The sequence below is a fragment of the Eulemur rufifrons genome, chromosome 9 (assembly GCF_041146395.1).
Source record: "Eulemur rufifrons isolate Redbay chromosome 9, OSU_ERuf_1, whole genome shotgun sequence".
In the NCBI taxonomy this organism is placed as follows: Eukaryota; Metazoa; Chordata; class Mammalia; order Primates; family Lemuridae; genus Eulemur; species Eulemur rufifrons.
In genome coordinates this window covers 4244673-4357198 of record NC_090991.1, presented here as the reverse complement: position 1 = coordinate 4357198, position 112526 = coordinate 4244673, and the positions used below count along the sequence as shown (strand labels likewise).

The 112526-nt window shown below is 50.7% G+C and overlaps 3 protein-coding genes, 2 long non-coding RNA genes, 4 other non-coding genes and 1 pseudogene across 12 annotated transcripts; 8 read left to right on the top strand and 2 right to left on the bottom strand.

The window, feature by feature from the left end:
• Positions 1–3575: 3575 nt before the first annotated feature.
• LOC138392441 (uncharacterized) lies at positions 3576–22075 on the bottom strand. The gene is made up of 3 exons (XR_011234927.1): positions 21347–22075; positions 12295–12350; positions 3576–3894 (listed from the first exon to the last, which is right to left on the bottom strand). It is a non-coding gene; the product is annotated as an uncharacterized lncRNA (long non-coding RNA).
• Positions 22076–22214: 139 nt separating this feature from the next.
• UBB (ubiquitin B) lies at positions 22215–24156 on the top strand. Of its 4 annotated transcripts, none has more exons than XM_069481882.1 (2): positions 22215–22475; positions 23316–24156. In XM_069481882.1, exon 2 carries the CDS (start codon positions 23322–23324, stop codon positions 24009–24011), a length of 690 nt encoding a protein of 229 aa, XP_069337983.1. In that variant the 5' UTR covers positions 22215–22475; positions 23316–23321; the 3' UTR covers positions 24012–24156. The 4 variants fall into 4 exon arrangements, with proteins under 4 accessions (XP_069337983.1, XP_069337979.1, XP_069337982.1 ...); XM_069481878.1 differs by lacking the exon at positions 22215–22475 and adding an exon at positions 22517–22619; XM_069481881.1 differs by lacking the exon at positions 22215–22475 and adding an exon at positions 22726–22897.
• An 11322-nt stretch (positions 24157–35478) lies between these two features.
• LOC138391936 (ribosomal protein eL22-like 1 pseudogene) lies at positions 35479–46136 on the top strand (annotated as a pseudogene).
• Positions 42850–43045, top strand: LOC138392649 (U2 spliceosomal RNA). Its single transcript, XR_011234940.1, has one exon. It is a non-coding gene; the product is annotated as a U2 spliceosomal RNA (small nuclear RNA).
• Positions 46027–63193, top strand: TRPV2 (transient receptor potential cation channel subfamily V member 2). The gene is made up of 15 exons (XM_069483206.1): positions 46027–46068; positions 47485–47773; positions 50216–50349; positions 51447–51737; positions 52223–52521; positions 54219–54392; positions 54848–55003; positions 55476–55571; positions 56358–56428; positions 56941–57106; positions 59012–59078; positions 59174–59508; positions 60197–60324; positions 61120–61199; positions 63005–63193. Exons 2-15 carry the CDS (start codon positions 47577–47579, stop codon positions 63097–63099), a joined length of 2289 nt encoding a protein of 762 aa, XP_069339307.1. The 5' UTR covers positions 46027–46068; positions 47485–47576; the 3' UTR covers positions 63100–63193.
• A 2179-nt stretch (positions 63194–65372) lies between these two features.
• LOC138392438 (uncharacterized) lies at positions 65373–67456 on the top strand. Its single transcript, XR_011234926.1, has 4 exons — positions 65373–65687; positions 66418–66489; positions 66789–66863; positions 67090–67456. It is a non-coding gene; the product is annotated as an uncharacterized lncRNA (long non-coding RNA).
• LOC138392765 (small nucleolar RNA SNORD49) lies at positions 65779–65852 on the top strand. The gene has a single exon (XR_011235041.1). It is a non-coding gene; the product is annotated as a small nucleolar RNA SNORD49 (small nucleolar RNA).
• On the top strand, positions 66266–66336 carry LOC138392764 (small nucleolar RNA SNORD49). Its single transcript, XR_011235040.1, has one exon. It is a non-coding gene; the product is annotated as a small nucleolar RNA SNORD49 (small nucleolar RNA).
• LOC138392779 (small nucleolar RNA SNORD65) lies at positions 66948–67020 on the top strand. The gene has a single exon (XR_011235053.1). It is a non-coding gene; the product is annotated as a small nucleolar RNA SNORD65 (small nucleolar RNA).
• A 1498-nt stretch (positions 67457–68954) lies between the features above and the next one.
• On the bottom strand, positions 68955–106893 carry LRRC75A (leucine rich repeat containing 75A). The gene is made up of 4 exons (XM_069483205.1): positions 106642–106893; positions 79747–79875; positions 72020–72135; positions 68955–69495 (listed from the first exon to the last, which is right to left on the bottom strand). Exons 1-4 carry the CDS (start codon positions 106891–106893, stop codon positions 68955–68957), a joined length of 1038 nt encoding a protein of 345 aa, XP_069339306.1.
• Positions 106894–112526: the final 5633 nt, after the last annotated feature.

Sequence of the window (112526 nt, the reverse complement as noted above, 5' to 3'; positions counted from 1 at the left end):
TTTCCAGCACACCAGAGTTTCTCACAGGCAAGAGAAAACAGAGGTGACCACTATTCTTTTATCACCATAGGTTAGTTTTGCTTATTCTTGAACATCATTTAAAAACAGTATGCAGGCCAGGCACAGTGGCTCATGCCTGTAATCCCAGCACTTTGGGAGGCCAAGGTGGGAGGATAACTTGAGCCCAGGAGTTTAAGGTTACAGAGAGCTATCATGATGCCACTGCACTCTAACCTGGGTGACAAAGTGAGATCCTCTCTCCAAAAAAGACAAAAAACAAAAAAACCCAGCATGTACTCTGTCTGGCATCTTTCACTCAACATGTTTTTGAGAATCATCCATGTTATGTACATCGATTTTTTAACTGCTGTGTAATATTTGATTTATGAATATATCAAAATTTATTCTGTTAATGGATATTTGGGTTGTTTCCAATTTGTGGCAATTATGAACAAGGCTGCTATTTGCATTGACATTTGTGTACAAATCTTTTTGAGGGTTCACTTTTCTTCAGGATCTACAGGACCCAGGACTTTCTGGGTCACAGGTTAGCACTATGGTTTTATAAGAACTGCTGAACAGTTTTCCAAAGTGGCTATGCCATTTTATACTCCACCAGCAATATATGAGAGTTGCAGTTGCCCCACACCCTCACAACACTTGGTATTGTCAGACTTAAAATTTAGCCTTTCTGGTGCACGTGCAGTGAAGACTGACCATTTGGATATCTCCTGTGAAGTGCCTGACGACTCTGAGAGTCCATTTTGTAAGTTGGGTTGTTTGATGTGTAGGAGTTCTTTATGTCTGGAAATGAGTTGTCAAACATATATACTGAGAATATATTCTCTTAGTGGTGGCTTTCTTTTTCACTTCTTTAATACTGTCTTTTGGTGAGTGAAAATTTTTCATTTCGATGAAGTTCAATTTGTGATTATTTTATAGCTGGTATTTTTTATGTCACATTGAAAAAAAAAATTTGCCTACCCCAAAGACCACTGAAGATTTTTTCTATATTTTCTTCTAGAAATTTTACAGTTTTAGCTTTCATACTTAGGTTTATTATCCACCTCAAATTAATTTTTGCATGTGGTGTGAGGTAGAGGCCACGTTTAATTTTTTCCCCCATACAGATATCCAGTTGTTCCATCTCCATTTATTGAAAGATACTCTTTTCCCCCAATAAACTGCATTGTCACTTTTGTCAAAAATCAAGTGATCCATTACATGGGGGTCTATGTCTCAATCTTCTATTCTGTTCCATTGATCTACTTACCTATCCTTATGTTAATACCACTCTGTTTCTTAATTCCGCAGTTCTGAAATCGGGTAGAGCAAGTTCTCCAACTTTGTTCTTCACGATTGTCTTGGCCCTTCTAAGTCATGAGCATGTCCACATAAAATAAAGAATCAACTGTTAATTTCTACAAAAAACCCCATTTGATAGCCTTAACCTCATTCCTTTAGTTCAGTCTTTCATGACTACACTTCTAAGAGTTAGACTAATAAATATTTTTCATCTTACTCTAGTTACTTCTTGATTTTCCAACTCCTTGAGTCAAGTCAATTTCATTCCTAGAGTCAGACTGTTCTAGGCATGTGCATTTTAAATTGTCTTTTTGAATTTGAGGTTTCTGAAGTATTCCATTGTTTTTGCCTCATCGAACCAACTTAACAATATAATGTCTTTAAAATAAAAGCCTAATTCATGTTTTCCATTTCCAAATTGAGCCAAGCCTTACTTACACACACTGAAGTGTTTTTATGTAAACACACACCTCCATTAACTATCACCCAGATCGAGATACTGTATATGACATTTCTAGCATCTTAGAAGAGTCCTCCGTCCTCCTTCCCAGTCAATCCTCCCCAAGAATGATCACTACTCTCACATCATCACCATGAAATAGTTTTGGCTGATTTTGAACTTCACATAAATGCATTCATACAATATGTATTATTGTATGATTTCTTTTACTCGCTACATCTGTGAGATTCATCCATGTTGTACGTATTGTGGTTTATTTTCATTGCTGTGTAGTATTCCATTATATGAATATATCATATTTTATCTATTTTTTCTATGGTTTAAAGACATTTAGAGTGTTTCTGGTCTTTGGGTATTTTAATAAGGCTACTATATTTTTGCAACCCTTACCCCAAAAAAAGCCTGCTGGAATTTATAAAATCTTTTTGTGGAATTTATTATCATTTTCTTTATGGCCAGGTACATAATTGGTTTCTGTGACATGAAGGGTATATTTTCTCTGTAGTTCTCATTGTTTTAAAGCAAGCTTATAAACTGTATTATTCAATTCCTCTATTATTGCTTGTTTTGCCTGATTTGTTCAAGTCTGAAAATGCATTAATATTAATATGAATTAATATGTTTGGCCATGTTTATTGCATAAACATCTATGACTCGTCTTCATGGATTATGAATAATTATGAATTTCAACTACAAGTGTGGAAAAGTATACTATTTTACATTATATATACATGTGTATTTTATTAAATAATTTTATTTTATTAAATAATATTTAAGTAAAATAATTTTATACTTTATTTTGAGACAAGGTCTCACTCTGTCACCCAGGCTGGAATGTAGTGGTGTGATCATAGCTTGCTGCAACCTCAGACTCATGGGCTCAAGTGATTCTCCTGCCTCATCCTCCCAAGTAGCTGGGACTACAGACACAGGCCACCATGCCCATCTAATTATTGTTAAAAAAAAAATTGTACAGATGTTGCCCAGGCTGGTTTTGAACTCCTGGCCTCAAGCGATCCTCCTGCCTCGGCCCTTCAAAGTGCTGGGGTTACAGTATGCACCATTGTGCTGAGCCTGCTTCTCTTTGTTTTAACAGAATTGAGCTCTTTTACAATTATTATCAACTTGTAATCTCTTTGCTTTATTCTATTAGTTTATGTTTACTTTATATCTTGCCCAGTTAGTTGTTGATTGTTTTTCTTTATATTGACTAGGAAATGTTTTTCTTCATTCCCTTTTTGCCCTCCTGTTGATTTGGAAGTTCTATCATTTGTTTCTCTAACGTTGGTGTTTCCCTTCCCACATCTACTAGTTACGATGAAACCTGTATTCCTAGTAATGTGAAATTGATCAATAAACATGTTTCCCACCCCTTCACCTAGATGAAACATGTTTCCCACCCCTTCACTCTCCACCCCTTCACCTAGATGAAAATGGAAACAGATTTTACTTCCTCACTTTCCCACTGACCCCATGTTCAGCCCCTCTTTCATGTACCTTCTATTTGAAGACTCTTTCCTGAACATTTACACTATGTATTTCATATCTCATTAGTATCATAACCATAATGTCAGCTCCAAGAATTGCTGATGAATTTTGTTCTTTTGTGTCCACAATGCTAAGAACCGGTCAGGCCTGGCACTCAAAACATCTGTTGAACAAATGAACTATTCATTTAGAAATAACCATATTTATTACAAATTAGTTGTTCACAAGTACTGTACTCATTATCTACCCAATACTGAGATCTCTTTTCCAATATAATTATCAATTGATTAGAGAACATTGAGTATTTTCCTCAATGAGGGTGCACTTAAGTGTCTAAAATTGTCTTTCGGCACAAAAGATGAATGACATTTTGTCTGGGAAATAGAATTCTTGACTCTTAATTGCAGCTTTTCTCTTCAGGTTGTAGATGTGTCATTCCATTGTCTTCTAATTTTCAGTGTAGCAAATGAGAATTCTAATGCTAGTTTTATTTGCTTTCCTTTCAAAAATGGCCTCTTCCTTCAATATGAAAAACTTGTACACTTCTCTCTTTACCCATGGAATTCAGGAATTTTGCCAGGATATGTGTGTATATCTTTATTACTCCTGTCTGGGTGTCAATAGATAAACACCTGCCAAGCCTGATAGAGAAGAAAAGAAAAAACAAAATATACATCTATACATGAGAAATGAGAAGCTATAACCACAGAAACAGAATAAACTCAAAAGACTTATCACAGGATTTCATATGCTTTCTTGGGTCCTCAGTTGGAAAATATTTTCATCATCTCTATTATACCCTCTGAGTAGCATCCATGAGTTTTGGTAGATTTTGATAAGACTCACTAAATCATAACTTCTATAATGTCTATTATAGCATAATAGATATGTCTATTATATCATAACTTCTATAATATTTATTAACTTCTATATCCATAATATCTTCATAACTTCTATTTAATATACTTCTATTTAAATATGCTTTTATTTATCTGTAGCCAATCTAATATGAGCAACTTTCCATACCAGAAATGATATTAAATTCTTCTTGGATTCAAATTCATAGAGACAAAGTAGAAGAGAGGTTTCCAGGGGCTATGGGAGAAAGGAACCGGGAATTACTGTTTAATAGGTACAGAGTTTCTGTTTGAGATGGTGAAAAAGTTCTGGAAATGGATAGTGGTGATGGTTGTACAACATTTTGAATGTACTTAATGCCACTGAATTGTGCACGTAAAAACAGTTAAAATGCTAAGTTTTATGTTATACAGTATATATTTTACCACAATAAAAAATTCTTCCTAGATTTTAAAGCACAAGTTTAAAAACATTCCTCATAAATGCACATTGTAGATATACAATATGGCAGCAGATTCACAATATAAAGGCCCATAAGTGAACATGAAAAGTGGCCACTTTTGTACCAAGAATGGTCAAATTCAGAGACAGAAAGTAGGATGGCAGTTGCCTGGGGAGCAGGGGCATCAGGAGGTGCTGTTTAGTGGGGACGGAGTTTCAGTTTGGGAAGATGAAAAAATTCTGCAGATGGTTGGTTGTGATGGTTGCACAATGTCAATGTACTTCATGGCACTGAATTGTGCACTTAAAATGGTTAAAATGGTAAATTTTATGTACATTTTACCACAATTAAAAAAATTATTTTAAGTGGGTACTTTTGGTTGTAGCTTAGGTGTCTAAAACCAACATGATGAGGTCTCTGGTGACCCAAGATATGGAGAAATAGATCCAATATGTGATGTTCTCACAGAAGGAGAACAGATACAACACTGTAACGGGAAAAAAACAAAAAATCCTGGCAAATCTGTACAGGATTTTAAGAAAAGGGAATCTGAAAATGGTACAGTGTTTGATTTGCTTCTCTCTAAAGCACTGCTCTTTAAGCTCCTATTTTTGGAGCCAGGACTGCTAGAAATATAGAATATGAGAGTAAATAATGGTACCCTCATATGCAAATTTTCAGATTTGATTTGTCTGCACCTGAGATAACTAGTACCTGGTAAGGCTTCCTCCACACAAGAGTTGTTTAGCTACAGAGTGCAGAATCCTCAACAGCCACTAGGGGGCAGGAGGCCCTGCGTCACACAGACAGGCCCGAAGCGGTGACAGGGAGTTAATACAATTAACGGACACCATTTTGTACCCTCAAGCTTGAGGCCTGCAAGCTCTACCCGCAAGCTACTCCAGCTACCTGCCAGGGGGAAAAGAATTTGACAGAGGTTAGGGTGGACTGGCAGGCTGTCCTCTTTCAACCATAGCAGGAGTACCCCAATTTCTCAGCTTGTGTGGCAGGCCTTATTTCTTTCCCTGATGGTATTATTTACCTCATTACTTATATCCCTTCTATCAACATACCTGTGGTAAATGCTATTTTCTCAGCATTTTCAGGGGCACCAAGAACCCTTGTGATAATTAGAAAAAGAAGTCTCTCCTGGGCAGACACAACCCAGTAGGCACAGGACTTGGCAAGCTGACTGATGCTGTTAAAGGGAAATTCTTCAACAATGCTTGTCAAAGCACAGTAAGGCAAACTTTATTCAGGACCACTGCCACCGGAGTAGGACCACTGCGATGGGCTACTGCTGTGGGGGAGAGATTGGGCTCTACAGTGCAAACAAGGGCAAGTGGGACTTCATAGCCAAGGAGTAGGGCAGGGGTCACTGGGTGGAAAATTACTAAGAGTTAACACTGGGGTAAGGGGGACTCTTGCTGAAGACAGGCCAGGGTGACCAGACATCACCTAGGGGATGGTGGAGGATGAGGAACCCGAGGAGACAGCCAGGGTGACCGGCTGTCCAGGGTGAGGGGTTCTTGACAAAATGACCCAGCAGGCCTCTTTGCTAAGACTGGATTTTACAAGAAGTGCACAGATGGGCCTAGGATAAGGTTCAGAAGCCTGACTGAAATCTGGCCGAAGAGTCTTTGTCACTGTTTCTGGGTGAATTAGAAAAAGACATCCCTTCTTCCTGTGTACCCTATGTGGTGGTCCTGAGTGCTTCCCAAGTACCAGGCACTGTGCTGAGAAGCACTTTGCGTATCTTGTCTCGCACTCCTCACAGAAAGGCAGGCACTGTTATTGCCCACGTTTTCTTGATGAGAAAATGGGTGAGTGTAACTCACATAGCTAGCAAGAGGCAGAGCTCATGACAAAGGGACAGGTAATGACCTCAGGTGCCTTAAACTTCCTCCCACAGGCACTGGATTCACCAGTCTCCCACCACCTCCTCCCAGCCTACTGCCTCCTAGCAGCAAGAGTAATTTTTTAAACTCTTTACTGTCATACTAATGTATATAATGTATATGTACAGTTCGAATAATAAAAACAATGTTCAACTATGTCAAGCAATGGAGTTTTACCAATTTCTCTGATGTGCCAGGCATCGCCCTCCCTGCTCAAGAGGTAACCACCATCCTGACTTTTGTGCTAATCTTTATCACACGTATGTGTACGTATATCTAAACATTATTTAGTCTTGTCTGTTTTTGAACTCTATGTAAGTTAACTAATACTACATGCAGTCTTCTGAGACTCTTCTTTTGTGATTCATCCGTGTTGAGGTGTATGCTGGAGTTGGTATGTGTTCACTGTTGCATTGTATTCCATTACATGAACATTCTACAACTGTCCATTTCACTGTTGATAGAACATATGTTTCAGTTTTTGCTATTCTGAACAAGAGTTGACACAAGCATTCTTGTTCTTATCTTCTGGTGCACACATTTAAGAGATTCTCTAGGATATATAGTGTTTAAAAATCTTTTCGGGCAATTTAATTAGGAACATGTGCCAAAGTTTTATTATACTCTTGCTGTAAGAATAAAGGCCTCTGACAGACCATGTTAAAGATTTCTCTCATGGTAGAAACACTTAAAGGGGAAAAAAATGACTAATCACTGTTAAGAGTGGATACAAAAGAAATATCTAATTAAAGATCTATAGACTCCTTTTTTTTTTTTTAAGAGACAGGGTCTTGCTCTATCACTCATGCTTGCTCTGTAGCTAACTGGAACCTCAACCTCCTGGGCTCTAGCAATCCTTCTGCCTCAGCCTCCCTAGTAGCTAAGACTACAGGCACACACCACCACACATAGCTAATTTTTAAAAACTTTTTTGTAGAGATGGGTAGGCATGCACCACGATGCCCGGCTAATTTTTTTGTTTTTAGAGAGACAGGGATCTCACTATGTTGCCCAGGCTGGTTTTGAACTCCCAAGCCTCAAGTGATCCTCCCACTTTGGCCTCTCAAAGTGCTGGGATTACAGGCATGAGCCACTGCACCTGGCCTACTTCTTTAGACTCCTGACTGATAGCTGACCGTCATCTTGGTGGGTAAATATTTAGTTTCTCAGAAGAGATAGATAGTAATTTGGTTACTATCTATCACAAAATTGCTTAAACATTTTATGAGGAATGCTACTATCTTCCAAGAGGAGGTTGTAAATTACATCATCCAAACAGGTTCTGCCTCAAGCCAGGTTTAGAACAAATTTTCTTTTATATAACTGAAGGGGGATTTCTGGATCTAGGATATGCACGTGTTTAATTTTGTTTTCTAAAGGGGTTGTACTAATTTGTAGTACTTCTAGCAATGTGAGAGAGTTCCTGTTGCTTTACATCCTACCCAATACTTGATAGTCTGAGTTTTGCCCATCTGCAGGTTGTGAAATGGGATCTTGTTATGGTTTTCATTTGAATATTCCTGATTACTAATCTGGTTGACCAACTTTTTATGTTTCTTCCATCCTTATTTTCTCTTTTGTGTCCTTTATATAGTCTAAATCTCCACTGTCCAATATGGTAGCCACTAACCATATATGGCTATTTAAATTTAAAATTAAATTCAATAAAAAATTCAGTTCCTCAGTTTCACTAGCCATATTCAAAGTGCTCAACAGCTACATGTGGCTAGTAGCTATTGGACAGAAATATAAATATAGAACATTTCTATCAGTGCAGAATGCTGGATTGGACAGCCCCATTCTAGATCCTGGTCCTTGTGAATTATATGTGTTGCAAGTATCTTCTCCAAGTTTGTGGCCAGTCTCATCACTGTTTTTATTGGGTATGCTGATAAACAGAAGTCCTGAATTTTAATGTAGTTGAATTTATCAAGGATTTATCAAGCCTCTTTACTTTGGTCATATTAATAGATATTTGCCTATATTTCCTTCTAAAAAGCACATAAAATTTCGCCTTTCACATTTAAGGCCTAAGTCTACCCAGAATTTAGTTTTGGGCATGGTACAGAGCAGCGACCTATTTTCGTTTTTTCCAACAGCACCACAGTCCCTATTTTCCTCATTCGTCGTGCATTAGGTTTTATGTGTGCACGGCTGTTTCTCTGAGTTCTCTAGTCTGTTGCATCAATCCTGAGCCAACCACAATGTCTTAACTACTATAACTTGATAATGTAATAAAGGCTTGGTATCGTGGTTCTTCAGGAGTATCTTGACTGTTCATGGACCTTTTCACTTCCACATAAATTTCAGATTTGCTTTTCAAGTTTCTTACATTATCCTGTTGTAGGTTTTTGTTTTTGTTTTTTGAGGCAGAGTCTCATTCTGTTGCCCGGGCTAGAGTGCCATGGCATTAGCCTAGCTCACAGCAACCTCAAACTCCTGGGCTCAAGCAATCCTCCTGCTTCAGACTCTCAAGTAGCTGAGACTACAGGCATGCGCCACCATGCCTGGCTAATTTTTTCTAGATGTATTTTTAGCTGTCCATATAATTTCTTTCTATTTTTAGTAGAAGCGGGGTCTTGCTCTTGCTCAGGCTGGTCTCGAACTCCTGAGCTCAAACAATCCACCCACCTTGGCCTCCCAGAGTGCTAGGATTACAGGCGTGAGCCACCTCGCCCGGCCATCCTGTTGTAGTTTTGACTGGAGATGCATTAAATCTTCAGATTGATTTGCAAAAAATTGATATCTATTTGCTAGGTACTGTTCAGGGCCTCAGCGATGCAATGGTAAGCAAGACAGACAAGGAAGCTTCCCATCACAATTAGAATAAAATTCAAACTCTTTACCATAGCCTATAAACCAATCCACCCACAATCTCTACTTTCCTCTACTCCAAACTCATCTTCCACTGTTCTCTCACCCCCTGTGCTCCAGACACGCCATCCTCTGCCATGCCTTGAACTCATCCAGCACTCTCCCACCATGGTTTTGCTGGAATCCACCCGCTACCCTCGCCTCCATATGTGCACGATAGGCTCCCTCACTTTAAGCAGGTGTTTACTCACATGATCACCGTTTCAAAGAGGCCATCAAGCTATCTAAAGTAGTGGCAGCACCCTTGCTTTTTCTCCATAGCACTCATCACCACCTAACTAACATATTAAATATTTGGGTTGGGCGCGGTGGCTCAAGCCTGTAATCCCAGCACCTTAGGAACCTAAAGCAGGAGGATCACTTGAGGCCAGGAGTTCATACACCAGCCTGGGCAACACAGTGAGACTCTGTCTCTACAAAAATAAAACAATTTGCTGAGCCTGGTGGCACGTGCCTATAATCCCAGATAATTGGGAGACTGAAGTGGATGATTGCTTGAGCCCAGAAGTCCAAGGTTGCAGTGAGCTATGATTGTGCCACCGCCCTCCAGCCTAACAAGAGAGTGAGACCCTATATCTAAAATAAAAGAATTTTTTAAAAAAGTATTTGGTGTTTGTCTGCCTTCCCTACTAGAAAGCCAGTTCCAGGAACCAAGAACTCTGCTTGTCTTGTTGCTGTTAAGGTCTTGACCTATGCCTGGAACACAGTAGGAACTTAGAAAGTTTACTGAATGAATAAAAGAAGACCGGACAAATGATCAAGAGGCTTTTGAAAAAACTCAGGCGAGACCTCTAACTTGGTACATGTAACCACAGCCACGTAAAGTCTGAGAAGCATTTGGCTAATTCTTATCCATTATAATAAAAACTCCATCCAAACTGGCCACAACCCCTACAGATTTCCCAAGAGCAGTATTTAAACACATAATGATTTTGGAGTCTTATCTGCAAATATATCATTTATCATATTTCTCTATGAGGGTTTGGGAAGATTGATTTTGATTAATTCTAGGTTATCAATACTTTTTTAGGGATTACATTTATAGTGTCATAACTAAGAAGCCTTTACCTAACCCAGGGTACAAAATTTTCTCATATGTTTTCTTTTAGAAGTTTTATAATGTTTCTTTACCTTTAGGTCTATGATGCATCTTGAGCTGATTTTTCTGCATGGTGTGAGGAAAAGGTCTAAGTTTATTTTGTTTTTATTATGTTTCTATTCTCAATAATTGCTCCAGCACTATTCGTTTAAGACTATCCTTTTGCTACTGAATTTCCTTGGTACCTTTGGTGAAAATCAGTTGCCCATAAATGGGAGGTCTATCTCTGGACTCTCTATTCTCTTACATTTATCTGTATGTCTATCTTTACACCAGCACCCCACTGTCTTTTTTTTTTTTTTTTTGAGACACAGTCTCATTCTGTCATCTGGGCCAGAATGCAATGGCATCAGCCTAGCTCACAGCAACCTCCAACTCCTGGGTTTATGCAATCCTCTTGCCTCAGGCCTCCGGAGTAGCTGGGACTACAGGTGCATACCAAGACACCTGGCTAATTTTTTCTATTTTTAGTAGAGATGGGGTCTCGCTCTTGCTCAGGCTGGTCTCAAACTCCTGGCCTCAAGCGATCCTCCTGCCTCGGCCTCCCAGAGTGCTAGGATTACAGGTGTAATCCGGCCTATAGTAAGTCTGAAATTAGGTAAGTTCTTCATCTTTTTTAAGGATAGTTTTGGGCTGGGCATGGGCATATTGCTATATGTTTTTTTCCTCCTTATTCCAGCTTATTTGAGGACTTATAAATGTGGTTTATTGAGCTGTCAGGAGAGAAAAAATCTTTTCCTCTATCGATCTCAGGGCCTCCAGCTAGGGCCCTGTAAACTGGACTAACCCAAGACAAATTAAAAAGAGAAAAACAAACTATTAGTACATGCATTCTACTTGCACATGGGAGTACCCAGAGATGAGCAACTCATAGGAGCGCTTAGTGACAAAGATTCTTTGCTTCGCTTCTGAATCTTCGGTTAGGCCCATCTGTGCCCTTCCTTATAAAGTTCAGCTTTAGCAAAAGAACCCTGCGAAGTCAGTTTAGCAGAACTCCCTCCCCTCAATATCTGATCGGATTCCTCACCCTCCACCATCTCCCAGGTGGTGTCTGGGTAGGTAGCCTGTCTTAAGCAAGAATCCTGTTAGGTCGATTTAGCCAGAATCCCCCTCATCCTGATGTTTCCTCTTAGTCATTTCCACCCCCCATCCCCCACCCCCACCCTGATCCTTGGCTATAAATTCCCACTTGTCGGTGCTGTATTAGGAGTTGAGCCCAATCTCTCTCCCCCACTGCAAGACTCCACTGCAGCGTTCCCTATACCTATCACAATGATCCCGAATAAAGTCTTCCTTACCATGCTTTAACAAGTATCACTGAATAACTTTTTAACAGTTATGGTGCCATGACTTGGACAGGATCAGATTCATCATTGGACCCCCAGCCCTCTCACCCAGGACCCCAAGCACGTGCCTTTGAAGCCTCTGTCTTCCCTCCTGATTGACTGGGCATGCATTGTTGTCATCAGCCTCCTGAACCACTGCTCTGGAAAGATGTCCATTGAAGCTGGTAATTCCTAAGGTATGAGTATACTCTGAAACTGCGGTAAGAGTCCCAGGCTTCTTTCGAAAGGTACCTGCTGGTCTGGAAGTCTCTTCCTCCTGGCTCTCTTTTCCTGAGTGGGGATCATCACCTGACTCCCTGGGCTGGAAGCCCTTCTTCCCAGCTTTCTGTGAGGCTTCTCTGTTCTCTCTCTTCTCTCTGTTCTTTTTATTGGATCTCGATTCTCCCATGGGAACTTCTCTGTCACCTGACACCCCTTTTCTCAAACCCTTGCTGCCCATGTGCTCTGCCAACTCTGTCCACCCCTGCCAGGCCCTTTCCCTTCCCACTCCAGCCCCTCAGTCACTTAGACTTCAGGCCCCTTACCTTCCACAGGAGGCTCTCAAAGGACTCAAGGGCCCCTCGAAAGTAAGCACCTGATGCTGAAAAGAGAAAAAAAAGGAACTATTTGGAAACTGGGCAAATGAAAAAATCTTAAAAGCCTTCTTCACAAATATTGGTAAAAGGTTTTGGCCTTTATTAAGTAGGCAAGCTTAACTTATTTCACTCTTGTCAGAAACATAATTTGGATAAAAATATAAAGTGGTAAACCAGTGAGTTTGTGTTACTCTGTTTCACTGCCTCATGACTGAAATCAAAACAATAACTAAATGACAAAGACTTAGGATGGCCATGGTTAAATATCTGATGAGAGTTTGTTATAACCAGTAATTGACAAGGAAATTTGGTTATTTCTGTGGTGTATAACATTTTAACATAATGACCAAAATTATGACTGGTAACAGATTTCTATGAAACTCATATAATTTTGGAACATTCATATCCATAACATACCCATAAATATAACTTATGGTTTAGAATCACTTATTTGACAATGCTTTCCATATAATTTAATATATCAAATACGCCTAATTAGTTTTAAATCTCTCTTTTACAAGGTAAGGAACATAACCTTCAAGTTTTTCTAGGGGCCAAACTGGAAAATTTCAAACTTAATTCAAGGTCAAAAAGATCTCATTTAGAATTTGATGTTGGGAAGTTTGTAAAAAACATCAAAAGTTTAAAACACTTGATTAAATATGATCTTGATTATTTAATCAAAGTGACAATAAAGGTTTTTTTTTTTCAATAAAGGTTTTAAAGGCAAATACAGAAGGTTACATAGTTGTGATTAAAAAAAACTTAGCTCTTTGAATATTGACAGCCTCAGTTTTCTTAAATAATCAAAGACCTAATAAAAGACAGTATCATGCATAAAAAATTATCTTGATAATACACAAGATCTTTGTTTCCTAGACCAATTACTTAATTACTTAAAAGAAAAAAGTGGCTGGGTACGGTGGCTCACACCTGTAATCCCAACACTTGGGGAGGCTGAGGCAGAAGTATCGCTTGAGGCCAGCAGTTCAAGACCAGCCTGGGCAACACAGCAAGATCCCATCTTACAAAAAATGAAAAATGTAGCTGGTGTGGTGATGTGCACCCGTATTCCTAGCTACTTTGGATTTGTTCCAGGAGACAACTCCTTGCTGTCCCATCTTTAACAAAGACTGCTTTTGAGACACAAGTAGTGGACTGACCAAGGTCATGGGATCCATCTATCTGTCCAGATATTTTTACCCTTCTTCCAAGCCATACTATCTGAGATATTAGACAAACTGGGTTGGAACCTCATCAAACAGCTGAGCACAGGTCTACATCAAAGGCCACCATGGGAAACAGCTGTAGTAAAATTCTTGATTTCCCCCCCCCCCCCCCAGGGATGCAGTGCCTCGAGGGCTTTATCCATTCCTCACAGAGCATACTCTGTAAGAACCTGTGTGAGGGAAAAAAGAAGCTATGTGAGTCGTTTCTCTCAGAAAAAGTTCTACTTCTCTTGAACAATCAATTCGCCTGTACATTAGGGAGAGGGTGATATTGGGGATGCTGTGATATATGTCTAATCATGTGTCCCTCTTTGCTTTGGTCATTTAAGGTGGCTTAATGCTAGATTTGCAGCCTATTTCCAGTAACCATAAGGGACCACTGGAGACAATCAGTAGTGATTAAGAGTTTGGGCTTTGGAATGAGGCAAACCTGGGTTGAAATCTCACTTCTGCTACTCGTTAGCCATATGAACTACAGGCGATCATCTACTTTTTCCAAGTAGTAATAAAGTATCAAATGGGCATAATCACATTATTTACTTTGGGGAGTTGTTTTCTTGGGAAGAATAAGGAATACACTGCTAAGCATGGGGCCTGAACACGCATCACAAATGTAATCATTTTCACTTTATGGTAAGCATTTCTGTGTGCTCATTTTCCTCCCACCTTTATTATTTTCCAGTTCTTGAGACAGACCGACACACAAATTTTCTACTTGACAATTGTGTACATTGATTATTATTATTATTTTTTAATTTGCTAAACTGGCTGGGTGCGGTGGCTCATGCCTGTAATCCTAGCACTCTGAGAAGCCAACTCGGGAGGCTCACTTGAGCTTAGGAGTTCGAGACCAGCCTGAGCAAGAGCAAGACCCCGTCTCTACTAAAAAGATAAATAAATAAATAAAAATAACATCTGCTAAACACACCCCACAGGTAAGACTCTCTAGAAAACTTGCCATAGTGAAAATTATATCTGCTTCAAGAGGTTCTTCCCTCAAGGTTCTACCTCAGGATAGTGAGATAAAATATCTGATAGGTCTGACAGGGTCAGAAAGACATGGTAGACATGTGTATCCTGCTTGAGGCGCTTGTGGTGCAACACCCTTGACAGTCACCAGTTCATTACCGTTGATGTCTTCTAGCACATCCTCTGATAGTGTATCTGTTTGGATACAAAGGGCAGCACTTCATTCCAAAATAATTAAGGAATCTGTCCTTTAGCTTCAATTTGGAGTCAAATAAATACAAACAAAAAAGATATATATTACGGTGATGCTAATGTCCCGGTACATTAACATAATTTAAGAAGGCTCAAATTAGGTAAATATCTATTTCACAAAAAGAGACTCTGATATTTATCTTTTAAAAATCTTTTTACGGCCAAGTGCGGTGGCTCACACCTGTAATCCTAGCACTCTGGGAGGCCAAGGTGCGAGGATTGCTTGATGTCAGGAGTTCGAGACCAGCCTGAGCAACAGCGAGACCCGTCTCTACTAAAAATAGAAAAAATTAGCCGGTTGTCATCGTGCGTGCCTGTACTCCGAGCTACTCAGGAGGCTGAGGCAGGAGGATTGCCTTAACCCAGGAGTTTGAGGTTACAGTGAGCTGTGATGACACCACTGCACTCTACCCAGGGAGACAGAGCAAGACCCTGTTTCAAAAAAAATTTTTTTTTTAAATTTTATTAAAGTCAGTTTATTTTTACTTTCTGAGATATCTTCATGCTTATCAAGGGTTTACATGAGTTATCTCTGAGATTGCTTTGCCAGAGGTTTGTCTATTTAATTTTTTTCCAGCTTTACTGAGGTGTAACTGACGTACAGTAAGTTGCACATATTTAAAGTATATAAATTGATAATTTTCTATATATGCTTATACCTATAAAAGCATCACCACAATCAAGATAATAAACATCTCCATAGCCCCAACAGTTTCTCCTGCCTTTTATAACCCATCCCACCTCATTCCTTCTCCCCGCCTCCATCCCCAAATGATCACTGATCTGCTTTCTCTTTCAATAGATTAGTTTGCATTTTCTAGAATGTGATATGGAATAAAATCATACAGTGAATACTCTTTTTTTGGTCTAGCTTCTTTTACCCAGCACAATTCTTTTGAAATTCACTCATGTTGTTATATGTATCAATAGTTCATTTCTTTTCATTGTTGAGTAGTATTCCATTTGATATGCCACAGTTCATTTTTTATCACATGGCCTTATGAATCATGTAACTGACGGTGCCTCTCTTTTTCTTTTTTTTATTTTTTCTTTTTCACTTTTTTCACCATATATGACCTGAATGTGCCTCTCTCTTATACTGGCTGGAGGAAAAAAAACCCAATCCCCAAAAACTCCATCAAATCTATGGCCCACCTCTAGGCAAAGGACAGAATTCAAAGCCAAACTTTGTACGCTAATCTTAACTCCTAACTTCATTTCCTTTTTTTCCTCTCCCTTTGTATATATTCCCCGTCCACTTATCTTTTATTTTATTTTGTTAAACACACTTAAGCCAGTCATCTGGCATCTTTTCTGGAGCAAGGACCAAGTACAAGTAAACAATGCTCTGTTTTTACTTGGTTTTATCAATTCCTTCCTCCTGCTTTATTTAGGGATCCCTGGTTTTTGTTGACTCGGTCTACTTACCAATGCCCATCATATCCTACTTTGACAAGTGCCACAATGTCTTAAATGCTTTAATCTAATCCCCCTTCTACTCATCTGCTATAATGTCACCAAGTTATCATTCTAAATTAGAAAACTGATAATGTCATTCCTATGCAAAACACTTACCCGAAGGCTAAAGTCCTTAGTAATATCAAGGTGGGGCCCTTCATTAGTCAGGCACTCAATAAACATTTACTAAGTGCTGATTATGTATCAGGTAGTGTGCTAGCTGGCTAAGTATGGAGATATGGTGATAAACTAGATAGACATGGCCTGTACTCTCATGGAGTTTACATTCTAGTTGGGGGAAAGCAAGAGGATAAATAACCAATTAAGCAATAAAACTGTGGACTGGATAAACATGAAATTGTTTATCCTGATAACCAGGGTGTTGTGACTGAGTCACAGGAGCAGAGGTGGATGGCAGAGAAGGCCTTTTGGAGGAGGCAACATTTACTCTGCCTAAAACATGAAACAGAAATGGCTGTGAGAAGAGTTTCAGGCAAAGGAAACATCAAGGGTGAAGGTCCAGAAGTGGGAAAAAGCTTGGTGTTTTCCAGGAACTGCAGGTGGCTGGCCAGCACAGCTGGAAGTGGTGAGGCTGCCAGAGCTGAGCCTTGCCTGCTTCTCCAGCCCACTGCCCAAACCACAGGCCCACGTGCAGCCACCTTAAATTCCAGCCAAGAATAGCTACCCACTATTTCCTCAACACCCATGCCATCTCATTCTCCACCTGTTCCCTCCTGCCTAGACAATCCTAATCATCGCGTGACTGGGTTTCTAAATATTAAATAATACCTTCTTTGAAACCTTCTGGTTCCCCTCCTGCCCTACTCCAGGCAGCTAAACTGCTCCTTCCTCTCCTGTGCCTCCACTGAAGTCTGCATGTACCTCTCCTTTTTCATATAGCTAACATTTATTGAGGGCTTTCTATGTCCAAGCACTGTTCTAAGCACTTTACCTGTATTAATTCAACCATTTGAGGCTGGTTCATTTAATCCTCAAAAACTCCATGAGCTAGGTATTATTACTGTCTTTATCATATAGATGAAGAAACTGAGGCCCAGAGAAGTAATTCACCCATGGTTACACAAACTCTGCCAGAGCCAGTTAGAACCCAAACAGTCCAGTTTGTACTTGTACTTTAACTACTAAACTCTTTTGCCTTTCAAGACTAATAGCTAACATTTATTAAGCACTCACTATGTGCCATGCTTTCTTCTAAACACTTGATGTGAATTAACTCACTGAGTTCTCCAATAATTCTCTGAGGTAGATACTCTTAGTCCTTACAGTGTCACCCTTACTGGCACTAAGATCATGGCTCTCTTGGGTGGGGCCTATATCCTGTCCCAGTCATCAATGGCAATGCCTCACACACCCAGAAGTTGCTCAACCAATGCCTGCTGAATGAATGAATGACCTAGTTTCTTTCTCTTGGCCAAGGATTCAAACTTCAAGAGTACACAATGGCTGAGAACAGTTGATTGGAGAGATTTATGATAATGCATTATGAATGTGTTGTAGTAAATACACACCAATGAGAACTGATAATATAAAGGCTGATTTATAATAATATGTATGTTCACTGCATTTCAAATGTGAGATAAATTCATCTATGTATCAGAGACTGCATTATATATTAGAAGATGGACTGACCAACTCTTCTGACAAAATAAGGGCAAAGGGCTGCTTTGAGGACAACTCCCATAAAATGTCTCATCTGCGTCTAAATGCAACACAGCCAACAAAACTGACACATCAACTTATAAACCACCTACACCTTTTGTCTAGCTGTTCTTTCACTCAACAGCAAATATGAGACACGATGTAGAAATGTTTAAAGCACAATTTATATCTCAGAATAGGCCAGGCGCGGTGGCTCATGCCTATAATCCTAGGCATATTTCACTGCTCTTACAGTTCTTCCCAAGAGCCTCCTGAGAGCCTCATACCAATAGGCCCCTGATGGCCAGAACTACCACCTTGTCAGGCGAGCCCCAATAGTGTCTTCCTCTTTCTTGTCAAATCCTATCTGAAAACAAGAACACTCATATCTACAAAGTAAACTGAAGAAGGCTAGGCGCTGTGACTCAAGCCTGTAATCCCAGCACTTTGGGAGGCCCAGTCAGGAGGACTGCTTGAGGCCAGGAGTTTGAGACCAGCCTGGGCAATATGAGAGCCTATCTCTACAAAAAAATAAAACAAATTAGATGTTCATGGCAGTGCACACCTGTTGTCCCAGCTACCCAGGAAACTGAGGCAGGAGGATGGCTTGAGCCCAGGAATTTGAGGTTATAGTGAGCTATGATCACTGCACTCTAACCTGGGTGACAGAATGAGACTCTATCTCAAAAAAATAAAAGCCAAAAAAAACCTGAAAGGGATTTTTTTTCTTTTGAGACAAGGTCTCACTCTGTCACCTGGGGCTAGAGTTGCCAGGACATCAGCCTAGCTCACAGCAACCTCAAACTCCTGGGCTCCTGCAATCCTCCTGCCTCAGCCTTCCGAGTAGCTCCAAATACAGGCATGAAACATGACACCCGGCTAATTTTTCTATTTTTATTAGAGACGAGGTCTCACTCTTGCTCAGGCTGGTCTCGAACTCCTGACCTCACAGGATCCTCCACACCTGGGCCTCCCAGAGTGCTAGGATTACAGGAGTGAGCCACCAAGCCCAGCCTGAAGGGGCTTTTGTCAATCTTATTCTCTAAAAGATAGATCTTCCCATCAGATTGGCAAAAATCTTAAAATGCGATAATATTAAGTGCTGCTGAGAATACAGAACTGTAGTAACTCTCCTACATTGCTGGTAAGAATGTAAAGTTAGTACTATTATTACTTTGGGGAACTAAACTTTAATAAGTTGAAGATACATCCACAATTCTATTTCTAGGTATAGTTCCTAGAGACGTTCTCACATATACACACATACACACACACCCACACACATATATATGAGGATATACATAAAAGGATGCTTTTACTGTTGATAGGAATGTAAAATGGTGCAGCTGCTATGAAAAACAGTATGATGGTTCCTCAAAAAATAAACAATTCAATTATCATATGGTCTAGCAATTTTACCACTGGGTATATGCCCCAAAAGATCTGAAAGCAGGGACTCAAACAGATACTTGTACATCCACGTTCACTGCAGCACTATTCACAACAGCCAAAAGGTGGAAATAACGCAAGTATCTATCAACAGATGAATGGATAATGTGGTAAATACATACAATGGAATATGAGCCTCCCCAAAAAGGAAATTCTGTCACATGCTAAAACATGGATGAACCGTGAGGACATTATGCTAAATGAAATAAGCCAGCTACAAAAAGATAAATACTGTATGATTACTTATATGACATATTTAAGGTAGTCAAGCTCATAAAGACAGAAAATATTAATAGAATAGCAGTTACCAGGGTCTGGGAAGACGGGGAAAAGGGAAATTGTTGTTCAATGTGTATAGCGTTTCAGTTTTGAAAGATGAAAAGTTATAGAGATCTCTTAAACAACAATATGAATACAGTTAACACTACCAAAGTGTATAAAGTGGTTAATATGGTAAATATCAAGTTAAGTGTTTTTTACTACAATTTAACATGAAAAAAATTTTTAAAGCTTAAGCAATTTGGTGATTATGGTTTTTGTTATATTATCTCCAACTTTCATGTATATATATAACATTTTAGAATAAAAACATTTTAAAGCAGCTATTTTTAAGTGGACAGATTTCTGTAATTTTGAAGCCCAATATGAAGACAGTACAGAATTTTGCTCTGTGCTCATTTGGGCATTCAATATCAAAGTTTCTAACTTGCTTTGTAATAAGTTAGGAGTTAGTCACATAATTGTGTTGAGATACATAGCCAAACGTTAAATATAAAATAAGCAAATGACAAACTACAGACTAATTTCATATTTTAAATGTCACCTGATGTCAATAAAACAATTGTGAACTTTTAATTGGAACCATAGCTTTCTCATAGAGTTTTACTAAAAGACATCTAGCCAAGTAAAATCACTTAAAATCTCAGAATCAATTCCTTTTTGTTTCTTTCAAAGGAACTGTCAAGACAAAAACCATTTGCATATGGAGATTAAATACAGTGCTTTGGATTCTTATGAGCTGATAAAAGAAAGAAAAAAGAAAATAGTGATATACGCCTTTTTGCTTTGTGTTTTAAGCAGTTTTTTTCCTCCAGTTGAACAGAAGGGAAAATCTCACTTTATTCATTGAATAAAAATTTGTTAAGCACAGTGCCAAGCATTGTGCTAGATTACCAAATTCCTGACCTTAGAAAGTTCACTGTGCTATTCTTTGTTTACAAATTTCCTTTTACAATTTATTACGAGAAATGATGTGTTATTACTAAAAGTTCCATTTATAAACAGACCATTAACAAAATTCATCTTGTTTATTGTTCAAGGACAACATACGCCTTCCTTCTGAAACAATTTTGCTGTGTTGAGGTTACCAAATGACCTACTTTGGGAAAACATTAACCCAGGAGGCTGTATGACTAATTTAGTTCTGGCAACTACTAGAACCCCCAGTGAGGTCACCACACCAGTCATGATACCTGCATTCTCGCTCAATCTACCCATCAACATGTACAACTCAGGAGGAGTTCCTGGTGGTTGAAACAAACTCGGACTGTTAGGCTAACAAAAGTAAAAATTCATACTTTGGAAAGCAGACATTTTATAAGCTACCTCAAAATCCTTTGAATTCACTTCCAAAATTATCTTAAAGGATCTGTTTATTTCTATCTGCTGCACATTCAAGTCCGTAGACAGTAGGTGATAGTTTTAGTTAATTTAACTTAAAGCAGCCTAGGTGTTAAGGCAATCCAATAGACCAGCTTGTTTACAGACATAGCTTCTTAATATTATGCTCAGAGATGTTGAAATTTAAAGACTAACAACCTTAGTCGCTAAGTGACTTTTGTCTAATTGTAGTAATATGCAAATTTATACACTTCCACCTTTAAGACAGTTTGTGTCACATGAAAAAGTCATTTTCATGTTTATTTACATCCTCACCCGCATGACTCCGCGAGGCACCGTGATCCAAACCCCTCTGCCTTACTCACTTTCCTTGGGTCATCTCCTTGCGGGACGAGTGGCCACACCTAGGGTGTAGGGAGACCAGTCGCGTGGTCCTAACTGGTCCCCACCTTTCTTGTCGTTTCCATAGCAAGTACGTCAATTTGAGCAGTAAGTTGCTTTCTGGCAATTTCCCCTTTCTCGAAGCGGGTTTTCAGCTCCCTAATCCGCTTTTTTCCCCTACCAGTTTGGAGAAACAGCACAGACGGAGAGGGATATGCATGTATTGTCGGAGCCAGAGCTAAGCCTGGCCACCGTGTCACCTTGAGCCCAGCCTCGCCTCTCCGGGCCTGGGGGCGAAGGGCCTCCGCAACGGAGAGGGTCCCACTTAAAAGTCCAGATTTAGTTTGTCCTCAGGTAGTTATGAGCATTGAGTAAGACAAAGCAACTAAGAGCATTCAGACTACACAAGCGTGATTAAAGCTCCACAACCCTGCACTAACCAAGCTTAAAAATAAACACTGGCCAGTGCGGGAGGGCGCGCTTTAAGACGGGTTGGGGGGACTGCGCTTCACAGTCGCCACCAGGTACCGCGCCGCCCCGATCTGGGCACTTCCAAATCCGGACGTGGCGACCTACACGGGAAACTCACCACGCAACCCACTCGCTGCCGGCCTACGGCGCGAAAACGCAAGATTTAGGGAAGCTGGGCTTTGGAGGCGGGAGCAAAAGACCCCCGCCCTCACCTCCGGCCGGAAATACCCTTCTTTCATGCAGGCGCGCCTCTGTGGCGCACGCGCACTCAGTAACTCAGCAACCTCGGCGCTTAGCCACGCCCGCCTGAGCCTAGCAACAACGAGCCCGCTGCGTCCCTACCAATCAGCGCCGGCCTGGCCTTCACACGCCCCACCAATCAGCGCCGACGCTGCAAGGAAGTTTCCAGAGCTTTCGAGGAAGGTCCGTTTAACTCGAATTCATCCGCCTGATAATTTTCCCACATTTCCTAAAGGAGGAAAAGGAGCGCTTAGAGGAGAAGGAAGCTAATTTTTTAGGATCCTTTTTTATATCTGTGAGGAATTTGGGGCTCAGTTGAAAAGCATAACTGTGTCAAGGAGGTTGGGAAAAGCGAACTACTTTTAATGGCGCACGGAGACGGCGGCTACGTGGAAGTGATGTGTACGTAACAGACGCAGCATAAATTCCAGCTCCGCGGAACCGAAGCATTCAGCGGCGACTGGATTTGCGGAGTGGGTGTGTTTTCGGGCGTTCAGGCGGCGAGCCTTGATCGGCGATTCCTAGCATCCTCGCGTTCGCAAACAGGTAGTGGCTCGCAGCCCTGGAGACCTGGGAGGACTGTTGGGAGGGCCTAACGGAGGTCAAGTTGTGGGTTTATTTGGGGCCGGGTGGGCCTGTGGGGGGAGTACGTGGGGGGAGGGGAAGACGAAGTGACGCGGCGCCAGCTTTTCCGGAAGAGTGGGCCTTGTTTACGTGGGGTGGGGGGAGCGGGGCGGCTGGCGCAAGCGCGGACGGAAACTAACGGACTGTTAACCGATGGAGATTCCATCGCGTTTACTTCAGATGGGGAAGGTGGAAAAGAGGTAGTCTGTGTGGCTTCTGGAAATTTCTAATCCCAAAGTGGGAAATGTGCTCCGCTTCTGTTTCAAGGGAAAGTTTTACTTTATGGGTCTTGTGGGTTCGGTTTTGTTTTCCGTTGATCTACCATGTGGTTAGCTTTTTGGAAATTTAGTGCGGCGTCGGGGCAGGGGGCAGTTAAATATCCGGAACAGGGAAGAAAGCTCTGGATGGTAGTTTAGAAAGCATTTATTTTTTAGCTGTTAAACTTTGACGAGTTTTTTATTAAGTGACTGATTTAAGTCTAGTAAAAGTCGAAAGAGGCTTGTGAGATGTTAACGTGTTTTAGGGCATTTTGGAAGAAACTCTTGGGTTTGAAGAATTTGCTAAATATTAAAATAAGTAAAGATGCTGGGATGATACGATGTTTTACTTTTAAACTAGGTCAAAATGCAAATCTTTGTGAAGACCCTGACCGGCAAGACCATCACCTTGGAGGTGGAGCCTAGTGACACCATCGAGAATGTGAAGGCCAAGATCCAGGATAAGGAGGGGATCCCCCCCGACCAGCAGAGGCTCATTTTTGCAGGCAAGCAGCTGGAAGATGGTCGCACTCTTTCTGACTACAACATCCAGAAAGAGTCGACCCTGCACCTGGTCCTGCGCCTGAGGGGTGGTATGCAGATCTTCGTCAAGACCCTGACCGGCAAGACCATCACCCTGGAGGTGGAGCCCAGTGACACCATCGAGAATGTGAAGGCCAAGATCCAGGATAAGGAGGGGATCCCCCCCGACCAGCAGAGGCTCATCTTTGCAGGCAAGCAGCTGGAAGATGGTCGCACTCTTTCTGACTACAACATCCAGAAAGAGTCGACCCTGCACCTGGTCCTGCGCCTGAGAGGTGGTATGCAAATCTTCGTCAAGACCCTGACCGGCAAGACCATCACCCTGGAGGTGGAGCCCAGTGACACCATCGAGAATGTGAAGGCCAAGATCCAGGATAAAGAAGGCATCCCCCCTGACCAGCAGAGGCTCATCTTTGCAGGCAAGCAGCTGGAAGATGGTCGCACTCTTTCCGACTACAACATCCAGAAAGAGTCGACCCTGCACCTGGTCCTCCGCTTGAGGGGTGGCTGTTAATTCTTCAGTCTTACGTTCACAGTGCCCAATGATGGCATTACTCTGCACTATAGCCATTTGCCCCAATTTAAGTTTAGAAATTACCAGTTTCAGTAATAGCTGAACCTGTTCAAAATGTTAATAAAGGTTTTGTTGCATGGTAGCATATTTGGTGTCTGTCGTCATGAAATTCTGTAGTGATATGGATACTCTTAACTGGTTAAAATTATGTCAAGGGGTTTAATTTGAGATTGGTAATGTGATCAAAATTAAGTCACTTTAGTATACACTTGGGGGTGCTGAGGTGTTAGCTTTGTTTGCTCCAAGTCACTTAAAAATTAGGATCCCGGTTTAAAGGTGAAGCATTTTGGAAGTGTGTTACTATAGAGGCATTTTCTTTACATTTGAAGGAAAGCAAATGTATCTTCCTAGGTTTAAGCTAATCAAAGACTGCTAGACAGCAATAGCCAAACTCGCAAGTTGTAGTTGAGACTGACTGAATGGTGGTAAGTGCTTCCAAGTCTTTTAATTATTGCTTGGTTATCTGCTGTGAATGTACTTTTATTGCTCGCTTGTGTATTACACCAAAGTGTTTCTAACCTTAGGTAGTAAAAAAGCCATAATCCTGTTTCTTTGCTGTATGTGTTAACTGCTGGGCCAAGAAGCAAATGGAGCACTAATCACTAGTTTGAAAGAAGACTGGCTGAGGAGAAAAATAGGTTGAAAGCATTTAAGAGTTAAAAGGGTATCCTGATCTCACTTGCTCGTTTTTGTGAGTTCAGGTAGCAAATTAAAGTGGTTCCTCACACACTTGTTTCTTAATGACTAACGATTTTCTTTTACTGAAAAGGAGTCTGCAATGACAAATGAGATTTTCTAGTTTATACTTTGTAAAAATACTTAGGCCATTTTACACTGTTTAGGGAGTTAATAATGCTTAACTCCTTGGAGTGGCAAAATTACGCAGCTAGAAGAGAAAACAGTCCTTGGAGGTAGCAGTGAGAAATAAAACCTTTAAAAAAAAAAAACTCTTCAGACTTAAGGGAATCTTGTTGGATTAAAGTATGACATCCTCTCCATTCCTAGCATTTTAAGACTAGGAATTCAATCTTGAATGGGACTAGATGAAAGCCTCATTCTTGTTAGGGGCAATTCAAGGACTGGAATCCATATGTCCTGACTGCCAATCCAATGACACCCATGAAGTTTTCTGAGTTTCCTAACCCTGCAGATGTTTTTTTAGCAGGCTTTTTGCTGAATATTCATTAAGATGATTTAAAATCAGCTTTTCATTAGTAAAGCTGGATTTTAAAGATTAATTCTTCCCTATATTTTCTACTTAAAAGTTGTGAGTAGTCCCAGCTACTCCAGAAGGTAAGGGGGTGGGGGGTGGAGATCATTAGAGGCCAGGAGTTCAAAGCCTGCCTGGGCAGCATAATGAGACCTCCAACCCCACCTCCCCATCTGCAAACCCTTGATTGTAAATCTGAAGAATAAAAGCATTTCACTGACTTGTTAGACTGGATGTTTTGGGCAATAGGACTTAAACTATTATTTCTCCCAAATACTGTCTGACCTGACAGGTTCATAGGTCTGTGGTCTGGTGGAACCCCTCAGTAAAAAAGTTTCGGTTGTTGGCTTTAGTTCTGTCTTGGAATCTCTTTTCCATAGGGATCCTATAAAGTATTCATGGATCTCAGCAAATTCACTCGGCACACAAACTGGAATTTGAGCAAGGAAAAGACTTTTGAAATACACATTGGTTTTCAACAACCTATGCTATCAATTGTTGGAATTGTGTTTGACACTCTGGCCTCAAACCCTGCTCTACACTGAATTAAATAGAGGCCAATTGTGGTTTGTGGTCTCAGTTCACTTTTGATTACTGATGAGGTGCCAGCAATACCTTGGAGAAATAGGACTAGGAGGTGGAACTTTGCTTTGGTACAACCTAGAGATGGGTGAGAGAGTTGATAAAGATTTGTTCATGTATTTGATTCCAGGATACCTCTTCAGTCCTATCTATTCAACTTAGTGTTCATTGTCCAGCTAGCTTCTTAACTGCCAGGAACATAGTTCTTGATTGCAGTGTTGGTCCAGATAATAAAGGGCCCATAGGAAGGAAAAAGACATACTCTTACACAGCCCTAGGTGCAAATAACTTCACCTGTCTGCCCTTAAGGAAGTATCTTCTCTGGAACTTCCTCTTCCCCTTACAAACCTCAGAATCAATGCCACAAATAGCACCAGAGGGTTGCTTATGGGGCCTTTGTGACTTGTTAGGCTGGTGTCCCAGATGTATATAGGTCAGTATTCCAATAATCTATTTTAAACCCATTGTATTTTGGACCTATGCTTTCTCTGAAAAGCAAATTGCATGTATTTATTAGAGCTACTTGGATTACACATCATGTGCCTTGAGATTCCAGAGACTGCAGAACAAGCTGCCACTTAACCACCCCTAATTGTAATCCTCATTGTTTCCCTTCTACTTAGGAATTAGATTTTTAAAAAAAAAGCATTTCTGTTAATCTATGTCTTGTGCTCTTTCCTGAAAGAATGCTTGCACCTGTGTGTTAAAGACTGCTTGCTTGGTATACTGAAAATAGTAGGTTCCAGGTGCTGGCCTCTAGCCTGATGCCAATTTTTGCCAGCTCTCAGTGAAATAAGAAAAATGAGACTAGCATGGTGGATTTCACATAAAATTAAATGTATTCAATTTAAAAGACTGATATGCCCTCTGTAAAAATGTTGCAGTCTAATATAGTGGCTGTGGATGCAAAACTACTTGAGTTCAAATTTGGCTCCACCATTTACTAGCTTGTAACCTTGGGCAACTAATTTATCCTGTCAGTACATCAGATTCCTTATCTATTAAACTGAGGTTAATTATACTTATCCAGAGCAGTTATGATTACATCTGGAGTGCTTAAAACAAATGTAAAAACTTGCCTAGTGCTTACTATACTATTTTTGGTAATAAAATTGGAAATTACCTATCAAAAGAGAGTAGTTAGATTATGATAATAAACAATGAGGGCAATAGGAACTGCCATGGAGCAATATTCAGTAGAGTGGGAAAAGCTATAGGAAAACTGTATGTATGTGTGTGCATAAGCACAAAGAAGCATAGGCCACTGTTAACGATGGTTGCTCCAGATTAGAGGGGTGGTCAGGAAAGGAGGCATGTTTCAGCCCCTTTTTAGATATTTTCAAATCTGCCACCTACATAGCATCAACATTCACAAGTACCCGATGGCCAAGAGCCAGCAATGTAATTCTGAAGTCAGACTGTGTTTCTGAATTGGGTAGACACTTTGCACAAGTCTCTGGCTCAGGCCTCTAGAAACTATCTTGAGAGACTTCCTGAACCTCAACACACTTCATCTTAGTTACACTTATTCCTAAATGAATCTCAGGGGAAAGCCAACTCCAAATGGAAGCTGTAGACACATGCTGCGTTCTGGGAAAGGATCTTGCACGTGGTACAGCAATATTAACAGATAAATAAGTTTTGAGTTTTCTCCTTTTTACATATTTTCTTGATCCCATCCTTCCCACTTTTTTTTTTTTTTTTTGGGAGGGTCATCAAAAGTTGGATGGTGGCCAGGCGCGGTGGCTCATGCCTGTAATCCTAGCACTCTGGGAGGCCGAGGCAGGTGGATCGCTCGAGGTCAGGAGTTCGAGACCAGCCTGAGCAAGAGCGAGACCCCGTCTCTACTAAAAATAGCAATTATCTGGCCAACTAAAAATATATATAGAAAAAATTAGCCGGGCATGGTGGCGCATGCCTGTAGTCCCAGCTACTCGGGAGGCTGAGGCAGGAGGATCGCTTGAGCCCAGGAGTTTGAGGTTGCTGTGAGCTAGGCTGACGCCACGGCACTCACTCTAGCCCGGGCAACAGAGGGAGTCTCTGTCTCAAAAAAAAAACATAGGGTGATGAGGGAAGGTCTTAGGGATCAGACATTTGAGCAAAGGTCTGGAGGAAATGAGGCCACAAGCCTTGATATCTGGGAGAAGGGTGTTCCAGGCAAAGGGAACACCAAACAAAGGTTCTAGGGTAGAAGGAAGGTTAAGTTTAATGAAGAGCAAAATGGCCTGTGCAGCAGGAACTTTCTGAGCAAGGAAAAGAGTAGAGTGAAATTAAATCAAGGAGGTAATAGGAACATTGTTTATTGGTATGTAAGTATGCTGTAAAGACACATTTGTAGATGTCCCTCTGGACTTCTATGCCAATACAAACATGCACATGTGTACACATATCCCCATATATTGATTAATCTTGTTAATGGCTGCATAGTAACTGACAGTAGAGATACCATTTTCTCCTTAATTTTATTTTATGAAATTAATAATTCTCAATGTAGGAAATTTGGAAAATACAGAAAAAGAAAGCAACTATTAGCCCTATAATCCAAGTATATTCAGTTTGACATATTTCCTATTTTTCCAGTATTAATTTTTACTTAGATAACAACGAAGGCCAGACACAGTGGCTCATTCCTGTAATCCCAACACTTTGGGAGGCCAGAAGTTCAAGGTCAGCCTGAGCAACATATCTAGACCCTGTCTCTACAAAGAACCAAATCAAAGCAAAACAAACAAAAAAAACCCTGAATACAATCCAGTTGTAAAGACTGAATCAACAGGTACCCATGTAGAGTAAAACATGAAAGTCAAAGTCTTTTTTCAGTGTCCCTCCTCAGCTCTCTTCGTCCCACACATCTTTTTCAGTGCCACGTGGTAAAAGTGTATTTACCATCAGATTGTTTTCAATGTGTCTACATATGTTTGTGTTATATAAAATTATGCTTTTATAATTACATATAATGGAATCATACAGAACATACCCATCTTTCTTGGGGATATTTCCATGCTAGTACATATAGATATACCTCATTCTTTTCGAACTGTTGCAATATATTTCATAGTATGGCTATACCATATTTTACCCATGTCCCTACTGATATTTAGATTGCTTCTAATTTTTTACCATTAAAACGATACTGCAATGATTATCCTTGTAAATGTCCCTTGTTGCAAATGTGCAAGTATTTCTTCAGGATATGCTAGAAGTGGAATTGCTCTATCAAAGAATATGGCATTTAAAATTTTGTAATTGTTACAAAATTGCCCTTCAGAAAGTACCACCTACAATGGAGTATTATTCAGCCTTAAAAAGAAAGGAAATTCTGACATATATTACCACATGGATGAGTCTTGAAGACAATATGCTAAATGAAACCAGCCAGACATCACTTATGATTCCACTTACGTGAGGAACCTAGAGTAGTCAAATTCATAGAGACAGGGGTTAGGAAAAGAGACACTGGGGAGTTAGTGATTAAAGGGGACAGAGTTTCAGTTTTACAAGATGAAAAGAGTTCTGGAGATGGGTGGTGGTGATGGTTACACAATTGAATGTACTCAAATGCCATTGAACTATACACTTAAAAACGACTAAACTGGTAAATTTTATGTTACATATATTTGACCACAATTTTTAAAAAGACTATTCGAATTCCCACCAATACTGTATAAGAATACCTAATCCTCCACACCCTCATTAATATTATACATTATGAACCATTGTAATATTTTGGACAAGTTGAGGGGCAAAAACACTGTATTCTTTAATTTGCATGTATGTCCCTGATTTCTTGTGAGATTGTATACTTTTTGAATGTTTATTTGACATTAATTTGCACTGTGAATTATCTGTTCATATCCTTTGCCCAATTTTAGTACATGGTGTCTTTTGTAAAAATAGAAGTTTTGAATTTGAAAAAGAATCTGACAATCTTTTTCTTTATGACTTCTGGGTCAGAGAAATAAAGATGTAAGACTTGTTGATAACTATTAATAACACACATTTTTAAACAACAGGATCATATTAATGCTTCTACACCTTTCTGGGGGAAGGATGTTACAGGAAAAGGAAACCTGCCATCCCACAACTCCCAAACCCTAATAGTATTTTTTCCCTTCAGGGATTAACAGACCAGTGGCAGACAGACTCTCTGGAGCCATTAACTTTCTACTGATTAATGCCTGTCTTAACTCCAGAGTCAATAATGGCTTTGACAGACGTCTTTTATATCACATGACTGTACTTTGCCAAGCATACTGAACACTGTTATAATTGTTAACTACCCATGTGATAGTCCCATGCTTCTCTATAAGTTTATAATACATTTAAAAATAGCAAGACTTTGAAATACCTATAATGACATTACAAACACTGAGGACATATGAGGGTGCTACAACAAATATAATGCTTTAGGATTCGTATCAACATTCTAGAGGGAAAAGTGCAGTCTTTTGTGGTCAAACTGATAAATTTTGTCATCTCCTTGTTGATGTTTTGAGATTGAATTTTTACTTTTATATTTTCAAAATGGAAATAGCTTGATTCATTTTATTTATTTATTTATTTATTTTTATTCTTTTTTATAGATGGGGTCTCACTCTGTTGCTCAGGCTAGAGTGTAGTGGTGTGATCATAGTTTGCTGTAGCCTCCAACTCCTGAGCTCAAGCGACCCTCCTGCCTCAGCCTCCCGAGTAGCTAGGATTACAGATGCATGCCACCACACCTGGTTAATTTTTAAATTTTTTGTAGAGATGGGTTCTCATTATGTGGCCTAGGCTGTTTCATATTTTTGGTCTTGCTAAAAGAACAACACACCAGGTGCAGTGGTGTGCCTGTAGCCTCAGCTACTTGGGAGGCCGAGGTGGGAGGATCCCTTGAAGCCAGAAGTTAGAGGGTGCAGCATGCTGTGATCAAACCTGTAGTCACTGCACTCCCGCCTGGGCTGCATAGTGAGTGATACCTCCTCCAAGTAAAGAAGAACAACATAACACATATTCATCATTTTAAAAAATGTAGATAATCTAGAATGATAAAAAGAAGAAAGTAAAATTACCTGAATAAATTACCTGAATTCCCACCATCTAGAGGTACCTACTGATAACACAGATTTTTTTTAAAAGGGGGATCTAGCTATGTTGTCCACGCTGGTCTCAAACTCCTGGCCTCAAGTATACGCCTGCCTGAGCCTTGCAAAATGCTGGGAATTACAGGCATGAGCCACCGTGCCCAGCCTCTCTTCACGTTTTTGTGAAAAGAGATGCCCCTATATAAATGCATCTCTTCACATACTTTATAAATAACAAACTAGGAATAAATATTTACAACACATATAAAGGACCAATTTCTTTAATATATAAGTGTATATAGTTCCTACAAATATATAAAAAAAGATTAATAACCCAATGGAAAATTGGGCAAAGGACAGGAGCAAACAATTCACAGAAACGAAAATGTTTCTTACATAGATGAAAAGATGTGCAGCTTTACCTAGCGTAAGAAAAATGATCATTAAAGATATGAGATAGCATTTTTTAATCTTTCAGATTGACAAAGGTAAAACAAGACTATTAATATTCCATTTCCAAATGCATAGAGAAATACATCCTCATGCATTGTTGGTCTGTGTAAACTGGTACAACCTCTTTGGAAGGCAGTTGGGTGAGTAGCTATGAAAATCTTGAATGTACCTACCCTTTGATCCAGCAATTCCACTTCTACGAATTTTGCAAATATTCTTACAGATGTGAAGAAACAAGTATGCACACAGATGTTCATTGCTGTATTGTTAATAATAGAAAAACACTCAAAACCACCTAAATATGAATTGCAGTGTGTACATGCAGTACCACGTGTGTGGAAAGAGGATATTTATACACCAATGAGTTTGTATACGCACAGCATACTTTCAGAAGGATACATAAAAACTGCCAACAATGGTTGGTTCCAAGAAAGGAAGTGGGAGGAGATACACCCTTTTCACTATTTAGTATCTTAAATTTTCACCATGAGTGGGTATTACCTATTAAATAAGTAATTTAAAAATTCACATTTATTTGATGAGTGAGGTTTAGCACCTTTTCATTTTTTTTCCTTTTGTGAACTCTGGTCACATCCTCAGCTCAATTTTTAAAAATTTTGTTCATTTGTCTTTTACTTATTGATTTGGAAGAGCTCATTATATGTCAAGAACATTAACCCTTTGCTGCAGATATACAATTTTTTTAGTGGTTGAATTTTAAAATTTCGGGTATTTCCCCATTATTATGGGACTTTCAGGCAGTTTTCCAGGATCCTTAAGACACAACCCCATCTTTTTACACTGTTTCCCATCCATACCAGAGTGTATTTCTACAATTTGGTGTCTTTTGCTAGCTCCTTGAGTCACCCCTGAGCTGCACCCATCCTTCCTGCTCCTGGAACTGGAGGACGGGTCTAGGCACCAGGCGAAGAGCTGGCCTGCAAAGGTCCCTGAAGAAAGGTGAACCTCAGCAGCAGTGCAGCATCCACCAATCTTGCCCCATCCTGCTGTAGCGACAGGTATGAACTGGTTGCTGCAAGGGTGCTGAGGAAGCTCTGGCCCCAGCTGGCTCTGCTGGGCACAGCCCCTTGGACCCCTTCAGTGTGCAGCCCAGGCCTCCCAAAAACCAGGCTAGAGGAATGTAGGGAATGCTCCCGATTTCCAGAACCGCTCAGTTCACCCTGAGTCAGAATGGAAAATACTGACTGTTGCATCCAGCAGAAGGGAGAAAAGGGCCTTCAGGGCTTGTGTGCCAAAGGCCTCGCTCCATCTCCCCAAGTGCCAAGCAGCCTTTCCGCAGACCCAGGGCCCCCACCCCCACTTGAGGATTTGCCGCTGGCCTCCAACACGCACTGACCCCCTGAACAGCCCGGTGAAAGCTGTGTTTGTGAGCCGCAGGCCCGAGCGGAATCTCCTTTAGAAGCTGAAGTAGCCTGCTCTTCTTTTGCTGCCAACACTTTGATACGGAAATTGCGATTGCCTTTCAGATTGACCACTCCTCTCCCTCCCACTGGGCTCTTCCTGGCAGCAGCCTGGCAGGGTTTACTGGCACAATACAGCTCCTGCCCCCACTCAGCCAAGACCTTGAGAAGGGAGAAGGCACAGAGCCAGCCAAGGACACCGCCAGGGGAGCTTAGAAAAATAGGGGCCTCTAGAGACAAAGAGGGAGAGGTTGAAGGGGCAAAAGTGGGTGCTAGAAGAGTCTGGAGAAGCCCGGATAGCAGCATGTCTCTTCCTCCTCAAGGCCCCGGGGCCTCAGCTGCCTGCTGTGCAGCTGATGCCTCTGCAGTCTTCTCTTTATGCAAAACCACAAGCACTCAGGTTGGGGCTATTCAAAAGCTTCCAGTAATGTTCTGATTTCCTCTAAGGGGCTGCTCCTCTGCAGACTGACTTCATGCACCTAAAATAATTCACCTGTTTCACTTTCAGCTTTGTCCCTTCCACTTGTATCTCAGGCCAGAGCAACACAGTGTGGCCCCAAGCTGTGTCCCCTGGGCTCAGGTGAGCAGGGCCTGAAACAGATCTTCTAATATGGAAATTTATAATGAAATAAGGGGCAGTGCCTGAAGACACCCCTCAAAGTAAATATTACACTGAGCAGGCTCTCTTGGGTGACCCCAAACCACAGAATGTGAGGGGAGGAGGTAGAGACGCACACTTTCTGTGGCTCATGCGTTGGGTACGCCCACAAACAGGCCACTATCGCCCCTTCCATTCTGGAAAAGTGGGGTCAAAGGGCTCTGTGTGGGGAGTGAGCTCCCGGTCAGAGTCTGGGTCCAAAATACCTACTGAGTAAATGAGTATGTTCTTCTAAGCCTTACCCTAAAACCTATTTGCAGAAATAAAATTGGTCTTTCTCACCCTGTGCAAAGTGCTCAGTCACGGAGGGAGATAGGCACGTCAACAGACACGCGCAATGTGGCATGATAAATACAATGCCACGTCAGGGCCAAACAAGACGCTGACTTAGCACAGCTGCCGGCCTTTCCAGCAGGGAAAGGTGTAAAAACATCTCTCGGGATGCTGGGGAGAGGTGTGCTGTTTTGAATGGGGAAGATAAAATGCAGCAGTGGGGGTTCTGCACCATTGCTTTGGAACAAACAGTACGGGCTGCATCTGCAATGACTCAGATCTCTCGTTCTGGGCACGCTCGCAGGCAAATCAGGGCGGCCCAGACATCCTGTGTTTGTGAGATGCTGAGAAAAACAGATGGAGACTGACTGACTCCAGCAGTTGCCTTCTCATCACTCCCCTTTCAAACACCCAGGCCTGGGAGTGACATTTTAAGGGGTGAAGTCTCCTAAGCAGAGAGGTGTGGAGAGCAAAGTGTGAAAACCTGACTTGAGGAGTTGTTTCATGGAGTGAGGTGTGATCAGCTGTGTTTTTTTGGAGCCCATCTCTGGAGCTCACATACCCCCGCCCCACTCCCTGACCTTCCGGGGGCCTGTCTGACCAAACAGAAAATACCTCCTGGGGGAAATAAATTTCAAGGCCACAATTACAAGATATTTCAAGAGCATCACCACTTCCAAAAAAAATCTATTTTTTAATTTTAATTTTAATTTTTTTTTAGAGTCAGGGGTCTCACTCTGTTGCCTAGGCTGGAGTGTAGTGGTGTGATGATAGCTCACTGCAGCCTCTAACTCCTGGGCTCAGGCAATCCTCCTGCCTCAGCCTCCCAAGCAACCATGCCTGGCTTTTAATAAAAATTTTTATAGAGGCAAGGGTCTCCCTATTTTGCCCAGGCTGGTCTCAAACTGCTGACATCAAGCGATCCTCCTACCTACCTGGTCTTCCAAAGTGTTGGCATGAGAGATGTGAGCCACCTGTGCCCAGACCACAAAAGAAAAACCGTACACTGTATTATCTTCAGAATAAGAATTTTAAATTAGCCTAATAAACATGTGAAAAGACACAAGGAAGATACTAGAACTATGAAACAAACATGAAAACACCAAAAAGAACCAACAAAAATGCTAAGTTGAAAATATATTAATATAGTTTATTCAATTCAAATGATTGAATAAACAGCCGAATGGACAGAGCTCAGGAATGAATCAGTGTACTGGAATTACAGAAATTTCCCAGAAAGGAAGCAGGAAATGCTGGGTGTGGTGGCATGCACCTGCAGTCCCAGATACTCGGGAGGCGGAGGCAGAAGGATCACTTGAGCCCAGGAATTTGAGGCTGCAGTGCGCTGTGATCATGTGTGGGCGACAGAGTGAGACCCCATCTCAAAATAAATAAAAATTTAAAAAGAAGAAGAAAAGAACAAAGGAACAGGAAATATAAAAGTTAAGAGATATGGAGGAAGAAAGAAGTGATAGGAGTTCTGGAAAACCAGAGATAAAAATGGAGAGGAGGAAATATTTAAAAAATAACGGATAGGCTGGTCCAAGTGCAGGGGTGTTTACAACTAATTGATCACAACCAGTTACGGATTCCTTTGTTCCTTCTCCACTCCCACTGCTTCACTCTACTGGCCTTAAAAAAGATAATAATGGAGGTAAATTTCTCAGAATTAGAAAAAGAGATGAAATGTGAACACAAGATCTGTGCACAAATTATTCCTCATCTAAAAAAATTTTTTTGCTCTCTGATTGCACAGCTTGCTTTCAAGATGGCCCCTCAGAAAGACAAGAAGCCTCAGAGGTCAACCCGGAAGTTTCATTTGGACCTTACTCATCCAGTAGAAGATGGAATTTTTGATTCTGGAAATTTTGAGCAGTTTCCACAGGAAAAGGTTAAAGTCAGTGGAAAAACTGGAACTCTTGGGAATGTTCACATTGAACACTTCAAGAATAAAATCACAGTTGTTTCTGAGAAACAGTTCTCTAAAAGGTACTTGAAATACCTTACCAAGAAATACCTTAAGAAGAACAATCTTTGTGATTGCCTTCGGGTGGTTGCATCTGATAAGGAGACTTACGGCTTTGTTACTTCTAGATTAGTCAAGATGAAGATGGATCAGAGTCTGAGGACCAGGTGAAGCCTTTCCTTACAGGGCTCTGCTTACTAATAAAACAAATGAAGCATATGCGAGAAAGAAACATGGAAAAATGGGCTTTTAGTTTATCAGTGAATAAAAAACATTGCACTCTTAAAAAACTTTTTTGGAAGACGGAAAATGTCAAAGAGGAGAGAAAAGTAAAAACTTACAACTAGAAAAAGTTTGGGGAAATTTAAGAATATCAGAGACAAAAAGAACATTCTAAAAATTTCCAGAGAGAAAGAGCAGATCATGAATAAAAGAATGAGAAGCCTATTGACATTAGATTTTTCAACATTAATGCTGGATGCAAGAAAACAATGGAGTAGTGTTTTCAAAGTAATGAAGAAAAAGATCTTAGAACCTACAATTTTATATCCAGCCAGATTGTCATTTAAATGTGAAGTCATGGTAAAAGCATTCTCAGGCACACAAGCCTTCAGAACATTTGCTGCACAAAGATCCACATTAAAAATAGTTTATAACAAAGCACATACATCAAAGAGGATAAAATTCAGGAGGTACTGCAAGAGATCTATGAAAAGGTAATCATATATGAAGGTCATCAAAACCTTATAAAATTTATTGTTGTGTTAAAAATCACTAAGACTAAATAAAAGAAGACCAATAGTTAAAGTCAAAATTAATCCCATCTCTACAAAAAATAGAAAAATCAGCCGGGCTTGGTGGTGCACACCTGTAGTCCCAGCTACCGGGGAGGCTGAGACAGGAGGATCACTTGAGCCCAGGAGTTTGAGATTGCTGTGAGCTGTGATGACACCACTGCACTCCAGTCTGGGTGACAGAGTGAGACACCCTGTCTCAAAAAAGAAAACAGTCAGAATTGAAATAATGTTTACATACATGGATTCAGAGGTGGATAGATATGAAGGAAGAGCCTTTGCACATCTGTAGATTAGAGATACAGAAATGGATTCAGAGCTCCCAGCCTACCACCACCCACCCACCCTCTGGCAGGAGCTCCTTTGTTTGCCAGGTCAGCCCTCTCAGCTCAAGGGCAATACCCCCCACTTCAGCCTTTAGAAAGCACCTTTCAACTGTTTTCTTCTCTGATGTTTTCTCCGCATTTCTCAGGCGTGGGCAGTTTTGTGCACCAGCTGGCATGTGGTCCCTCGCTTATTTACAAGAGGCCCCTCTAACCTTGGGTTATACACGGCCCTGGGAGCTACTGATCATCCCAAGGTCTGAGATGGCACCTCTGTGTGCGAGGGGGGAGAAATGATCTGATTTCTCAATCTGATTTCCCTCCCTTGGAAATACCCCTTTTTTCCTCTTTCCTATTCACCTAGGGTTCGAGTCAAAATAAAAATATACAGATGAATTTCCATATTTAACATTTTATTTGAGAGTCACGGAAGTGCAATTCACACACACCGGTTGGTCTTGGGTACATGTGAAGAACAAAGAAAAGGCTGAGGGTTTTGTTAGAAAGAGAAAAGTTACCTACTGTTTTGAAAGAAAGCTCATTGGTACTAGAGAAGCTTCTGCGAGTTGGCAAGCTCTGATAGCGAGTGACCAGTGATGGGTAGTAGGTGAAACTAGTCAAAGTCAGGACCGGTCATTTCAGCAGCTACTAGGTAAAATTGGTTTTAGGGTTCCAGCAGGCTGTTTCAGCAGCTGGGCTTGTAGAAAATTCAATTCTTGGAGCAGATGCCATGTGGCCTAAGCAATTTTTCCCCCTGGCTTCTCGACTCTGATTTCACTGGCTATGACAAGAATGACCCAATTTGGATGATCCACCTTTCACACCTGGCAAAAACCCAAGCCTGGATGCATCCAATACCTGCCTTCTACCTGTATGCACCCAACTGCTGGGGGGTAATCACACAACTAAGTTGACTGGTTTCATTTTATTTTTATTTATTTATTTAAGACAGAGTCTCACTCCGTTGCCCTGAGTAGAGTGCGTGCCATGGCGTCATCACAGCTCACAGCAACCTCAAACTTCTGGGCTCAAGTGATCCTCCTGCCTCAGCTTCCCCAGTAGCTGGGACTACAGGTGCACACCACCTCACCCGGCTAATTTTTCTATTTTTAGTAGAGATGGGGGTCTCACTCTTGCTCAGGCTGGTCTCGAACTCCTGAGCTCAAGCGATCCTCCAGCCTCTGCCTCCCAGAGTGCTAGGATTACAGGCGTGAACCATCTCACCTGGCCTGGTTTCATTTTATATTCATGATCATAAGATGCAAAGGGATTCTGAATGCTGCCCTGCAATTCCACTCCATTTCTCTAAGAGGCGAGATGCTATATTTTCTTTCTTCAACCTTCCCATCCCCATCCCCGCACTTACTCTGATCGGATGACCTTAACCTCAAACTTCCTTGGGAAAACAGAGGCCATCAGATTTTCCTACCATTGGCCTGAAACCTGCCCACAGCCGGACCTGCCTTGCCTTCCTTTCTTCTGTTACATGAACAGTGACTAACTTCTCCACTTGGGCCATCCTCTGGTCTTTCCAATGACTTGTTCTTGCAGGTATCCCCCTCTCCTGCAGGACCAGTTTCTCCCTGCCTCCTGGATCATTATATCAGCATAGAAATGGAATCTTTCATGTGTCTTTGATTTTTAAAAGACACCTCCATGCCCCTTGCCCCGCATCTCCTTCCAGTTAGTTCCCACCTCCCTCCTTCCCTATGTAAAGAAGCCTCTCCAAAGGGTGCTCTGCACACATTGTCTCAACTTCTTTCTTCACTATTTTTTTTTTTTGGCTCTAGATTATCTTAAAAAAATAAATAAAATATCACAGTTATGGTTGGGCTTCCAGTTTAAAAATGGTTTCCCATCCAAATCCATTTAAAATGACCATAAAAGAATAAAAAAGGTGTAAATCCACAAAGACAAAGAGAGTGAGAGAGGAGACCAAGCAGAGGAGCAGCCAGCAGCATTTGTGAGCCAGACAGTGGACAGCCATTCAATGAAACGAAGCTGGGACCGTAGTGCCTGGGGACCAAAGCACAGTTGCCAGCCAAGCCACGGTGAGACCCTGCTGACCAGGGGGTACTCAGTGGAAATGTGCTTACTAATCTTTGGGCACCACGACATCACCTTTGGAAGTTGCTCAGACAAGCCCCTCAGGCACAAGCCTTTTGGGTACTAGACATTGGAGGAAAGCCTCTATCATGAAAGGCAGAGATCCAGGAAAGCAAACAGAAAATAGTTAAATGGGGCAAAAGCACAAAGTGCAGGAAAACAAAGAAAACTCTGATGCAGACGTTTTCTCATTCTCTCACTCTCGGAGCCCCAAGTGTGGAGGGAACCTGGCCAACAACTTCTCTTTTTGAAGACAGGCTTTCCTACCAATGAGGCAGGCCCCAGGGTCCCCTAGGGGTCTGGAGGAGGGTGTCTAATACTTCAGCCATTTCTGAGAGTTCCTAAACTCTTGTTCTCAACTTCTGCCCTGCCTGGTTCTTTAGCCAATGTGTTGTCCCCTCAAAACATGAATCCAGCCCATCCTCCCCCTTCTAGGCATGCACTACACCCAGGCAGTGGCAAAGAACTTTGCTTAAAGTCTGTGGGTCTGGGAAGGAGCTCAACACTGCCAAGGACTGAACTACAGCAAGAACAAGAAAACAGACCTTCAAAGAAGCCAGGCACACAGGCGCACACTGCAGGATCCACTCTCCTGGACATGGCAAAGCTACAAGGACAGAAATCAGATCAGTGGTCATCAGAGCCTGGCAGGGGGGCCAGGGCAGGGCAAGGGGGCACCACATTTTTGGGGTGATAGAAATGCTCTATATCTTTTTTGTTTGTTTGTTTGTTTGAGACAGAGTCTTGGTCTGTCGTCCGGGCTAGAGTGCCGTGGCGTCAGCCTAGCTCACAGCAACCTCAAACTCTGGAGCTCATTCGATCCTCCTGCCTCAGCCTCCCGAGTAGCTGGGACTACAGGCATGCACCACCACGCCCGGCTAATTTTTTCTATTTTTAGTAGAGACCGGGTCTCGCTCTTGCTCAGACTGGTCTCCAACTCCCCAGCTCAAGGCATCTTCCCGCCTCGGCCTCCCAGAGTGCTAGGATGACAGGCGTGAGCCACCGCGCCCGTGCTCTGTATCTTGATTGTGGTGCCGGTCACGCGATTGTAGACTTTTGTCAAAATTCTTTGAACTGTACAGTTAAAAAGGGTGTAAACTTTAAAAAAATTGAAGAGGGTAAATTTTTAAAAAACTTAAAAGGATGTACATTATACCACAATAAACCCGACTTTTTGAAAAATGGAAGGCGATGGGAAGGTAAAAGGAGAGAGTACTACAGCGTGGTCTACAGGAATCAGACTGTCTGGGTTCAGATCCCACCGCCATCACTTGCGAACTGTGCCGGCATCTAGAGCAAGCGGGTTACTCCACCTCCCCGACTCTCTCTCTTCTTTCCTGAAATGCACATAACAATAGGATCCACCTCCCAGGATTGTGGTAAGGATTAAAAAAGACGACGTCCCTAAAGCGCCTGGCTGGCGGCTCAAGCGCGCGCGGGCTCCCGGGTTGGCCGCAGGGCCCCTCAGCCCGAGGGAGGTGCTACTGTGTCCCACCCGCGCCGGTGGAGGGGAGGCCGAGGCCACAGGCCCTGACGCCCTCACTGACCTGCGCTGTGACTTCTGGAGGGAAGCGGGGCGTGAGGCGCGCGGCGCCCGCATCCAACAAGAGGCCGGGCGGTCCTCCTAACCCACACCCGGATCCGCGCAGGCGGCGGCCGACACGCCGCCCAGACCTGCCCCAAGGGGGCGTGTCCCGGGCGGGGACTCTCGTCACGTCGGGCAAGGGGGCGGGGCTTCGCCGGGTCGCGGTCCGGGGCGCAGGGTTGGGGCGGAGAGCTGGGAACTGTGCGTGGGGGGGCGAGGCCGAGCCGCGGTCGGAGGCCGAGCGGGAGGCTGCGGAGTTGTGGGGGCCGCGGCTGAAGCGCCGTGCGGGGAGCTTCCGGGTGGGGGGTTAGCTGAAGCGCGGTGGGAGGACTGGCGAAGGGACGGGGTGGAGGGCGCGGCTAAGCGACGCTAGGAGGGAGGTCGGGGGGCGGTGCGGGGTGAAGGGGCGCGGCCCAGGCGCGGTGTGGGGGGGGTCCCATGAGGTCGGGGAGTCGGGGGGAGGGGCGCGGCTGAAGCTCCGTGCGGGGAGGCCCGGGGGGATGGGCTGGGTGGCGTAGCTGAAGCGCTGCGGGGGCACTAGCGAAGGGACGCGGTGCGGGCCCGGCTAAGCGAGGCTGGGAGGGAGGTGGGGGACGGGCGCGGCGGTTCCCTGCGTCCCCAGCTGGGTCCCTCCGTCCGCAGCCGCGGCTTCCCTGACTGGGCCTCCGTCGCAGCCCGAGTCGCCCTCTGCCTCAGTCTGACGCATCCTCGGACCAGACGCCACCCCCTGCCTGTGCCTGGCCTTTCTCCCTGTCTCTGGCGCTGGTTCTGGCCTTCTTTGTCTCTGGGTCTCTCGGCCTCAGTCTGCATCTCTCTCCTTTGTCCTGACCGTCTCTGGGACCTTCGCTTCCCGCCTCTGCCCCAATTTTGCCTCGACTCAGCCCCCTTCCGCCTTTGCTCTTTGCCCCCAGATGTCTGAACATCCCTCTCTCCTGGTCTTTTCCCTGGTAGGATCAGATGTCCATCTGGGCAGGGACTGTGGGGAATGGGCCCGGCTCCGGGCCTGGGCTGGGAAAAGTTCCCAGAGGGGGAGGGGCTTGGGGCCGGACTCCCAGATTTGGCCTGGGACCTGGCTGTGGGTGTTCTGGGTCCTGGGAGAGGCCACACATCCGGACCTGGCTGAGCTGCGGCCTCGGGGGCTCCCTGGGGCCGTGTGGGAAGGGGCAGTCCACTCTCCGTGAGAGCGGAAATTCTCCCGGGCCGAGCAGGCTGCTCCCGGCCAGCAGGACTTTGGTCCCCTTCCCCTGCAGGAGGCTCTCTTGGCTTCAGGGACTTTCTGGCGCTCTCCGAGGACGTGCTAGCATTGTTTTCTCTCCACCGCCTCAGTCTCCCTTGCTTCAGGAAGCCTGTGCGGCCTACTAAGCTGGCTTATTTGTATTTCTTTTCTATCAGTCTCAAACACAAGCTGCTCAGGGAGGCTCCATCTGGCCAGAGGACAGGGGCTCTGGGCCAAGTTTTGCGATTGCTACAAAGAGAAGCGAAGGCTTTAGGTCCAGGCCCTGGTTTGCCCCTTCCCTCTCCCCGCACCCTTCATATGTCACATCTCTCCCTCCTTGTAACGCCGAACACTTTCCACCTTTCAGACTCTGAAATTCTCTCTCTCACCTCTTTTTAGAATTTGTATTAATTATGCACAGGCTTTAGACATCTCTTGCACGCCTGAGTTGGATTTATTTTTAACAAGAGTTGCCATATTTGTTTTTTAAAGCCAGTGGTAAAAAATTTCAAATAGTGCAAAGGATACACATTGAAAAGAAAATCACCCTCCCATCCTTGAATCCCTGACCCCAGCTCCCCTCCCCAGAAGACACATCTGCTACACTTTTTTGTGATCTCTCTCCTGTTTCTATTAAAAATCTATCTGAAAATAAGTTCAAATAAAAGAAACATTTATAAAAAGCTACGAAGTGAAATGAGACAGAATGGGAAAGATAGGGCATAAAGGCTGGTTGGGGGAGATTTTCCTTATGTGGAGACTGGACTGAGTGAAGTTTCTTGAAATGTGAATCCAATGGCATTGGGATTGAGAAAGCCTTGCTACTCTGTTCGATTGATTTCCTACTAAAAACACAAGCATTCTTCCCTTTACAGAGGACTTTTCCTACAATTCACCAGTTTAAAGTGTGCATTTCAATGGTCTTTAGTACCTTCACAGAGTTATACAACCATCATCACAATCAAATTCAGAACATTTCATCACCCCCAAAAGAAGCCCCATACCCTTTAGCAGTTACTCCCTCTTTCCATCCAAATCCCCTTGCCCTGGGCAACCACTAATCTACTTTCTGTATCTAGAGATTTCCCCATATGGGATGTTTCATATAAATGGAATCATGCAGATTACATCTCTAGCTTTTGGCTAAAATCAATTGTAGTATCTGTTCTTACCAGTTGAATATTTGATATGTCCTCTATCATAAGACTTAATAAAAATAAACAAATGGAATCATGCAATATGTAATCTTTTGTGACTGGCGTCTTTCAGTCACAAAAGATTACATATTGCATGATTTTCAAGTTTCTTCCATGTTGTAACATGTATCAGTACTTCATTCCTTTTTTCGTGGCTGAATAATATTTTGTTATATGGATATACTACGTTTTGTTTATCCATTCATTAGTCGGTGGTCATTTGGGTTGTTTCCATTTGGTTATCATGAATAATGCTGCTGTAAACCTTCATGTACAAGTGTTTGTGTGGACACATGTTTCCATGTCTTTTTTTTTCTCAGCATATTGTGGGGGTACAAAAGTTTAGGTTACGTATATTGCCTTCAAATCCCCCCCCAGTCAGACCTTCAAACGTGTCCATCCCCTAGACAGTGCGCATCGCATCGCACTCATTACATATGTATACACCCATCCCCTCCCCCTGACACATCTGCCCGACACCCGATTAATGTTATTCCTGAATGTGCTCTTAGGTGATGATCATGAAACCAATTTGATGGTGAGTATATATGGTGCTTATTTTTCCATTCTTGGGATACTTCACTTAGTAGAATGGGTTCCAACTCTATCCAGGAGAACATAAGAGATTCTATATCCCCATTATTTCTTATAGCTGAGTAATACTCCATGGTATACATATACCACATTTTATTAATCCACCCATGTATCGATGGGCACTTGCGTTGTTTCTACATCTTTGCATTTCCATGTCTTTGAGTACATACCTAGGAGTGGAATTGCTGGGTTATATGGTAACTCTACGTTTAAACTTTTGAGGGGCAGCCAGACTGTCTTCCAAAGTGGCTGCACCATTTTACAATTCACCAACAATGTATAAGAGTTCCAACTTCTCCACATCCTTGCCAACACTTGTTATTATCTGTCTTTTTTATTATAGCCATCCTAGTGTTATGAAGTGGAATCTCATTGTGCTTTTGATTTGCATTTTCCTGATGGCTAATGACCCAAGGACTTTTTGTAAGCTGAATTTGCAATTAGGGTTGTCTGTCTGCCCAAGTCTTATTGTCACCTGATTTGGTGATGCCTCTGGAGGACTTGAGGGTGTCCAATTTTCACTTTTTGCCCAACAGCACAGCAATGCCCTTTGCCTTATGGTTAGCCACACTGTCATTCAAAGCCTTCTTGAGCACCACCTGGGTGCTAGGCACTGTGCTGGCTGCTGAAGATACAGCAAAAAAGCAAGATCTCAGCCCTTGGAGAGCATGGTGGGTAAGGGTGTGGCTCTGGATTTGAGTCCTTGCCTTCTCACCTCCCAGCCATGTGGCGTTGGACAAGGTACCTAAACTTGCCCACTGTCAGTTTTCTCATCTGTGAAATAAGATTGAGAGTTACATGTAAAGCACCTAACACATTGCCTGGCACAAAGTGAGTGCTCAACAAGTGTTTGTTATTGTTGAAGGTAAAGCCAATTAAATTAATATTAACAATAATGGGTAGTGAATTGTGATGGGGGAAGTACAAAGTGCTTAGGGAACACATAGTGGGGACCCCAACCTAGTCCAGGGTCTAGGAAAGGCTACCTAAAGGAAGTGATGTTTAAACTGAGAGGTGACGGATGAGTAGAAGTTGGCCAGAGCAAGGGCAGCGTGTGTGTGTGCTTGTGTGCACGTGTGTGTAGTGTCCCTGGCAGGTGGGCCAGGCATATGCAGAGACTGAAATGTGTTCAAAAAGTCTAGTGGATGTAAATGTGTTCAGTGCTGTCCAGTAGAACTCTCTGTGTTGATGGGAAAGTTCTCTATCTGCGCTGTCCAGTATGGTAGCTACTGGGCACATGTGACTATTAAGTATTTGAAATGTGGGTAATGAGACTGTAGAACTGAATGTTTATTTGTATTACAATTGATTTAAATGTGAACAGCCACATGGCTGGTGACTACCGTATTGGACAGTGGAGGTCTAGAGTGTAACATGCACAACAGGGTTGCAAGGAGAGATGAAGTGGAGAGTCACGGGTCTGCGTGGGCTGCAGGATGGAGTTCACCTTCTCTTCCAAGCGCCAGGAGAAGCCATGGAGGTGGGGGGAGGGGAAGGGAAGGGTTAAGTTAAGGAATGAGGCAAACCGGTTTTCATTTTCAGAAGATCACTTCAATTGCTGTAAGGAGAACAGGTTATGAGGGTGGGGGTTACAGGTTAGAGGAGGCTGCAGCTGCCAAGGGGAGAGATGATTTTGGCTTGGACCCGGCAGAAAGAGAGACAAATTTTGGAGGTAGAGCTGGGGCTTGGGGTTTGGAGTCGGGGAGAGGGAGTCCTAGAGCTGGCTCTCCAAGCCCCAAAGTTGAGACCAGAGCAGGGAAGGGGCAGGAGGTCCGATTTTAGCAATGCCTACTGGTCTCCTTGTCCCCACCTGCTGGCTGGTGCTGGAAGCACCTTTAACTAGGGGGACTCTGAAGCCATGAGGTCCCTGGGGTCAGGAGGCTGGGGGAAGGTCCTGGGAGGTGGGAAAGTCCCCCCAAAGTGTGGGGTGGGTGGATAAGGCTGCCTTCCCGGGGGCATCTGCTGGGCTGAGCCTCTCCTCTCCCTGGGGGTCGTCCACATCAGCTCTCGCCCCATGATGGGTCAATCAGGACCCAGTAAAGAGCCACATGGCTGCTGGAAGACTGTGCTGGTGGGGAAGAGGAGGGGGCAGATGTCAGTGTAGTGGGGCAAGAATCCCCCACCTCGTGCCAACTCCCATCAAAGCCCAGGTCCCAGCACCCAAGGGCTGCCTCTGATTGTCCCCATCCCTACCTGGGGCCTCGGTGGCTAGACAGAGTGGGGGTGTCGAGGGCGGGGCGTGTCTCCCCAAGAGCAGGGTGTGGCCACTGGTCCAGATGGTCAGTCTCTGGTGGCCGGACTGTCCTGACGCATTAAACCCTCACTCCCCACCGTGCTGGCTGAGAGGGCGGGCTGAGGGCAGGCAGCTCAGAGAGACCACAACCCACTGGCGGGAGCTGAGAGCTTGCAGCCGGGTAGGGAGGTTCCGGGGCTCCTGCGCTGTCAGCGCCCGCCGCCCCTCCCAGCTTCACTTCCTCCCGCAGCCCCTGCCGCTGAGAGGCTCACGGATCCCAGTGGCCCTCAGCTGCCGGCGCCACGCCCTGCCTCCCCCTGCAGGGTAAGTCGGTGGGCAATTCCGGGGTTGTCGGAGGGGGCTGGGTCCCCAAGCCCGACAGGGGAGGCTGAATGGGCTCCTTGCTTCTGCAGTGGAGCCTGGGTGTGTGGGGCTCCACTCCCACTACCTGCACCTCCACACGCCTTCCTGCCCTGCCACGGTGGGTGGGGGTCCCAGGAGGTGGGGTAGGGTCTGGACAGATCTCTGTCGCTGCTGGAGCTTGGGACTGGTGGGTTGGGGGTGGCCAAGGAGGCAGAATGGGCATGGGTTTGGTTGGGGACACAAGCCAGGCTAAGTGGTATGTGGCAGGGGAAAGACCACCCCCACCTCTTGCCCAGTGTGGACAGAAAGCGTGATGGGTCACAACTGCAAGTTCAGGCAGTGAGGCGGGTCCCACCCTCTCCTGCTTCTAGGGGAAAATGCTCCACACAGGTCCCCGAGGCTGGGTGTGGGCCTGGGCCTGCCCCCAGCAGCCCCCCTCCGCTTTCCGTGGCTCGTCCTGCTCTTCTCTCTCTCTGCCCCCTGCCCCCTTTTCCCACCCTGCTGTGTCCCTACCCATCTCTGACTCGTTTTCCTTCTCTCTGCTCTTGCCCACTGCGGGGCAGGGGACTCCCCAACCCTGACTGGGGCCCCACCCCTTGCTATGCTGGAGGCTGTGGTTTCAGTTTTCCTGTGAGGGTGAGATTGTGCTGTCAGTTGAGCTCCCTAGGGCCAGCCTTGGGCCTGAGGTGGGTGGCAGAGAGGGACTAGACAGCCAGTGAGGGGCCTCGCTCCCTGCTCTGAAGCCTCTAGAGACCCAGAGGCACAGAGAGGTGGCATTCGATGCCCTCAGAGTTGAGTCAGACTGAAAATATAGACAGGCCCTGAAAGACTCTGAGAACTGAAGAGGATCATCATGATGGCTTTAGACCTGGCTCTTCCAACAACTAGTGACCTTGGGAAAGTCACTTGCCCTTTCTGAGCCTTAGCTGTCCTGGCAGCAAAACGAGAGTTTTAATAGACCAGTGGTTTTCCCAACGCCAGAGAACTGCGTTCTGTGGGGAGGGGTTGAGTGGCCCTCCCCACCCCCACAACTGCACCTTCATCTGTTGTGAATATTGGCGACGACTGGGCAAGAAGTCATGTAGAGAAAGCGTTGTGTTGTTAATGCCAATGTTTGTTATCTCCAGAACAGGAGTTGTGACTCCTCAGATATCAGGAAGTCCCAGAGGAAAAGTTGGGGACAGTCATGGCTCTTCCTGTGGAACAACGTCAAAGAGGCGTCCAGTTGGGTCCTTGTTCCTCCTGGTTCTAGGATGTGGGGCTGCCCTCATACCATAGTTCTTCCTCCCTCCCAGCTCGCTTCCCCTCCTGTGGGGAGCTCCTGGCCGGGGGTGGATCTCCTTGCACGCACTGCTACATGTCTACCTCCTTCTGCAGGCCCCAGACCAAGGCTGGGAGGAGGAAGGGACCCTTGACATCCCGATCTCCACCGAGGTTCCAGCCCGACCAAGCAGCCTCTTGCCCTGAGGATGACCTCGCCCTCCAGCCCTCCAGCTTTTAGGCTGGAGACGTCCGATGGGGGTCAAGAAGATGGCACTGAGGACAAAGGAAAGCAGGGCTTTGGGGGCGGGCCGCCCCCCATGGAGTCGCCATTTCAGGGCGAGGACCGGAACTTCCCCACTAAGATCAAAGTGAACCTCAACTACCGGCAGGTAGCAGGTGCCAGGTGAGGTAGTGGACAGGGGTGGGGCAGGGGGGTCCCCTTAGCACCAGCCCAGTACCAGTGCCCCTTCCCCACAGCCTGCCGCATCCTCGGTCTGGCTGACAGCTCCTGCACCCGACAGGCTGACCTGTGCTCTGCTGTGCTCCTTCTGGAACCTTCCCCATTCTTGGCCTTGTGCTCTCCGAGGCCATGTTCTTCTTAGGACACATTCTTCCAGCTCCAAGTACTCAATTGACCCTTAAATCCCCTTTGTTCATGCCCTGACCCCCACTCCTGCCATGGTTGCTATGGGGGATGGTGGCAGGATCCACACTCCATCTAGGAAGGGAGTCAAGGATATCTGGAAATGTCCCTGGGGTCCTCGGTTCTGCCCCAAGGCTGCACCTGCCACCCAGGGGATGTGAACTCTGGGGATTGAGGGCGATGAGCTTCTGCTTGGAGTCCTGTGTGCTTTGGTTTTCCTGTGGTCTTTCTACCAGTTCAGACTGTGTGAGCCCACCATCCCTGGGGGTCCTGCTCCCAGTCCTGCTGGGGACTGGGGGGGTGCATCTGGCATCCCCCTGGTGTGAGGGCTGGAGAATCCTCATGGGCCAGGCAAGACTGCCAGGGAAGCCCCTTCCTCCCTCTTCATGCTTCAGATATGCCCACCAGCCTTGGATTCCCAGGCTGGAGCCCCCAAACTGTGTGTGCTGGATGACCGTGGCCAAGAGCAGCACCAGGGCAGGAGGAGATAGGTGCGGAGCTTCTGGGAGCTGTGCAGCCTGCCCAGCAGAGCAGAACAGGCCCCTTGATGCCCTTCCAAGCCTTGCTTTGTGCCTTCATCGGGCTTCCCTACCCCAGGATCATGATGTCACTCGGTAACAGGAAGTGCGTTCTCCAAATGGCCACTTCCCCTAGCCGGTCTGCCCACCCGCAGGGCTCCCGAGTCAGCAGCAGAGCCTTCCCTCTTGGTCATGTTGTAGTCATGTGGCCTGCTGGGTGAATGATGGCACGTCTGGCCAGGGGGAGGTGGACCCGCAGCCTCCTGGTGTTGCATGGAGGAGGCAGGGCTGGCTGTAATCACAGTCACAGCTGAAAGGCTTAAAACATGACTGATCCCCACAATCACCTTGTGCACCAGAGAGTCACCAACCCCTACTTGATTGGCCCATTCTACAGAAGATGTTAAGCTGGAACCTGAGGTCCTCAAAGCATCAAATAGCACCCCTTTTGTTTGTCCCTTCATAGCTGCTGACAGAAGTGCCAGGAGCCCCAGAGGCGAGCAGGCCCCTGTGAGTAGTGAGGCAGCCCAGCGGGGCGTGCCTCAGGCCCTCCCCATTTCCCCGTCACCAGACAGTGCCAGATTGCAATGAGCTACCAGACCACTTTTGGGGTCTGTGGCTTCTCAGTAAAACACTGGACAGCGGCTGATATGTTTCAGTGTTGGGCCCACGTGACACTCTGACTGTCTCTGGGAAATCTCTTGCTGCCCAGCTTAGACTCTCTCTGGGGGTCTAGAGTTAGCCCCCATGAAATCCCCAGTTCTGCACTGTGTGACTTTGGGCAAGCTGTGCTGCCTCCTTGTTTGTCTAATGGAGAAGAGAGTGGTTCCTGGCCTGTAGGACTGATGTGAGGACTAAGGTACAGAATATTTTGTAATCGATAAGCAGTTTCTGGAAGGAGGAGGGAGCTTTTCTTCATTCTTTATTTATATTTGTTTTTACTTTTTTTAGAGAGAGTCTCACTCTGTGGCCCCAGCTAGAATGCCGCGGCATCATGATAGCTCACAGCAACCTCAAACTCTTGGGCTCAGGCGATCCTCCTGCCTCAGCCTCCTGAGTAGATGGGACTACAGGCACATGCCACCACATCCAGCTAATTTTTCTATTTTTAGTAGAGATGAGTCTTGTTATTGCTCAGGCTGGTTTCAAACTCCTGAGCTCAAGCGATCCTCCCGATTCAGTCTCCCAGAGTACTAGGGTTACAGGCGTGAGCCACTGTGCCCAGCTCTTCATTCTTTCTTCAAGGCCAGTGGTGCATATAGCCACTGTCAGTCTGCAGGGACCCCCTGCAGTCCTGTCCAGACCCACACCCAAGCCCAAGAGCCACCATGAGTTGCGTGTCCTGAAATAGACCGTATGGGGTAGTGAGTCTGTTGAGAGGTAATGCATCGTGGCACCTGGCAAATGATGAGCACCTGATGCTGAAAACTATCTGTGATGACTGGAGTCACAGGGATGCAGCAGATTAGCATCTGGACGTGGCCCTCCTCCTCCTCCTGGGGCTCTGAGCACTTGGGGTCTCCTTGGTCTGCTGTAGGAGAGCAGAGGCCCTCAGAAGGGCGTCCATGGGGCTCCTGGACCTGAGAGGTGTCCAGTGTTTATAGGACTCTCTGAAAGGGCTCCCTGGGATGGGAGGGAGCCATGGCCCTTCCCCTGCATGAGTCGCAAACCACATCCCCCACAGCCAGCCGGACCCAAACCGCTTTGACCGTGACCGGCTCTTCAGTGTGGTCTCCCGGGGTGTCCCCGAGGATCTGGATGGACTACAAGAGTACCTGCGCCGGACCAGCAAGTACCTCACCGACTCAGAGTACACAGGTAGACCCTGCCCTGCAGGACCAGGGCCATGGCGCCCTATGGGCTGGTAGCTGGGCTGGCTGGGTGGGCCTGGACCCTGGTTAGTTGCTGAGGGGCCACCCCCTGACCGCCTCTCACTTCCACCCACTCCACTGGACTCCCAGCTTTCTCTGCCACCCCCAAGCCACTGTAGTGACTGAAAGGATACTCAAACATTCTTTTTTATTTTTTTGTAACAGTGTTGTTGAGATATCACATATAATACATGTACCATACACTTGACCCATCTCAGAGCACTCTTTGCCCAAAATCTAAATATCTTTATTGTTTGAGCTGATTAGAAAAATAACTTGTGCACTCTGCCAACAGTAGGAAAGGTATAAAGCCTAGGGCAAAAACAGTCTGTCATCCTGGGCCGCTGTTCATGGTTTAGGATGCGTCTTTTTCACACTTTCTTGATGCATTAGGAATATATTTACATTCATGGGGCCTTGACATGTGCTAATTTTCAATGTGCTTCTCCCCCAGGTAATATCTTGTAGCACTTTCCATTCGGTACATATGGAACTCAGTCACTTTAACAACTGCAGAGCGAGTTTTCCACTGTGTAGATTTACCATAACTTAGTTAACAGATTCCTTATTGATGCCCATAAGGTAGTCTGTAGTTTTTGGCCTCAACTAGCTGTGTGCCAGGCCCTCTGTGTGCTAAACATTTTGTTCATATTATTCCATTTAATCCTGGAATATTTCCATTTTACAGTGAGGGAAACTGAGGCTAAGAGAGGCCAAGTGGCTTGCCAGAGGAGATGGAGCCATTAAATGGTGGAGCCACTTGCACATACTGTTTGTAATGTTCTTGGAACATTGCATGGATGATGAATTATGTCTTAGTTTCTAAGGCAGCAATTGTAGTCATACCTGTTGGTATTTTCTTACTTGTTGCCTGGAGCCTTAATACCCTGTAACATGTTTGTGCTCCCACCAGTAGTGAGTATTCATCTTTTTTTATCCTCCCCAGGGGTACTTTGGAGCCTGGCCTGCTGTACACGCTGGCGGGCAGCCCAGCTGCTCCAGGTCTGAGCACCACCGTGCCCTTCCCCTCCCTTTTTCCCACAGAGGGCTCCACAGGGAAGACGTGCCTGATGAAGGCCGTGCTGAATCTTCAGGACGGGGTCAACGCCTGCATCCTGCGGCTGCTGCAGATCGACCGGGAGTCAGGCAATCCGCGGCCCCTGGTCAACGCCCAGTGTACAGATGAGTACTACCGAGGCCACAGTGCCTTGCACATTGCTATTGAGAAGAGGAGCCTGCAGTGTGTGATGCTCCTGGTGGAGAACGGAGCTGATGTGCATGCCCGGGCCTGTGGCCACTTCTTCCAGAAGAGTAAAGGGACTTGCTTCTATTTCGGTAAGTGAGGCTTTCTTGGATAAATTGAGGCACAGGGGGGTAAGGCCTTGTCCAAGGCCATATGGTTAGTGTGTGGCAGAGTTGGCCCTTAAACCCAGGTCTGTCTGACCCTGGCCCTGCTTCTAAACACTGTGCTGCTGCAAAAGCAATTTGTCTTGAGATGTTTTATCATTGTCTGGACAAGGAGACTCAACATGCACCCCAGCCCAGACCCAGAGAGGGGAGTGGGCTGCCGGAACTGGCCTGTGGCAACCAGGCAGAGTCAGAACAAAGCGGCAGCACGTGCCTAATGAGAGCAAGAAGCAGGGGAGATGGGGACCTGGTTGGCCGGCCCCTGTTCTGCTCCCTTAGATGGTAAAGAAGCCTGACCCATTTTGAGGAGGCCTGGCCTTCTGTCCAAGGAGCATGAGGAGTGGGCAGGTGGAGTCTGGGAGGCCCGAGGCCCAAGCTGCCCCCTCGGCCCAAGCTGCCCCCTCGGCCCACAGGCGAGCTGCCCCTCTCTCTGGCCGCGTGCACCAAACAGTGGGATGTGGTGAGCTACCTCCTGGAGAACCCACACCAGCGCGCCAGCCTGCAGGCCACCGACTCCCTGGGCAACACGGCCCTGCACGCCCTGGTGATGATCGCAGACAACTCGCCTGAGAACAGCGCACTGGTGATCCCCATGTACGACAGGCTCCTCCAAGCTGGGGCCCGCCTCTGCTCCGAAGTGCAGCTCGAGGACATCCCCAACCTAGAGGGCCTCACGCCCCTGAAGCTGGCTGCCAAGGAGGGCAAAATCGAGGTGAGCAGCTGTCTCTTCCCTCCTCTTCCCCCCCTTTCTAGGAAGCAGCAGGACTCACCCTGAAATTTCTGCAGAAAGAGCCTGGGGCAGTGGTCAAGAGTCTTGGGTATTCCATTTTGCGATGGAACACTCCTATTAGTTAGAACATTTTCAGTATGCACCTCTAATGCATGTGTGTTACTAAATTATATATAGACTACCGAATTAATATATTGCATTGCATTATGAAACAGGGAATTTTTTTTAAGTCATTAGGGTTTCTTTATTAGGAGACAGTCTTTTTATATCCCTTACCTATTTTGCTATTAGATTTTCTGCATATTGGTTGGTAATTATTTATAATGAACTTAGTATTTTCTCTACTATTATCCTTGCAAATTTTTCTCCCAGTTCATTGTTTGTTTTTTGAATTTTGTTGTATCTTTTCACCATACAGAATTTAAAAATGTTTATGTATACAAGTGTAATTATCTTTTCCTTTAAGGTTCCTTGGTTGGCTTTTTTATTTTTTTGGAGACAGGGTCTCACTCTGTCACCCAGGCTAGAGTGCAGTGGTGTCGTCATAGCTCACTGCAGCTTCAAATTCCTGGGCTCAAGCAATCTTCCCCCTCAGACTCCCCAGTAGCTGAGATTACAGGCATGAGCTCCCAAGCCTGGCTAATATTTTTATTTTTTTGTAGAGATGGGGTTTCTGTCTTGCTCAGGCTAGTCTTGAGCTCCTGGCCTCAAGCAATCCTCGACCTTGGCTTCCCAAAGTGCCGGTGTTACAGGCGTAAGCCACCATACCCAGCAGGTTCCTTGGTTTTGCTATTGCTTAATTCCTGCTATAAGATTATGTATCTAGCATATATATAATATATGATATATATTATGATCATTATGTGTAATATATAATCTCCATGTCCATATTTTCTTCCCAACTTTTGCGTTTTCATTTTTATTGCCTAAAACTTTGATTTAGCGGGAAGTTATTTTGGCAGGAAGAGTGAGCACGGTGAAGCTGCACTTTTTCCAAGTGGCTTACCAGTTGTCTGGTCCCTGTGATTAGGGCGGCTTCATCGGCGTATAACCTGTGCAGTTACATAGGGCCAATGCTTAGAAAGCAGGGATTTTTTTAAAAAGCTATGATAAAAATAAACATAAACATAAATAGAAGTTTTAATCCTTTTTTCCTGCCCTCCAAGTTTCCTGGGGGGCCTCCTGGGGTGGCACTGCTGTGTGGCCTGTGGAACCCACCCCCCATCTGTACCTTTTCCCCACGTGCCTCATTTGTGAAATCAAATTTGCTTCTTAACCTATTTGGGTTAGGGACCCCTTTCTAGCCTGTTGAAAGCTCTGCACTCTGACCACAGAAGTGCACACACACATATAGCTGGTAGCCTCTGACCTTAAGCAGCCTCAAGGATGCCCGGGCTGGGGGTCTCTCTGTCACCTGCGGAGTCTAGGAAAGAGGGTCATGGGGTGGGAGTGGGGAAGGAAGAGCCAGGCCGGGGCATATGCGGCGAGTGGGCGTGAGAGTCTGCCCTGTGGCTGGGCACGTGTGGCTATGCGTAAGGACCCTTGTGTACGGGGCCGTGTGCATGTCTGCTGCAGCTCTGCAGACAGTGGGCAACTGCAGGGAGCTGGGCGTCCACAGCTTTGCCCAGCATCAGAGCAGGAGGGGGCCCAGCAGGCAAGCTCACAAGGCCGCTCTGCAGATTTTCAGGCACATCCTGCAGCGGGAGTTCTCAGGACCATGCCAGCCCCTTTCCCGAAAGTTCACCGAGTGGTGCTACGGGCCTGTCCGGGTGTCCCTGTACGACCTGGCCTCTGTGGACAGCTGTGAGGAGAACTCAGTGCTGGAGATCATTGCCTTTCATTGCAGGACCCCGGTGAGCCGTGGGGGTGTGATTGTGCTTGGAGGGCTTGGTAGAGCCTTCCAGCAAGGTCCACAAATCAGGGCTGCCTGCTGGAACCACACGTGCCCCATTCCTGTGCCAGCAGGGCTGTGGCTACATGTCCTGGCGGTTGTGGCCCTGACCCCGGCTGACGGGCCTACACTCAGTCTACACTCCAGGGCCACCCAACGTGGGGATCACTCCGGGGGCCCCGTGGCAACCACTGAGAGTCTCTCTGCTGACCAGCACCTCCTCTGTAGGGCGAGGCCCTCGGTCACTCTGTGGCAGTGAGGGTCTGGGCTGGGGTCATTAGGGGGTCCTGGGGGCGTGGGAGCCACTGTCCATCCTCTCCCCTCCATTTCCCTTGGCCCTTGCATTGAGCCTAACATGAAATGGGTGCCCATCTGTACTTGCTGAGTGTACCCATGGCTCTCCCCTTCCCTACCCAGCACCGACACCGAATGGTGGTCTTGGAGCCCCTGAACAAACTGCTGCAGGCAAAATGGGAACTGCTCATCCCCAGGTTCTTCTTCAACTTCCTGTGTTATCTGATCTACATGCTCATCTTCACAGCTGTTGCCTACCACCAGCCTGCCCTGGAGAAGGTAAGGGCGGGTGCGGGCACGTCCTGGGGGAGGCAGCAGCCCTGGAGGAAGATGGGGCAGGATTACCATCGGCTTCTACAAAGGATAACACTGGGGTTTAGGCTTATTGCCCACAGCAATAATGATGGCAGATACTCACTGAGTGATCCCCATATGTGAGAAGGTATCCTAAGTGATTGACATGTGTCAATTCACGCTCCCAACAACCCTCTGAGATGATGAATTATCACCATCCCCAGGTGAGGGAAGGAAGGCACAGAGAGGTTAAGTAACTTATCCAAGGTCACACAGGCTGTAAGAGGTGGAGAGAGGGTCTGAACCCAGGCAGTCTGGCTCCAGACCCCACGCTCATGACTATACAATGTGACTCTCAGGAGACTAGAATCCAGCGTCCTTCCCTGGAGCCCGCATTGCCTCTGGCTTTGGCTCTGGGAGGGTGAGCTGTTGGGTCTTATCCGACTGTGTTCAACAGGCCTTTCTCCCCCTGAAGCCCACGGCGGGAAACTCCATGCTGCTGCTCGGCCACATCCTGATCCTGCTAGGGGGCGTCTACCTCCTCCTGGGCCAGGTGAGGGCTCCTCCCCATCTCCCCACCCTGCATGGCTGGCCGCTGACCAAGAGGTAGACCTAGAATTCTGCTCCAGGGGGGCTTAGAGCGTGTTAGCCACAATGCCTTCGCTGACCAGGAAACTGACTCCCATACCCAGTCCCCCCCAGGGTGGCTGGTGAGGCGGCCTGGTACCCTCCCTGCTGTGCTTTGTGGGATACCTGTGGGGTAGCAGATGGCTTCTCTGGTTCCTTGGCAGTGTCCCTTGGCTGGGGCTTTCCTCTCCTGGGAAGCATGAAAGGCAGGGGAGGGGGGACAGGCAAGGCTTCTTCAGGGGAAGTGCTACAAGCCTGTAGGAGACAGGCTGATCACCCAGACATTAGGGCCTTCTTGGGCAGAACTTGGGTACCAAAGCCAGGTTGGCTGAAGCACAGGGGCTCCCTGTGAGGCCAGAGGCAGGAGGGAAAGGTTCTCTCCTCTCTGTACACCACATGTGGCCTCTCCTTCTGGATCCGTGGGGACCAGGAGGCCCCTGGCATTGTCTGGGTGTCTGTGGGTGGGTGGCTGCTCTTTTTGGAAAGAGGGTCCAAAGCCATATCAGCTATCAGAAGAATTCACGAGTCCTCCCAAAGCCAAAGCTGCTACTTTAGCCCCCAAGGTGGTCCTGGCCAGGCTCCCACACGGCCAGGCCAGCAAGCAGGGAGCACTTGCTCAGGGGACCGACCTCAGTCCCTGAGGGGCAGCTGGGCAGCCCTTGTGCCTGGAGAGCAAGTTTCACAGCCCTCTGTCCTCCTCCCTCCTCTGCAGCTGTGGTACTTCTGGCGGCGCCGTCTGTTCATCTGGACCTCCTTCATGGATAGCTACTTTGAGATCCTCTTGTATGTGTGGTCTTGCCCCTCCTCCCCTCACTGTCTCTGAGGCCTGGGAGAGGCGGGTGTGGCAGAGGGCACCAGGCTGGCTTTAGCCGAGTTCCAGGGAGTCAGTAGCTGTGTGCAGGGCGGACCTGGGAGTCCAGGCTGCCGTCCAGCCCGGAGCCCTCTGTGCTCCTGTCCTTGTAGAGCATGACCGTGACAGTGACATTTACTGAGTCCTTGCTACACACCTGTGGAGCCTGGACTCTTTCCATGCAGTATCTCAAACCCCAAAAACGCTCTGTGAGTCAGGTGTGATTACTATTATGCCCATTTTATAGGGGAGGCAACTGAGGCCCACAGAGGTTAAATAACTTGCCCAAGAGGGAGGTCAGGCCCTGATTGGGTCCAGTCCCAGACAGAGGACACCTCAAGCCGCCAGACTGTGGGAGAGGCAGTGGTGGCCAGCACTGGCCAGGGGGGCTGGGGGGATACTGTCAAGTGGTCTGGAATCCGACCCAGACCTTGCCCCCACACAGCCTGGTCCAGGCCCTGCTCACAGTGCTGTCCCAGGTGCTGTGTTTCCTGGCCATCGAGTGGTACCTGCCCCTGCTTGTGTCCTCGCTGGTGCTGGGCTGGCTGAACCTGCTTTACTATACCCGTGGCTTCCAACACACAGGCATCTACAGCGTCATGATCCAGAAGGTGAGCGAAGGGGGTGCCCCTGGGGAACTCCTTTTGGCCTCAGCAGGCAGGAGCCTTCCTCCACAGCTAACCTGGGCAGAGGGAGCATGCACCTGCGTGTCACCACCCAGACACTCGCTGGACGTAAGCTTGAGTGTGGGCATGTACACACCTGCTCACAGAGCTCTGCATGTGCGTATGTGTGTTTGCAGGTGTCCACATGGGAGCACGTGCATCTTTCTATGCTGGAGCAGAGAGTATGCACATAAGCTCATGTGTGTCTGTGCCTTGGGACGTGTGGGCAGATGCATGTGTCTGCATTCATGTATTTATTCAACAAATGCTGAGGGAGTGGCTGCTGTGGGCCTGCCCTGTTCTCAGTGGTGGGAATACAGCAGTGAGCAAAACAGACAAGTCCCCACTCTCTCGAAGTGATGTCCAGTGGGGGAAATGCAAACCCTAGGAAGACAAGTAAGAACACACAGCCTGCTCAGTTCCATAAAGGAAGCACACGGGACAATGTGATGGAGAATAAATGGGGTGGAGCATGCTGAGGTAGGATTGTCTGGGCCGGCCTCTCTGAAGAGGTGACATTGAAGTTAACACCAAGAAGAATGGTTCAGCCACCCCAGGGTCAAGGAGGAAACATTCTCAGTAAACGGAACAAACAGCAAAGGGAGCAAGGTCGGAGTGCCCTCGGGGTGGCCCAGAGTGAGGGAGAGTGCAGGGGAGGAAGGAGGAAGGGAGGGATGGGGGTTTTGCCCATGGGGAGAGGTTTGGAGGCCCCCAGAGGTTTTCTTTTAAATTGTGGTAAAATATTTAGCCAGGAATGGTGGCGCATGCCTGTAGTCCCAGCTACTGGGGAGGCTGAGGCAGGAGGATCGCTTGAGCCCAGGAGTTTGAGGTTGCAGTGAGCTGTGATGATGCCACGGCACTCTAGCCTGGGTGACAGAGCAAGACCCTGTCTCAAAAAAAGAAAAAAGAAAAAAAAAAAAGTAAAATACACCTAACGTAAAATTTACCATTTTAACCATGTGTAAGTGTACAGCTCAGCAGTATTAACTGTTGCCATCATCCATCCCCAGAACTTTTTTGTCATTCCAAAGTAAAACCTGATGCCCGTTAAACACCTCCCCATTGTCTCCTTCCCCCAGCCCCTGGCAACCACCGTTTAACTTTCTCTACAAACCTCACTGCTCTGGGTATCTCATATAAGTGGAATCATCCAATATTTGTCCTTCTGTGGCTGGCTTATTTCACTTAGCATAATGTCCTCAAGGTTCATCCATGTTGTAGCATGTGTCAGACAGAATTTCTTTCCTTTTTAAGGCCGAATAGTATTCCATTGTGTGCACATTTTGTGCATCTGCCTATCTGTTGCTTCTACCTTTTGGCTATTGTAAACAACACTGCTATGAATTAGAGTGTACAAATATTTCCTACAGTCCTTGATCTCAATTCTTTCTGGAATATATATACACTCAGAAGTGGAGTTGCAGGATCATATGGTAAATCTACGTTTGATTTTTTTTTACCCTGGAGGGTTTTTTTTTTTCTGGGACAGAGGTCTCGCTGTGTTGCCCAGGCTGGAGCACAGCGGCTATTCACAGACACGAGCATTGCACACTATAACGCTGAACTCCTGGGCTCAAGGGATCCTCCTGCCTCAGCCTCCTGACTAGCTGCGACTGTAGGCGTGCACCACTGTGCCCGGCTCCTGTAGGGTTTAAAGCAGGCAAATGATGTGATCTGAGATTTTAAAAGACCCCTCTGTTCAGTGTGGCTCCACAGGGCCTGTGTGTGCACACATGTGTGTATATGTGTGTGCATGGTGAACATGGGAACCACACTTGGGCTGAGGCAGGGGTCTGGTATTGTGCTGGGTGGTCCAGCCACCCATGCACCCCCTGGGCACATGTGTTCCAGGTCATCCTGCGGGACCTGCTCCGCTTCCTTCTGGTCTACTTGATCTTCCTTTTCGGCTTCGCTGTAGGTAAAGGCCCTCTCCTGTCCCTGCCCGCCCTGTGCACCCTTAGGGCTGCCTGCTGGTCTCTCTGGGCTGAGGATCCCTCTCCCACTACCCCACAGCCCTGGTAAGCCTGAGCCGGGAGGCCTGGGTACCTGGAGCCTCTGCAGGCCCCAATACCACGGTGGTGCAGCCTGTGGCCGGACAGGAGGATGAGGAGGGCAGTGGGGCCCCGTACCGGGGCATCCTGGACGCCTCCTTGGAGCTCTTCAAATTCACCATCGGCATGGGTGAGCTGGCCTTCCAGGAGCAGCTGCGCTTCCGCGGGGTGGTGCTGCTGCTGCTGCTGGCCTACGTGCTGCTCACCTACGTGCTGCTGCTGAACATGCTCATCGCCCTCATGAGCGAGACCGTCAACAGCGTCGCCACTGACAGCTGGAGCATCTGGAAGCTGCAGGTGTGGCCAGAGGGGATCCCAGCCCCTGCCCCACCCCCACCCCAGGTGCTGGGCCCGTGAGGAGTGCTCAGGACCTGGGGGAGCTGGGCCCCGAGCGGGGAGCCCTGCTTGTCTACCTCTCCCCTCCCCTGCAGCTGAGGTCCCATATGACACCCACCTCCGGTGGAAGCAATAGCTGCTTCCTGATGGGAGAAGAGTTGGGGTGGGTCTTGGGCAGTTAGTATAGGGTGAGCTTTGCCTGGGAGGTTGCACTCTGCTGTCCATCCATCGTTGACCTTGGGGAAACCCCTCCTGTTCTCTGAGCCTTGGTGCCCTCCCCTGCAAAGTTCTGTGCCCCACCTGACTCGCTTGTGTGCTGGGGGCAGCACACGTGTGGGGCAGGGCAAATGGTGCCTGGCGGTGTGGGATCCTGGAGCCCGGGATGATATAAAAGCAGGTAGTCGTCCAGTGCTCCTAACATGCTCACTTCCCGGCAACCGTGGGAGGTATGTTATCCTCACTCTACAAGTGGGGAAACTGAGATTCAGAGAGGGTAAGGACCTGACACCACACAGGTTTCAAACCCTGGAGCCAGATTCGAATCCACATGCTTATACTGTAAAGTGCTGTCATCCTCCCCTTGCCCTTTGCACCTCTTCCTCCAGGCAGGGTCTGAGGCTGCTCTGTCTGATGCATCCTTTATCCCCAGAAAGCCATCGCTGTCCTGGAGATGGAGAACGGCTACTGGTGGTGCAGGAGGAAGAAGCAGCGGGCGGGAGTGATGCTGACCGTGGGCACCAGGCCAAATGGCAGCCCCGATGAGCGCTGGTGCTTCAGGTGAGTGAGCGGCGAGGGCAGGGCGGCCTGGGGGCCTCGCTGACCAGCAATCCCTGCATGTAGGCTAGCCTCACCCTCCTGAAAGCCAGGGCACAGCTGCTGGAAGCCAGGTCTGGTGGGAAGGGCAGGGCAGAGGAGCAGCCGGCGACTGCGCCCAGGCAGGCGAGGTCAGGGATGCACAGCTGCCACTGTCTGTCTGGCCATCTGCCTGTCCCAGTGACCTAAACTGAAGGTCCCTTCCTGGTGATCCCTGACCCCTCCTCTGCCCTGAAATGTGGCACAGTGAGGAGGCCAAGAAGCCAGAGGGACCCTTGGGTTCCCGGTGTACTAGTCCTGCCCCAGCTGCTCTGCTCCCCGACCCCACTTCTTCCAGCCTGATCTCCCAGCTACGGCCCCTTCTGTAAAGAGCCAGGCCTTCTGTGGCCAGGGAAGGCTGGGGCACTGGGAGAGGGAATCTGGTGACAATTGCACAGCCAGAAACCGGCACAATGAGCAGGGAGCAGGGAGACGGGGAGTCGTAGCCTTGTGGAGCAGCCCTAAAAGAGCCCCCGAACCTGTGAGCACAAAGACACACCTGAGCTGAATTCCTCTCCTCCGGCTGCTCTGGGCACCGAGGGCTGCTGTGAACAGCCAGGAGGGACAGATGCTCTTTCCTCCACTTGGGTACTTGGCCCAGGTGCAGCAATCTGATGGCCCAGTGTCCTGCAGAGAAAGCATGTCCTCTTGGCCGTCCCAGGGCAAAGCAGGCTGGACTGCTGGCTTCCCAGGACCTCAGAGCCACTGTGTTGCCCTCAGGGTGGAGGAGGTGAACTGGGCTGCGTGGGAGCAGACGCTGCCTACACTGTGTGAGGAGCCGTCGGGAGCAGGTGTCCCTGGTGAGTAGCCGTCGTAGCTGGAGCCCCTGCCCTGTGTGTGTGCACATGTGTGTGTGTGTGTTTGCTTGGCCACACAGCCTTGCTGAGTCTGGGGCAGGGCCCAGGGGCCTCGTCCGTGGCCACTTTGCAGCTCCCCTCCATGCCAGCTCCTCTCACAGGGGCTGCCCCCTTAGCACAGCACTTCCTTCTGTCCTTTCCAGCCCCATGCCTTTGGTGGCCAGCTTTCAGGCAGTTACCTGGGAAACACTCTGAGGCCATTAGTGCTCTCTGCTGCCCTTGTTCCTGCCTGTTCCCTCCTCCTGTCCAGCTTGCAGTCACTTGTACCGGGTGCCTGTTCCAGTGGCTATTGCCTGGGCTGAGCCTAGGGCCCTGGGAGGGAACAAGTTAGCAAGGGCCCCTGCCCAGCTCACAGCACAGGCAGTATCTCCCTGGGGCAGTATCTCCCACCCCAGGGGAAGCCACTTCCCAGGCCCTCCCCACCTCTCAGGGCCTGTATCCTCGTCCTCTCTGTTCTAGTGTAGCCTCTCCTGTCCCCACCCTGCTGCCTCCACCAGGACAGACGCCTTCCTTCCACCCTCGGAGGTCTGTCATGAGAATCAACTCTCCTCACAGCTACCCTTTGTTTCCAGAACCTTCAGTAGCTCCCACCTCATCTTCCATTGGTTCTCCTCCTCGCCTTTCTCCTTTTCTTTCCCAGCAAGTTTCACCCGCTTGTGCCTGTGCCCCCCACCCCCCACGAGCCTCCTGAGTCACCTGTGATCCATGATGTGTGGGGTCTCCTCTGACCTCTTCTTCCCCAGAGCCTGCTGGTTTCCCAAGCTCCTGGGCTGACTGTGGCCCTCACATAACAATAGGTTTCCTTCCTACCCTCTCTGTGTGTCTCCCTCCCTTCACGTCAAAGCCAGAACTTTGAAAGTCATCTTGCACCAAGCATTCCACACCCCCATCCCACACGCCACTGCCTGCTGGGGCCTCCACCTTGTCATTCCCCAATGGGCAGCCTTTGGGCTGCCCCACCAGGTCACATGTCTGTAACCCCACCCCCTCCTCACCCAGGTGGGAGGCCTTGAGAGTCTCTGTGCACCGCCCCCAAGACCTGCTCTCCCACCTGGAGCTGAGTGTCCTTGCCCTCTCAGGTCGCCATGCATTCCTCTGCCCCACCCCTCACTTCTGCACCACTGCAGGGTGGCAAGTCTTTCTGCTCCAGGCTTATCGCACTCCAACCCTGCTAATGTAGACAAAAACCACACACAACTCACACTACACAATGCCTCCCACTGCCTGGAAGGCCACACTCCTCAGCGTGGAGGGCAGGGCCCAAAGCTGTCATCCAACCTAGTTCTCACACCTCCGCCCACATACCTGCTGGCCAGTCCGTCTGCAGTGCTTCTTGTCCTTTGATTTCCTTGGCTCCTATCTCTGTTGGAAGTGCCCTACATCCCCTCTGGGTGTCCAAATGTACCACCTCCCCTGCAGGATGGGTCCTCTCTCTCTTCTGAGCGCCCTGAGCACCTAACTCACTTCTTTCCAGCATGTCTCAGGTATTCAGGTCTCTGACATACAAGCCTGTCACCTCTGAGAACTTTAAGCTTCTGGGGGGAGGCTCCTGATTGGCACATGGCAGGGGTTCCGGAAATGCTTATGGAAGTAGGGAGGAAGTGAGAGGGACTGCGGGGCTCCAGGATCACCAGCTGTCCACAGGAGATGATCTGCTTTCATGACTGTGGCCCCTTCTGTTTCCCCAGCACCTGCCTTCTGGGGACACACTCAAGGGTCAATTCACAGTGCTCCTCATTTGTTTACAGGTGTGATGAGGGACCTCACTTTGGCCTCCCGACCTGGGCAGGCTGGTGCCTTGGAGGAAGACCACGTGCCCCTCCAGCCTCTCCAGTCTCACTGACGGCCTAGATCTAGTAGGAGGCCAGCAAGATCGAGCAAGGGATTCTTCTAGTCACACCTGCAGACTCTGGGACCCCAGTGAATTTTCGTGTCAAATATAAATATTTTTTTCACAACTAACTCTTCTGGAAACATTACTTGAGCAAAGTTGCTGGGCCGCTTGGGCTGGTAACGTCTGCATGTCTCTGTGTGCGCACATCTGCGTCTGGGGCCAGGCTTCTCCTGTCTTTGCCTGGGCACAGAGACCCTCAGCTGCTGCCCCAGTCCTGGGACTGTCCTCTTCCTGGGTACAGGCAGCTGGCCGAGGTGCTGTGCCCACTGTGATGGCAGACGTGGTGGTGGACATGGGCAAACAAAGCCAACAGACACCCATTGAGAGACTCCAAAACATCTTTCAAACCTAGGCTCCTTTGAGCTCTTTGGCTTAGTTTTAGTCTCTGGATCATGGCTTTCTCTCCTCACTGGGCTTCCTGCTCCATCCCACCCCTCCAAACCATCCTCTGTAGGACATGCAGAGGGGCCTTCCTAAGACAAAGACAAACATGTCACCTCTGTGCTCTGAAGGCCCATGAAATGCCTTAGCTGGCATCCCCAGCCCTCCATGGTTTTGCCTAAGCCATTTCCAGACATCTCTTCCTCTCTATCCCAGTCCTCCCCCCTCTCCCCCTTTAACACTCTCACCAAATCCTTCAGGCAGTTTGAGGGACCTCTTTTTTGACCCCTTGACTTGGCTCCTTCTTGAGGCCCCTCCACCTCCATTAAAATCCTACATTTATTTCTGAGGCCAGCTTAAAAGTTGCTGTTTCTTGACTGGCTTTCCAGTTTTCTGCAGTCGAAATGAATTGCTCTACTTTGGTGTAACGTTGTGTGCAAAATTGTATGCGTTATTACAGCCCAACAAGGTTCACTGCCTGCTGCTCAAGAGGAAGCCAATACACCGAGACAGCAGGGATTACAGCGGAGAAAGGGTTCAATATCACAGGCGCCACTGGAGGAGATGGGAGGAATTTCTCAAATCTGTCTCCCTGAGAATTTGGGAGAAAGGGTTTTTAAAGCTAGTTCAGCAGGCAAAGGGCAGGCAATTGGGTCTGCGGATTGGCTGGGTTGGGGTGGAATGATGGGGGTGTAGAAATTGTCTCCTTGTGCTGAGTCAGTTTCTGGGGGGGCCAGTCACACAGACCAGTTGAGTCAGTTCTTTGGTACCGACCACTGGTCTGGGTGGGTCAGCTGGTTCACCAGAGTGCAGGACCTGGAAGATATCTCAAAGACTAGTCTTAGGCTTCACAAGCGTGATGTCATCTACGGGAGCAACGAATAAAGCTAGGAATCCTTACGACCATCAGCTATGTGACTCCTGAGTATTAAGCAGTTATAGGAAAACAGCTAGGGAACAATGGCTGGTTATATGTTTATTTTAACTATGCTTACACCTTTGCAGAGTTCAGGCCCTCCCACAGTTCCCACCATGGCCTTTATTGATACCATAAAGGGCGGTTTCAGACTGAATATTTTTTTGAGTAGGAGACCTCAGCATGTTCATATGCTGAAAGAAAAACGTCAGCAGAGAGAGACAGTTTCCATCGCAGGTGAGACGGGGCACGGATGGAGAGTCCCCAGGGAATGAGAGGCAGGGAGGGGCAGAGCTTTACCGCAGAGGGGAGAGGATGGACGTGGATCCAGATAAGACGTCTGATGGGTCCTTAAAGGTCATCCTACAGAAAGTGATGAGGGTTGTCAGCGCGCAGGGGTTTGAGAGGCTCTGTGGATATTTTGAAATCATTGTGGGGAGAGAGTAGACTGACAACGCTTATTGGAATAGATTTAGAAGCAGCTCCTACTTGTGAATGCTTGCTGTGCCAGGGCTCCGCAGAGTGTCAAGTCTGTTCGCTCACGTGATCTTCAGAAAAACCTCCCGGGGTGCAGGTGTGTGCATTTTCCAGATGAGCTATTCGGCGCGGACAGAGGAAGAGGGATTCGCTCAGGACCAAATCGCCGAGGCGTAGCGGAGGCGGGACCAAGGCCCGCCCTCCGGCCCTCGCGCAGGCGCCCTGGAACGCACCGCGCGCTTCGTGACCCAGAATTCCCCGGGCCGTGGGCGAGACCACAGGCTCAGGAGGAGGGGGGAGTCCTCGGGTTGAGTGACTGACGTTGCGTGAGTCTTTACCGGTTTCCCCCTCCCTTCTGTGAGGAATGAGATATTCGGTCTCCTTAAGGGGCTGGGGCGCCACAGACTCGGCCTTTTCGCCCGCAGTTGTGCGATGGCTGTGGGTCGTCTGTGCGCCCGGGGCCAGTGGCTGGCGGCAGGGGCACGTAAGGCGCTGGAGACCTTCTGAGCTCTGGAGGGGCGTCTCCGGGAAGCTCAGCCGAAGGGCCGGGGCGGCCGCGGCGACGGCGTGTCTCGCGCGCCTGCGCCCACGTGGGCTGCGGGGCCTGCGCTGCGGCGGGCGCTCAGCCGTCTCGCGGGGGGCACCCAGCCGCCGTGGGCCGAGGCTCATGGAGCGCGTGTTTTCCCGCAGGGCCACCGCCGCAGGATCCTGGGATCCGGCTACCGGGCCCGCCGTGGGAGGTGGGCAAACGCGAGACAGCTGGGTAAGTGGGGGTCTGCCTGCAGTTTGGGGTGCCGGGAGGGTGCCGCACGTGAGTAGGGCCGTAATGGGACTACACGGAAGTCTTGCTCGACTGTCCTGATGATACTGGTAATAGGAAGTGCCGTCAGAAACGATAACTGACGACGACGTTCATGCTTGTCTGACTACAGTCAATGAAGCCTCCACGGTTTAGTTGGACGTAACTGGCAGAATCTGCCCTAAATTCTTGACCTTATTCCGTTTCAGATGGCATACGCACTGCAGGGTGAAGACAGGGTAACTGAGGTAAGAGCTTCGTTTGGATTAGGTTTAATATGTAACCTAGTTGTAATTTTATCTTCAATGTACTGAAATTGGTGTTTTGCAGTTGTAAGTTCTACACATTTAACGTTGTGTCAAGCCATCACATAGTGTGAAACATTCCTAACCTAGAACTGTATCTAAACCAAAGCTATAAGTGGAAACAAAGTCTTTGCATAAATGTCTCCAGTGGCTGCTTTAAGGCAATTTTAGCTTAGTTTCAGGTAATGTCCCGGTCTCCGGTTGGAGCAATCCTGGAGAGTGGTGAGGTGTTTTGACTGCTCTGATGAAATCCCTAATAGGAAGTGCCGTCAGAAGCGATAACTGACGATAACTACTCCTGTCTGACTGCAGTCAACAAGTCCTCACCCGTTGCTGTTTCGCAGGAGTAAATTTGTCTGAACTGTGATCTACTTGCTGTATTCATCCAGGTTGCAAATCCGTGAAGGATCAGCAGCATGTTCAGTCGCTGAGTAGTCACGGGAGCACTGGACTTCCGGGAGGTAAGGTTTGTTCTGTGGAGAGTGTTACCTGCTGAGATGTAGTTTTCCCCATCCGCGAAAGGCAAAAGCTATCTTAGCTTTCTGACATTTAAAATGATGAGACTAAATGAAGGTTCCAACTCCCAAAGAAGCTAAATTAGGACGTGTAGATGTTGATAATTTACCAAAATGCACCACCAAAAAGGTCCTAAGGGGCTCTTGTTAGGATGGACTTAAATTTGTAAGTGTATAGTTGAGGCTCTCAGAAACCACCCCTCTGCATCTGCAGTCTGAAGTGTGTGCCTTCTCCATTCCCCCAGGCTTTGAGAACTGAGTGCTGGAACGCACAGGTTCAGAGCTGGCAGCCACAGCAGCTCAGCCCAGGAGGAGAGGAGGTAAGCTTTGATCTGGGCAATGACCCCACGGTAGAATGAATAAACAGCTGGTTTTGTTAAAATTGATTTGAAGAAAAGGATATCATATGATGAAATCACCCAAAATAGCTGGAATTACCGGCAGATTGTATAGTGGTGAGCCTGTGGTTTTCTGAAGATACCTTTTGTCCTGTGAATGGCTGTTGGTTAGAGCAGGAAGTGAAATTGAAATTTAGTTTCTTTGCAGGCTGTGTCCCCAGAGGATGGATGTCAGTCTGAAGGACCAGTGGCTGCTATCAACTTGGATTCTGAAAACCTAACCGGCTTCAACATTTGGTGTAGAAACATGCTTTCCTTGTATCAGGACATTCTCAAGCCTAGAGATGTATTGGGCAACTTTTTTCTAGAACAGGCATATTTGGTATCATTCCTTAAGTTTTCTAGCACTGTCCCTTGCCAGCCTGCCCAATGGGAGCTTCTTTCTATACCTTTTAACAAAGATACTTAATACAAATTGATTGTTACGTTGCGGGGCAAGTTCTTTAAGCTGAAAATTGTTAATTCCTTCCGAAAGTAATGTTTTCATTCATTTACTATGAACTAATACTATAATAAAGGATATTCTTTGGTATTGATTCTTAAAAGTGTGTATTTGAAGAGAAAGCAAATTTGATTACTGCTGTCAGGTATCAGCAGTCCAGATATTAGCACTCAAGCTTATAGACTTCCCTGTAGTCAGTCTAAGCTCTTTGCTGTTAACAACTTTAGACTCTGAGGGCAAAAATTCCAGAGCATCTCAGGCATCTACACACTTGATTCTAATCCCTGCTGCCTCTGGGCTCTGTTCCTTTGCATGGCTTCCCTCTAGCTCCTGAAGCATTTGAATCACTCCTAGCTAAAACCCTTGATGGCGTGCAAGGCCTCACAGTCTAGGTCCATGTTGCTGCCTTCCTGTGCTGGAATCTTGCCTACTAGGTTGTGCTGTTTTTCTGGGTCAAGAATGATTGGCTCCCAGTCTCCCAGGACTAAACTATACTTAGAATTAGGGGTTGCCTGTTGTGTCTAGACAGGACTCTAACTGGTAGAGGCCTTTCAGCAGAAGTGTTTGGATGGGGGCAGGGGGACAGTATAGGTGAAAACTGTTGCCAAATTAGGCTCTCTTGGGAGCCTCCAGGTGGCTGTCCCCTTTCCCAGCCATCTTGCTTGGGTCTACCAAGAATTTGGACTCAACTTCATGGTCCTGGATTTTTAAGAGCCTTCTGTAGTAGGTTTTAAGGAATGTTCTCAAAGTACAGGTTGATGGCAAGTAGGATGGGGGAAGGAAGCAAAGCTCATCTCTGGCTTTCACGCTAAGGACACTGGAACCCATGTGAAGGCCTGGCAGTTTGGGGGGATGGATTTCTTACTGGGCCTTTCCATGCATACCTTGTGTGCCCTAAGCACAGCACTGCCACACAGCGCCTAATTGTTGAAGGATGTGGTGATAGCTGGCTCTCTGGGCAGGCACCTAGAATCATAGACAGTTCCAAGGAGCCTAAGACTCCGTGAGGAGATAGACCACTTCAGTCCACCCTCAGCGTAGATGGAACTAGGCTTCTCCCTCCAGGTTCTTCAGTTGGGAGTTGTAAAGATTGCAACCTCCCTAGAATGGGGACACATTCAGCATCTGGCTGGAGTTGACTCCCCCAGATAAAACAAATACTATGCAGGAAAATCCTGGGTTACTTGTAGGGGCCCAACTATTCTGGGGGAAAGTTCTTGGGGTTCACATTGGCTCAAGCTGCTGGCACCTCCAAACCATATGCCTATTCCCCTAATTCTTTAGGGAGGCCAAGGGCTGAGCTGAGGGGTGTCAGGAGCCTCTAGATAGGGATGACTTGTTATAAGCCAAAAAGGCAGATAATGGGATTTATAGGGGACAGATGGAAAGGAACAGGACCCCCATTCCCGGTTGCTACGGTTGTGTTTCTGTGGGTGGGTTGCCCAGGCCAATTTGCTGATAGCCTGAGCCCTCCTAGCATGAGGAGCCCCAGACCTGCTCTGCCTCGGTGGTCCTCTGCCCCGGTCATCGTACCCCACAAGGGCTCCCTGGTGAGGCCCCTCGCTCCTGTGTCACGTCTGGCCTGCAGCTACAGTCTCCTTGCCCTCGAGGTGGTCTTTGGCTAGTGCCACAGGGCCCCCTCCAGGGTCCTGGCCTGCTGTCCCTTCCCGGGCCTCCTCCCCACTGCCTGGGCCCTCGCCCAGCTCCAGGATGGTGGGTAGGTGGCCCTGCTTCGGGGAGCGCTTGCGCAGGCTGAGCAGGAAGGGCTGGGGCAAAGAGAAGATGTCCACGTTGTTGCCCAGGTCGATCCACGTGACGTTGGGGAACTTGCTGGGGTCCTTAAGGGTGTCTGTGAGATCTCGCAGCAGGGCCCGGGTCAGCCGGTTGCCGTTGAGTGCCAGTGTGGTGAGGCGGGGCAGGGTGCTGAGTGCTGGCAGCAGCTGCAGGACCATGTCATCCGTGAGGCCTGTGAAGCCCAGCTCCACGCTGTCCACCTGCTCCCCGCAGCGCTGCAGGTAGCTGGTCACCCGTTCCAGGTCACGGGAGGTCAGCGGGATGCCTGACAGGTCCACTGTGTTGTCTGGAGGGTTCCCGGCCAGGACAGCCTTTAGGCTGAAGGGAACAGGGACAAGACTTTTTCTCAGAGGCCACAGTGGCTACCGCCGGAGGCCAGCCTCTGTTTGGCTCTCTGCCTCTAGGGATCATTTTCACAAACCTTGCAGATCGAACTGCAAGTGTAGGAGTGGGAGAAACTGGGGACCTCCGATCCCCTGGCACTATGCCACATCCCCGCTGGCTGGGCCCCGCTGGCCAGAGCTGGAGGTGTGCGGCTGCCCTTCCTGCAGGACCACAAGGGAAGGGCCTGAGTTTCTGCATGACGCCCCATTGCATCTTCACTCCTTTTCTTCCTACTCTGTGACCTTTAGTTACTTAACCTCTCTGTACCTCAGTTATTTACCTTAAAAATGGAGTTAATGGGGTTATGTGAAATGAGTTAATAAATGTAGAACACTTAGAACAGTGTCTTATATAGGTAAGTGAAGAACACATGTGTGCTGCTGCTATTATTAATCACTTGGGCTGAGCTTCCTGCTTCCACCACCCTTGGGTGGCAGCTAAGCTGTCCCCAAGAGTGGCATAAAGGATCTCTGAGGCCCCTCCTTCACGACCATCTTCCCCACCATGTGGGGGATCCCTAGGGCCAACCTGTAGGACCGCAGGCAGGGGAGGGTGCAGGGGTTCTAAGCCTGGAGGCTGAGTCCTCTCCATGCCCCCCTCCCTGCCAGCTGCCACCCCCTCCTTTCTTGCCCTGGGCCAGAGCCCAGGGTGCTCAGGCTGACGCGAGTGTGCCCTTCCCACCACCGCTCTCTGTTTGCTGGTGTTGGTGAGATGCTCGTTCGTGTTTCCAAGTGCCCTGGGAAGGAGGGAGGTGGAGGGGCTCCCAGCCTGCTCAAAGAGCGAGCACACGTTAAGGGTCGCAGCCTGGACCTCCTGGCAAGGTAAGGCAGGTCTCTATCCTTGAGATCTGAAGCAGGAGGCTGTCCCCAGTTTGCTCATTTCCCCTCTGACCGGGGTCCAGCCCCAGGGAGTCTGAAGGTGAAGCTTTCAAGACATGACGTTCAAGTGCTTGGAACACTGCCTGTCGTATATTCAGCGTGATCTAAGTGTTGGCTGCTGTTACCAATGCCATTAATAAAGCAGACCCACTGCACCGGGGAACAGTGTGGTGGCCACAGCCTGAGCTAGGTTTGAATTCAGCCCCACCACTTTCCAGCTCGGTGATCCTGGCCAAACAGCAACAGTAATATCTCCTACCACCCCGTTCATTCCCTTGACAAGTGTTTGTTAAGCTCCTACTGGGCGCCAGGCACCGATGTCACCGTGGTGGACAGGATGGACAAAAGCCCTGTTTCCATTCTACCAGGGGGGAGACAGACCACCGCACGGAAGATGTGAGAGGGGAGTGATAGACTCGTTGGGGGGCATGGCCACTCAGGAGCGAGGAGGTGACATCTGAGCTGACATATGAAGAAAAAGGAAGTGCAGGCCATCAGAAGAGTTTGTAAAAGTTCCAGCAGAGGATGCAAAGGCCTTGGGGCCGTGTTTGTGAACCAGCAGGAAGGCCAGTGTAGCTGGGGGCGAGAGGGAGAGGCAGAGGGGACACCAGAGTGAGGGAAGGACAGGCCACACAGGGCCCTGTCTGGATTTTGTTTTAAGTGTAATGAGAAGCCACCGGAGGGGAATGAGACCTCATTTCCGTGGCTTCCAAATGAAGAATGGACTGAGTGTGTGCATGTGTTGGGGAGACAGAAAAGGCTCCTAGATTCCAGCTAGTCAAATTTGCAGCTTTTCCACCCTAAAGAACTAGCTCAGGCTCCTCATGGCATTCCAGGTACCACGGGCCCCCTGTCCTGCTCTATCCCCCTATGTGGAACCCCTGCCGTGGCCAGCCCCATAGAGCATCCCAGGATCTGTCTCTGCCAGTTTTGGGGGTGGGGGTGGCCAGAATGGAAGGAGGAGCCAGAGCTCTTCTCCATGAGGGAGGGGGACAGCCCTTCCCTCCCCAGTCTGCAGGGAACTGCAAGGATGAGCCAGCCGCAGCACCAAGGCCTTGCCAAAGAGTCTTTCCAAAGGCCAGCAGCTCTGCCATGGTCATTTGCAAAAAAGGCAGGAGTGCTTCCTCCTCCAGGAAGCCTGGCAGTCTCCGGGCGCCCCACTGTTTCCTGCAGTACCTAGGAGTCGTACATAGCTCCTATTCCTCCCTGATACCCCCTCTATTCCTCCCTGATCTTCTTCAGGGGGCCCCAAGCCCCTGAGGGTCCTTGCTGCTTTATGGACCAGGGACAGGGCTGGGGTCTGGGCCCCCCTGGAGGTATCTGAGAGAACTGGGGGGTTCAGTTGGGAGTGCCCACTTTCAGCACACCAGGTGTCAGAAACTGTTCACGACCCCCCCACCCCAGTCCACTGCCCACCCCATCCAGCTCTTCTGTGCTCATGCCCACCTGGAATGCCCTCCTGGCTGTTCCCCTGCCTGAGTCCTCCTTCCAAGATGACCCCATCCCCGCCCCCTGCCGGGAGACGCGCCGTGCGTCACACACTCAGCTTGGCATAGACCCACCTAGGGACCGCCACTCACCAGGCCTGCGGCTTCCTCTTCACCAGCCCCCGGTGCTGCCTCCACTGGGAGTGGGGGCTGAGGTGGTAGGTCAGCTGCCGGCACAGCTTCTCCATGGCGCCCAGTGCGTCGCCTTCCTGCAGAGGCAACCACAGACGGTGGGGCCCTGAGTCACTGGAGCCGCTGGGGGTGCACTGGCCCTGCCCCCAGGCTTCCTGTCACCCCGGCACCACAGCACCCCGAGGCTGATGCGCAGGTGCCTGCTCTGCCAGCCCAGGGTGGGCGCCCCTAGCAGACAGCAGTGGTTGCAAACTGGTCTGCACAGTGGTTTTCATCTTTGTGGATTCGTTGCCAGCACTGAAAACCTGAGATTTATCCAAGAGTCTGCATTCTACGTGGTCTGACAACAGTTGGCTGGAACTGAGTGCCCACTGGCCCCTTGGCCAGGATCCACCCGGGTCCCTGCCACTCCCCAGGGGCCATCCTGTTCATTCACTTGCTCAACACATATTTATTGAGCACTTACTAGGTGCCAGGCACTTGTTCTAGGAAGCTGGGATACGGCCGTGAACAAATGTCCTTGTTCTCGTATTTCACACAGTAAAGAGGAAAGTGGAATATTTTTACCTACGTCTCTCCCAAAAGTGGGAAGATAAAAGAATGAGGGGTCGAGTCTTTCCCAGCTCCATTCACTCATCCATGTTACCTGTCTGGCCCATCCGCATTTGAGTTTGAGACCCTGGGTAAGATGGGCTGAACTGTGTCCCCAGCAAATCTATATGTTGATGTCCCAACCCCTAATACCTCAGACTGTGACTGTAACTGGAGACAGGGCCTTTAAGGAGGTGGTTAAGGTAAAAATGAGGCCATAGGAGTGGCCTTAATCCAATAGGCCTGGTGTCCTTATAAGAAAAAATTAGGACCCAGAGAAGAACAGAGGAAAGACCACGTGAGGGCACAGAAGGTGGGCTCAGACCCCCACAGAGGCCACTGGGTCTCTAATGAGGAGGCCTTGGCCGGCACAGGCTCAGGGAGGGGTGCCTGTGGTGGGGGCCAGGGTGAAGGCCAACTTGCAAGGCCAAAGGGAGAATGGGAGGTGACACCAGAGACGGCACATCTAGGACCACAGTTCCCCACGTTAGAACCTTGCACGCCGCGGGGAGCTCTAAAGGACACTGATGCCCTGGCCGCAAAAGCGATGGTGGGCAGCTCCGGCGCAGGGATTTATTATACAAAAGCCCCCGCCATGGAGAAGCACCGGTTCAGGCGCTTTAAGGTCAAGGTGGGATCAGGTGGTCTGGCCGGCATCATGCTGGGACACCCCCTTCCCAGGACAGAACGTTGCCAGTCTCCAAAGTTGAGAACTGAGCTCCTCCTCCAGCCACTTCCCAGGGTTTCCAAAATCTGTGCCATGGATGGATGGATGGCATCCATGGCATCTCCCTCCGCCCTCTAGGCCTGCGCAGCTGAGCCTCGAAGGAAGGGAACAGAGGAAGAGGAGGCGTCAATGCAGCGCCACTGCCGCAAGGGGGCAGCCGCGCGCAGGGCGAGGCTCGGGACGGCAGGGCTCGGACGCCACCTGGGAGCAGGGCTCCTCGCGGGGTAAACAGGGACAGTAGGTGAGCTCTGTTAGGGGACGCTTAGACGTGACATTAGACGTGCGCTAATGTTCTCACTGAAGTGAGTTCCCGTCGGCTTGTCGAACTGAATAAACAATAGCTAACAGGCCGGGCGCGGTGGCTCAGCCTGGAATCCTAGCACTCCGGGAGGCCCAGGCGGGAGGAGTACTTGAGCTCAGGGGTTGGACACCAGCCTGAGCAAGAGTGACACCCCGTCTCTACTAAAAATAGAAAAATTAGCAGGGTGAGGTGGTGCGCGCCTGTCGTCCCAGCTATCAGGAGGCTGAGGCAGGAGGATCGCTCAAGCCCAGGAGTTTGAGGTTGCTGTGAGCTAGGCTGACGCCACGGCACTCTACTCAGGGCAACAGAGTGACTCTGTCTCAAAAAAAAAAAAAAAAAAAAAGGAAGACAAAAAGAAACCAGAACCCCTGTCCCCCAAAGCCAGCCACACAAAACCTAGAAGGGCACTCTCTCCCTTCTCCCTTAAAGACCCTCGTTCCCGAGGGGTCCTGCCCCATACCCGGGAGGAATGAACTCGACACAGGCCAAGAAGAATCTGAGCAGAGGGGCCTTGCTGGGCCCCCCTCAGCCTATTGCTGTTACTGGAGCAATCGCTTTTCTACACGGCTGCCCATTCTCCATCAGACCTAAGCATAAAAATAGACAGTTTTCCCTGGGTCTTAGGGTATTCAGTCTTCACTTTTTTTTTTTTTTTAGAGACAGGAGTTGCCCAGGTTGGAGTGCAGTGGCACAATCATAGCTCACCGCAGCCTCAAACTCCTGGGCTAAAGTGATTCTCTCACTTTAGCCTTCTGAGTAGCTGGGACTATAGGCACATCACCATGCCTGGCAAATTTTTTAAGAGACAGGGTCTTGCTGTGTTGCCCAGGCTGTTCTTGAACTTCTGGCTTCAAGTGATTCTCCCACCTTGGCCTCCCAAAGTGCTGGGATTATATAGACATGAGCCACTGTGCCCAGCGGATCTTCATTTCTGAAGGGTCCCATGTCACGTAAAACTTTGATTAAATCAATCTGTTATGTTTTTCTCTTGTTAACCTGTCTTTTGTTATAGGAGTGTCAGCCGTGACCCTGACGATGGGTGAGGAAGGGTATCACACCGCTCCGCCCCTGCAAGCCCATTATGGCCCTATACCTCACAACAATCCTGTGGAACAGGCACTACTCAGATCCCCACTTCACATCCGAGGGGGCAGGGAAGGTAACGGGCTGGCAAGGCAGCACAGCGTGTAGGATGGAGGCAGGATCCAGACCCCGTCAGTGGCCCCGAGGCTGGCGCTCTCCCCTAACCACCATCCCCCGCGCCCTCGTCCTCAGAAATCCTGTCTTTGGCTTAGGTTAGCTCAAGGTGTTTCTATCATTTACAGCCAGAAAGGCCTCCAGCAAGACCACCTAATGCTTTTCCAACTCCCTCCTGCACAGAACAGGCCTTCGCAGGCCTGGCCCAGAGTGGAGGAGGAAGAGGAGAAGGTGGGGAAGGGAGGAGGAGGAAGTGTCCTTCCTGCGGGTTGCAACATTGTGTCGAGAAGGAGCTGCCTGCCAGGTGCAGGGCAGCCTCGCCCTGGTGCAACCCTAGCGGGGACTCTGTGACACCAGCCCCACCACGTCACACGTGTCCGCGTGTCCTGTGCCCAGCACGCACCTGGGCTGCTGGCCCTCTCTGGGAACTTTCTTTTCCTCAACGTGGTGCTACCCAGCAGCCCCTGCTGCTGACTGGGACGCCAGATCAGCTCTTTCCCTGGAACCTGGGCTTGACACTGAGGCACACATCCCAACTCATCCGGGAGCTGGAACCACGACAAGTAAGCTGGGGGCCACGGGCAGCCACATTCCTACCCCGAGGGGTGGGAGAACGGTCTGTGCAGAGGGGACTGGGAGGGAGGCCAGGTGGGGCAGCAAGGAGGGGCCCCTGCACCTTGCTTTGTAGCTCCCGTGCCTTGATCTAACTTGGCTGCCTTTGGCCCCACGAGACGCCACAGTATCCTTGGGATCAATGCTCCTGCTCCAGCCAGCCCAAAGCCGGGGCTTTGCAACAGATCCCTAACCCACGCAGGAAGCCCAGCGGCAGTGTGCCGAGTCCCCTCTGCAGCTCTTGCCCACCCCACCTGCAGAGAAGGAAGGCGGGGCCGTGACGCCGTCAGGGTGACTCAGGGCGCTGCTGGGTCGAGTGTGGGTCAGGGTGGCAGCCTCTCTACACCTGGCCAGTGACACTGCCCGGGCCCTGGGGAAGAATGTATTTGGGGGCTTCTCACTGATCTGCCAGGAAAGATGCTCCAAGCTGACCTGCAGGGCCCTCCCTGGCACCTGACACCGATCCATCTCTCCACTGTCAGGCCACGGTGCCCTCTTCACTCCCCGCGCACCTTTGTAACTGCCCCTGGAATCCCACCAAGCCCAGCCCTCCACTGCCCTGTGCTCAAAGTCTTCCCTTGATCACCTATGAATTCATGCATCCATCCATCCAGTGTTGACGGCCCTGCTCACTGCACACTGGATGCCGCTCCTGAGGCGGAGACCTGTGCTGGCTTTCTCCGCTTGCTCCCTCCCCACGGTCCGTCCTCTGCCCTGCCCTGTGCTCAGAGGGCTGAGCTCTGGAGACTGCATCCGGGGCTCTCTTGCTCCCAGCTTCCAGTTGGGGTCAGCTAATGGGAGCAACTGGAACAAGCCCGGAGGGCAGGAGGACAGGAAGGCCGAGGGGTTTACTCTTCTGGGTCTGTCCTGCTTCAACATGCGTGGTGCCAGCCTCCAAGACATCCCCAAGTGGTCCTCGCCTCCTGGCATCTGCCTCATTCCACTTTGCCTCAGGGCTGGCCTGGGTGAGCAACGGAACCAAGAAAACGGCAGAAGTGATGGTTTGTGAGTTCTGAGACAAGGTCATAAAAGGCACTGTGGCTTCCGTATTATCCCCTGCTGTGGGACAAGCCAGCTGGCATGGTGTGAGGGCGCTGAAGCCGTCCTACGGGGAGGCTGAGGCTCAGGGCGTGGAGCCGAGGCCTCCTGCCAACAACCCTGTGATGTGCCGTCTTGGAAGTGGACCTGCCAACCTCTGTCAAGCCTTCTGATACCCACAGCCCTGACCGATGCCTCCAGAGACCCTAAGCTAGAACTGCGGAGCTAAGCTGCCCCGAATTCCTGAACTATACAGACTGCCCAACAATACGTGTCTGTTGTTTTGAGCCACCGAGGTTTGGGATGATGTGTTATATGGTGATGGATAATGAGTGTGGTTCTGGACCGGGCGTTCTCACCTTGGGCTAGCCACACAGCGTCCCCGCGGCCCAGCCACACAGCGTCCCCGCGGCCCCTGCAGTGGAGCAACTTCCTGCCGCTGTGAGGCTCAGGCTTCGGGTGTCTCAACGTCCTCTGTTGATTTCCTTTATCCTGCCCACAACCCTTTATTAAACTCTCTTAAAAATCCACAATGGAATGTGTCGCCTGCTTCCTGCCTGAAGCAGGATGTAACTGTGAACGAGAGACAGCCCGTTCGAGTTTATGTTCTGGTGGGGAAAGCAGACAATAAATTAGCCAACAGACAAATAAGCAAGACAGTGTCAGAGACCAGCAAGCGACACGGAGAAATAAACAGGGCTTGAGACAGGTAGATGGCGCGGCCGACACTGGGTAGGCTTGCTGAGGAAGGCCTCGTGGGGGTCTTCAGGAAGGCGGCTCAGATGGGGGGCTCGTGCAGTCAAGGGGGCAGCAAAGTCCCTAAGGCAGGGAGGTGGAGGCCGCGTGGCTGGAGCAGCGTGCGCAGGGAGGCAAGTGGGAGAGAAGAGGTCTGAGATTCAGGTGAGGCCAGATAAGGAGTTTGGGTTTTCTCCAAACCACAAACATCCCTCGTTTGTTCATAAATTCATTCATTCATCCATCAAACTCACTAGTTACCACCTGCTGTGTACCTCGTGCTCACACGTGCCAGGCACACACAGGTGCTTCTTGTGAATCATCTCATTTGACTTTCAAAACAGCTCAATAGGAGAGAGATTATTTTTATGCCCATTTTAGAGTTGAGGAAAACGAAGTCCAGGTAATTAAGTGATTTGGGAAAGGTTACACTATGTAGTGGGCTGAATGTGTCTCCCCAAAATTCACATGTCGAAACCCTCATCCCCAAGGTGATGGTAGGAGGAGGCGCGGCCTTGGGAGGGGATTAGGTCACGAGGGTGGAGCCCCCCGCCCTGTCCCTGCCCTGTGAGCACACCAGAAGATGGCAGTCTGCGGCTCAGAAAGGGTCCTCACCAGACACCACCAGCTGGCACCCTGATCTCCGACTTCCAGCCTCCAGGACTGTGAGAAATAACTTTATGTTGTTTGTAAGCCCCCAGCCCATGATGATTTGTTACAGCCACCCGAACCCAGGTACAGCCCCTCGCCCCCTCCCAGAGGGGATGGCAGGTCAGAGGGCAGGCGCCCTCGGCCCACCTCCCCTCCCACCCCCGTGTCACAGGCTCTGACAGGCAGTGCCCACTCCCTGCCCCTCTCTCTCTCAAAGAGAGATGGCGGGTCCTTCTCTCCAGCAGCTGTCCTGGGGCAGCCTGTGAGAAGGGCTGGGGGAGGTGGGGGGCTCGCTGCTGCCCCCAGGCCCCTGCTCCGGCACCCCCGTGGCCGTGTCCCCCCAGCACTGGGTGACTGCGTGGGCCCAAATCACACCTGCAGTGAGAACCTTTCTCAGGTTGCTGAATTACCTGAATTTTGTTTTCCCCAATTCACAAAATGGACATTAACATAGTAACTCTCCTGTCTTCTTTTTGAGGGTCCCGTTGGCTGTCACCCCTCTCCTGTGTGGGCGGCTCAGTGCCTGCTCAGGAAAGGCCGGGGCTGCCCCCACACGGCCTCCCCACAGGCCGGCTCCCGGCCCTTCCTGCCCCCCGCCCCCCCCCCCCCCGGCTGTGACCTGAATGGGAAGCCAGGGTGGGACCCCAATCAGCCCCGTGTCCCCAGTCCTCGAGGCTCCGGGCCACCAACCCTCATCACCAGCTTTCCTTCCCACCCCGTAGTCGAGCCCAGCGTCCTGGTGCCAGGCAGCCCCAGCACCCGGGAGGAGACACGGCCCTAGACAAAGCCAAGGACGGAGCTCAGCCCGGGCGTCCTTCCCCCTGCGCAGGGTCCCGGCCCCCCTCATGGCCACGCTCACGCATGTGCCCAGGCTGAGGTGGGCGTGGGGAGCCATCGCCTCACTCGAGGGGGACGCTTCCCTCCCGCAGCCCTCGGTCCAGCCCTGGCTTCCTGCCCCTGCCACGGAGGAAGCGCTTCTTTCAGCAGCTACTGGTAATTGAGGGATGCAAGGAAGGAGCCAAAACAACAGAGAAGAGCTCAGCGCGGAGCTGCCCCCGCCTGGGCCTCCCCTCCCCTGCGGGGCCCAGCCCTGGGTAAGCAGCCTGGCATCCTGCAAGGCTGGCCTGGCCCGGAGCCAGCAGGAACAGGGGCAGAACCTCCCGCCCGGAAGGGGCCAAGGCGCAGTTTGGGTGCCTGGGGAGCCCTGGAGCTTTTCCTTCTGAAGGGCCAGGCGGGAAACAGGCACCAGTGAAGGGGTGGCTGTCGAAGGACGCTCACCTCAGAGTTGAAGACAACTAGGGGTGGTGGGGACCGAGGCAAACTGGACAGCCCCGCACAGGGCTGCTGCCGGCCTTCTGTGGCACCTTTGTGCAAACAAGAAAACGTCCACCTCTGGGGGGACACAGCCCTGCACCAGGGTCATGGTGTGGTGGGCAGCGAGAGGGCTGGGTTTTAAGTATCCCCTGCTTCCCCTCACCCCCACCTCTCTGCATGCAGGTCTTTGTGCAGCGTATAACCTGTGCAACTGTACACGGTGCACCTGGCCCCACATAACAGGGGCTACTCAGCTCCAGCCCTGTAGGAACAGGGGCTTCATGTTGCTGCAGCTTCTGGTTTTTCAAGGGCAGCTGAATATAGAGATCATGTGAAAAATCCTGGTTTTTAAATGTTGGCAACGAACTCACCGTGTGGGCCAAACAAAACCCCTCTGTGCTGATGGCGCCAAGGGAGTGCACCTCAGGCCCACCCTCTTGGTGCCTGCAGGAGGGGCTTCTCCTGCTCAGACGGCGCCCACCTCCCACAGGGGCGGGGCTGGCTCAGGCCACAGCGCCCTACCGGCTTGGGGCAGTGGATGTAGCGCGCCAGGCTGATGATGAGGTCGTGAGTGATGGGGTCCACCAGGTTGCGGAAGCTGGCGTAGCGATAGAGAACGTCGTCCAGGGAGGTCGACTCCATGCCCAGGTCCTGCAAGAGCAAGGGGTGCCCAGAGGTCAGGGTGACCGCCCCACCCACCTCGCCCGGCACCCCCAGGAGAAGCGGGCACAGGCCCTGGGTGCCCTGCTGGTGGCTCGGCCTCCCCTAGAGCCCTGGCAGGGAAGCGTCTGCAGAACTTCCCTCAGGGGCCTGGACGAGCCCCTGCCTGTTTCTCCTCTCTGCAAGCTGAGGAAGAGCAGGGCGGGCACGTGCAGGTCGGGTCTGTGGGCCTCTCCCGTGACAGCCCCCGGCCTAGTCTCTCCCGTTCCCGGAGGGTGAAGCCAAGGTGGCTTGCCACGGTGCCAGCGACTGCTTCGGGGGCAAACTTTGGAACCAGCATGCACAGCAAAACTTCTCTGCCTTGTGACAGGACTGTTTATCAATATATATTTGTGTTTTCCTCTTGCTTCTGAAGCTGTATTTACTGCTCCATCTGTAGATGATGCAACCTCAAGCGTCCCTTTGCCTTGGGGGCTTTTGCATTGTGGGCTGTAGGGAGAAGCTGCCAGCCGCCCAGAAGCAATCCGCCAGGACTCCCTCGGGAAGGCTGTTAGGTGGGGTCCCCTGATGGGTGGAGTCAGGGGCAGAAGCACTGGAGCAGAGGTCCCCAGCGTCTGGAGAGGGACAAGGGTCTGGGGGCTTCAGGACACACTGCCCCAAAGCATGGCATGTCGGCATCTGAGGAAACAGCAGAAGCAGGAAGGTCTCTGACCACCTTCAAAGGGGCCATCACAGGATTCTCTGACCTTCCTCTAAGGTGGGTCATGAACCCCTGGAGCTGGAGGAGTTATCTGCCTTAGAGAAGTAAAGAAACGTGATTTGTCTACCCAGGGGGGTCGGACTAAACTCTGTGCCTCTCTCTGTGCAAGAATGTGGGCACAGCTCCTGCCCTCCTTCAAGCCCCTCCCCCAAACCCTGCCATCCCCGGGTGTGCGCTGTGGTCTCCTCTGTGGCAACTTGCGTAGACCAGGCAACAATGACATTCCCACCCGGAGAACAAGGGGTGCCCCTGGGTGGGCAGGGAAGGCAGGCCCACCGACCGTGTGCACTCCAGAGCTGCCCCAGCCTGGGTGGCCAGGGCCCAGCAACCTGGGGGTGGGAACGTGTGGGTGAGCAGCTGAGCTCCAGCAGGGGTTTGCTCCTTGTTGTTTAGATGGGATATTCTGATCTTTCCTGAACACCTTCCCCACGTGATCCAGACTCCCTGGAAGGCGGGCAGGCTGTGCCAAGGCCCACAGCTGCTGACTTCTCCAGCTGTCAGGATTTCAGGAAGGGTGGGGTGGGCCCAGGCCCCCGCCTGGGGCCTGTTCTGCACGGATCCCATCTGCTCTTATCTACCGCGGGGCGAGCAGGGCAGGAGGCGGGCGGAGGGCAGGGACTCGGCTCTGCAGTTTGGTGGCTGGCATTTCTATGAGCAAATAAAAAAAGGGTCTTTGCCAAGTGGATCTGGAGGGGCCAGGGCGCCCCGGCTTCTCTCCTGGGGGCAGCCCCTCAGAGCCCACGTGCCAGCCAGGTCCTACCTGCACGGCTAGGGGCACTCTGCTCCCTGCCCCTCGGGATAGCTTCATTCCCGCTTCAGTGAGGACACGAGGGGCTGGACTGGAGGGCTTTGTTTTCCACATGGCAGGAATGAACCTTGCAGGCAAACTGCCAGGTTCTCTGGCTGCCGACATAATTGCCAGGGACCTGGATCCGGGGCTCAAGGTCTGGCGTGGTGCAGTGGCAGGAAGCTTCTGCACTGGCTGCCGAGGTGTAAGCCCGGCCCCTGTAGCACCACGTATAACACTGGCCTGGGACCTCTGGCCCTGCCCTGTGTGTTCCACTCCTCAGCCAGTGCTGTGTCCAGAGGCGAGCCACCTAACATCGCTGAGCCTCAGTTTCCTCATCTGTAAAATGGGACAGTGAATCCAGCATCACAAGTAGGTGAGAGAAACACCACCAGGTAATACAGAGTCACCAGCAGGGGCTCCCCTGGGCCCACCTCGCCTCCATTTCTTTATTTCTGCCCCTTCCTCCTGGAAAGACCCCTCCTCCCCTTATGCACAGACCCATTTGGGAATGTGTCAAAAGCCACGACCTCTCTTCCTAGAAAAACACGGGGCAGGGCAGGGACCTTGGCACACGCAGTCCACGCTGGCCTTGTGGTCAGGAGCGTGTGCAGGAGCTGTGTGGACCTGCGGGATCCCAGGACACAAACCATCACCCAGGAACATGCAGAATCACAGCTGCACCCCCCGGGGCCGAGAAGAGGCTGGGAAAGTGGGAAGGCTGAAAGTCAAGGGCCCGTGTGGCCAAAGGGGCTGTGGCCTGGCATCTGGCTTCCCAGCCAGACCCTGCTTGCGGCTTGAGGCTCCCCTTCCCGGGGACAGGGAGGTGGGGAAGGAGGGCAGAAGAAGAGGGTGGAAACAGGGGTGGTTATTCCCAAGGTCAGAGGCTGGACTTGTGGCCACGGGGAGGAGGTCAGAGGGTTGGAATAGTGTTTCCTTTACAGGCTGTCTGCAAGCTGGGACACTCCTGCGTGGCTGTCGATGTGGTGTCAGCCTCTGTCCCTCCTCCGCTTTGCCCCTGTGTATCCCCTGCTGTGTGTACCCCTGGGACCTAGTGGTCTCCCCTTACGGCCATCCCTGCTGCCTGTCCCCAGATGGCCCTGGGAGAAACAGCTGGATTGCAGGTCCTGGCTGGAGCCCAGCTCACTGTGAGTCTGTGGGAAGAGAATTCCCACTTCCCTCTTGGGACCTCTTTCCCCATCTGTGAAATGGGCAGATGAATGGCACTAGTAGTTCGGGCTGTATCCTGAGATCTTGGAGCAAGGGTGGGCAAGAGCAGGGCGAGAGGAGGCAGCAAGGCCGCCAGCCACGCGCTCAGCGAGCAGCTCCTGGTTGCAGACAGACAGACACACAAGGCAGTTCTGTTGCCAAAGAAAAGCTTGAAGGGCCTGGACTAGAAGACCGCTCAGGTTTCTTGTGCTCCTACCAGCCCGCGTCACCTTCCCAGACACCCCCTCCCCATTTTGAGGCCAGGTGAGGCTGTCCTGTCCTGGAAGGACCAAGAAAACCACAGGTAAACTCAGAAGGCCGGGGCAGGTCTGAGAAGATGCTGAATGTTCTTCCCCAGAGCCACGCTGCTGCCAGCACCTCCGCCCGTCACCTGGGCGCCCAGCGTGGTGACAGCGGCTCCATCTCTCTGCAGTGCTGCCCCCTGGGTTCGTGCAGTCATTGCTTAGGAGGGGGAAGGACAGGGAGTGATGGGGGGGGGTTCTCACGAAGGCAGCTCTGGGTCACTGTGAGTCATGGCCAACGCCCTCCCCATGAATTCCAGCTGGGGTGGGGCTCCCCACGGTCCCAGGGCCGCAGCAGGGAAAACCAGACGGAGACTGGCCAGAGGCCGCTCAGACTGTATTGCTTTATTTCCCGATTTCTACCCCGCCTAGGTCCACAGGACGCTTGTGCAGTTTCGGGGCACTTCAGGTCCTGAGGACTTTGGCCACGTCTGGTCTCTTTGGTGTCGGCTCCATCCCCTCTCAAGCCAGTTTATTGGGTTGACTGTGTCCCCACCCACTGGGGGCCACTCACGGGGCTGGGTAAGGGAGGGGAGCTCACCAGACCCTCAGGAGTCACAGAAGGCTGCAGCCTGGGCCACAGCCCCAGGAAGGGACCCTCTCTGCCTCTGCACGTGGCGGGCACTGACACCGCCCTGCCCTGGCTCTCAGGACGGGGGGGGGGGGGGGGGGGGGACGTGAGGCCGGCTGCGCGTGTGAGGAACTGGGTGCAGATGTGGTCCCGACAGGCGCTAGCTGGTGGGGCTGGTTTGCCTCGCAAAGCACGAGGCATCGAGGAAAAGCCCATCTTCACTGTGGGTCTGAACCGCCACCACCTCTAGGAACCATCACGTGGCAGTTCCTCATCAGAAAGTCTGGGAAGACCAGCAGGTGCGCCTGAGTCACGGCCTGGCACTGAGTCACTCACGGCCCCCGGCTGGGCTGCGGACCTGCGGCCGACGCTGGCACGAGGCATCGCGAGGAAGTGGGCCCCACACGGCCGCAGCCCGGATAACCGGGTTTGGGGGTCATTGCAATGCGGCCAGAGATGGGGCCTGGGGCCAGGGGGACGGATTTCCAAAAAGTGAGTGGAGAGTCAGATGGGTGGGCTGGGGTCAGAAGAACATTTCTCAAAGTGTGGTCCAAAGACTGTGGGAGGAGCCATGGAAACCGTTTTAAGGGCACAGCGGGTCCTCCTTTCCCTCGAGACAGCTGTGTGGTGCCAGATTTTCTTCCATCAGACCGGCTGTCGCAAGACCTGAGTGCAGGGCAGCACCTCTGAGAGCCAGCTGCCTTCTAGGGGCCAGACACGAAAGAGAGTCACAAAAACGGGAAGCCACACCACTGCTCTCATTTAAGTTTTTTTCCTTTGGAAAATATAGTTATTTTTGTAAAAATTTATTCCTTCCACATGTGAACGTATTGATTTTAAATGAATGAATAAAGAAATCTTTAAAATCTCTTTGTTTTGACATCTGACACGGTAACTAGCGTTAGATATGTGATACCACCCACATAGAGAAAACCTCTTTAAGGTCTTCGATAATTTTAAACAGTATAAAGGGACCTTGAAACCAAAAAAACCTTGAGCCACAGGGTTAGAAGAATGAGGTCTTTGGGAGAAAGAGGCTGAGGGTGGGGAGCCAGGGTAGGAGCTGGGGACCCCCTGGGAAGGGCTTAGCTTCCCCAAGCTGTCCCTCGGGGTCCAGGGAAAACTGCTGACACACAGCTCTGTGGCCCGTCACCCTGACACTTTAGTGAGCTCCAGTGTGCAGACACAGTTCCGTGTGGCGGTGCTGAGGGGTCCAGAGGAGCCCGTGCCCACCCTGGTGTCCGGCAGAAGGAGGGACTGGGCCCTGGACTTTCCACCTAGTGAGCAAGGGCGTTGGGGAGCCAGGCCGGGGGACGAGGACCCCGTGCAGCGTTTGAGGGGACAACTCAGGAAAGCGGCTGGGGTGGAGCGTCCCTGGGGAATTTCGACATCTGCCTGAGAGCTGCTCCCTCCTCTTCTTAGTCTTTCTTGGCATAATTGGGGATTTTAGATCCGGGTCACTGCTATTAGTATTTTGTAAAATGTGAAGTGACCCCACTGATGGTGACACCTGGCCTTCTGCATTCGAGTTGCAGACGTATGTGCAAGGCACTGGCACCGAGTGTGTACACCCACGGCCCCTCCTAGTTCCTCCAGGCTCCCTTGACCTCGTGTCCCTGCACAGCCGAACGCCGCCCAGTGTGCTTCACCCCAGAAGGAACACACGATGGCTCCTTTCTGAGCTCCGGCCCACCTGAAAACTCCTCCCTGCTGATGTCACCGCTGAAGACAACCTGGCTCAACAGAAACTCCCTGCACAATGCCAGGGACACACTCCACTGCCCTCGGGCTTCCAGTCCTGCAGGTGCACTTTTGTTTCTTTAGCTGCTTTTTCAGCCCTGGTGCCCGTGGGGCTGTCTTGGCCTCTAACCCCCCCTGCTGTGTCTCCCGCGTCAGCACACTGTCCCCTTCCTGGGAACACCAGCTCAGCTCGCAGGGTGCCCATAAAGCACCCGATATCTTTACGGCAATCCCTCAAAGTCATCAAAAGGGCACCCCACTCACGACACCCCCAACTCCTAAATCCCCTCCTTGTCTCTCCTGCTGCCACCGGTCCCGAAGTCTCATCTCCACCCGCAAACCCCCCGGGCACGCAGCCCTGCGCTTCCTAGTACAAACCAGCTTAACTTCTCTGATCCAAAAAGCCCTGAAAAAAAACCAAAACCAAACAAACAAACAAAAAAAAAACCCCAGAAAATAAGAAGGGTTGGTGAGGATGTGGGGAAATTGGAACCTTTGTGCCCTGCTGGTAGGAATGCAAAAGGGTGCAGACACCATGCAAAATGGTACGGCAGTTCCCAAAACATTAAACATAGGGTTATCATACAATCCAGCAATTCCACTTCTGGAAATACATAACCAAATAAACTCAAAGCAGGGACGCAAACAGACATTTGTACCGCCATGTTCATAGCAGCATGAGTCACAATAGCCAAAAGGTGGAAGTGACAGACGCATGGAGCACGAAATGTGGTCTATCCCTACCATGGAATATTACCCAGCTTTAAAAAGGGAGGCAATCCTGACACCTGCCACCACGGGGACGAACCCTGAGGACATTATGCTAAGGAAAATAAGCCAGACACAAAAGAATGTATACGTGTGATTCCACTTACAGGAGGTCCCTGGAGTAGGAAATTCACACAGGTAGAAAGTAGAGCGGTGGGCGCGGGGGACTGGGGGCAGAGGGGAGGGGAGTTAGTGTTTACTGGGGAGAGTTTCCGTTTGGCCAGATGAAGGGAGTTCCAGAGGTCACCTGTACAACAAAGTGAATGCACTTAACACCACTGAGCTGTACACTTAAAAATGGCTGATAGTAAATTTTATGTTATGTGTGTATTTTATTCAATTTTTTAAAAAGGGCCTGGGTCGCAGCAGGCAGGCGCACATGCCTTGCTGAGACAGGGGGGCGCAGAGCGGGGCCTGTGCCACCGGCCTCTCTCCTGCCCTCTGCAATCTTGCCGCCGCGCCCAGCCGTGGGTCCGCTTTCTCTGGATTCCCTCCGGCGTTGGGGTCCCGCCCTCTGCAAACGCAGACCTTCTCCCAGCCTGGCTTTTCTTCAGGAAAACCGACACCAGCTCTGCGTTTTCCGTCTTTATCCTTTTCTGTATTCTTTGCATCACACACTTTCGTCGAGGGCTCGAGTGCGCCTTCCAAGCCACTGATGTCATGTTCTGCCACTGCCCCTGCGTCTCCAGTGAGGACCGCAAATCGGCTAGCGTCTCATTTCCTTGCCATTCTGATTTCGCTCATTAATCTCCCTTTTCATCTCATCCTGTTGGTTTTCCTTTCCATCTCGGCGTGGCCTCCTCTGGTGGCCTTTTGTTCTTTCCCCATGAAGTCCATTTCTTCCCGGACCCTGCCACAGCGCAATTTCGGAGTCGGGGTTCAGGCGTTCCCTCCCCACTCTCTCTCACCCTCGGCGAAGGCGAGACCGAGTGAGACCCACATCTCCCGGCACATCTGTCCCTGTCCTCATGGGCAGGAGGTGACTCCACCTCTCTGGTGCTGGCCTGTCCGGAGCCCAGCCCCGGGCTGCGTCTCGGGCACTGACTGACATGACTCTGACCTTGAGAAGGGACATCTTCACCCACCTCACGGCCTGGGTCTCTGACACTCCCAACAGTGGAGTCCACGGAAATCTGCAATATCATCTGTATGCCAGGACATTTCCTGTCCTCGGCCGAGCCCACCAGCCACGCAGGACTTCGGCTGCGTGGGGACAGCAGCCACGCTTCTGCGACTGCCCTCTCTTCCCTTCTTGCCGGCTGCTTTCCCGGAGCTGCTGCCTCCGAAGGGATGTGGGCAGAGGCGTGGGAGAGCGTGCAGGGAGGGGAGAGGGGAGGCAGCCCTGTTCCCACCCCCGAATCGTCACCTGCGCGGTCCCGGGCCAGCTGCCTGATGTTCAGATAGGTGAAGTCCTCGGATGGAGGCAAAGAGCTGCTGGCCGCCTTTCCTCGGGAGGTCTCAGACTCCGGAGGGGAGCTTGGATCGTGTCTCTCTTGGACCGGTTCCATGTGTCTGGCAGTGAGAGGAGGTTCCTCTCAGACTGTCCACCTGTCTTTGTTTTCAGTGTTCCCAGCACGTCCCAGCGTGTTCGTCTGTTTCTGGTGTGTCTAGGTGTTTCGGGGGAAAGCTGGGAGCAGCCGCAGAGCAGGCTGCCAGGCAGGCTCTATTTTAAACCTCAGCTCCCCTTCCCGTTTAGACTCATTTGAAACCCCGTTCCCAGAAGGAAGGCCCCGCGGGAAATCAGCTCGGTTTGTCTCTCTCCTGCAGGCGTGACTCCACAGTTTCTGCCCCAGCAGAGCCGGGGGACAGGCAGGCAGCAGCTCTGAATATTAACCAGCAAAGGCAGACAGCGTCAACATCGAAACCGCAAGAGCCCGCCTGTGCAAAACTGCTTAATGAGGTTGTAATCAAACGCAGTCCGCCAGAAGGAAATTAGAGTCCAGGGGACAAGCAGGAAGCGGAACGGCGCCCTCCTCCTGCCTCTGAACATCCTGGGCTCCCGAGGGAGGGACACGCCAGGGAATTCCAGGCCTCAGCTAGGTGCCTGGACTCCGGCCCCCTTCCCTGTGGCATTCTGGCTTGTCGTGGGTGCGGGGGGACGACTCCCAGGGGAAGGAAGGGAAATGTCAGGTGCTGCTAGGGAAATGCAGCCCGAGGAAGCCACCAGGGAGAGAACACGGGACATCCCAGAGTGAAGGAGCCAGGTACAGATAAGACTTGCTTCTCCAGGAAGACAAAGGTCTCTTTGGAAGAGGGACAGAGTCATAAAGTGCCATGGGGAAGGGAGGGGACGCCCGGGGTAGACGCACGCACTGGATAGAGAAACGGATACAGGACGCAGATGGCTGAACGGTGGGTCCCAAAAGACACACACACACCTTGTTCCTGGAAACTGGGACTGTGACCTCATTTGGAAAAAGGGTCTTTGCGATGTGATTAGTTAAGGATCTTAAGATGAGCTCACTCTCGTTTACCCAGGTGGGCCCTAAATCCAAAACAGGTGTCTTACAGGAGACAGAGAGAAGACTGACCCAGAAAAGGAGGAGGCAGATGGGGGTGGTGTGGCCGCAACCACTAGAGGCAGGACGGGGAAAGGCCGGGACCCCCTGGAGCCTCAGGACGGAGGGCGGCCCTGTCCGCACCCAAATCAGACTTCCGTTCTCCAGAACTGTGAGAGACACGTTTTTGCTGTCCTAAGTCACCCTGTTGGTAGCACTTTGTTACAGCAGCCCTAGGAAGCGAACACACCGATGGGGACAGAGGTGGCTTTTCCCCAGGGGCACACGGGGCAAAAGGGGAAAAGATCAGGCAGGTGGGCTGGGCCTTCCCTCAGCTGGGGGCAACCAGGGCCCGTCAGGGCCGGAGATCCACGTGCTGCCTCCGCCAGCCCCGGGGCTTCTGCGGGTGTAGGCAGCCCGACACACGCCGCGCTGCTGGCTGCTCCCCGGGGTACAGTGGCCGTCAGAGACGCTTCCTGCAGGACCCCTCGGGGGTTCTCAGCTCAATATGAGAAAGAACATTTAAACACAAGGGGCGAAGGGCACGCGGACACATGCCACCGCAAGAACGAACCTTGAGGACATTAAGCTACGTGAAGTAAGCCAGTCACAAAAGGACAAAGACTGTACCATTCCACTTACAGGAGGGACCTAGAGTATTTAATCATTCAGTGTAGGCAAATGCATAAAGGCAGAAAGTAGAATGGTGGTTCCTAGGGGCTGGGGACAGGGGAGCGGGGAGTTAGCATTTAATGGGTACAAAGTTTCAATTTGGGGAGGATGGAAGAGTTCTCGAGGTGGAAAGTGGGGGTGGTGGCACAACATTGTAACTGTGCTTAATGTCACTGATCTGTACACCTAAAAATGGTTACACTGTTAAATTTTATGTTATGTGTATTTTACCATAATAAAAAAAAGTGGTGAGCGCAGTCATTGGAAATAGACAGGAATATACGAATACACACATCAGTCGGCACTGGGGCAGCGGGACTTATGTACCATGAGGGGAGGGGGCTACTGAGGGTCTCCCTCTGACTCCCTGGGGTTCCCATCACTGGCGTGGCCTGGGACGCGAGGTCCTGGCACCCAAGAGCAGGGCAAGAACTTGGAAAAGAAAAAAATCAAGCAACAAAAAGAACCGAATCCAGCGCTGAAGCCGTCCGGTTGCGGGAGGAGGAGTCTGGTGATGAGGGGCTGGGCGGTTGAAGGCTGGAGAAAGAGGAAACAAGTCACTTTACCAGAAGACACGGGCCGGGACCACCCTCCTGGGGGGTGCACGAGGGTGCAAAAGCAACTGCACCCGTGGGCTTTAGCCCACAAGGGTTAGACTGAAACAGGGAGATACTGAAGGAAATCAAGTCCAAATGACCTTAGGAATATATAAATCTGGCATTTCACACGTTAGTAATGTTTAAGAGGATCCGGCGTATCAGAGTATCTACCAGATTGGCCTTCCAATCCCAGTTCAAAGTGGATAAATGATTTTAAGCAGAACATGGAAAGAGGATTTGGCCAAGTTTGTAACAGTTCTGAAATGTTTCAGAGAACTTAATAGTCACCATATTTATAAGCTTAACTTACTAAATTTTTTTTTTTTTTTTGAGACAGTGTCTCATTCTGTTGCCTGGGCTAGAGTGAGTGCTGTGGCATCAGCCTAGCTCACAGCAACCTCAAATTCCTGGGCTTAAGCGATCCTTCTGCCTCAGCCTCCCCGTAAGTAGCTGGGACTACAGGCATGCGCCACCATACCCAGCTAATGTTTTCTATATATTTTTAGTTGTCTAGCTAATTTCTTTCTGTTTTTAGTAGAGACAGGGTCTCACTCTTGCTCAGGCTGGTCTCGAACTCCTGAGCTCAAAGGATCCACCCATCTCGGCCTCCCAGAGTGCTAGGATTACAGGCGTGAGGCACTGCACCCGGCCTTAACTTACTAAGTTTTAAGAACTGTTTAGGAACCTGGGAAAGTCCTGCTTTTTAGGATGGGCATTTATTAACTTAAGAAAACTGGGTATCTTAAGTTTATAAAAATCACTTCAAGATATTTAAAGAAATTTAATTACTTAAGTTATAAACCCTCTAGCCTTGAACACAATTGTTTAAATTGCTCACCAGATTTGTGAGCAGAATAATGAAACTGGTACATTCAACTTAAAAGCTCAAGGAAACACTAGGTTTAAATTTTTCCACTCATAAATATACATATACACAGGTACCTAATATACACATATACCTAAATGTGTGTGTGTGTGTATATATATATATATATATATATATATTTTTTTTTTTTTTTTTTTTGAGACAGGGCCTCACTCTTCACCCGGGCTGGAGTGCAGTGGTGTCATCACAGCTCACAGCAACTTCAAACTCCTGGGCTCAAGTGATCCTCCTGCCTCAGCCTCCCCGAGTAGCTGGGACTACAGGTGCGTGCCACCTCGTCCAGCTAACTTTTCTATTTTTTATAGAGACAGGTCTCAGGCTGGTCTTGAACACCTAGCCTCAGTGATCCTCCTGCCTTGGCCTTCCAAAGTCCACTTCAATATATTTTTAAATATACAATTTAATATAAAACGTATATATTAAATATATATTTAATATTAAATCAGAAAATCCAAGTAGTTGTAAATAGTTTGTGTGTTTGTGCATGTGTGCGTGTGTGCGTTCATGCCCCCAGAATAGCAAGGACAGGATCGGGCAGATGAGGGGGAGCCCTACAAAGTCCAGGGTGGGGAGCACTGGTGCATCTGGAGAGGGAGGACTACTGGGTTGAGAGTCAGGGGTACACTGCTCAGCCTTGGAAGACACCAAAGCAAAGCAAACCAGCGAAAGTAATAAAAGCAACTCCCACACTCCCATCTCCCCCAAAGAACACCCAACCGCACAGGAGCCCTATCCGAGGTGAGGCCTCCTCACCCTCCTGCTGGCTAAGCTAAGGTGGGCACTGCCCGGCCCTGGTCCCGTCTGGAGGCTGCCTCCCCAGGGCAGCCTGGCTCCGTGCCTATCACCCCCACAGGCCCACGAGCCTGGCACCCAGGGAGGTGCCTATTAGCACCCAGCTGACTGGCACCAGCCAGATGCTGCTGGGGAGGGCTGCCTGCGGAGAGAAACTGCTGGTGGGGTTTTGCCCGGCCTGGATGAGGGGTGACGGGCGAACAATGGGTTTTCTCCCGCCCCTCCAAGGCCACGCAGCCCCTGCAGGTTTCTGAAGCCAGGCCTCCCAGCAGGCTCGCCCTCTGAATAGCGACAAGTGTGGCCGCAGGTCTGCCCCGCCCAGCAGGACTCGGCAGGCTGGGCGGCCGTGTTTGGCAGCTTCGCTCAGCAAGGGGCTTCATGACTGCGCGCTGTTTGTGTTTTAACTTTGAAGTCTTTAAAAATGACACCCTCTGCATGAAACAGGCCTCTGGAAACAGATGCCCCGGCCGTTGCCAAGTGTAATTTAATTAAAATCGAAGAAACGGCAGTAGCAGCAAATAAACACCAAAAGGGTGCTTTCTCTTCAGAAAAATCTAAAGCGAGCCAGAGGTGCACGGGGCGCACGGAGGGGTTGCCCCACTTCCAGACGTGGCTCAGGACCTGGTCCCAGTCCTGGTTTGAATCCCAAGTCACAGTGGGACCCCAGCAAATCTCCCCTAAACACCGCAGCTTCCCCACCTACAAATGAGCGGGTCGCACCACTGGTTCCTGCAGCGTGACGGGAGTGGGAGAGAGCAGCAGAAGACGCATATGGACCAAACAGGTGTGGGACCCAAAGAATTCAACAAATATCCATTTTCTTTCTCCCGTTGGACATTTCGGCTACTGTGCATTATAACTCTCGAAAGGGAGGTGCAACTTGCAGCATTTCCCAAACTTATTTCCCAAGCCCCTCCCTGGCTTCTCCAGAGCATCTGTGGGACTGGAATTCTGCAGAAAGTCTGGGGCCAGATGGTCCCCGAGGTCCACAGGCTCCTACATTCCGAGAATTCCCGGCACTCTGTCATCCGCCCCAGCACCCTCCTAAGCTCTCTGCTTGGGAAATAATCTGAACATAATATAAACACTTGTTTATACCTCTGGTGAATGCATTTAAGTCCATTTCTCCCTCTCTGCAGTAAATTTTGCCCAATTTAAATGAAAGGTTTGCTCCAGCGTCAGATGATTTGTAGGTAATGGCAAAGAGGCGGAGGAATGACTTAGAGCAGCATCCCCAACCTTTTTGGCACCAGGGACCGGTTTCATGGAAGACAATTTTTCCAGGGACCGTTGGTGGGGGTGGTTATGGTTTCGGGATGATTCAAGTACCTTACGTTTATTGTGCAGTCAAACCTCTCTGCTAATGACAATCTGTACTTGCAGCTGCTCCCAGCACTAGCATCACCGCCTCAGCTCCACCTCAAATCAGGCATCAGATTCTTGTAAGGAGCTCACAACCTAGATCCCTCGCATGCGCAGTTTACAGTCGCGTTCATGCTCCTGTGAGAATCTAATGCTGCCCCTGATCTGACAGGAGCAGAGCCCAGGCGGTGATGTGAGCGATGGGGAGCAGCTGTCAATACAGACGCCGTATGTCAATACTCACTTGCCCACCACTCGCCTCCTGCTGTGCAGCCCAGTTCCTAACTGGCCACGGACCGGACCGGTACTGGTCCGCAGCCTGGGCGTTGGGGACCACAGACTTAGAGGATCCCTCTGGCTCCCTAAAATGCTGCTTTCCAAGTAGGGGAGGCTTCACAGGAACAGCTCACTTCTTGGAGTGAGAAGCTGAGGTCTGGAGGGCTCCCGTACAGTGAGCAAGTGGCAGGCACAGGAGGGCCCCAGAGCTCCCAGAAGTTTCTAACTCTGCCTCTCCTGGCCACCAGCCCTTGGAAGTTAAGTGTAGCGTATTAGTCAGGGTTCTCCTGAGAAACAGAACCAATAAGAAACTTGTGTGTGTGTGGAGAGAGAGAGAGGGAGAGAAATTGATTTACTTTAAGGAATTGGCTCACACGACTGTGGGCACTGGCAAGGCTGAAATCTGCAGGGCAGGACGGGCTGGGGACCTGGGGAAGAGGTGACATTGCTGTCTGGAGTCTGGAGGCAGAATTCCTTCTTCCTCAGGGACCTCTCTTTTCTCCTAGGGCCTTCAACTGATTGGATGAGGCTCACCCATATTATAGACGGTAATCTGCTTTTTTTTACTCAAAGCCTGCTGATTTAAATGGTAATCACATCTAAAACAAACCTTCACAGCAATGTCTAGACTAATGTTTGGCCAAAAACCAGCACCACAGCCTAGCCAGGCTGACATATAAAATTAACCGTCACAACAAGCTAAGGGGCTTTACCACCTTGAATCTCAAGGTCAGAGGCAAGGCCAAGGCCAAGGCCAGACCTCCAAGAATCTGGACTCAGACCTCTCGCTGCCCTCCCTCTGGTGAGCAAAGATGAGTCATGCTGGATGAGGACTCCAGCTCGAATCAGCTCCAGGCAGGAAGCGGGAGGGTGAGGAGGAGGGGGGAGGTCCTCGGATCCCTGGCTGCGGGTGAGGCCCTGCCTGCCTCCTCCTCTCCACGCTTGGCCGCCCTCCCTAAGGCCTTTCAAAATGGAATCACCAAGGACTATGTGTCACTCTCTGGGCAGTGGGGAGGGCAGGGGTTGGCCCAGGGAAGGCGCCACAGATGCCCTTTCTGAGGGCTTCCTAGCAGGAGCCGTGGGGGTCCCCCCAGGCTGGCAGAGCCGTTCCTACCGCAGGGCTGCTTCTCCCCATAGGTGGAAGGAACAGGGCCAGGCCGCAGCAAGGGGGGCCAGTGAGCCTTCCAGGCTGCAAAGGAGGGGCCGGGGTGGTGTCCTCAGGGAAGGGAGGGGCCTTCGCTTGGTTTCTGGGAGGTCACCGAGTTTGTACACAGCTTGGAGAGACACTGGGAGGGAGGGGTTGGAGTGGAGGTGGGTGAGGTCAGGGGGTAAAAGCCACAGGCACGGCAGAGGCTCTGAGCTTTCTGCCAGTGTCCCAGGCCTCTCTCCCTGCCCCAGCGTCCCGGAATCCCAGCCGCAAGGTATCCCTTGGTTGACTTCTCCACCAGAGCACGGCCCAGGGAGAACACTTGGGGAGGTTCCCAGCCAGCCTCCTGCCAGCTTTCTACAGCAGCCTGACTCCTTCTCAAGGCCCTTCCATGTCCCCCGTCCCCTCAGGGAGCCCTGTCCCGGCAGCCTGTCTCTGAGATGTGCTGTACCCAAACCATTCCTCTCATTCCCGCCCTGCTCCACTGGCCGTCGCTGGGAGGTGGGAATTCCGGGAAGCGGTAGCTCGTTCCCTCTCCTGTCTGGGTTTCCACATCCCAAACCAACCCCTTTGTGTTCCTGCTGGTCTCTGGGCCAACATCTGTCTGGAAACCCCACAGTGAGGATGCTGCCTGAGACTATTTTCTCTCCGAAACCCCACGACTCCAGAAGGATGTGGAAAACATAAGTCTGCAGCTGAGAAGACTGGCACGTCCCAGGAGACACGAGTCGACTGGAGTTCTGAGGCTGGAGAAGCAGAGGTTACGTGCAGGGGTGGGGCATCCAGACCTTACCCCCCCAGGACTGCGGAGGCAGGAATGTACGTAGCCTGGGAAGCTGCGGGGGACGGGGGGGGGGGGGGACTCCTGGACCTCCAGGACACTGGGGGCCCTGAGCCATGGGTGCCCCACCAGGAAGGACAACCTGTGCCCCAGTGTCCCTGACTGGGTGTGATTCCGGATCCACTCAGAGTGTCTTCAATTTTGTCTGATGCCCTTTGGGAGGCAGGAGTGTTGAGCTGGAGGCTTCTAGAAGATGCCCAATTGCTTCAGCTTCCCAATTTGGGAGAAAGAGGGCAAGCATCTGGCTGTTTCACTGCTCCCTGCCTCAGGTGATCTGAGAAGGCTGTGCCCCAAGGAGATGCGAGGGAGGAGGGGTAAGGCTCCTGACCAGCCATAGCTATAAAGACTCTGAACTTCTGCACATTCTTGCCAAGGCTGCTGAGTACAGCTGTGCAGGGTGTGCACCACACAAGAGTGTCTGGGTGGGGCTGAACTCACCAAGCCTTGACTCTAGTTGTGCCCAACCAGAGAGGTGCCTTCTACTGCTCTCAAAGGCACTGTATGGGCTAGAAGCTGCCCTAAGTCTCACTGAAGGAAACCGAAGTGATGGGCATCCTTGGGTGACCTGGACTCACTCACTGAATGGTCTCTACCCCCCGAAGTTCCTGATTTTCCTGAGCTGCCAGGAGCAGAGGCATGGCCAAGCTCAGACGTGGAGCTTGCCCCTGACTAGAACACCTGCTCTTCCGGTCAAGATCCTGCTCTGTTTATTCCAATGCTCGGTCATCGTCATCTTAGCCACCACTGTCTCAACGTCTTTAACAACAGCTGTTGAAAAAGTGTCACTTAGAGAATGTGCTCAGGGAACGAGGCTCCCCATTCCCCTCTCCCGGGCTCTGCCCCTTCCTGCCTCCCACTCCTGCTGGCTCCTGGAACAGCGAGGGGCAGAAAAGGTCCTCTGTGTCCCAGAGCCCTTCCTCCACCCTGCCCTTAGGAGGGGACCTCACCCACCTGTCCCAGCCCACGGAGGCTCGGAAAACACTGAGTTATTCGAGACAGACCCAGGCCTCAGCTACCAATGCTTCTCCAGGGACCTCTGGGTGGGCTAGGCCCTCGGGAGTTCGGCACCTGGTCCCAGGCCCGTGTGCCCTTTGCAGGCCACTCCTCCCTGGGCCGTGTGTGCCCCTGTGGAACACGTCAGCTGACCGCAGCACCAAAGGAGCCCTGGAACCCCTTTCCCTCCAGTTCCTCCAGGGAGAAGGAAGAGGCAGATCTGGCCTCTTGGACCTTTAAGGACATTAAAACCCCAGCCCTGCCTGTCCTCCGGTGGCAGCGACCCAGGACCAATGCCAGGAGTGAGCCAGCGAGATCACACGTGCAAAGTGGTCAAGTAGCACATTACGAGGCCATAGGACTGTACCTGGTGCCAGCACCTACCTCGTGCCAGGTGGGAATAGACCCCCTCCCCCAGGTTCCTCCCCCGTGGCCCCTGCTCTGTCTTGCTCACTCACATATGTAGTGAGGAAGTGTGACGGCTCATTCTGTGTGTCCGTATATGTCCCCTATTGGTTCTGTTTCTCTGGAGAACCCTGACTAATACAGGAAGTAACGTCCCCACGGGAAGGGCAGTAGGAGCCCTAAGTAAGAGGCTCTAAACCAATCTCGGGAACGCCTCACGGTCACGCTGCGTTTGTTGCAGGCCCTTCCTCAGGAACCCAGAGCTTGAACCTTTAACCCCTGGGTGCAGGCAGGTGTAGTGCAGGAGGACTCACTGGCCACCTCCTGTCCTCCCCCAGGGACGGCTGGGCTGAGCAGGTGTCTGGGGGTGGGGGAGACATGCTGCTCTCCCAAGCCCTGCGCCTGCCCTCATCCTGCAGCTCCAGTCTGACCATTTACTGGGAGCAAAGATCAGAAAGACAGGTTTCGTTCCCAGCTGGGATTCCTCTGGGGCCACAGGAGCTGGAATGGCCGGCACCAGCCACATAGCAGTCCCTCCCCAGACGCACCTGCAGCTCCCGTCACGCTCTTCCCTCCCCTACCGCCTGCCATGCAGCCCTCTCCAAGGTCTGCACCCATGGAGGGCTCCCCAGCTGGCTTCAGGCGAGGCAGAGGCAGGTGCTGATAGGGCCAGGCCATGGGGACAGGGGAGGTGGGGGGCTGCCAGGTGCACGGGGTGTGCTGGGCTGGACAGGTCCAGGTCCAGCGTGGGATCCTGACAGTTAGGTCCAGGTGTGGGGCAGGCTCTCCAGGCCCCCACCTGCCCCTAGCACCATGGGAGAGACTCCAGCCCCACCCCTGCCCCTCTTTGTCTGGGGCGGGGCTGAGTCCAGAGCTCCGAGAGGCAGTGACTGCATGGACAGAGCTAAGCAGGTGGGTGGGGAGGGAGGGGATTTGCAGGCTGCACGTGCTGGCTCCCTGCAGGTGCATGGTGTGCTTGAGTGGGGAGGGCTGCCGGGGCTCCCCTTGGGGTCCTACCCCTTGTCTGGTGCCCTCAGTGGGAGAGGGCTGTGTTGCAAGCCTCCTTGGGCAGCCTGCAGCTGTGGGTGGTGGCTCCACAGGGACAGCAGCTGTGGGTTGGGGATGTGTGCCTGGAGGGGGCAGTGCAGGGGCCCAGCGATAGCCAGGGTGCTCCCGACAGGGCCTGGCATGCTCTGGGGGAACCCTGGGCTGAGGGCAGCGGGAAGGCTGAGTGGGGGAGGGCCAGGGCTGAGTGCCAGGGCTGCTGGGAGGGCCAGGCAGGGCAGGTGAGGCAAAGCCCCAACCGGGAAGCTGAGGGGAGACGTGGCTCCCTGCACTGCAGGCCTAGTGCCTGTGTCCACTCGTGAGCCCTGTGGGAGGGAGGGTTTGCCCAGCAGCCGGCGTGGCTGTCCTCAAGCCTGAATGTGCCCCCACGGCCACTGCTTCAGGCTCCTGGCCCAGCCCTGGAGTCAATGCCAGGGCTGGAATCCGGCCAGCTATGGCCAGACCTACGGTCACTTGCCAGCCTTCTATGGCACAGCCGCTGCTCTGAGCCCTTCTAGAAATGAGCATCTTGGCCGACCCTGCTTTCCCAACTGGTGCCAGCCACCCTGTAGGTGCCCAGGGGCTCTGCGGGATGAAAGACCCCAGTACTAGGGTGCGGCCAGGTGCCAGACAGGGTTCTCGCCCCTGAGGACAAAGGCCCCTGGAGCTCTGCCGGGGCTGGCAGGTCCAGGTCTCTGCGGGCAGCAGAGAGGCCTGAAGTGAGGGCGGGCTCCATCCAGAGGAGCAGGGAGCGAGCCCTCGGAGGAGGAGGACAGGGTGGGAAGAGGAGGGAGGGAGAGAGGCAGATGTGAGGGGGCTGGGCAGCCCCCACAGAGGGTGGAGGGAGGCGAGGGAGTCAGGTGCCCACTCACGTGGGCTGCCCAGGCTGGACACAGGCCCAGCCTCGCCCTCTTCCCTGACACTGTGGGATGAAGGGCTCACAGCTCACAGCGCACCCGGGCCTCTGCCAACACTGGCTTTGCTCACACAGGGGTCTGCAGGTCCCCTGGTTCTGGCCTCTGTCCCCAGCACTGTGCGACTTGGCCTTTGGGGCGCTGTCAGACGAGGGGTAGGCCAGCTAGGACTGTGGCCTGGAGAGCGAGTGCTGGTCGGCCCCAGCACCTCTCAGCGGAGCAGTGTCTGTGTCCCCTCTGTGTCCCGGAACCTCTGTGTCCCAGCTTTTGTACCTGCTGGGGCCAAGGCGGGTGACACAGGGCTCGAATGTGATTCTGGCTCAGGGCCTGGAAGAAATTGCTGATTACATGTGGGGATGAATGGGACGTTCTGAAACCACAGGCACCTGGTGGAACCTCAGTGGTCATCTCAACCACCGCCCCTTTATTCTGGAGATGAGGAAATTGAGGCCAGAGAAGAGAAGGAGCCGGGCAAGTTAGAGCCTCCGCTGGGACCAGAACTGAGGGCTCCCAGTCCCCAGCGAAGGCAGCCTCCCTTCTGTGCCCGGCTGCGCGCCTTGTTGACCCCTGGGGTCCCTGCCACACCCCCGAGGGAGGGGAACAGGTGTTACTATGGTCTTTTCCTGGTGGGTTACTTGATGCATCCCAGTGCCTAGAAATGAGCCTGGAAGAACAGGCATTTGATTGTCAAATAAATGAATTAATATATACTGATTTTTTTCTTTTCCGCTCATCTGTGTTTTCTCATTTTTCTATGATTGTACATTACTTTTAAAATATTTAAAAAATCCACCCTTTTACTTTAAACAGTATCCTGCCAATCTCGATAAACTAAGGAGCAAAATAAACACGAGAACATGCTTTACGGGCTAGAAAGCCACGTGCACATGGGAGGGGTGTCTCTAAGGCCTGCCGTCCGCCAAGGCTCGGCGGACACCCGGACAACTGCAGGGAGCCGGGGCGCCTTCCTGGGCCACCACCACCTCCTTCCAGCACTCACGGCCCCACTGCCACGCTCCCCACTTGCAGCGGATGGGGGGGCTGCAGAGGGAAGCTGACCAAGGTCTGGCAGGCTAACGAGAGGCATTTAAAAAAGTCTGCTCTCTCCCAGGGAAGGGAGACACACAGCAGGGAAGAGACACAGAGAGAAACACAAAGAGAAGCTGCAGAAGCGGGAGGCAGAGAGGTACCCTTGGACATCGAGGGCTGAACAGGGGTGAGGGGCAGCTCTGGAGGGGGACACAGGCCTCACACCCTCGTGAGGCCGCCTCTGTACACGCACGCGCGTACATGTACACACATAGACACACACACACGCACACTCGCACACTCGGCACTCCCCACTCTCAGCTGGACTCCCGTGTCTATCCTGGTTTAGATAAAGTTAGAAACATCAAAATGCCACATCCCTTTGAGCAGCAGCCATCGGCAGAACTCCATATGGCTGCAGCAGCCAGGAGTCTGAGCTAATAAAAGTTAAAAAAAAAAAAAAAAAAAAAAAGCTGGGAAATGCTCCCGGAGAGCCACGTGGGCACAGCTCGGGGCGGGCCGGGGCTGGGGGTGGGGGCGGGAGGAGAGCAGGCCCCCACCCTGCCCGGCATGCCAGGGTCTCTGTTCTCGTTCGGAACACCCAGCCCTTCTAGCAGTGGGAGCCCAAGGTGCAGCAGATGAATCTGCCACTTTAGATGACAAGGCCCTCTTCCCTGCCCCCCGCCCCCAGTTTCTCTTAATGGGGAAGACAAGACAGTCAGACCTGAAGTTTTGTGCTCCTCCCTCCCCAAATTCAGATGTTGACGTCCTAAGCCCCAAGGTGATGGTATCAGCAGGTGGGACTTTCGGGCGGTGATTAGATGGAGATGTGGAGTCCTCATGAATGGGATCAGTCCCCTTATCAAAGAGTCTCCGGAGCGACCCCTCACTCCTTCCACCACGTGACGACGCAGTGAGAAGGAGCCATCTATGAACCAGAGAGTGGGCCCTCACCAGACGCGAATCTGCCAGCACCTTCATCTTGGATTTCCCAGCCTCCAGACTGTGAGAAATAAATTTCTGTTGTTTATAAGCCACCCGGTTTATGGTACTTTGTTATAGCAGCCCAAATGGGCTACGACAGTCGGCAAGAACACAGCCAGGGGGGCGTGTGTGCGTGTGCGTGTGCGTGTGTGTGTGTGTGTGATGCTCTCACACACCTGCAGCACTGCTCTTGGTGGGGACGGGGAGCCAGATGGCTGGCTGAGGATCCCCGCACTGGCGAGAATCTCCTCCCATGCTGACTCCACCCCTGGGCATCCCAGGGGGAATCCTAGAAAGACCAGGTCTCCAGGGTAACCCTCTGCTAGGAGCCTCTCCCCTGCAGGAGGTGGGCGGGGATGCAGGGAGGGGCCGCTGGGAGCAGAGTGTGGGGAGGAGTCATAGCACCAATCTGCGGGTTACTGGGGACACCCTGGCCGTGCTCAGCGTGGAAACACTGGAGAAGTCTGAGCCAAGCCCATCTGGCTCCGGGGAAACAGCAGCAGGGACAGAGCTGGAGGAGTGTGCCTGACGAGAAGTGTAAAGTCCATTCCGGAAGGATTTTCTGAAAACTGACTGTGTGCCAGTACCCGAACTGTCTCTGCTGCCTTGGAAAAGCACACGTGGAAATGAAGTGACAGTGGGAGGGGGCACCCACCCGGGGGGCCAGAGTGCTTTAGGAGTTCCAAGGACAACAAAGCAGTTTCTGGTCATCACTGAGAAGGTGGCATTTGTTCTAGGGAAAAGGACCCCCACCTCTGCCTCACCAGACCCCAAAGTCAGGATAACTGGCCCGGCCACAGCCCCCGTGGTCATGCCTGGCCACTACACAGGCTGCTGTGTCCCCGGCCAGTGTCCCCGGCAGCCTGGGAAATCAATGAAGCGGACTGTGACACAGGAACCCTTCTACACCTTTATCACTGAAAACACCTGGATCCAGCCCAGAGAGTGGCAGATTCTAAAAAGGAAGGTTTCTCTTTGTGGAGAGAACGAACGTGATTCAGCACCAGCGCAGATCAGGCACATGGGGGCCAGGCTCGCCCAGCAGGCTCCGCTCCCCTTCTGCCCCCATAGCAGAGGCCCCAGACTGCACCTGCCGGACGGGATCTCGTGGTGCCACGGAGGCTGGGCGCCATGCCACTCCTCTCTCCAAGAACACCACCGCCTGGCAGCCTGCCAGGGACAGCCAAGCCCCATGGACATCTCTCCCAGAAATCCAACCACACGCAAAGCAAACATGCCGCATCTCATGACAGTACTAACAAGCCTGCTAATCAGCCCACAGCGGCACAGCCACAGCCGGGGAATCCAAGTGCTTTCTGAGGACACACTGTGATGACGGCGGCAGACATACACATCTTAGGCACAAAGTCTCACCAAGGTATGTCACAGCCTGCAGGTTTTCGATGCTTTACCGCAGACAACTGTGCGGGGGGTGGTCTTTACCCTCAGGAAACACATGACCTTGTCTGACAAACAAAACAGACATCAGGCGAAACACTGAACGGACTGAATGCCACCCAGTGTGGTGGGGCCTAAAAGGCACATGGATCTCAGAGCCCGGACTGACATGGACTTCCCAGCCCCCAGACCGTGAGAAGTTTCTGTTGTTTAAAAGCCACCCAGTTTATGGTACTTTGTTATAGTGGCCCAAATGGACTAAGACAGTCGGCAAGAACTGTCAGGGGGGTGTGCGCGAGTGTGCGTGTGTGTGTGTGTGTGTGTGTGTGTGTGTGTGTGTGATGCTCTCACACACCTGCAGCACTGCTCTTGGGGGGGACGGGGAGCCAGATGGCTGGCTGAGGATCCCCGCACTGGAGAGAATCTCCTCCCGTGCTGACTCCACCCCCTGGGCATCCCAGGGGGAATCCTAGAAAGACCAGGTCTCCAGGGTAACCCTCTGCTAGGAGCCTCTCCCCTGCAGGAGGTGGGCGGGGACGCAGGGAGGGGCCGCTGGGAGCAGAGTGGGGGGAGGAGTCATAGGGCCTCAGAAGGGCAAGGTGCATTCCAGGTGGAGGAAGAGGAGCCAGAACCAGCGTGGGGCCTCCCCACCCTGTCTGGTGGCCTTCCAGCCTGCTCACCTAAAGAGGTTTTCTTAGCTGGGGTGTGGGAGGAAAAAGGTGGCCTTCAGAGGTCATTTTGCTCATCTTTCTGCCTCCAGGTAGGAAAGAGCACCCCAGCCCCCAGATCTCCAGGGAGCCTCCAAGTGCTTGTGCTTGTGCTTGTCTATTATTCAGCTCTTCTTGAGGGGCAAGTGACATAGGTCCCCGGTGGTTCTTTTTTGCATTAGCTGATGTGGCTCCTGCTCCCAGGTACAGAGTGGAGCCAGCCCTGCCACCCCGAACAGCAGAGAGAACCAGGAATCCAGGCAAAGCCACACCGCTGGGGTGGTGGGTGCCAGGCAGGCTAACACTGGACAGGGACAGCTCTGCCCAGGAGGGGTGTGCCACATGAGTGAGCCCCTCCTCATGGGAACAGGAAGAGATGGGCCACCCGTCCTGGGTGTGTCCCAGGGAGATGGATCCCTTGTTCTGGTGCTCCACGAAGTGGGCCAACCAACCAGTCTAAAATTTTTGAGACTCAGAAAAACTGCTGGGCTAAAGGGATGACACCTCATCTTCCAGTAGCCTAACACTTGCCCCCTCTCCATGACAGAAGGTCACTTCCTCTCCAGGGCTCCTTAAAGATGGCATGCCTGAGCCCAAGACTTGGGGAGAGCCCCCAGGAAAGGGCGAGGCCTGGGGACTGGGGACCAGGGAAGGGGAGAGGAATGGCCTCTCCCACCCAAAGCTGGCTTCTCACGTCCCCATGCGCACCTGCTCCAGCTGCTTCTGAACGTGCAGTGAGCTATGGATCCAGACTGAGCCCTGGCCAGGTAGACAGAATCCAAAAAATCCTTGGGCTGGGCTGAGAAAGACCACCATGACACGGCCCCTGGTCTGGCCAGACCCAAAGTAGGGCAGATTCTCTCATTTCTTATCACGGTTGCTGTGAGAACCTGTCTTGATTGGCAGCGCCAAGACAATTTTGCACACTTTGTAGCATTTGCTCTGCTCAGATCCCCAGATCCCTCCGAGTGTGAGGAAACACTCAGAGAGGTTATCTGCTGGGCCCAAGGTCACAGCAGCCTAGAGACCGGAAGCGGAAGCGACTTGATCCTTGGCCCCTGCTCTTCTCAGATTACACTGCTCCTAAAGGGAAGGGGGTCCTCTCTGTTCCTTCAGGGCGGCTGCCTGGCTTCCGGCCTGCACTCCTGGCCACAGTTCAGGGTCATTTGCACCAAATGAAGCCCCCTGATATCTTTCTAGCTAGTGACAAACCGGAGAGACACCCCGTAAGTCTTAGATGAGAAAGGGGCATTTGGAAAAAGCAGGCCAGCAGCCACAATCCTTCAGCCCAGCACGAATTGCCACACATGGTCCTCGGCCCCTGCTTCCAATCCCCAGCCCGTAGCAAGCCACAGTGGGGAGACTGGAGGCAGCAGGCTGGAGCAGAGATTCTGAGCGTGGAGTGTGCAGACAGGTTTCAGAGCTCTGAAATGCCCTGTGAGACCGTGTGTGTTCGTGCATGTGTCTGGGAAGACCGTGTGTAGCTCTTTGAGAGCCTCAAAAAGATCAAGGACCCCAGGAGGTTAAGAACCATGGGAATTAAGGATCCCGAGTCCCCCTCCAACCGTGTGGCCCCAGGGACACACAAATCCGGTGGCCCAAACCCACGTTATTAAACTTAGGAGAATGTGCTGTGGGATTTGGGGGAAGGAGGACGATGGCGACTGTCCCGGCTGCTGCTACTCCCTGGCCCTGTTCCTGTTCCTTGACGCCCGCCTGGGGGTCCTGGACAACATTCGGGCAGCACCTTCGTACTGCGCAGCCCCATCTTTGCCCACTGTGCTGCTGAAGAAAAGGCTCTCCCTGCTCTGACCCCGGTGAGGCCTGGTGTGTTCCCGTGTCCCTCACAGCCTGCTCATTCCCTTTCTGAACACCACCACCTCCAGACAGGAGCAAGAAACTGGGAAACAAAATACGATTTGGGAGAAAGAGCCACTTCAGTGTACAGCTCAAATCCAGCTGGACATTCCTCCAGATGGCCTCAGGGTCCTAGAAAACCACTAGTGTTTGTTACGGACACTTGGACACCCTAAGCTCCCCTCACACACTGCCCCGGGCCCATGACCACTTCCTGGAGGGGCCCCGATCTGTGCGTTTCAGGCAACCCAGGGCAGCTCTCCAGGCCACAGCTCTCACCCGCCAGCCAGAGGTCAAGGGAACCCAACACAGCCCAGAGCCTGAGGGCATGTTATCGTGCTGCTTTCGCAGAAAAGGGGGAAGCCTGCTAACCCCCTCCTACCCCATGAGTCTGCCCAAGTCCTGAAGCTGAGGAGGGTTCCAGGATACCAATGAGACCCACGTGCAAGCTGAGGAAGGGCCCCCTGTCCCAAGGACTGTGCAGGGGGCTGCAGGGGCTCATCTACTCTTCTGCAAGGAATGGGGGAGCTCAGTTTCCCCTGGATGTGGAGTCACACTGAACCCCAGAGGGGCTGGGGAGCCCCAGGTATCTGGCCCTTCAGGTCCAGCCTCCTCCTGCGGGCCTCCAACTGGCCCTCGAAATCTAGCTTCACTTTGTTCTTTTACCCTCTGAGAAGGGCTTGCCAATCTCTCTACTCTTCTGTATCCCCCAGAGCACCCATCCCAGTGCTGGGGGAACAGCCTGTGATCAGTAAAACCTTCTCACTGTCTGGTGTGCCTGGTGAGCAAATAGGACAGGATGGTATGGAAAATCCATTATTCCGTTTGAAAGCGAAAGAGTTACTATAAAGGCTGTACACATTGGTTTCCAATTTTCAAAAGACAAAGAAATACACATTGCTAAAGTTAAGTGGTGCATAATGTCATCTTTCTTTGATGATTCAATTCAGAGAAGGTATCTGGGGACCCAGCAGCATCTCGGGCATCATTCTGGATGTTGTTTGGAAAAGCATGGCAGGAGCAGAAGCCCTGAGTCTTCCCAAGTCCCCAGGTCTCTGCTTCCCTTTCCCTGTGCATCGCATATGCTGCGGACGATACTCCAGGGTTCAAGTGCACCACATACAAAGGCGGGGTAGAGTGCTACAAAATCCAGCAGGGATGTGAGTCTGATTAGATTTTGGAAGCTCCTCCCAGGAAGGCGCTCCCACAGCCCCTTTCATCAGTGGTGGGAAAGCCTCAGGAATGTCATCCGAGATCCCCCCTCTGCCCTCGGCAGAAGGCTCCACCTCTAATGGGGGCAATCTAGCAAGAATATGGGACCTGGACTGTCTACCCCAAAGCCAGGCCGAGACAACCTGTTTGGTGATACAGGAGGACAGCTTTGCACCCTCCTGTCTCTCTCACACACAACAAAACCCATGGCACCGGCCATGGCCTCTCCCAAAAGAAACAGAAAGGAAAAGGACCAGAAAGGTGGGTAATACCATCAGCTCCAGGGCAGCCCCAAGGCAGAGGGAACTGGCCAGATCTGCTCCCTAACCCGTGGGGCAGGCACAGGCAGAGGGCAGAGTGCTGGCAGCCTCCCGTGTTCCTGCTGGCCAGGTAGTCACGCAGGAAACCAAACCCAGCCTGCCCCGTCTCCCCTGCTTCCCGCAGGGGCTCACGGTTGAGGACCAGCCAAAGTTGGGCAGAGGAGGCAAAATGTCTCCTCTCTGAACCACAACCCAGGACACCTCCCAGGCGGGTGAATGACCTAGGGATTGGAATCTCACTAGTCCCAGGGCTGTGCCCTTGGACTCCCTATGGGGAGGCCAGGTTCCAACCGATAACTGCACACTCCTTGAGGACCCTTGGCTGGGAGTGACTGCCACTCAGTAGAAAGAAAGAAAAAAGCCCTGGCCCAGACGGGGCACGCATCCCTGCATCCCCTCCCACCAACCATCCTGGAGACCAGCCGCCTCCTCTGCCTGCGGAGGAGAGAAGTGGGGACATTATTCCAACAGGTCCCCCTGGCCGGGCCCCACTCTGCCGGCCTTCCTCCGCCCTGCCCTGAGGCCCCAAATTCAGCGGGAGCGCACAGGCACCTGCTGCCAGACAGGGCTCCATCCCCGCGGGAGAGGGCCCCACCCGGTGGCCCTCAGCGCCCCGGCCTCCCGGGGAAGGGGCGGGGCGCTCCCGGGGCCAGGTCGGCCCGGGCGCCCCCTCCCCGCGCTCACCTGGCGCAGGTGCTGCAGCAGCGTCCCCGCCTCCTCCCGCCGGCCCTGGCGCACCATCCGCAGCAGCTCCTGGACCATGCCCACGCGCCGGTGGTAGGGGGGCAGCCCCGCGCCGGCGCCCGCGCGCCCCGCCTTGTCCCCGGCGCGCAGCAGCAGCGACGCCCAGAAGTCGGGCCGTTCGCGGCGGGGGCCGGTCGCCGCGCCGGGGCTGGCTCTCTCCGCCAGGCTGCCCTTGGTCTGCCGGGTGCCCATGCCGCCGCCGCCGCCGCCCGCCGGGACTCGCCTCGCTGGGCCGCGAGGCCGCGTCCCCGGCCGGCTGCCCGCCCCTCGGCCGCCCGGCGCGCCCGCCTCCCGGGCTGCAACTTTGGGGGAACTGTTGCGCGCGGGCGGCGCGGGGGCGGGGGCGGGCGGCCGCCGGCGCTCCCCGCGCTCCTCCCTCCCCGCGCCCGGGCGCGCTCCCCGGCGCTCGCCGCCAGCCCGCCGGCCCCGCCCCGGCCCGGCCGCCCCGCCCCCGGCTCCCGCCCGGCGCCCGGGCCGCGCCGCCGCGCCTCCCGCCTCGCGCGCTCCCCCCCCTTCCCGCCCCTCGGCCGCGGGCTGGGGCCGCCGGCGCCCTCCTCGCGTCCTCCCGCGCGCCGCGCCCCGCCGGCCACTGCGCGCGCCTCCCGGGGCCGTGGCGCGGTGGCGAGGGGGGCGGGCAGGCCCCGAGGGCCGTCGCTCTCGGTCCCCAAGAGGTTCCCCAGACGCTTCCGCGACCGCCCGCCCGAGGGAGGCTCGCGGGAGGGGGCGGGGGGCACCCGGGGAGATGGGGAAAGTTTGGAGCGCGGGGCTAGGGTCCTCCAGCCCGGAGTCGGCTTTCTAAGTGGGCTCCACTGGGCGTCAGCGCCCAGATCATCCGAGGCGCCGGTTGGAAACGCAGGCTCCCAGGCCTCGCCCCGACCTACTGAAATGAGCATCTCCTCTGAGGCCTGGGAGCTGCATTTTAGCCAGCGCATCAGGTGATTCGGGTGCACACTCCTTTGAAAACTGGTCTGCTTGGCGGGGCGCCAGTGGTGGTGTCGGTTGGTGCGTGAGCCCGGAAACTGCCAGCTTGTGTGTTGTGTGCCTGCCCTGCAATGGAGAGGGCCTGCTGCTTCCACCGGGCTCTCAAAGGGTGGGTCTGCACCGAAAAGGTGTTTCCCGTCTCCTCTTGTTCTCACCCTCACACCCCTGGAGAAGGGTCCTTGGGGGTAGTCCTGGTACAGCAAAACAAGTAGGCCCAGCGCCACCCTCCTACTGGCCCGCATTCTCCGCGGCCACCTCTGCCAGGCCCAGCCTGTAAGGGACCAGACCCCTGGGATCTGATGGTGCTTGGAAAGCCAAACGGGGCCTTGCAGGAGAGAACGCTAAGGCACATGGGGGACCGTCCCTGTCACAGACCACAGGCCACCTGGTAGGCCTGGTGGCCGCCCTGGTCTCAGTGCAGGGCTGCAGCAGGGGCAGCAGTTGTGCAGCTCGCCTCTGACCCCGGCGTTGGGTGCTGCTTGAGGGCGTAAGGACGTGGGCCACAGGGGCAGGAGTGCTGGATCCCAGATCATAGCTGGGCTGCACCACTTGCTGAGCAGTGAGTGCCTAGCGCGTCCCTGGCTTCTGGGTCCTGGGTCTTCCTCTGTCCGGTTGGGATATGTCAAGAACTGAGAGAGTAAAATAGGTGGACACTGTTAAAGGAAAAATTATTCGATGGCACGTGTTAGAGCACTGTAGGGAAGCCTTTATTCAGGATCGTCCTGAAGGGTGTGGGGACCACCGCAAGGGATTCTGCTGTGGAGGGGAGCTTGGGCTCAACTCCAATCATAGCGCGTGGGCAAGTGGGAATTTATAGCCGAGGAGCAGGGCGGGGGTCAGCGGGTGGCAAATCCTAAGAGGAAAAACATCAGGGTGAGGGGGATTCTGGCCAAACCGACCTAACGGATTCTTGCTGAAGACAGGCCACCAGCCACCACCTGGGGGATGGTGGAGGAGAGGAGCCCATAGCAGAGATCCAGGGTGACCAGCTGTCCGGGCTGAGGGCTTCTGGCTACACTTGACCTAGCAGGGCTCTCTGCTGAGACTGGGTGTTACGAGGAAGGGCATAGGTGGGCCTAGGAGAAGGTTCAGGAGCCTGACAAAAGTTTGTTCAAGCAGGGAATCTTTGTCAATATATTAATATAAACTCCAAGCAGAGTACAGATGTTCTGCAAATGAGAGTTCCTTTTCCTACTCTGTGACCACGGGGTCTGCCCACGCAGGTCTTCTCTGTCATCCCCGAGCACCCCAAGGATGAGGCCTGGTGTCTCCCCCTGCAGGCTTTCTCTTCCCCTTAGACACTCCGCTCCCCAATGCCCATCTGTGCCGGCAAAGAACACTCAGTCTTCCTACAATCTGGCTTCGCAGAGCTCAGAGCAACGCTTTCCAAACTTACCTGAACACTCTGTGTGCGAAACATACCTGCTGGCATCTCCAGAGAACCCAGGTCGGGAAGTACTTCTGTGTCTCTCATCTGTGGCTTGCAGGACCACCTGCAAGTGGTGGCCACCGAGGAAACCTGCTGACCAGGCCCCTCCCTAGGGACCGTGGGCGCCACCCACCTGGAGGCACTGCGCAGCCCAGCCGGAGGGCGGCCTGCCTGAGGGTGTGTGTGGGCCAAATGCCATCTCAGTAGGAGCAGAGTCCCTCACCAGGGGGCTGAAGTCCGCCCTCTCCTCTTCTTCAGAGGCCTGATTCCATCCTCCTCCCCTTGCCCTTGATCTCTCCCCAACTTTTCTCTCTCTTCCAGCTTGTTCTCCTTAGTATATGATCTACTCAAATCTCTTCTATTTGAAAAGTGTTTTTTGGCCCCACTTGCTCTGGTCACCGCTGCCCACCTCTCTCCTTTTTCAGCTAAGTTTTTAGAAATACCTTATATTCATTGTCTCTGCTTCTTTACCTGCATTCGCTCCTCACCTGCTTCCGTTTGGCTTCTGGCCACACCACGTCATTGAGATGCCTCTGGCCGGTGACCTAGTTGCTAAAGTCAGTGGCCACTTTCAGTCTTCATCTTCCTTGACTTTTAAGCAGCACCTGATGCTGTTGCCTACTCTGTTTTGATTGAAACTCTACTCCCTTGGCTTGTAGGGAACCACTCCCCTGTAGGTTTCCTTCCTGAGTTCCCCTGGGGGATCCTTTTCCTGTCCCCGTCCTTTACTCGCACACACTGAAAACTCCAAGTCTCTCTTTCCAGCTTATAAGCCAGTAAATGAACCTGTCACTGATTTGGATGCCGGCAGAAGACACGAGACTCTGGGGTCAGAAACCTAAGACTTTAGCACTCAGGGTCCAGTGAGAAGCATGAGCATCAGCGTATTCGCACCAGTCCCCCTCGCCTCCAAGTCCCAAGGGGCAAACGATGGGCCCAGATGGGAGCTCCACATGCAGCTGGCTTGCGGCACGGCTGAGGAACACCGAGCTTGAGGAATCTACTGCTTATATAAGCAGTTAGCAAGCCTGCTCTTTGTCCTTCAGGGAGGCAGTGCCTCATCCCTCAAGGTGGCTTGCTACAAACACGACACTGATTACTGGCCCCGCTAAAAATCGGTCAGGGTCTTGCATTCTTGGCACACACAGCAAGATGCGGAGGGCGCGACGGACCCACGGAGGATCATCGCTTCCAACAGTGGGCACTTCACACTCAACAAATGAATGTATCCTTTTCCAAACGTCGCTCCCAATCTGCCTAGTGTCTCTGCTTTCTGTTAGTAACAGCAGGCCAGAAACCCTGGAGTCCTGTGTCCTCTTTGGTTAACCTGCATCTGGCTAACCAAGTCTATTAATAATGATAACAAGGACGGGAGCTCTCACGTGCTGCAGCTCCCCGTGTGCTCCGTCTTGGGCTGTGTCGTTCGCGTATATTATGCCATGGCATCCTTTCAATAGCTGTGAGCTAGGCTTTGCTATTGTCCTCGTTTCCCAGGTGAGAAAACTGAATCTTAGGTTAAATGACTTGCCCAAGGTGACACAGATAGTCAAGGGCAGAGCTGGGGTTCAATTAGATCTGACTCGAAAGCCTGTGTTGTTAATACTGCTTTAGACCTTTGATCCTATTTCTAAAATATTTCCCCACCCTGGTTGCGGACCTGTCCTTTCTCACCCCGGCCTTCTTTCTGACTTGTCTCCCACCTCCAGTCCCGCCTCCTCTGACGGCCTCCCACACAGCAGTTGGAACCATCGTTCTAAAAGGGGAGCCTCCCTCTCTCTCTCTGCACCGCCACCCCCCTGACTTCAGTGATTTCTGTCACTTTCTGTACAAACTACTTAACATGGCATTGACATCCCCCAGGTGCTACTGTCCCCAGCCCTTCACGTCCTCCGTCAGCCCGTGTCGCTTGCAGCTCTCCCCAGGCGCCGTACCCTGTGCGTTTGCACACGCTGCACTGTCTTCCCAGGGTGTTCTTCACCTCCTTAGTAGACACCTGGGCATCTCTTATGACTCAGTTTAGGTGTCACTTCCCTCAGGAGGCCTTCCCCAAATGCCCCAGTCTCTATGTGACTATAGTGCCCCGCGACTATGATAGTATTATCTTGTACTGTGCTTCTGCTGTTTCTTGGCACATGCGATTCTTCTGCCCAGGGCATCCTCCTTTGTGCCCTCGTTGGTTAATCCCTCCTTGGCCTTTAGAGTGTCAGGTCCTCAGGGATGGCTTTTAGGACTCCCTTGCCTCCCACTGGCTAAAGTCAGGTGTCCCTCTCATGTGTTCTCCAAGTCTCACTGCCCGTGCCTGAGTCTGCAGTAATGGCCTGTGGGTTCCTCAAGGGCAGGTTTCGTTGGCGGGTGCCGTCATCCAGCAGTGCCCACGCAGCACAGCGCCCGGCACGTTGGAGGAGCTTGGTATGCACTTGTTGAATGAAGAAGCTCCGTGACCACCTCCATTGTGCTAGCTGTACAACCAGGTAAAGTGCTTCAGCGTCCCTAAATGATGACAGATGCCAGGGATGAATACAACCCCCTACCTTTTAGTCCGACAATTGGACAATGCAAGCAAAACACCTAAGCGACATTCCAAACATCTGGCCCAGCTCTTCATTAAGGAGCCTAGAAGCCGAGATGCCCTGCTCAGGCCTTTGCCAGAGCGCATTCTCTCAGGTGGTCGGAAAGGATGACGAGGGAAATGGCCTGTGAGGGAGAGAGCAGGGCAGGGGAACTGGCGTCCCGGTCTCCGTGAAGTCTGAGCTCTCTCCTTGCAGACCGAGCACCAGAAGGACGCGTCCTGGGGCCCGTTCCCGAGCAGCACTGAGAACTGTGTGTGGGCTGACTTCAGGCCTTTCCCTGCTACTCTGCTAATTATTTCTTCATTGCTCCATGCATGGCTTGCTTTAATTTAGTTGTTTAGCTTGTTATATAATAGGTGCCCATGAACTCACCACCCAGAACAAATCAAAGCCAAGCCAGATCCTCAACGATTGGTGCCAGCGACTTGCCGAGTTTCCTTCTGCCCCGTGGCCCTGCCTCCCGCGATTGAATAACCTGTGCCCCGACTCTTGCATTCCTCGTTCTTCACTTTCCTCTTCATAGTGTTTCTTATTTTTTATCATGCAAAATTTCACACACACACAAAGCTGGAGAGTCTAGTGACGTGTACCTATTGTCTAGACTTTAACCTTTCAAACCATGCCCAATCTCGCTTTGTCCTGTAGCCCCTTCCCTTTGTTTCCACATTCTTTAGGCTGCTGTGCTGCGTGTATCTGTGTTCCTAGAGTGCCATCTATTTTTATTTTGGTTGTTTTTAACTTTATAAAATTACATCTTGCTGTATTTATTTGTTTGGAGTGACGTTTTTCATTTACTATTGTATTGGTAAGAATCATCCTTGTGCTGCCTCTCGCTGTAGTCTGTT

Bases quoted from the DNA above. Each gene is read 5' to 3' on its own strand.
- TRPV2 (XM_069483206.1), top strand. From the start codon at position 47,577: ATGACCTCGCCCTCCAGCCCTCCAGCTTTTAGGCTGGAGACGTCCGAT. The intron at 52,522-54,218 runs GTGAGCAGCTGT...GCCGCTCTGCAG, and splicing joins CCAAGGAGGGCAAAATCGAG to ATTTTCAGGCACATCCTGCA. The intron at 60,325-61,119 runs GTGAGTGAGCGG...TGTTGCCCTCAG, and splicing joins GATGAGCGCTGGTGCTTCAG to GGTGGAGGAGGTGAACTGGG.
- UBB (XM_069481882.1), top strand. From the start codon at position 23,322: ATGCAAATCTTTGTGAAGACCCTGACCGGCAAGACCATCACCTTGGAG.
- LRRC75A (XM_069483205.1), bottom strand. From the start codon at position 106,893: ATGGGCACCCGGCAGACCAAGGGCAGCCTGGCGGAGAGAGCCAGCCCC. The intron at 79,876-106,641 runs GTGAGCGCGGGG...TTGCTCTTGCAG, and splicing joins TGCTGCAGCACCTGCGCCAG to GACCTGGGCATGGAGTCGAC. The intron at 69,496-72,019 runs GTGAGTGGCGGT...TGTTCCCTTCAG, and splicing joins AAGAGGAAGCCGCAGGCCTG to CCTAAAGGCTGTCCTGGCCG.